The sequence below is a fragment of the Echiichthys vipera genome (assembly GCF_963691815.1).
Source record: "Echiichthys vipera genome assembly, chromosome: 1".
Taxonomy (NCBI): Eukaryota; Metazoa; Chordata; class Actinopteri; order Perciformes; family Trachinidae; genus Echiichthys; species Echiichthys vipera.
Genome location: NC_139826.1, coordinates 36230468 through 36374646, shown reverse-complemented (window position 1 = coordinate 36374646; position 144179 = coordinate 36230468). Strand labels below are relative to the sequence as shown.

Sequence of the window (144179 nt, the reverse complement as noted above, 5' to 3'; positions counted from 1 at the left end):
CAGAAGTGGATCAAGAATATTAACAGAGGAGACTTTGTTCCCAACATCAACAGCATGCTCAGTTTTGGTTCACACTCGTCTCACAGTGAACAGCATGTGGCTGCCTATCTTAAATCGGTGAAAAAGTAATGTCAGCTAAGCTAACACTGCTTGGCTAGCGTTAGGGTTAGGGGTTAGTACTGCCACCAGGTGATTGACCAGGTTATTTTTGCAACCATTTCTTAACTCATTGTTAAAGGTTATTTTTTAAGCAAAAAAATCCAAATATTATTTTACTCTAGCTGCTCAGTTGCAAGGATACAGCTTTGTCCAATGTGATAGTAAACTTCGTCTTGCCCACTTGTGAGCCTAGCTTGTTAGCCTTCGCTAGCTCGGAGCTTTTGAGCCAGGCTTCATTCGCCTCAGCTCGACTTTGCCTGTTTTTGGAGTAGCCGGGACGGGCAGAGTCATGACACTGTCAAGATGGCGATGGCTGGAGCCTTCGGGAGCCGCCCACTTTGGGCTTCACTTTGACTCTTCAGCTCCCTATGGCTGACGTCAGGGAGACTAAATCCATTATTCACAAAGTCTATGCTCCGAGCACGGAGCACCAGCGTAAATACGTCTGGGCTTAACATTTATCTTGGTTGTTTGATGTAACGGTTAACAAGTCTTTGCATTCAAAAACTGCATGTAGAAAATGCAAAACCCCTCCCTCCCCTGTCTTTTTTTCCTTTGGTTCTGCGGCAGAATTTGAGTCCACTCTAAGCCCGCTGGGAGTCCGGCTGATCTGACACTCGTCCACTAATTGGCCATCCTCATATTTAAAAAGAGGGAAGCTTAATGGAGCCAGAGGAGGGAGAGATTACACAGAAGAGTCTATCAACACAAAATTTTCAATGTCAGTGCCTGTTAGACTGTACTTACTGAAAAGGAAGAAGCAGCCCTTGAAGCTTGACATACTGGACCAATAGTTTCATTATCAGTTGGTCCTTTAATGATAAACATCTTTGGTGCATTGCAGCCTTAACTTGTAACATGTAACCATGGAAAAGCTGTCTGAGCTGAACAACTGATTTTATTCTCAAAGAAGGCTGATTTAATTTGTTCCTTGCTGTGGAAATTACTTTGTTTAATGTGACCCACATGGATACCGGAGGAGCCTCATTTTAAGACATTGTCACCAATCGCTCGTGGAATTCAAATCTCTCACAGGCAAATAAAACGATCCCACTAACCTGGCGAACCTTAAACGCAAGATGAGATTAAATAGCTCCCCAACATGGGCACATTCTTTCTTTGTAAGCAAAGAAAGGTAGACATGCAGAGAAATAGAGAGGCAGGCTGGAGGAGCATACTGAGTAGATGTGTTGAGCTCTCCTCCACATATGTCAGTCCTGATCTAAGCCACACCTGCTGCTAACCACGACTTAGAGGGAGAGAGAGGCAGCAGCGTGCTGTGTGTTTCAGGCTGTGTAGTCACAGGCTGAGCAGTCGTTGAAGCGAGCGGTCGCTGTGTCAACTGCTCCCTTTTCTATTTCCTCTGCGTCTCTCCTCTCCTCTCCTCTCGTCGATGGAGCTCGGTCTTTCCTCCCGTCATCCTGAAGCAAGGCGCAATTAACGGGGCTGTGTGGGAGAGGAACTGTTCTGCCTCCAGTAGGATCCTTTTGCCAATCGCTGACTCGCACTCTGTGATGGAAATGAACGGAGGGATAACTCGCTCTGCCACCAGGCAACTGGGGATTCCTCCTTCTTAGTGTGAAGTGGGATTTTTGATTTTCCTCCTCAGACTTGGCAGAGTGGATTTTCTTCTTTTCCACATTTTCTTTTTACACAACACTGTGAGGAGGATTTGATTTTTTTTTTTTACAAGAGCTGAAACTACTCGATAGCAGGAAACAGGTGGAATTGGTGGGTTTTAAGCCCCCCACTGCATGTTGGGGAGCTTAGCTCACCCCCCTGCTGAGGTCCAGCAGGAGAAGCCAAGACCCAGACACCTACAAACTACACACATTACTTCAACCTAGTGGCAGATCAGGTTCACACTGCACGTGTATCTGTAACTGGGTGACACCTCCACAGCTGGACCATATGTGAGTTAACGAGGAGACTTGCTGACTAGTGGCAGAATTTCCATCTCACTTTGAGGAGGAGGTGAACGTGCGGTCATCGGGCGGTCGAGGAGAAGATGCCAGCCATCCTTGTGGCCTCAAAGATGAAATCAGGACTCCCCAAACCCAAACCGGTGCACAGCGCCCTTCCTATCCCCCAGACCCACAGCAGGCCATCAGCTGTAGCTCTGCCTTCAGCGCCCCTCAAGACCCCATCCTCGCTTGGCCAGCGGGCGGGCGCAGGACCCCGAAGAAGCATCACACCGGCGTCGGAGGATGAAGAAGACACTCAGGTCAGGACGTAAAAACTATCGTCTACACCCACACCTGCTGAGTGGCATTTCACCGCCTTACTCAGACACCCACTGTCAATTAGGCTGTGTCTGCGTCCACCTTAATACTGTTAACTCATTACTCAGGACAGCCGCTATTTAGGCTCATTGCCCACTCAAAGAGACTGCGATAGGAGGCAGACTTTGTGAGGGACAATATGTGGTTTAGTTATTTTGAACATTTCTAGATAAGATAATAGATTTGTGCCTCCAAAGTCCTCTCTCCCCGCGGTCTGTGCAGAGCTCTGTGGGTATCTGGGCTACAATTTACTACCACAGAAAGTACTTTAATATTTACTTATTGGTAATTTGTATCCTCAAGTTAATAATCCTAAAAAATATTAGAGATGGCATCGGTTCCCTTGTCCAAATGCTGTTTTGCAGGGTTTTCTTTTGTCTGACAAGAATGAATTTATGAAGGAAAATCAATAACTCTGTGAACACATTCAGTCTTTCCGGACTTTGCCGCTTCTTTGCAACAGCATCAGTTGTCATCAGTCACTTCAGATTGTGTCGGCGTGTGTTTATGTATTTCTGTGCCTCTTGTTTTCTCAGCTACGGTGGCTCTTTGTAAATCAATACAAACAGTTTCAGCACTTCCTCTGGCTCAGTTTCGCATAACAGACAAACAAAACCCAAATTCTGTCATTTCCTGGAAGGGGACAGAGCAGGCTGTGTCTCTGCTGTCCAGGATGGCAGTGTAGCAGGATATCAGGGTGGCTGTTTTGCTGTGTTTGTGTGAAATATTGGCTGCACTTAGCAACCCCGCACACACGGCTGCAGTGGCGAGAGGGGCCGCTCTGACGCCATGTAAGGCAGTGAGGGGAAGGAGGTGCCTGTGTGTGTGTTGGAGAGCGAGCATGTGCATGCTTGGCAACTTGTCTTTACAGTAAGCGTGACTTGGAGCCACTGAGGCATCCAGCACGCCGTCGTTTAAGAGACATATCTGAATCTGGCGTGAGGAGAAGATACAGGCGCACAGTGCCCGCCGGACACGGCACTCGTCCACCGCTGGTGTCGTTTGTTTAGTGGCTAATCACGTTTTCTCACTGACCTACTTTCCGTGACTTTCTCTCTCTCTCTCCTCTCCGTCCTTTTCCCCCTCCCTCTCTCTCTCCATCCCTGTGGTGCTGATGAAGCACCCGTCTTCACCCTCGGCTGGGTTAACCCCTGACCCTCCTCACCAGCAGCAGGGATGTGGATATTGCCGTCATGCACTGAAATGAATTCACTGCTGACTGTGTGTGTGTGTGCGTGCGCGTGTGTGTGTGTGTGCGTGCGCGTGTGTGTGCGTGTGCGTGCGTGCGTGTGTGTGGCAGGTTTATGTGAGTGTCTTCGGGGCGATAGGGCCAAAATCGTTATACCAATATAGGTCTTTTCATATCTGGAAGAGGATAATAAATCACAGTATTGAATGTTTTTAATAAATAAATGGTCAATATGAAATAACCGCTTACTAAAGCCTATTTTATACACTCCTGTGTGAAGTGAATACTCGACAGAAGAGATAATGTGTGTTTTCCCATTTTATTAAGAACTGTAGTGCAAAAGAAACATAACCTTCAAGGATTGACATTTTTTCAAGCGTTTTGACAACTCGTCATATCGCCCAGTGAAATCTAGGGTTATGTACAGTAATCAGGTTGATGTTAATCAAATTGAACCATGTGGTAAATAATGTAAAGTTTGATTATAAAACCAGAACTGCGATTTAGAAAAGGCAAGGCAACTTTATTTGTAACGCACTTTTCATACACAAGGCAGACTCAAAGTGCTTCACAGCACAACATGTCATGAGTTAAAACGCATTACAGAAAGACAAAGAGAATAAAAACAATAAAAACATCGACAATAATAAAAACAGTGCGGCCGTTAAAAGTGCAAAGATTTAGCAGAAAGCTAAGGTGAACATAAAAGTGTTCAGTCTAGTTTTAAAAGTGGTCAGAGTGGGTGAAAGGAAGTTTATTGCAGCTGTTTGTTGCATAATGACTGAAAGATTCTTTCCCTTGATTTGAGTTTAACAGATTGGCCTCAGAGGATCTTAGTGATCTAGAAGGCTTATGTAGTGGGAGCATATCTGTGATATGCTTCGGCCCTAGACCATGTAGTGATTTATATGTGAGCATTTACAAATAGTATTCCCTCAGGTATTTCCAGGTATTTATATAAACATTTTCTGAGCAGTTTGAGTTAATGCGCTTGTTATTGTCAATTTAGACAACATAACTATGCATCAAAAACTCTCCACATTTTTCACAACACCAGTTTCACTGAAAGATGATTACTTATCATACTGAATTATCATCCAGCCCTAGAGTCACCCTACAGTTGCTGCTTTTATCGTCATTGCAAATTGTCTGTTTTTTAAGTCTTTATTTTAACTACAGTACTGTACATTACGTTGGTCAGCTCATTCTCTCAGGCAGTAATTGCTTAAAAATGTGTTTTCTGTATCAGGATTGATTGATAAAGTGACAAAGACAAACCTGTTTCATGAAGAAAAACAGAATATCTAACTTTATCTGCATATTTATAGAGTTCTGTGGTGATCGGAATGAGCAGATTTAAGTTTTTTTGTAAGAAAAAAAAGGAGAGAATTAAATTTCGGTGTGATAGTCAGAGGCTGTCATTGGCCGATGTGCTGCTGCTGCACAAATCCAAATGTTGTGCCAAAATACATATGACTTTTACGCTGTAAGCTCATCTGCTTCAGTGATTGCAGACACTCGGACACAGTTGTGTACTACCTCTGCAGCACACACCACAGTTTCCGATTTGAAGCATAACAGTTTCATTCATTCATCTTCAACTGTTGTCCACGTCGGGGTCACGGGGGGGCTGGAGCCGATCCCAGCTGACATCAGGCGTGAGGCGGGGTCCACCCTGGACAGGACGGCAGTCTATCACAGGACACATAGAGACGAACAGAGACAGACAACCATTCACACCTACGGGCAATTTTTAGAGTCATCAATGAACCGAACACCTGCACGTCTTTGGACTGTGGGAGGAAACCGGAGAACCCGGAGAAAACCCACGCAGACTCGGGGACAACATGCAAACGCCACACAGAAACGCCCCAGCCGGGATTCGAACCAGGAACCCTCTCGCTGTGAGGCAACAGTGCCAACCACTATAACACCGTGTCGCCATATCGCAGTTTCAGCTTCAGCATAATAAAACTTTACAAGAGTTAGAGATAAAAGATGAGACAAGACGAATAGTTTCTAACCACATCCTTTTTGCGCTGTTGACCCCCCTCAGATTCTCTAATAGTCCCTAGTGTTTAGATCTCCCTGTAACGCAGGGCAGGAGTGTTAGTTGCCTTAGTTTTATCGTCCTCATTTCTGGACTCAGTCAACTGGGCTTCACTCCAGGGGCCGACTGCACCGGAGGAGGTCCTGAGAGGCAGAACTGTCCAACCCTCGCTGGATTTGCTCCTCAGTGTGAATCCAATCCGCTCCGAGGGCACAGCGAGATGAAACGTGGCTCTCTCCAGAGATTTGGACGCCGCTTGATGTTTTTGGTGCTTCCACGACTGTGTTGAGACTCTTAAAGTGTAATAATAAGGAAAAGTGCACTCAACCGAAACAATCTCTCTGGAGCTGACGTTTCACACCAGCTTTCAGCAATCATAGAGAAACAGAGAAAAATCCATCATAGGAGAGGAGGAGAGAGCAATTTCAGCACCCACAGGGGCAACAAATAGACCTGAACCCAGCACAGTCATAAGAGTGGGTTGAGGTTTGAGTCATTTCTCAACGAGGAGTTCTTGTCCTCCCGCTCTTACTTTCTCCGTCAGTAGTTTCCCATAAACTTATTGTAATGCTTATTTTGAAGATTTGTATTCGAGAAGCTTTATGGACTTTGAATTTCCTCGAATAGGCATAAAAGTTCTGTTTAGGTGGTTTTTGCCTTTTATCAAAATAGGGTTTAAGTGGTAAATGGGATACGGAAACACCTTTGCTGGGTAAGTTCTGGCTCAGGGAACATTTAACTCACAGGACTGAGCGGCTGTTTCTGCTCCCAGCGTCATCTCGGATATTCTCCTGTCGTGTTTTCATCTCCAGACAGCGGGAAACACGACCAATACTAGCTGACATCAAAGAACTATTACAACTTGCCCAATTGAAACCAATCCCTGAAGACCCCTGCATGCTGCTTGTAGTTGGATGGCCGAGGCGACTTGTTTTGTTCCCAGTTTGCAACCTCTACGTCTTCTACTCTGTTTATTGGTGCGTTACAGCCACGCAGAGCCTACTTATGATGCAACCACGCAGCCTAGTTTATTTGCCCCAAACCAGTTGTATGAACAACACACCTAATTCAAATGTCTTTTTTTGTGATGTTTAAAAAGTTTGCGGTTGAATGGAAATACGGCTACTGTCAGGCTTTATTTGTATTTGACCTTTATTGAACCAGGTCCGTCTCTTAAATCTAAACCCAAAGTTGAACCAACAGAGGCAGCATGTAAGGATAATATTCATTATAGCAGTAATTTCACTTGGGAAGTGTAGGAGACTGGCTGAAGCAGAGGTAAGACCAGGTGTACTTGAGAGACAGTGTGTACCAAAACCCCTAAATTCAAAATGCGTTGAAAACGACAGCGGTAACTACCAGCAGCACACGTTTGCAGTGATCTGCAGGATTAGTGGAGTCATAACAGAGTGTAGACGAGGCTCCTGCTCCTCGCAAGCATCCAGCTGGATGACCCAGTTGGCACTAAACACACAAACATGTTGTGTACACCTGTAACAAAGAGTTAATCTATAATGCAACGAGAGCAGCAGGAGGCAGAGAGGGACATCCAGGCCGTGCTTCCAGACAGGACAGAGGACTGTGCTGTCTGTATACTTAGGTGTGTGTGTGTGTGTGTGTGTGTGTGTGTGTGTGTGTGTGTGTGTGTGTGTGTGTGTGTGTGTGTGTGTGTGTGTGTGTGTGTGTGTGTGTGTGTGTGTGTGTGTGTGTGTGTGTGTGTGTGTGTGTGTGTGTGTGTGTACACACTCTGGCACAATCTGATGTGAAGGTGATACTGGAAATGTGTGAATGGTATTCTCTCTCTCTCTCTCTCTCTCTCTCTCTCTCTCTCTCTCTCTCTCTCTCTCTCTCTCTCTCTGACCTTTAACCTTTTACAATACTGTCATTACAGACAGGAATCCCTGGCACAGATACTCTGCTGCCCTCTAGTGTCTGTTTTTTTGCCCTACACCCGTTTTCATTCACAAACACAGGCAGGAGAGCGTGTGTGTGCGCGTGCGTGTGTGTGTTGAAGTCATTCAAGGCCACAGTCTTCGCTTCTCTATTCATCTTTTAATGCTTCACTTCTTTCCCCAACCACCTTCTCTCTCTCTCTCTCTCTCTGTTTTCTTTCCCCGTCGTTCTCTCTCGCTTTTTCAATTTTTATTTATTTTTTCCTTCTGTGGAATCCAAGCGTTCATTGTTGCCAGCTCATTAATTCTCAGCTACAGCTTTGAAAAAGAGAAAAGGCTCATACGAAGAATCTCTGAAAGCCACATTCACAGCTGGAGACCCTGAAAAATACATTCTGATGCTACGCAGAGCGTGCATAAACCTTTATAAATCGCGAACACACACACACACACACACACACACACGCGCACACAGTTAAAGGCTCTCTCTCACACATGAGCACATAGCCACAGAGAGAGATTTGTCCGTGTGCCAGTCTGATAAGGAGCTCCTATCTTAATAAGTATCTTTCCAGATAAAGGCTTAAGCCCGGCTCTGTGTAAAGACCGGCTTTATTAGACTCATCATTGTGAAAGCTCATTTAGGCCTGGGAGCTCAGTCCCAATCACATAAAAACACAGTGAGAACGTGAAGAGGGTCACGGGCCACCTCAGCTAATATTTACCAAGACGATCGTGCTGTAAATAAACCAGGATCCAGAATTTAGGCCCAATGGAGTCCCATCCAGAAGAGAAGAGCTTAGTGTGGATATTAAATGAACACATCAGCGACTCAGAGCTCCATTTATTCTCCTTCCTTTATTATTGAACATTTGTAATTGCCTGAGATTTCCCTGATTTGAATTATTTAAATTGGCTGTAATTTCATTGGGGGAACGGGTTTGACCGTGAACCTGCAATACCCGCGGATGTGTGTGAACTCATTTAATCATTACGGATTCACAGCTAATTAAATGACCCCTAATGGCAAACTATGGATCAGTGGCGATGGAGGGTAGAGATTAGTCCTGATATATACATTTGGTGAAAACCAGGCAAGAAAAAACAGGAATGACGTTGTTTCAATTAGAGTTTTTAATTTAATGCCTGTGCCTCCTCTCTGATGTTTAATACATGTGAACAGGTTGAGCCTTAAAGGAATAGTTCAACCCCAAAAATGACCATTTGTGTATCAGTTACTCACCGAGTGTTACTTTGAGTTCAGGGAGAAAACGGATTTCGTCACATGCCTCCACAGTGAATCAAGAAATCCAAGTAGAAGAAGAAGAAGAAGAAGAAGAATTCCTTTATTTGTCCCGCAATGGAGAAATACAATTTTCACTCTTATTATTAATCATGTTACACACACAGGCCCGAAATACACACACATGCACAAACAGGACCTATATACATGCAACCAATGGAGAGATGTTAGTGCGAGGGGGCTGCCAGTGACCTACCCTCGAGCGGTTGGGGGTTCGGTGCCTTGCTCAACAGCACCCCGTCAGTGCCCAGGCGGTGAACTGGCACCTCTCCAGCCACCAGTCCACGCTCCATTCATGGTCCACACAGGGACTCGAACCAGCGACCCTCCGGTTCCCAGCCAAGTCACCTATGCACTAAAATGACTGATTAATTGATTTAAATGAAGGCAAATGGGCGTACAAACTCTCACGCAACCCGTGCAGTATAACCCGAGTCAGGTGACGTGATACAAGAGCCCTAAACTCTGCACAGGGAGGAAGGGTCGTGGGTGGGTCCCAAATCTCAGGACTTTCCCCCGGGGGAACCAGTGCTCACGTTCTGGAAGTACTAAACCTAAATTTCATATTTTGTGGGATATCTTACGAACCTGTTTCCTAGTGTTCAATAGAACCTTATATTTTACAAGGTGTCACATGAATTTTTGTGCATGACTTTTTCGTAAGAGATCATTCAAAATCTAATGATGAGAAGAAATGGCTTTTCACTACAACCATCATATTTCAAAGACTCCCACATAAACCGCCTCATGCCACAATCTTCAGTTGAAGCCCTACCTACCAAGAGTAATGCCTTCCCATGATGGTCACAATGCTATTTTAGAAGCCCGCTTATTCATTATGGTGCGAATTATTTAATATCTCCAGTCTGCAAATGTCAGAATCAACCTTTAAAACCCCATCTCACTTGACCCAGAGGAGAGATCCCCCTCGTGTCCCGTGCCTCTCCCCTCCTCCCCAGCATCCTGTGAAAGGCAATAATGCCTTATTTTATGGCCCTCACATCCAGCCTGCGTCTCCCGGAGACCCAGCCCAGCAGGTGAGAGTGAAAGGCAAAGCACCGTCGTGCTGCATTGGATTGCTAATGTCCTCCCGCCCGCCCAGAGGAGGACAGATTGTGGCGGGGGGGTCCGGGTGACTATATCGCAGCTTTATTTTTATTACCATGACAAAGAGCCACACATACACATATGTCCCCTCTAGAGGAGATGCAAGTTAAAGCCAGGTTTAATGGATGTTTGAAGTGATTCATTGTTGGGGGAGTTCATTGTTCAAAGGAATAACTGAGGTTTTAACAGACTGCAAGAGTTCGGACAAAGAACACAGTGGGAAGGACACGTCTTGTTAGGTCTTGTGAGTGATCTCGTCTTGTTAGGTCTTGTGAGTGATCTTCCTGGACTCTTTATCACTTAATCATCTCGTGGTTGTACCTGTCACGTGTGAAAGCCTCATTTCCGAATCGGAAACCTGTCAAAAAGTCTGTATTTTATCGCAAAGCTGAAATCGAGACGCTGAAAGCTGACACTTTGGAGATAAAAGGTTTCCACCCAACAGCAACCACACGTGTTACAATCAGCATCAGGCAGGAGGAAGCCCTCGCTGCTGTTGATAAGAGCGAGCACACACCTCTCTCTCAGAGAACACAGGGATGGTCGTCCTGCAGATTCATCAGGCGGGGCTGATAGCTGCGCAGAGAGACTACTACGCTCAGATGGTGAGATACCGTAGCTGCAGGCCTGAAGGCTGTTGGCTTTTATCTGACGATGAAGAGGCGGGTTCTCTTCTAGCAGCCACCTGAGCAGCTTTTTAGTGTGGCTGGTGTTTCCTGCAGGAAGACGTTGAAATACGTTGGGTTTCTAGATGATTTACTCCAGGATACGTGTTGGTTTATGTTTTAGTTTAATCATTGGTTTAACTTGGCTGTTGACTTTATATTTTCATGAAATTTGAGCAATTCTACCAACATTTTCTTGGTGTAGAGGGGAATTTCTAACTGCATGGGACCAGTGGAGCTGTTGGATGTGTCTGAGACGCTTCCAACTGTGGTTTTTACTTGCTAGAAAAAAAACGTGCTTATTTTTATTTAATTTCAGATATGTTTAATTTCCTTATATATATATATATTAATCCAAAAGCTCGATGTGTGATGCACATGTTCCAAGAAAACCTGTTCCCACGTAGCTCGAGTTGATTCGTCAGAGTACGGAGAGATCTTAATGTGATTCAGGTTTAATTTTGATGGACGAGAGGAACTAACTTTGTTATCTATAAATCACCCAGGTGCTGGTGTAATGGTCAAAGAGGTCTTATAGCTTTATGTCTAACCTTTTGGATTTTTGATGTTCTCTTGATATCTTCTTGAGAAACTAGAACAAATCCAGAGTACATTTTCCAGTTTTTGCATAAAAAATGCTGTGTTTTGAGGACATACATGATCATATGGCAGTTGGCTCCACTTGTAATGACCTCATCTCTGCCTAATGCGTCGCGATCAGATTCCACTTCCTGTGCGGTTGTCCCCTCGCCTTCCTGCGTGAGGTCATGGCTGAGGACATAACCATATTAATTAAGACCGGGCATCTGCTTCTCCTGAGTCAACGTCCTCCCATTGATCCCCCCCGAAAGGTGCCCTCCTCTCTTCACTTCCTCTCCTTCTCTGGTTCCCTTGCGTTAGTTGTCACAGGGAGTCCGTTGGTGCAGACAACCGGGTCATTGTGAGCAGCGCCCCCCCTGGGGAATCAGCGCTCCAGAAGCGGTTAGACTAACGCAATCGGCCTCATCTCTGTCTGGAAACAGAAGGCAGCGTGGAAAATGGAGGAGAGTCCAGGAGGTAGAGGTCAGCTAGGCTGAGGTCATCCTCCCCAGAGGCCCGTGCTCAGGGTCAACAAGGACTGAGAGGCAGGTTGGATGATCTGAGAAGCCGGCAGAGAGGCCATGAAGTCTGCTGGTCAGGTTTTAATTAATAGTAGAATCAATAAAGCTGGAAAACAGTGTGATCAGTCATTTCAAGTCATGTGATGTACAGCAGATTAAATACATACATACTGTACATAAATGCCATGTGAGGAAAATCTGATTGGATGTAACAGTGTCCAAAATTACTGTTCATTATCAGTTAGTCATCCTGCTCCAATGAAACATAAACGTTTAGTGGAAATCAGATCTTTTGAACTCATTCTTTCATCAAAAGTACCATAAACAACTTAATGTGATACAATGTATATATGCTATAGCATCGTTTCGATCAAGCAGGCTGGATCAATTCAGTTCATTACAAATAATAACGGTTATTTTTGCATTTCCATTGTCAAAAGTTGTCACCGATATAAACGCACCTCTTTTTTTACCTCTCTGTTGAGGAACCTAGCTTATCTAAGCCCGTAGTGAAAGGTGGAGCTAGGAACGCTGCAGTCCGCTATTGGTGCAGACGTAAGAAGAGCAAATAAAGTGAGAGCTGGTTGGAGCAGTGGAGGGTGAAAAGGTTTATCAGCTCGTTTCTCAGCCCACGGCTTCCATCGCACGCACGAGCAGCGCAGGAGACGGTGTAAAAACTAAAAACAACACCCTACTTACGTGGTTGACCGTACAGTAAAAGCCCCATCTACCTTTAAGAGTAGTCTGCGGGGGAGACGCAAAGCAGATCTGCTGTTGTGTCGTGTCAAGTACTATAACGAAAGTGTTATGTTGGTCAATAAAAGCCACGACTAGAGCAGGTCATTAAATGTTAAGTGTTTTGATTGAATGAAGCTTTATTTAAACATGCTCTCTATGGTATTTCAATATAAACACACAAAAGTTACAGTTTACATTAGTTTACAACAAACAGACCAAGGACATCAACAGCTTTCAGGAAAACTTGTGCATTCCCAGCGCTCTAAGTCGGACAGAAGGGATTTAAAGTCACTAAAAAGGATGCGCTTATCTAATTTAACACACTTCTGCAGATTGTTCCACTCGTGTGGAGCATCGTATTTAAGAGCCACTTTCCCCAAACACAACAAACCAATGTTTCCACATGGTGATCCTCACAAATCGTCCTGGAACGTGATAGTTAAGAAGGCATGAGTGGTCCCATTCAGCTTTAATATTCTACCAAACCACATATTTAGAGGAGAAAACAGTGATGCACCGTATGTTGAAACAATTACACAAACTGTCTGTCCTTAGATTATATTATTATACCTACTTAAGCTGTAGCAGGCTTTTTATCACCTACATGTGCAGCAGATTCCATAACTGTTGTTCAGATTGCAGAGGTCTGGTTGAGTTTGATGTGACTTTTTGGTGTAAACAGGCAAGAATACAGCTGTGAAATATTTTCTTGGCTTTCCGTCGGCACTGGTAGTGAAAAGACCACGGATTTCACATCGTTCCATTCAACTGTGTTCTTGTGCAGCTCCAGGGAACTTTTCTGATTTCAACCTGGATGATCACAGTGTGTGTGTCTCTGTGTGTCTGTGTGAGTGTGTGTTTGCTCTGCATGTCTGTGCTTGCTCAGTTCAATCTCTAAGCTTCCCCGATAAGTGTTGAATTCTTAGATTGGGCTGTAACCCTGCCATTCAGTGATTCTGTCCATCACACATCATCTCACATACACACACACACACATACACACACACACACACACACACACATACACACACACACACACTCGACCGTCCTCTGTGTCCAAAACATGAAGACGTAAAGAAAAATAAATACATCAGCTCAAAAATGTCGATCGAGTTATTTTGAGATTCCTACAGTATAAAAGTGGATACTTACATAACTCACTTAACTTTCTTTTATTCTGAAAAGACACATTTTTAGAGGTGTTTACCTTCAGCAGTGACGTGTTTAAGTTTTACTGTATCTGAAGATCCAACAACATATTCGACTCCGTAAATATGGTGCTGGTTTCAGCTGGTAACCGTGGCAACTAGATCCAGTGTATAACTTGAAACTAGATAACTTTTAACGGCATTTTCTTTGCTCTTTCCAGACAAACAGCAAGTTCAAGACACAGTTCAAGGAAATATGCACATTTTAACCATTTAGATTTTTCCTTTTAAAAATAGGATTGGTTTTGTAAATATAATATTTAAAGTGCAAACAGAAGATGGTTTCTGCCCAGATGACACTGTCAAAGCTGCCATTAATGTCCTTCCACACTAGGGCTGTGTATTGGCAAGTATTGAGTTATGAGTCAATATATTGTGAAACTGTAAGGAAGGTGATATATTGGAATTTTTAAAATGTGATATTAACTGTCACACACTACCATATGCATATACTGAAGATACATTATAACACATTTATACTGCCAATGAGTTCACAAGATTAGCATTAAACATGCAGTCGGCAACATATTTTTGAACATTTTCACTGTTCACGCCCGTATCATCCTGTTCATTCAGTGCAGGGCCTTGTTAGAGTTGACTGAGAGCTAGGCATACGCTACATGACGCTAGCAGTTGCTATTAATGAGTAAGATAGTTAGCCTACCTCTGTGTAGCGTGTACTCCATGCAGTTTATTGATGAGAGAAGAGACAGGGGCGTTCACCTGAATCTGGTGCACAAGCACAGATGAGCACTCGATGGGAGGGAGTGGAGGAGCTCGGTGGTAGAGGGGGAGAGGCGTGAGAGTTGTAAACATTTGAAATTTGACTGAGTCAACTCGATATGCCAGACTTGCCGACTGCAGCTTTAAGTGAGCATGTCTGGAAAGTTGGAAACCAGTGGTTACCCAGAGAACCCATTCAGAGATGAAGTGAGAGGCCGAGGGACCCCTCCAAAAATGGCCATGACAGTTTTTCCCTCGCCAAAGTTTAGCTTAACTTTTGGAGTGTTCATTTGTGAACTTACTGCCAAGCTAACATGTTCTAGCTTCAAAACAGAGCCCGCTACAGCCTCTGTAAGACAGTGATGGCGGCTGAGATGCCTCACCAGCACCTCCACCCCTATTATTTTTATTATTCCTGGCCACATTATGTGAAGGTAAATGCGTATGATGTAAAAGAGAAGTCAATAAAATGACAAAGAAAGTAGTCAGTCTACCATTACACAGTAGACCTCTGTCCAATTGCTTTTGTGCATGTCTCTGTACCCCCAGCGAGTCCATATGTCCCTCACCCCTCCACCCTCCACCCCTCAACCAGAAGACAGCCAGGCAGCAGGGCCATCCCAACCCCCCCAGAATCCCCCCGGTCTTCTTCCCCAGCCTTGAGAGCTCTGAGGTGGGGGTCCCCCAAAACAAAGGCCCCTCGCTGGCGGGGTTATCCCTCCATTGTCCCTGACACACTGAGGTTTATCTGGGACTGTGAAAGGAACCATACTCAGCCCATTCACTGTGGCTGCAGTTAATGAGCTTGTTGAAGGCCTGTACTAAAACTGTTAAACACAAGCACTAACTGCTGACATTCTCTTCTTGTAGAGCCAGTGTCATTAAATCAATGGTGGTTAGGAGCAATAGGGGACTGATGTTCCCGTGGTGTGGCAGGCAGAGTTGATGGGTTTCTTTTTGCGGTGTGTTAGCTTGGTGAAATACTGTATGGTAGAGAAAAAGTACAACATGTACAGTGTAAATTGCTGTTTAAAAAGTAGAGTTTGATTTCCAACTCTGTAATGGTAACCTGCAAAATCCATTATTCATTGTCTATTTCCCATTTTGGGTGTTTATTGCTGATAGATGCAGTTTTTTTCAGATACACCAGCACCGCGGCAAAAGGGATGGGAATGTCGGCCGGTCCACTAGTTTGGTTCAAGCTGAAATATCTCAACACAACATTGTTGCCATGGCATTTTCTACAGACATTCATAGTCCCCAGAGGATCCTACTGACTTTGATGATCCCTTGACTTTTCCTGTAGCACCACCATAGGTTGGTTTTGGACTTTTACATTGGGTGAAATAACTGCAAAACTAATGTCATGTCATGTCCCATCAGCCCCCACTATGCTTTTCTGTACTTTTGTTTAGTTCTGATCAGTGAATGTTAGCATGCTAACAGGCTAATCTATCATGGTGACCATGGTAACATTTACACCTGGTCTTTGTGAGTATGTAACTCCATCAGTTAGTTTAGGTTTCATTGGGATGTTTTCCACATTGGATATTCTGTTGATGAAGTCTGAGATTCTTTAAGTGATACCTAACTAGGGTTTTTCTATGGTTGCTACTGTTGCTCATTAATCGTACATGCATACGTTTGCCGAGTTAAATGCACTGCAAACTAAGGTTGTCAAAAGCATTGATACTTTGTAGTACGGAAACTATAAAAAAAAGCCAATCTACAATCAGATTTTCAACCCAAGGCACAGATGAAACAATGAGGAAGAAAAACAACTGTGTGTTGGGATGTGTTCAGTGTCTTTCTGTACCCACACTGTGTGCAGGGTTGTTGGTTTTAAAAAAGGACCCTATTGTGTGTGCTAAGGACCGTGCTGTGCTTTTTCTTTTTGCCGCGGTATCAAAAGAGGTTGCGGGTATTGTTAATACTAGTATTTATCGTGACAACCATAATGCAAAAGCAAGTCAAAACTTCAACCATCGTTGATCACGCATCAACACCATGCTTGCATCACCAAATTCTCGCTGAAGTCTCTGTGTATTATTTATCCAATTTAGGGGACATTAATCGACAACTGAACACATTGACTTACAGTTTGCAGCTGTAAATCTTTCTTCTTTTAATTCCAACCGGACAACGAGTAGAAAAGCCGTCGTAAACCAGCTATAAGTTGTATCGCTGCATATGGCTGTGGAAAGATCACAGGTCATTACTTTATACCGTGTACATTGCTTTAGTATTGTTGTTGTTCCGTGAAGCTTAAAGCATTTTTGTCCAGCCTGCTGGAAGTGATCATGCATCCCCCTACTGTGGGAACTTTCTGTAAATCTTGGGCCTTTCCCAAATTCAAATTCGGCTTGTAATTTGTGGTCAGTGGTGGGGTGTGTGTGTGTGCACAGGGGGTTGGAACGCGCTCAAACGGAGGGCATCCTGTGCTTGTGGACTCTCTTACACACACACTCACACATACATAAATGCTTAGGTTATGAACCCACTTGTACACATGAACATAAATAAACATATGCAGCTGCTGCAATGTGATGTGGGTGACGGCTGATCAGAGACCGAGCTGCTCCGTCTCTGGTCGGGGAAAATAAAACAAGGCTTTTTTTAACAGACGGCAGAGGAGCTGGTTAAAGGAATAATAAATAGAAAAGAGACGGTTAGCGTTGAGTTCTGTGCGGTTTGGCATCTGAGCTCTGCACTTCCCACTATTTAGGCGCTCAGCTGTTATCAAGGGTGCTCTGATCATCCCTTTTTGTCCTTTTCCTCACTTTATTTGTAATGAAGTGGGTCGACAGTCGGGGGAAGGGTGTTAGAAGAAGGTTAAGAGGTCTGTCCTTTTCCCTTTCTTTCTTCTCCCCATATGACCGATGGTCCATTGAGGTGCAGGAGCACAATGTGTTGCCGTGGGCAAAAGAGGAGGGGAAGGGGGAATACACTCCTCCTCCTCCTCCTCCTCCTCCTCCCAGTGCGTTTGGTTTGGCTGCTTCTCAGAGCGGCAGCAGAGGCCGCGGAGCTCCTCTTGCCTCTCGCCTTCTGCGTTTATTTTTCCCTCCTCCGTGTCCCAGAGTGGGTGGAGAGAAGCTGCAGGCACTGAGCTCACCCCCCCCAGGCATACAGAGACCTGCTGTGGCTCAAGCGAGCAGCAGCAGCTCTACCATTTCCTCTGGATCTACATGGTGCACTCATTCAGGACATTTTTCTCAAACCTGAAACCTCCTCCTTGGATTCTGTTTTTCCTCTGTGGAGTTTTATATTTTTGCTGCAGCTCTGTGGGATCCAGTTTGGTCCGCAGCTGGTTCTGATGGCTTATGTTTGGGCCTGGCTGGCCAACCAACAATCCACCTCAATGTGAGACAGGTGTCTGAGGAAGGAAGCTGCAAGAAGCAACATGAGCTTGATGCTGTGCCGCTGGGAGCAGAACAACTTCACCATGAAACTGGTAGGCCGAACACTTCCAGGTCATCACAAAGGTCAAACACCAGGGGGCAATTCAAAATGTTTTGCATTTCCATACATGTAAAATATAAACCTCACAGCCCTATAGGCTTTTTTTCTGTTGTTGACAGTCCTTTCATCAATGCAGTGTTCACAGCTTTATCCTACCTTTCTTCCCTGACGCTGCAGCTTCAGGACATGTCTCATTCAGATTTTTCCCTCTGTGTATTTATGTATCAGTGAAAATGCTTGTCTCATCAGCCCAAAGCCTTACAGTAGCTGTGGTGTTGGATTGCAGGCGCGCAATGGATTAGTGTTGGTAATATCAGAGGAAAGTGCTGAAGGCGTGCATCCCGGTTTTCCCCTCACCTGATACTAGCTCCACTTTGATGTCTGCGTGAAAACTTAAAAAAGGCTTAGCAAAGGACTTCAACCAGAGTTTACCGACGCAACCGTGTGTGCGTGCGTGCATGTGTTTGTGTGTGTGTGTGCATGCATTCTCCTTTTCAAGCATTCGTAAGAAAAGGGCAGTCTTTGGTTCTGCTGTGTTGCCCGCTGTTTGGTGTGATATACGCACAATGCCACAGAGATGGTAAATATTCAACAGCATCTGGGACACTGTGATAAAATAGAGGGCCAGTCAGGTGCAGATAGTTCACGTGGCGCCAACAAATGAGAAAAAAAGGTCTCCCTAACGACTGACGGACGAGATAAAAGTAGGAAGCAGCAGATTTAATAAAAGTCTGTTTGTATAATGAGCACCCTATTGAGTTTACACACAACACAGGCGGATGGGACACTCTCTCTTTCTTTCCTCCCGATCTTTCTCTGTCTCTCTTTCTTTCTGCCATGGTCCTTATCTGGATCTGCCGAGCCCACAGAGGAAGGGGAGATGGGAGCAGAGGAGGTTATTACCACAGTCTAGAGATGAGGCGATAAGAAGGCCAGTTTAATTACACGCCGCTAACCTCCACACAGCATGACTGACGGGATGCTGGTGGGCCACAGGGTCAGTGTGTGTGTGAGGTTGTATATGTGTGTGTGTGTGTGGTTGTAAGAGAGAGTGAATGACAAAGGGATTACAGGCAGGCACCCTCGAACATGTGCACACACTTCCAGAAATTTAAATGACCTTCCTTTTTATTACGAAGTGTAGTCGATGTCCACAACCCTCTCTGTTCTAATACGGCTCTATTGATTATTTGATTGTCTTGGTCCTTATGTCAACGTTTGACCTATGCAGCATGAATCAAAAAGCCAGATTTATGTGTGTAACTTTGATCACAGAGATGCCTCTACACACAGAGAAGAAAAAACTGAATTGAACCATAATTGTGTTTTAAATTAAGTGTAGAAGAAGTTTTCTTGCCGTCTGTAAATCCGGGTATGAAAACTGCAGAGAGTGGAATTCAGCTTCCTGTCCTCACTAGAGTTTTGAAAGATGAGTTGGATTCAAATTTCTCCAGAAAACACTTTAGTAGTACCTGTGCAATTTAACTTTTTGCTTTGTGAAGGATTTACTCATTGACACTGTATACATTTTCGATTGTCCACAGTGAAGTGAATGCTCAAATGTTATAATCTCGCCACTGTCCTGAGCTCGAGTCGAACCGTTCTACTTTAGCCTAAGGGCCATTCAGACACAACACGGTCACCACATCACAGCATGTTGCCACTCAAGTTCAACCAACGTTCAACTTTGCTTAATGCCGCAAAAAGCTGTAAAGCTGCGCAAGCCATTGGGAATCATGAGTTTCAGAGTGCAGCAGTGCTGTTGACACATTTAGTCTGAGAGACCCTTTACTGCACCCCAAACGTTGGCCAAATGGAGAGGATGGCGTATTTTAAGCCCTGATTTAAACTGAGGAGAGTGCAGCAGAGCTCAGGATGTGCATTGATCACTAACAGGATACCCCAACATTGTGCATTGTAAAGCAATAGAAAGATGAGTATAAGTTGCAGTGTTTTTATGGGTTAAGAAACCCTGTTGTCAACTCAAAAAGCAATTATACTGTACTGCTTTTAAAGTCCAGAACTGAGGTTACACTGTAGTTTGTAGACCTTCACTGCTATTGTAGTCCTCCTGCAGAGAGATGAGCTGGTTATAAAGGACCAGGAGGCAGCTGCCTCTGCAGGGAAATCACATTCATCACTGTATATGGCTTGTTCACTCATACAGTAATACTTACACGCTAAGCCCTCTTTAATAACACTTGCGGGGCTGCTGTTCCCTCGTGTGCATCAGGCTGCATGTCTCAGGATTTGCGCTGATCAGATGTTGCAGAGCAGACACCGCTGCTTCATTCCACTGTGCTGCAACCAATACACCAATTTAGGGGATTTAGAAATCCTGTATTCATGATTTAATATTACCATATTCTGGATTAACCTCTGCATATTTAGGCAGTTTAAGGAAGTCGGGATGAAGTCGGGAGCATTGTGTATTATAAAAGCCATCACTGTTGGGTGCAGATGTTACATTTTTACTATTTGAGGGTTCGGTTTTTCCACCCACCAGCAGTGATCTTCAAGTCAGTTCATGTATCACATGTACAGATGACCGCACATATATCCTTTCTGATAGATTACTCCGTCGCCCATACTTTAAACTGCAGAGTTCTTGCCAAGTCGTTTTGTCTACCATGTGCCTGGTATGGCCTCCATGCCTCACGAAGCCACATGTCTTTCATGTGCCAAACAGAGAGCAAGCAGAGACATGAGGGCTCATTTAGAGCGGCCTGTTTCAGCTTTCTGTGGGCTAAAGCCACTTGAGAGGTCTGTGTGAGTACAACAGAGAGCAGAGGGGGGTGAGGTAGCTGCCAGGGGCCCCACAGACCAATAACCATCTATGGTGCATCCTGCTGGGAGCTGAGAAGAAGAAGAAGAAGATAATCTTTGCAGGGAACTCATGTATATACACTCTGTACAGTATGACTTTCCCATACTGTCACATACTGTCTTATCTTTCTACCTTTCAGTTTATGTTACTTCCCTCTGTTTTCCTTACCTCCCTTGATAACAGGACAGACACTGACATCTAACAGCCACTGCTGGAACGTAACATAGTATAATGTGTATACATTGCCACGGATTCTGTTTTTGTGTTTTCACTAAAGACACCCTGCTTGTGGGACCAGCTCCTGTATCACAACGTGGTCACTGCTCAGGAGTTGATACTAAACACTAGTTTCCGGTCAATTCAGGGGTTGTCCATAGAGAGTGACAGCGAAACGCGAGTGACGGGGGAACAAACCAATATGGTACAACGTGATTTGACATGCTGGGCACCGTTTTGGGCCACTATTGAATAAGGTTTTGGATGTACCCCGCCTCACGCCCGATGTCAGCTTGGATTGGCTCCAGCCCCCCGCGACCCTGACAGGGACAAGCGGTTGAAGATGAATGAATGAATGAATGTTCTAGTATTCATAAAATCTGCCCTTTCTTTTTCCTTCTTGTGCTTTGTCCCATTGAAGATGTTTACGTATGAAACAAAGCATCAGTCCTGCATTTGTCTCTTGTTTGACTTGCATCAACAGCTAAACAGTAAATTTGACCAAACTAAGTGTGTGAACGATGGCAGCCCTAAACATAACACTTAAGTAGAAGATGATGGATACTGACTGTACAGAAACAGAACTGAGTCGGCGGCCCAGACCCACCAGGAAGCCTCTGTCCAGTTTGTGGTCAAGCACTGGAAGCATCAGTGTTAAAGCGCAGCGCAGGAGTCATTGTGTCCTGTATAAAGCATCCAGAGCAGCTGGCAGAGCAGGCTGCAGTCCTCTGTTGTCATATCATACAGACCAGGGACACTGATTTCTCAGAAGCCATCTGTCTGCGCCTGGTAGTGTTCACTGAGAGCTGTGCAGGAGATGATTTCCTTCACCCAGTGTTGACTTCTTTAAGCCAAGGGGGGTTTCTGCACTCACAGCTAGTGTCTAGGCTAGGACTCAACCAGTTAGTTGTGACAGATACAGTTACACGCACTATCAAGCTATCATCTGCACTAAAACTACACCGATCTCCTTCACCTCCCTGCATCCTTCTGTTAGATTATTGAGTGAATCCATCATTTTCCCACCAGCCATCTGCTAGTCAGCCGAGACTGGGTCAGAGGGGATGTGTCACCACATGTCGCCCTCAGCCTTCAGCAGCATGGAGAGCGGCCGAGTCCTAATCGATGAGACTGGACATGGTCAGGCGGCAGAAGGGTTTACTTTGTTTCCTAAGTTGACCAGTAGGTTGTTATAGTGAAGAAGCATTAATGATGGCTGAGAATATTGCCGGATTTTTAGGATTTGTTATTATTCATTATGGGCAAGAAATCTTTAAACAGCCTCAAGAGCTGATACTCACAGTAACCCGAAAATGGCCTTACCCCGGTTAAGGGAATTATCAGATTATTGAAGTTCCCCTCGTATACATGAGTATACGTATATATGAGTATACGCGGGAGTTGAATGGGATATTGACGTAATAGTAATTCAACCTCCGTTACAGTTGGTAGTGATCTTACGTGTTTTTGAGGAAGAAGAAGAATTCCTTTATTCGTGCCGCAACTGGGAAATTTAATTTTTTCACTCTGTTATTGTTTTTCGTGTTACACACACACAGGCCCGAAATACACACACATGCACAAACAGGACCTATATACATGCAATTAATGGAGAGATGTTAGAGCGAGGGGGCTGCCAGTGACCGGCGCCCCGAGCAGTTTCCCAGCCAAGTCACCTATGGACTGAGCTACTGCCGCCCCGTTTTTTCACGTCGTTTTCGGCACATTGCTTCCTGTATTATCCTATTTCCGGATTATAAGCCACCGCTGCGGAGGGGGGACTTCTAACCACGGCACATACACAGACAAGAAACCCCATAAGCCGGGTAAAGCGTTTCCATGCAGGGGAACTCCGGTTACTAAAGGAGTGAACTAGGTCTGTTACCCGGGGTATGGTGTTTACATGGTGTTTGAGAAACCTGGTTATGCTCTTAACCTGAATATAATCAGGTTTTTAAACTGCATATAAACGCACTCTGTGAGATGTTATCACACGGAATCGTCTAACTTTTTACACAGAGGTGTTCAAAGATATTTTTCCCCTACAAATGTGTTGTTATACTTCATAAAATCCCTTTGAAACCAGAGCTTACAGCAAGTATACTCAGCTGTGGTGCTGTGTGTGTGTTAAAGGTTGGAAAGACCATTATTGCAGCCTTGTTGGCAGCAGCTCCTGCTTGTCTTACTCTGCTCTTTCCTTCTTAAACCTTTGTTCAAGCAGCATTTGTCTGAGCCCCAATGTGACACCAAATGTCCCACTCAACTGACCCTCTATTGTACCAAGATCTTTGAGCAAAAATGAACTCTCTTAATATTTCACTACATACATTAAGCAGCAGAAAGAAGCAGTGTGGTGGCGTTGTAAGTGGGTTTCACATCTGTTATTTTGTAATGTTTAAGTACCGAGGAACAAATGTGTGTGTGTCCTTGTGGAAGGCAACCAGTGTGTTTTCAGTGAAGCTGCTCAAAGGCCTGCAGTCGAAGTGTGTTGGGTTTTTTCTGTACATTTCTGAATTCAGGTCTGTTGAATTAATGACGATGGTGCAGGACAGTGCTGACGTCGGCACATTGGTAAAAGCTTTATAATCAGCACATGACTTTAGACAGTGTCTGGATTTAAACAGGAGCAAACCCTCACAGGGAGATCTTAGACCTCCCATGTGAACTTTTGGTGTGTGTGTGTGTGTGTGCGTGTTTGTGTGTCTGCTGTAATGTACACCACCAGGTGTGGTAGAGGAAGAGGACACTAAAGTAATGTTCTGTCAATCAAAGTTGGGAGCTCCGTCACATCGAGGAGAAACATCCATCATATTTAATCCCTCGGGGGGAGAACTGTACCTAGCAGGTACTGTGGCACAAGACCATAAGAACCCTGTAGGATAGCACAGATTGACCTTGATCAATAATAGGTCATTTGATTTTGGAGTTTATGGTTTTGGTGAATCTTCACCAAACACAAAGCACAAGCAGCTCTGCTCTATCTCCTAAAAAATTACATTCTCATGCAACAAATCTGCATTCTTTCGTTTCGAGGGATATGTTTCTGGTGAAAGTCTGTGTAGGCTGGAGGTTGGGGTGGATGGATGGGTCAAACGAACGTGGGTCTTTCACCCAGTGGACCGCTGTTCGTGTCCTGCGTGACACCAAAAGTATCTTGTTTATGTGATGTAATTAACCTACACAACATAAAGAACTTGACTTGAATTACTTTCTTATTTAAACCAAAACCAACATTTCTTTTTAACCTATCCCAGTCGTTTTGTTTCAGTTTACGTTAAACACAGGGTTAAAACATTGACCGTTTTAACAACATTTTCCTCAAAAAGTAATTGAGAATGTTGTTTTATTTTATAGAAACGTGTGTTTTTTTAGGCAGCAGGGTTGAGCAGCTACATCTTCTACTAGTCTTCCTACTTCTGAAGAATTACACATTGTCTTAATTGCTAAAAAAAAATACTTATTTTTGAGCGTTATGCATCTTAGATAAAATGTCTGTTGCACCACAACGGCTGGAAAATGTAATCACTTAATTGCTTAATTACAGTAATCAATATATGTAGGTCACAATCAGAATGGGTTTTCATTGCTAAGTGAGTAATAAGTAAGTAATTGTCCTTGGTCTCTGGTGTGCACAATAGACATATAAAGAGAAATTAAAAAGTAAAGTATTAAAGCAAAGTACTGCAAGAGTCTAAAACATAACTATAGAATAGAAAAATATGATATACAATTAAAAGCTATAACAAACGCAATAGTGTGTAGAGTCTAGCTGTTTTAGAATTGATAAGTGCAGAATATGCAGTGTGTTAACAGGATGTGCAAAGTTCACATTAATTATTATAGACAAAAATAAAATGTCTCCATGTTTCTCTACCAGCAGCAGAGGAGACAACTGAGTCAGGGTGTCTGACTCAGACAGAGTGAATGACACCCAGAGAGAGAGAGGGAGGGAAAGAGGGAGGTTTAAACGGTGTAGAGTTAGAGAGGCCCTCACTATGAAGCTGTTAAGGGGGATGAGACAGAGGTAAAAGAGAAGAACATCAAAAGAGGAGCAAAGCATGTCCTGTTCATGCAGACAACCAGAAGGACGGATGAGATGAGATGAGAGAGAGATGTGAGGTGGACAGGAGAGTCATCAAGTGTGGCTATATTTACCCGCTCCTGCTCGCCTTTAACGACAGAGCGCGCTCGCCTGTCGGTCTCCAGGACGTTCATGGATCTCCAGTTGTTTGCGTTGCCCGGTTAGTTTTCTTTATCAAGGTTGACGGACCCCAATGGCAGAGTATAGGAGCCTCAGGGTGCCGACCAGGAGCCACAGCCGCTTCTCCTGCAAAAACTACAAAGTGGTAAGAAACCAGTGAGGGAAGGGGAGGGGGGTCCAGAGTTCATGGGCTATTGTTTAGACTGCCCACCTGTTGAAAAGTAAGACGTTGTAGTTATTTGTTCATTTTGAAGCATGCACGAAGGGAACACAGACAGTAACACGGAGGAAACCCTTCACAGTTAAGTGTTTGTATCTACCGCAGACATTGACCGAGGGGACTTGGGAGTTATGAGAGAAACAGACTTAAGAGGAAGGGGTCAGCTTGAAATAGAAACATCAGGGTCAGAGCCAGATCTCCAGGAGCAGCCGGGAAATTATTTGAGAAGCCCCCTGACAGAGAGGCAGGTAACACACACTGTGAGCTCAACGGATGAATGGAAGCTCACTATTGGGATTTGGTTCTACCTCATAAACCCCAGGATGTCCTAAACATGGCCGGTGAAGGAGGCCTTCATCTTAACTGGCTCTGCCAAGGTAGATTTCCCTCATGAAGGTAGAAGAAAGCACTGTTATCAGATCATGTCTTCTGTAGACTCAGCACTCAGTTCAGTGCCATTACCTGAGGTTATAATAAGAGTCGTTTTAAGTCCGGACTCGTGAGAGATAGCACTTCATAGCAGCTTGGGTTCTGCTGTGCTCTCTTTGCTGTGCTCTTGCTCGGGTCTGTAGATTAGTTCATAATGGCGTGTTAAGTGCAGCGCTTTTAAGGTTGCTTACTGAACCCTGAATGTAATAAGGCTAATAGTCCTGAAGTTATCAACGTAATTGTTTCTGGGACGCTGTGCACCGTCAACGTATGTGAGAGAATTGTGCTTCCATGGGCGGACCCGAAGCACTGTGTGTTACTGTTGTCATGTGTCGGTTTGTGATTTTTCATGCTTGAACTTCAAAGCAAAGGCTTAATGGTCCTCAACAGGTTGAGAAAACTCCGCTTTTATGAAACGGTTTCAAAACTCACTGCCAAGCATCATCGCCGGGCTAAAAATGTACAGACTCAAGGTGTACACGCGTACATGTGTGAATGTATTCAGCATATCACGGCTGTCACAGCAAGGAATGCATTCTGTTGTTGTGGCGTTCATGAACTCACTTAAATGAAGGGCTCATCGGCAAATCATTTGGACTTTGAACACACCAAACAGACTTGATTCATCTCAAAAATCATGATAATACGTAATAAGTTATACTGAGAGTGAAAATAGTTTTCCTAGGAGCCAGGGGTGCAATAGTACATCAGTCTGGATCGGTATATCAATTCAAATGATCAGCAACTCAATGTCATTGATGCAAATACATGTATCATCATCTTTAAGTCGCACCTTTATTTTGAAAATTCCATCTAATATTTTATTCTTTTAAAAAAAAAAAACAGGAATAGCTTGTTTTTCATTCAAATGTCCTGAAGAGCTCAATATAAAAAAATGTCATGTCATATTTTAGTTACCAAAGAATCAATATAATATAGTTTCATGATAGTTGGGATTCACACCCCCAGTCGGGACGCAGTTATGTCCTATGAATGGACATTTCCGTAGCTCCTACCATGTACAGCTATGTAAAGATTAATGCACGTACGTACACAGTGCCCAACTGAATTGACTCTCTCTATCTAATTGAATCTATATGCTTCCCACCATGCTGTGCATCTCTGTGTGCCTCCAACAAACCCATAAACCAAATACTTAGTTTTAGTTACTAGATTATAAGATAGCAAGGTCCGACTCTCACATCGTAGTCACAAGGAACCCGGTTTGAGCAGATTGAGGCTGGCTGTGACTGATTTTTCTACATGGAAAATTGTAATAAATGCAGTAAGATCTGGATCCTTTCAATTTAAACCCAACAGGACAAATAAAGGAGGGGGGCTGGAGTCTCCCTTAGAGAGAGGGGGAGAAGTTCAGCATCCGTGAGGAACTCGAAGTAGAGCCGCTGCTCCTTTGTGTTGAAAGGAGCCAGTTGAGGTGGTTCAGGATCATCTGGTAAGGATGAACCCTGGGCCCCTCTATAGGGAGGTGTTCCAGGCACGTCCAGCTGGGAGGAGGCCTCGGGGAAGACCCAGGACCAGGTGGAGAGATTAGATCTCCACACTGGCCTGGGAACGCCTCAGGATCCCCCAGTAAGAGCTGGTTAATGTGGCCCGGGAAAGGGAAGTTTGGGGTCCCCTGCTAAAGCTGCTGCCCCCGCGACCCGACCCCGGATAAGCGGTTGAAGATGAAGATGAGAGGACAAATAAAATATCCATCAACATCATCCTCAAAACTAAAGTGTTTTTTCTAGACCCGACAGCATTGATGCAGTGTTTTCTTAGAAAGCACTGAAATAACAACAGAGAGAGAGTGAAGTAATTTGAGTGATAGTTTGACAGACACACACACACACACAAATACACCCACACACACACACACACACCCACACACCCACACACACACACACACACACACACACACACACACACACACACACACACACACACACACACACACACACACACAGCCACACACATATTAAAGCACATCTGCTTTGATCCTCCTGCTGTAATCAGCGTCACTCGAGATATGTCATTGCTCAACTTTTACATCTGCACCTGCAGGTGAGCCAACCAGAAGAGCAGACTCAACTAACTTTTTTTTTACCTCCAAAGTCAAGGGCACTCTCAGTGTGATGCCCTGGCTGTCCTCGGCCTCCTCCGCCCAGCGCTGTTGCCATGACCTGTATGCGTCATGCCCTTCTGTAGGCATCGCACGCTGGCCGGTGACTCAGCAAGCCGAGGCAGTGGGGGTGCTGGATGTGAAGCAGATCTGTGTGTTTGTGTGAGAGCGAAAAAGGACACAGCTGTCTGACTGAGTCATTGCTGCTTGTCACAGGCTTTAAAGAACTGACTCTTTGTCAGTTTCGAAGGCTATAACTAGGCATTATTATGTGAACATGCACATGGGCTTTCCAGCTTTCATGCAACGCGTGACAAAGCAAGTTCATATGCAACACTATCAATTTTCTGTAGATAGCCTTAGCCCACTCTTGAGGGGTTACTTCAGGCTTTATTCTTTTATGAATGAATGAATGAATGAATTCTCTTTATTGTCATTGTACCAGTACAATGAAATTTACAGAACAATCCCTTAAAGTGCAGAAATGATTTAACTTTAAAAGCATCTAAGGCATCAAAAAGAATAGGCTAATATCATTTAGAAATCACACAGTTTAAATTAAACAAGAACAAGTAAAACTAATGAAACGTTAAATACGTGATACTTCCGTGGTAAGTATTTGGACAAAGCGACACAGCTCGTTTTGTCTCTCTGAAACTGTGGATATGGTGTTAAACAGTTAATGTTTTTCTTTATTTGGTAGCCATTTACTCCCACGGTTGTTGATGAGGTCTAAGTTCTATTCTACTCCAATTTGCATGTGAACAGCCATCGAGGACCTGCACACAAGCCGTCAGTCAGCACTTCCATCTCGACGCCATTCATCGTCAACGTTTCCTGAAATTCAGAGCAAAACAGTAGAAAGTATGTAACGATCCATTCGGACAGCAGGAAGTCTACACGTCTTCCGCCGCAGGCTAAAAACACATCTCATCTGACTGTACCACGGCAAAGAAGCCGATTTATTTGAACGAAAAAAATAAAAAAACTGCACTTACTTGTGGAACTCTATAGTTTGGCTTATTTGAAGCTAACGCACTTTATTATTACTTGCTCTTCTGGTTTATACCCTAATTGTTAAATGCACTTATTTGAAGTCACTTTGGAGAAAAAGCTTCAGCTAAGTAGATGTAATGTAATGAAATGTAATATCCAAATACCTTTGGACTTCACTGTTTATGTTTATGGTCACTGGTAAAACCGAAAAGATTTTGTTCATGAAGGAGACAAATTCCCAAACCAGGAGGTCAAAAAAGCCCTGAAAAGGCCACGTATGACATTCTCCATAAGGCCCTGACATTGTGAATGAGTAAGTGTCATGTTGCTCACTCTGGTGACGGGAATGTCCCTGACATGAATTAACAGCTCCTAAAAAAAGACCCTCGATCCCACGAGGAGAGGGTCGGGATTAGTGGGAGTTTTTTGGGAATGGAGGGATTTCCCTCTTGGAAAATGTATCTGTTTATCATCAGAGTCGTTGATATGGATCACTCAGTGACTCGGTGGTGACACGTGGATGTGAGTGATGTTCGTGTGTAAAGACGTCCAATGTGTCAAGTGAGACCTTGTCCTCTGTCCTGTTTAGCACACCAAACATCACACAGAAAATAAACCAGGATAATCCAGACCTTGTTTGGATCTGTGGTACTTTAACCCAATACCGTATTTTGAGGTATCTGCACAAACATTTGTACGAAAGCCCGTTTGTCATTTTAGAGAAATCGGCCGCACACTTCAAGCCACACAAGAATTTTGAGTCCTGATTTAGATCAGCACTCATCTGATCACAGAATACGTAAAGGAAGAATAAGATTCTGACCCATCATCCAGTGCCAACTTCTGCTATTTTACAGGTTTTTTTATACTCATTTTCATCTGGTACAATAACATAATTGTTCAGTAGCCAACCCGACACAGAATGGGCCCTCAATTATGCTTCTTTCGGCTTGCGTGGACCGTTCTTTGAGGTAATAATGCCGACCACTTAACCTCTTTGTCGCCCTCTTATCTGTGCAATGAATTAAATTTCTGACATAATTACAATATAGATTCATCAGTCGTTTAAAACCCTGGGGAGTTTTGATTAAATTTACTATTCAATATGCAGAGAGCTTCCCTCTGATCTAGAGAGTGGTCTGTGTCAGTGACACTTCATTGCTGTCTCATAGATATTGAGTCAATATGGAGTCGATACTCCTCTCTACCAAACAAGCAGCTTATTAAAATGATTTTCATATAGATAGATCATATGGCTGTTTCTCATAAGCTCTCCCCCCTTCTCTTTCTTTGACCTTTCAAGTAATTTCAGATCACAGAAGCTGCAATAACTGTGTGGTTAAACATGCATGATCCAGATTAATGCATCATGTCTTTTTAAAGTTTGAATTATTAACATGGTCTTTGATTTATAGACAAATGTAAAGTTGTATATCACTGGGGCTCTTTCCATTATTAATGATTACAAGTTATTAAGTCCTAATGTTTTAAATGACATTTCGTATCCACACATTAGACATCTCACTGCTGATTGTATTGGTTAAAATATAAGTTTTGTAAATACGGCATAAGAGTTTCATTTTTGAAATTAGCTGCTGAGTCAAAGCTTCAATAATTTATGTTTATGGCCTCTAGGGGGCAGAAGAACTCGACACAGCTCTGACACAATAAACCTTTTACGGCTGTTATGGCTAACGTGTTAGCTAACAGTTGCCTTTTTTACGCATATACAGAGCAACGCGCATATTTAGTTTTGCTTCTGTTCAACTAATGAATATAAAGTGCAATATTCATTCTTATTTCATCTCTGTTTTGGTCTCCACCAAGTCCTGAGAAAAATGACGTGCTTAATGTTCCACTTTCTTTGTTAGTTGCTAACTTAACTAGCTAGTCGCTAGCGTTAGTGGAAGCGTAGCGACGTTCCCGGGGTGCTGTGTTCCTCAGCTCAATATCCTCTTAGGGCGCACTCACACTGTCTGTCCGTACCATGCCCCGTGCTTTAGGGTACTTGTCCCCCCCTCCAGGCCCGTTTGTACTCACACTACCTGGGCCTCCACGAATGCTTCTTGCTGCATATACGTCATCACGCCATAACACGTCACACGCATTGATGTCGGCAAGCTGGCCGCAGCTAGGCGCGGTGCGGTTGCACTCACACTGGTCAAACGAACTAGGCTTTACCCGTAAAACCTGTTTGGGCACGGTACGGTATTTGACTCATTCAGGAGACTTACTGATGTTATACACTTGAAACTTACGCCCTCAAACTTGTGTGCCAGATAGTTTTCTTCCTTTTTTTTTGTTAGTTGTTGATATCTCCCTATTGGCTGAACAGATGTCTGCAAATATTACCCGTACCAATCTCCTTCATGTTAGTTCATATCAAGAACATAAGACCGTGGGAACATAGGGACTGCCACATTGGTCGCTAACGTTAGTCTCCAACAGTCAGGTTTATCAGAGCTTGTCTTGTCTGAGATGTAAATGAGGTCGTTGAGAGAGTTGAGACGTGGTTATACAGTAAAGCTGCCGTAAAAAAACAAAACAATGAGATGAAAGAAGCTTTAAATCTCAGTAGAGCCGCAAACTTAGTGATGCTTCTGTGAAGATGTGCTTTGTAAGTTGAAGCAAGGCTTTTCATACTAGACACAATAATGTCTTTAGTCTTTATTTGTTAAATATTCGATTTGTTTGCTTCTAATCTTTTACGAGAATCTCTTTGTCACAAAGTGTGTTTTGAAAAGTCTGATTTTTAAGGACTTAAAAGGCTGGAGCTTGTCGTGACTTGCACACTAAACCCTTTTCTTTCCTCTCACAACCTCCCCATGCCCCCCTACCTCTGTGACTGACAGCTACCTGTTTCTCCTCAACTTTAATTACACTCCAACCCCTCAATTTACCTGCCTGAAACTACTTCAAAGACCGCTTACACGCACACAAAAGCCCCTGAACATTGCGCTTCCTGTTCTGTGTGACCAGCTGAGAGTGTGAATTGAAAGCATAGAGCCTAATCCGACAGTTTGAGGGCTTTTTTAGCTCTGTGTGTCACTCAAGAGGCCGTTTTAACCGTGCATTTGTAGTTGGGTATGCAGCCTGTGTGATTTACACGTCGCTCCGAGGCTCTTTGAGTTTAATGTGTGGTCATGTTCTCTCATAAACCTTTTGCATTTGAGCTTGTGTGTAGAGAAGAGTACATGTATGTATGTGTGTGTGTGTGTGTATGTGTGTGCGGCGCGCCTTTGATGTGCGCACACCTGTTGTAATCCATCATGAGAGCAGTGATTCATCCGATGAGTAGCGCGGCAGAAAAGCTCCGGGTCTGTTTACAGTACAAACACAAAGAAATAAAGGGTCACGTCTTTGTCACACGCCTCACCGTGCGTGTTGCGTGTCCGTGTTAAGGTTTTACTTTCACAATGCTGTGCACTAATTCAGCAATAATAGATGCACTTGAATTTCACAGAATTCCTTTAGAAAGTTTGCATGCACACAAGAAAGCAGGTTACTGGGAGACTTTAGGATACACAGGTCAGTCTGACAGCAGGTTTGTAGGAAAGGGACAACCAGGTAACTGCTGGCTGCTGTAAAATGTGGGCAACGTTACAAGGGTTATTCATTAGTCATCTTGCATCACAGGGCTGCATAATGAAACGTAAGTTGTAGTCCCTTCCCGCTACACACACACACACACACGCGCACACACACACAAACACACACACACACACACACACATATATACAAAGAAAACAATATATACAGTTATGTGAAATCCTTTATATACATACCTATTTAGATTTCCACCCTACCCTCAACCTTATTTTGGAGCCATGGCTTACTTATCTTAAGGATGCTACAAGTGAGTGTATAAACAGTGAGTCCAGACACCAGAGTCTGCTCCAAATAGCGTTTAATGCACCATGTAAAGTTTCAGGCCCCAGTCCTTCATCAGACATAAAACAAAGTGGGGAGACACATCTCCGTAAAAGCACCCATGAGAGGTCACGTGATCAATAATCTCAATGTAGAGTACGAAAATGCAAAACTGACCATGCAAATATAAGTATATATACACACACACACACACATATATATATATATATATATATATATATTTATACTGTATACACACACATATATATAAAAATACATTCCACAGTTTATCCTACCAATTTAAAGACAGGCTGACATTTACGTAATTTGCAAAAGTAATTTAAAGTGCATTAATCATATAGGTAAGAGAGGCCTGCAGAGCCTAAAGCATAACCTAAACAACTTGAATGTACATGTCTGGAACATCAGGTAAACCGTCATAATGACATGCAATATCAGGGAGAAACTCTCTAATATAGAGGCAGCCCTACCACTATAAAAAGTAGTGATTTTAAATAATGAAATATTAACATAGACAAAATAGACATAAGAAAAATACCACAGAGGTGTGTTACACCAGTCTAGAATAACATGTAGAACATACTGTAAATGAGTGGACACATTTTTTTTAACCTAACCTTTACATTGCAACTATAACTGAATTTTACAAATATATTTTCAGTTGTGGAAAAATGTAAACAGTATTCAAACTAAAGGCACATTTTAGGGTACACTCACACTGTCCATCGGCTGTTTTACGGCTAAAGTCTAGTTCGTTTGACATGGGTGAGTGCAACCGTACCCTGCCTAGGAGCAGTATGGTTGCAGACCACGGCCCGTTTGGGAGAGGTGGGCTATAGTAAAGTGTGTTTGCACATGTACGAGCACGAGCGTGCGCACGCGTACGAGCATGAGGCCTACGGCGGTTCTGAGGTCATTTTATGTGCGCCTGTTCAGACATAGAAAAGGTTCACGTTGGTGTGATGCCGAGGTGGAGTGTTTACTGCAGATTTGGTTCATGAAAATATTCAAAAACAGTCGACAAGACGCACAAAAACTCCGAGGTCTATGAAAAGATTCGTAAACAAAGCTACGCATCGCGATTGACGTCAATCAATGCGTCTGAAGTGTTACGACGTGATGATGTATAGGCAGCAAGAAGCATTTGCCGAGGCCCAGGTAGTGTGAGTACAAACCGTCCCGGCCCACGGAGGGGGGGACAAGTACCCTAAAGCACGGGGCACGGTACGGATGGACAGTGTGAGTGCGCCCTTAGTCGTGCTAAATTGTACTGTGGTCTGTTTTTCTGCTTGGTGCGGTTAATTTAGGCGGGTTTGGACACAGTTATAACTATAACAGCTTGCGTATTAGTAGTTGTTTGTTGCTCTAGACCACTTGGGTTTCTCTCTGTGTGAAAAGAAACTGAACCAAAGTAGATTCTACCTTCAGTTGAACTCTTCCTCTGGATTTCATTTTTCTGAAAACAAGGATACATCACTATGAGTAATGAGTTTTTGCTTAATCCCGCAGCACTGCTGTCACAGCAATACTTTACCTTCACACATATGTACGCCATGATAGTCCAGCTTGAAACATTTCTGGTTTACATGAAACTGAAGAAATCAGAGTACTTCAGAGAGTAGACAGTAATCCGGTTAGTTACACATACTGATCATCTCTCCTCTGTGATCCTTTTTCACCTGGCTGAATGAACGCTTGTTTGTGTGAAAACGATAGTGAGACATACTGTAGAGGGAGAGGCGTCTTAATTTAGTCGAGCTGTCGCACATTTCAGATCCCCGCGGGGGGAAAGCTGCTCTGAAGTTTCACTTGCTAAACAGACGCTCAGCAGTTTACAGACAAGCCTGACAATGCTGCAAATCAACACTGATTCATGAGTTGTCAGTCCCTTAAAAATAACTTCTTCTTTATTAGGAATAATGTTCTGTGCAACTTCACTTCAACCTTTGTGTTTGTGTTTTTTTTTTTATCTCACCAGAAATAGAAACTCACTCCTCTTGATGAGAGAGAGGGAAAAGAGAAAGAGTTTGGCGACTGATTATGAAGGAAGCTATTCAGATTATTCAGATGCTTGCTCTGCCCCCCCTTCTCTCCTTCCCCCCAGGCAGTGAAGGGTCTTTTCTGTCCCCAGAGAGTGATGTCAGCATGGCCCATTGAAAACAGCCGCCGTGCGCTGCGAGATGAATGCCCTGGCTGAGCACAATGGCCCCAATTTGAATACCACGCGGATATATGCCAGATCGGAGCCCCAACAAAAGAAAGAGGGCTACTCTGCTCCCATTCAACCATGTTGTTATTTTATTAGACCCCGTGAATTTGCTTCAACCATTTATACCTTTTGTAGTTTTCAAGTGTTTATGGAGTTGGAAACACACGGACGACCTGACGGGGCTGTCCCCTGTTTTGGACTGGATTTTATTTTTGTTGGCTCATAACTCAACGGCGTGGTTTGTGTTTGTGTCTGACCGCAGATCTACACGGACTGGGCCAACCACTACCTTGCCAAGTCAGGACACAAGCGCCTGATCAAGGACCTGCAAACAGACGTCGCGGACGGAGTGCTGCTGGCTGAGATCATACAAGTCGTAGGTAAGGAAAACACACGTTTGAGTCCAAATTCTGCAAAAGGAAGCCAGCTCGGCTCACGTGGAAACATGTCTTTAGTTACTATGAAAGATGTGACCGACCTTTATCAAACAAATAGTTACAAAAGAGCGACATCATCGTGAAATAACAAGCTTTTCTTTTGCGAGCTAGAGTTGATGTTACAGATTGAAACACTTTAACTCTATTATCTGATGTTTAAATGGCAGTTTCAGTGTGAATCATTCAGAGAGTTTTACCTGCACCACTGAACCATTTTCTTCATTTGGTGTTGATGGAGTCAGGACTAAACGTTACTGTAGAAATCCATCTTTTTCAGGTTTGAGCTGAGGCTCACGAGTGAACCTGAAGAAGTACGATTCAAAAACTTTCTTATGTCATTCAACAAAGACAAACTCGTAAGGATGATGAGTGTGGATGAAGAACAGAAGTATGATAAATAGAATGCATTGATATACTGCAGCGCCTTTCTACCTTACCAGACAACCGGCTCTACCTCCTGAGCCACAGTCTTAGACAAAATATGTCCTCAGCAAGGACAGAAGTATAGATAATATATGACACCGCAACATAAGGAAAGAACAGGCCAGATAAGCCCATAAAGTCTGTCCTGATGATAGAAAAATTCCTTTCTAAATTAACCTGTAAGGTGTCTTACATACATGTTAATTACAGTCCCTCTCCAATTAATCAATTAAACAAATCTACCTTTCACTTTGACCCGCCTTTAGAATCGTGTTGCGTCTTATGAAAAGAACAGGAAACTCTTTGATCCTTCAACAGCAAGTTAACCAACAGCACACTATGAAGACATTCAGCCTGTGAAAGTGGGCTGTCCCTCTGTGTGTTTGACCCTCACACCCGTCCGTGTCATCATGCGTCAGTCTTGTCATTTTCGTCTCGTCGTCCTCTGCCTGTCATTCCATGTGCCGACAGCCTCGAGGCTGAAGTGCGTTGACACCAGCTGACCGGTGACTCAGCATGTCACTGATTCTGTCCGCTCCCAGCTCTTCCCCATGTGCTCTGACCCAGATTTAGGCTTCCTTATGCTCAGTACGGCTTCACCCTGCACAGAGAGGACTCTCACTGGTCTCATGCTGTAGCTGTTGCATGTGATTCTTTTGTGAGAGTTGGATCAGGCTCGGGGCGTTTTATAAATTGTACGGAAAATGTATTTACATCACATGCTCGACAGCCCCCCCACCCCCCATACCATACGTTTCCACACTGGCTCCGGCTTCCTGACATTGGCTGCTTAGGTTATTCTGATGATCCCAGGGTTGTAGTTGCTTCAACAACAGTAACTGTCCATCCTGCATACCTGGATGCCCTGGTCAGCCCTTTCGTGAAATCTTACCATGAACTTGAACCCTCAAAATGAAAGTGTTTTTTAATTTTGTGCTTTAAAACGTAAGCATATTGAAGAACTATGTCTGTGCGCTCACTCTGTGTTTGGCCAACCAGTGACGCTCTAGCTAGTACTTCACCACTACTGAAGCTGATTATTCCTGCACCAACAGAAAGTTCTCCTCCTAAGAGAGGACTTTTGGTTAAAACTATTATTTGGTTGTATCAGTCAAAATGCAGGTAAACTTCCTGAGTTCTGTTAAAAGTTTTCCACCAGTACATTTTTGTGTTCTCCCAGCATCAAACCTACATACAATATATACACTCTGACAGCTGACCGCCGCTGCTTTGATCTCATATGAAAACAACACAAGCCAGAGACGTCCATTCACCTGTTCTGCCTGCCTCCTGCCTGCCTCCTGCCTTCCTGCCTCCTGGAATAAAACCTCACACCACATAATCGCCTGCGAAACCGGAGCGGCCTGCCGGTGTCAGAACTGCCATACTGGGACCGGATGTGGCACCTGTTTATCTCTTTGACCAAGTCACACTTGAGGGCAGGGCACTGGAAGAGAAAAAAACTCCAGAGCAAGGACACAAGGAAAGTCCTCTTGAAGTGTCCTTGAGGCAAGTCTTACATGAGATGTTTTACTTTGTCCTCAGCTCTCAGTCTTCTCAAAGACGCCTTTGTACAGGAGTAGTCTGGCTGCTGGTTTGTAAGCTGTTGCTCTGCACTAGTCACCCAGACAACATGTAGCGGGCATTTGTTTTTATTTCGGTCACATATCTTTTATGTATGTGGAGATCACAGAGCTGTAGGATGTGGGTGTCAACTCTGTGTGCAGTTTCTCAGGAAATATAAACCACAGACAACAGAAGTAGTGCTATATCGTCGACCATCTAAATGTGTATTCACATTAAGTATGGGATTCTATTGGACGTGTTTTTGTTAATATATTTATCATGACGGTGCTTTAAAAAGAATTGCCTGGGAACATTTAAAAACCTCTGAAATCTTCTCCGTACTGCATTATTTTTATTCATGTCCCAGTAAATAGACAGAGACATGTTTATACAGTGGAGAGGGAGTAACTACTTCAGCTTTTCTAACACTTTTTTAATTGAGTCAAGCAAACTGAGTTTAAAGTCAAAAGTTATTTTACAGAAGAAAAATAAAGACACATCTACCCTTCCATTGGCCGACAGTACACATCATTATTGGTCATTTGCATTAAGTTAACTTTATTAAACAGTCTACTCTTGCAATGTCAATGAGATCTCTCTTTCAAAATAAGCTTATCCTTATGAAACAAAATGTTTTTATAGAAGATGCTTAAAAAAAGCAGTACATGCAAACATGGAGCCCGTGATGAGGGATCACAAGTCAACATAGCTTTGTTTAAAGGGTTTCACAATCCAAAAAGCTCTAAAGCCTGGTTTGTAAGCGTCCATTGAGTCCAGTGTCACATAAAAAGACACTGTGTATTTATACACCGGACAGGAAGAGGAGTATTTTCCTCACAGGGTAGGGGGTGCAGTGCGTGGTCCTGAGGTGGAGCTGCACTGTGGGCCTCACAGGCACTGTGGGCCTCACAGTGCCTCCTGATACAGGAGGCTGTGCTGTTGGCACAGTTGTCAGCTGTGAGCTGATGATCGTGTCTCAGCTGCTGTGGGCTGGGCCTCTAATAGATGGGAGGAATCCTTGACAGACACACACACACACACACACACACACACACACACACACACACACACACACACACACACACACACACACACACACACACACACACACACACACACACACAGCCTTTGAATAGAAGTAGCACACATCTCGGTCGGGCCCCCAGCGGCCCCGTTCCCATTTGCTGTGACCAGATAGCGTTTCATGTCTCAGCGGGAGGGGAGAGGAACACCTCTGCTCTCCTCACTCAGCCAGGAACTGTCTGGGACACACACTCACACACTTAGGGATCTCCACTGGAAATAAAAGAGGGGATTCCATCAACTGAATGCGCCTGACGACAGTTTTCATTCTCTCTTCTTTTATCCCTCTGTCTCTGCCTCCTCTGTCTGTCTCTCCTCAGCCAATGAGAAGATTGGCGACATCAATGGCTGTCCAAAGAGCCGTTCTCAGATGGTAAGTGACCTTTTAAGTTTGTTTTTGCTGAACGTCGGGAAATTTACCTCTGTGTGTGAACACCTCTTTGATGTCCCATCTCACCGACTCATGTGGCCCCTCGCTGGGAGCCGCGGTGCAGAAATTCACTGGTGGGTGGTTAGTCCATTTATTTTTACTTTTGTGGTCTTGCGGCCTGCAGTCCGTGAAACCTCTGGCTCAGACTTCTAGCAGTTGGCAGCCGCTCAGTTGAAAGCATCGCAGGCTTTGGTTTTGGGGCCAGTTTTGCCTCGTCTTATTACACTTGCAAAGGAGAGAGCATTCCTCTCGTCTGCAGGACAGAAATCATGCAGGGGGCATCAGTGCTGATGACAAAGCCAATGTTTACGGCCAGTTATGTTGTGATTTGGTCCGCAGTGATATTTAGCAGATATGTAATTGGGATATCCTTTGTAATGCTGCTGGTGGGATCTCTGTGTTTTCACAGTTTAGTGTTCTCTGTGGGAAATGAGCCGACAGTGCCCTGGGCAGGGCTGCCCTCCGCTGAATGTGAGGGGTCGTAAATTGGGCCAGTGTGCCAGCTGAGGGGGCTATTTTTGGCCACCAGCCAGACTACTGAAGCCTGTTAAAAGCACAAGACACACACACACACACACACACACACACACACACACACACACACACACACACACACACACACACACACACAGTTAACAACCGAGGAGGAGGTGGAAACACAGCTGATCACTGAACCCTTCCTCTCCATTGCAAACAAGGAGCCGTATTTGTATTAGGACATCTTGCTGTTTGTGCGTCGTGGTGCAGATTAAATGATGTCTTCGTGAGCCACATAAAACTCTCCACAGTTGTAGATAATTAAGCCCTTAAAGTACATCAGTAAGTACATGTACCACCAAGCATGGTCAAAAGGTATCCCCTTTGGGTTAACCCACCATCGATCATCCTGGGTAACCGGTATGACGAAGCTGGTTATCAACTAGCTCAGTTAACTCCGGGTTTTCCCATCCGGCTTCGAGCGTGTTCATGTGAAAGAGGCAGAGTTTTTAATTACAAGAGATGTCATCAGAAAAATGAATGAAGTACTTAATGGGAAATGAGATACCCACGGGAAAATGTGCTTATAGCGACAGCATAAACTGATATTCAGGGAGGTGTACTGGTTACAATATAATCACACAACTAGAAATAGAAGCTGTGGGAACACACGCAAAAAACAGGAATATTACGTATTTAGTATAGACTGTATATGTTTTGCTTTTCTGTCTGATTCAAATTATTATGAATGTTTGATACAGAAAGTTAAAAGTAATACGAGACTGTGAAGAGAGCCAGATAAGGTCTATTCGACCACAGTGTTGCATTTTTAATTTACAAGGACTTCATTAACTGTGAGTTTATTCTTGTTTTTAATAAAAGACAACAGAGGGTTTAGTGTTTATTTGCATTCATCATCAGAAAGTCACCTCATATTATTTCAAAGCATCTACATAAAATAAACTTTGCACAATTAAAGTGCAGCATTTAATCGTCATAATTATGCAGATACAAAAGTCTGGAACAAATATAAACATATATGTGTCTCTTCGTTACTTGTCAGTATATTGTAATGTCGGGACTTTTTGCAGATGTCAGGATCCCGTATTAACGATGACTTCATGTTTCCAGTGAGCTGATTGGTCAGTAGTTAGGTTGTCGGCAGGTTTCGATCTGAACTGCTCCAGAAGAGGTTCAACCTGCAGCGTAGGTTACAGCTGTGATCTACCACCGCAGACATGCACATTTGAAAATGGCTCACCTACCTCTCTACTTCCTGTCCCACTCACTATCAATTAGGCCTTTACCATTAGCGCTGATTACGCACACACACACACACGCACACACACACATACACATACACACACACACACACACACACACACAGACAGACACGCACACACACAGTTGCCTGTAATTGAGCGTTTTGCACTCTTTGGTCTCAGTGGGAGTCTCTCTGCGGTTCTGTTGTGCTGTTAGCAGCATCCTGTGTAGCCTCGCTAACGTCCAGCCCTGTTGTCATCTGCAAACACAGCAGCTTTTATTTTAAAGACAAGGAAATTGCAGGATACTTGTGAGACAAATCAAGTGGTTGCAATAGTGTCTGTGATTGTGTCCTTAATGTCCGCGTGTGTGTGTGTGTGTGTGTGTGTGTGTGTGTGTGTGTCAGTCAAGATGGGGAAAATGTGTTTCAAGTGTGCGTTCAAGCAATATGATATTGTGTATTGGATAGTGGCTGTCAAAGTCTAAAATGCTTTTATTTTGCTCGGATGAGCTCAGATGTTGCAGCGTTTGAGCGCGTGTGAGTATTTTTGGATCGCTGCGTATAATCCCGGTAGGTTTGTTATCTTTAAAGCAAAATCTGACGCACTCAAGCAGTGCTAAGGGCAGGTGCAACCACAGTCATTATGCAAATGTCTGCTTTGTGTGTTGTTATACTGTCAAAACAAACACACACACACACACACACACAGGTCCTGAGAGTTTATTTGGCAGCTGGGTGGAGGGGTGGAGAAGTACGAGAGCCCACTTTTACTGCACTTGATTTCATTGCTTTCAAACCCCCAAAGCTTCCAAAGCTGCTGCCAATTACGCCACTTGACTTAACCTCCATCTCTAAACGAATAAACATGGAAATAAGCTCCATCAGTGGGATAAACTGTAGCACTCTTACTTCTCTCTCTCTCTCTCTCTCTCTCTCTCTCTCTCTCTCTCTCTCTCTCTCTCTCTCTCTCTCTCTCTCTCTCTCTCTCTCTCTCTCTCTCTCTCTCTCTCACACACTGGTTGATTAGTATGCTGGCCATCCACGTTGGAGCGAGACGCTGTTTTTACAACTGTCTCCTCGTCGTTAAACGGACCCCCATCGTCGGGTCATTCCTCTGCCACCCAGGCAGGCTTCTCTGTACGCTTGTGCGTGTTTGTTTGTGCGTCCGTCAGCGCAGAGCGAGGGTGTTGATCTGACACCGAGGTGTTAAAACCACACAGGATGCCACGCACACACGGAGGCACGCAAACAAAGTCTCGTCCAAGCATCCCACGTTAAAGCAGCAGCTTCTGAAATGTACTAGATTTCACCTGCAAGTGAAACAAGGCTTCACTCAGATGTTTCCATAAGCAATTTTCCTCGTTTCATTCAGTGCTATTAAAATCTACTGATGGATTCATTTTCTTCAGATTCTACGGAGCAACTTTCTAAAGTTGAGATGAATTTAAAGGGGCTGTTTCATTGATAGGAAGGAGTTCACATGAAAGCTCGAAGCATGTTGTACCAAGACACTCTACCCTCAAAGAGATATTGATGTTGTTTTTTAATGGAATTTTCCACTGCTGCACTCACCACATATGAAATTCCTCTCACCTCCATTGTATGAGGATTGAAGTGATATATTGGGGGCGGAAGTAGCTCAGTCCATAGGTGACTTGGCTGGGAACCATAGGGTAGCTGGTTCAAGTCCCTGTGTGGACCATGTATGGAGCATGGACTGGTGGCTGGAGAGGTGCCAGTTCATCTCCTGGGCACTGCGAGAGGTGCTGTTGAGCAAGGTACCGAACCCCCAACTGCTCGGGGCGCCGGTCACATGCAGCCCCCTCCCTCTAATATCTCTCCATTAATTGCATGTATAGGTCCTGTTTGTGCATGTGTGTATTTCGGGCCTGTGTGTGTAACATGATTAATAATAAGAGTGAAAAAATTCCCCGTTGCGGGATAAATAAAGTAATTCTTCTTCTATTGCAAAACAATGACAAATAAAACCAAAACAATCTGCACGTTCTAGGTGAGAGTAGAAATGTCTGCGTTCCTGTAATTTGCATTAACTGAACCTTTAAATCACATTGTCTCACGGCCTGCAGCAGATGATTTTGCTTTTGGACACTTTAAAACTATATTTACATTAGAAATGATTGGATAATCCATTACAGGGGCGACAGGTGGAAATGAGTCCACTCGCTTACTCCGCCACATTTACATTAAGGTGGAAAACTGAAATGTTGATTAATGTGCAGTGTCTGGTAAATAAATAAACAGATGTATGCAGTACTTTGGGCTTCACGTCTCTGCTGGATATTTGGGAAGAAAGAGTGCGGTTTTGTATAATAAGACCATGTTTGCTTGGACCCACTCATGGGTTTAATTATAACCTGTATTCTTAATACTCTGATGGCTGGACTGCTTTATTCTCTCCAACCTGCCTGTTTCCTACTGCTGCAACAGAGAGAGCGGGAGAGGCAAAGGAGGTTGACTGACGGATTGCCACGCAGGTAGAAACCAGCAGGACCAGGTGTTTAATGGGCTGGATGAAAAACAGACTGATGGCAACATCAGCAGTCACAGAGGAATGTCCCTACTTTATGTCAGGCTCTTTGCTGATGTTTGCATGTTAAACCAGCCTGTTCTCATTCCTAGGGCGTCAAATGCCGTCTTTTTGTCACGGCCCTGGGTGTTTGATGCCAACCCGCGAGGCAAACTTAAGCGTCGGTGTGAAACGCACCAGGCTTTCAGCTGCAAATCCATACAACAGCAACCGTAGTGGGGTGTCAAAGATTTACCTGCAGGGCTACCAAGCCACGGGTCCTGACAAAGCGGCTATATGTGTTGAGTTGGGATGAAAACCGGTGGTTAAATCGGCCTGACAGTAGTCTGACACACAGGATGTAGACTGTGGGAATAAGCCTGGCATTAGCCACGTATTTCTCCTTCTTCAGTTACCTGCATGCTATCATGTTCAAAATCCTCTGCACTACGTGAAACTTTTGTCTGCACAGTCAGGATCACGGATTGTGACTGGTGGCTGGATGGTTGCGCCTGTGACACGGATGAATGTCGGTGGTTTTGTAGATGGTGAAGCTTTACACAAGGTTAGCAGGAAAAGGCCCAAAAGATGTTTTATTAATGATTCATAGGGCCTGGTAAATGTTTGATCAAAGGGAGCAGCACTTTCTGTGTGCGTGTGTGTGCGTGTGCGTGTGTGCGTGTGTGTGCGTGCGTGTGTGTGTGTGTGTGTGTGTGTGTGTGTGTGTGTGTGTGTGTGTGTGTGTGTGCCACCTGGACAGAACTCAGTTGATCACATGGTGGACATGATTGTTTCTAGGCAAACAAATATATGAAACCCCAAACCTTAATATCAGAGGACACAGGCCTTTTATTCACACACATATGACATCATGAGGGCTGCGACAAACAAACCTCTACTTAAGGTGAACAAAATAACAAACACCCGACTGAATAATGCAAACCAATACAACATCCCTGCAACAAAAGGCTACCGCGGTGAAGCATATGTTAATTTTTTCATGAGATTGTGATCACATGATGCATAGGAAGGCGTTCACGTTATTCTGTCCAGCCCTTGTAGATACGTACACACAGACATACTGTGCTCCTTTCTTGTATAAGTAACTCCAGTCCATTCAGAGGAGATACGACACAAACTTTTGTAAATAAAATTAAACAAGAAATAATTGTAATCCTCTTTTCAGACAAACAAATAAAAGCAGTTTTTCTTTAGTTATTCTGCTCACAGTTCAGGGGCTGCTCACAGTTTTGATGTAGCCAGAGGACATTGTTGTTTTTTATTTGTGAAAGAAGACTGAGGATAATTAGAAAAATGTAAAACAGTTTATATATTATAATAAATCTTATGAGATAACAACAAGAAACCTCTTTAGGTATGCTGAAGTAAATGAGAGAACACACACAGTGACCGTTACATAATTACAGCCATAAAGACACACAACAACACCTCTATAAAAATGCAATAAGACAGAATAAGCTGCCTGAAGTTGTGATTTTTGCGTCATGAATGTGAATCATAGCTGCTTGTGCATCATTTTATCAATAAGTAGTGAGAACCAGCACTTCCCCGAGGTGTTGAAACCTCTGCACACATGTTTTCAGTCAAGAATGAGAGAATTATTGAAGAAGAGGTCAAAGGTGAGCAGGTGAGCTGCTAGCTGTAATGCGTGAAACCTCCTGAGGAAGGGAAAGTGTGTGTGTGGGCAGATACTGGCATATTTAACTGCACACAGTCATAAACACAGATACACCCACATACTGAGCGTGCGTTGTTTCACTAGCATGTTCCGTGACCAGAATCCACAAGATAGAGAGTCAAATGGTCGAGAGCTCTCGGCAATGAGGCTTCTGTCGTCACACTAGAGTCAGACCGATGGAGCAGAGCTGCAGCATATCGGCCCAATGTTAGGTTTTTCACATGTCGGCTAATCATTTTGTTTCAGTGTGGATAAAACATCTGGAACGTCTGCACTGCTGGGCTTTTTTTTGTATGCTAGAGCCCTGAATTCATCATCAACAGTGCTTCTTTGTAATGAGTTAACCATTTAAAGATAATAATTCCGGTTGATTGCTGAGATCTGGAAACACAGCGACATCCACTGAAGTCAAAGCAGCCAAAAACACGAGCAGTCAGGTGATCTGGCACTTTTTTGGTTAACCCTCAGGTCCGTGTTTGGAAGAGCAAACGAAGGCGAATGGTAGAATGATTTCCTGAGTTGTCCATTGTAAATATCCACCACAGTATACAGACTGACCTCTAATCAACTTCTGTACCTGCCGGTGAAATAAGGGATCGTTAGTGACACGTTGGTGTCCGAAATTAAGTGGTTTAGATGATCTTGTTAAACTCTTGGCTTGTTTACAACCTGTCTGACCACTTGTCGTGTTTGATGTTGTAGTGACGTCGCCATGATCCCAGATCCCAGCGATCCCAGTTGTTGTCATAGACCAGAATTTAGGGCTGCCAGAGTTATCATTAAGTTTCTATCTATCAAAGACTGAGTTAAAACAATGTTGATTGATCCCATGACCCACTGAGGAAAGCCCTTGTATTTGCTGCTTTGCCCAGAAACACGATCACAGTGTCTGTGGAGACTTACCCGCGCTAAAATCAAATGCACCGCACAGTTAGCGGCGCTCTACACGTTGTCCCCCTTCTCTTTTCGGATCTCCTATCGGTGTGGAGCACGTGAAGGCATCACGCCGCATCACTGCAGGTGAGAGCTGTCGATCTACTGACGTCACACAGGCGACACCGTTAAGTTTCCAAAGGAACTCTGGGAGATGAAGTCTCAGAGACTTCACGGGTCTTGGTGCTCTTAATACTGATTTAAAGACCTTTTCACTCTGACAAGAATAAGATGTCTGTGTTTTAAACCCGTTGCTTAAGGTTTAAAAATATCGGCCTCAGTATCAGTCTTCAAAAGCTCCTATCAGTCAAATCCTGCTTCAGATGCGTACGCTCTTGCTCACGCACTCCCTCCCTCTCTCCCTCCCTCCAGCTCTCTCTCTCTCTCTCTGTCTCACACACACACCCACACACACACACACAACGCTAGCATCCCTGTGATAGGAAGAAGTATTTGTTCAGAGGGCTGTTGGCTGGCCAGCCCGCCCCGTGCTGCTGCTGCTGCTGCTGCTGCCGGAGCAGAGCAGGAGGTGACGGTGGCCTGGGTGGAGGTGTGAGTCCAGGCAGAGCAGTCACACTGCAGGATCAGATCACACACGCAGGCAGGTACAGTAGGAGCTGCTTGTGGATTTCTCCCTTGGCTTGTTTAGAAGTGTTTTGTTCTGAAGATCAGAAGAGTTTGAGCAGAGAACGAACAAGAGTATTTTCTTTGGTAGTCTCTTATTTTGGTGGTTTTACTCTTGGATGTGTGTCTGCTGCATATTTGTGTATGTTTTTTAGCAAATTGTGAACTTTACTTGGGAATGTTTTAAGTCAATCAACCGGTTGTCTTTGCACCACCTTTGTGGAGAGGAGAAGAGAAATGAGCCTAAAAAGTGGACAGAAATAATCCATTTATCTGGGTTGGTGGTAAAACTTTCTCATTCCTGTTAATAACTGGTTAAATGTGATGTCCAGTTAATATGTCTTCAGTAAGCCTGCAACTAATGATAGTTCTCATTGTTGATTAATGTATCAGTTAATGATAATTCTTCTTTCTTTATCTGATTGATTTAGACGAAACGATCGATTGATTTAGATGAAATGATCGCTTGATTTAGATGGAACAATCGATAACTCATACATCAAAAGTGACGACAAAAGCCCATCAGATATGTGAACCCAAACCGACATCTTCAAAAAGCTTATTTTGTTTAAAAGATCATATAATATTAATTATGATATCAAGGAAAATCAAGAATAACTTTGCATTTGAGAAGTTGTAAACGACAAATTATTATTATATTTTTCAACTTAACATTGACTATGTCGAACATAAAGACGTTTTTCAAATTCGTCATTAATTGAATTTCTATTCTGAAAAAAAGAAAAATATTTTGGTTTTATTTTTGACATTTTTGCCTTTATTTTTTAGACAGTAGAGAGGTGTGAGAGAGAGGAGGGATGACGAACAACAAAGGTCCCCAGCAGGATACAAACTGCACCACAGTGTCATAAACTTCCACACCAGGCTTTTCCCAAAGTAACCTATGGGACGTACTGAAGACCACAGTGATATACAACAATAAAACAACACACAAGGGAGGATTTGTAAAGGGACAGATGATTAATGAAGGGACTGGTGATTTGAAACACAGTAAGCTCTCAGATGAGTTGAGTTGAATGTGTTTCTCCCTGCAGCTTTTAAATAGCAAAGAGGTTTCAGTATGTACTGTGTAGCCCCTGAGAGGCAGGACTTGGGTGTCTCAGCAGGACGGGCCTGGCATTTAGGATGGGGTATCTCCATGAAGCACATTTTCTGCAGGCTGCTGCTATTTAAACTCCAAATATACCAGGGAATTTGGGCCAGTAGGGGAGTGGTTCAGTCACTCAAATGAAGTCTAGGCCCCGGGGTATTATAGAAAGTCTCTGGGTATGTCGGTGGGGATAGAGCGGCGGTTCAGAGAGGTTTATTTTTAAAGAGTCTGTGGTATTCGGAGAGGGCCATAGTCTGCATTCCTACTGTTCCTGTACGTTTTCTGCTGTATCACCTTGAAGAGCAGCATATGTCGGCCCCTCTAACAGCTGTTTCCGGGGTCAGAGGTCACGGAAATGACAGAAGGGGGCGGCTCTGCTGTTGCAACTCAATCAGTGACCTGAAGTCCGCCGGCCTCTTCACACACTAACATGGGAATTGGACCATAGCTGTGTCTACAGATACATTCTAGCCTGTATCTTTAGGTCATATCTCCATGACAACACTGAGGGGGGTACATTTTTTTTGTACCAGGCTAGATTTTATTTTATTGGAGGTTAAAGTTTAGGAATAATTAGCGGTGTGGCCTCTTGAGTGACAGCTAGCCTCTGGCCCTCACTTCTCCTCAGAGGTAAATGTTAGCCAGACGGTCGTATCTCCCTCCCCCCAGCGTCACATACATGCCCTTTTTTGGTAAGAGGAAATGAGGTGAAGTTAAAGTCTGACAAGATGGCGACTACCATAGGCGAGTACAATTGGTTAGGAGAACGGAGAACGTCCATTTTTTATACAGTCTATGGTACTTATGGTGCCTTCATGTCAATTTTGTAAATACCAAAGGGCGACAACAAAATTGCACATGAAAACCCCCTCACATGGTAATTTCCACTGGGGAGCTCGTAGAATATTTTGATACACAAGTTGCCGAGATGAGTTAACCTTTGACCTTTTCAACATGGCGGAGCGCATCTCAAGAGCCATGATGTAAGCATTGCACGCTATTAAACGTTTTCTGTAGCTGTTGGCGGATAGTTTTTGGAGCCTGTACAATGTTGGGGCATAGACAATTTCAATATCATGTGTTAGCACTTAATGTCATTTTTAAAAAAGCTGTTATTGTTTGGTTTACCTACCCAGAGCAGATGCTAGCTAGCGGGTCAGGATCTGTGGGTCCTCCATGTTTTATTTCACTACGACAACAAAAGCACTTGAACACAAGGCACTGTTTTTTTCCAGTTTACAAATGGAAAGGACCATCTTTTCCATAGCACGTGAAGGCAGCATGTAGTGCGAATATTTCGACAGGGTAGTGTGAAATCATACGACCGTAATGCACTTACCAGAACCACTTCTTCTTCTACTACTTTATGAAGGTGAATTATACATTTACACATACTTAGTGATATTGTTGACGTGCTAGTCGATGGAGGTAATGTAAATGTAACTAAATGAAGTTTGTTTGTAGATGTGGGTAGCACTGAAGAAATAGTAACAGTGGCTATAGTAACACCAGTATGTATGTAGGTATCAGACGTTCACATATTTGAATGGAGGCGGATGTAAACGAGCTCTTACTTCAGCTTCTCGCCTCGCAGTCGGATACTTCCTCACAGGAGAACCACAGAGGGAGCTGTAGGTCAATCTATATTTAGTCGGTGCATATTAAGTGTAATCATGCCATTAATCTTTAGCGAGCGGGACCCTCCCGGTTGCTGCCCTTACCCTGCCTCGTTTACAAAGAGTACACTTTATATGTATTTCAGTTTGGAAACCAGCTGGAACATCGCTGCTTTTTTATGCGTACTCCCTCGGCTGTGAGTGAGATCATATTTGATCGGTTGCACTTTCAATATGGGTTTGATGTTAGCAGATTGTGGCAGATTAGCCTCAGTGTGTTATAAACTTACTCTCACTGGTGATAAATGTCGCTCTAAAGAAGAGTTAGCACCTCTTTAACCTTTGTGTATACTGGAAAATGCTTTTAAATGTCCATTCACAGTCAGTTCACCAGTTAATTGCCTTTCCGAGAGGACCACCTAACAGCCAGAGTAACGGCCATGCCATGTCCATATCTTTGTGTGCTGTACCTGGTGTGTTTGCTCATCGAAAACAACAGTTGGTAAACTTTGATCACGCGACCATTAATCTGCGGTGACTGTGCTTGATGACTTGTTTTATGTGCTTTACTTTGTGATTGTGTGGGCCAGCCAGCAGTATAATGGGTCACATGGGCTCTAAACAAAGCTCGTCTGCCTATCAAATCCTCTCACAGTCCAGTGACAGCTCAGCAGTCTGCTCAGGTTGCCAAGGCTGCTGTCATAGCAACTGTGTCGGCGTGGATGGTTTGCCTCTCCTGCTGCTGACGAAAGTCTGCCTGGTTTGAATACTGTTTTGACTTTGTCTCCATGTGGCCAGTGTTGTGTATTGAGCTTTTGCACCGCACAATATGAAACCAAAACAATATATATAAAGCTGTCTTACCACGTGTCTATATAGTTTTTTAATTTCTGAAGAGGTTATGACTTTGGTACTACTTGTTTAGAAGGTGTACTTCTGATACACACACACACACAAACAGGACCTAAACATGCATTATGTATGGAGAGATGTCAGAGCCAGGGGGCCGCCTCACAGGATGCCGCCCCGAGCAATTTGGAGTTGGGCGCACTTCAACAGTGCCCAGGAGGTGAGCTGGCACCTCTTCTTGTAAACTAGTCAACAGATTTTAATGTAATTTGGAGGAAACACTTTTTTTCAATCCCATGCCGTTTCCTTTGTAGCTTATTTCAAAGCCCCTACTGCAACTGCTACAACAGGATAAATTAAAGTTAGACAAGTCTGACTCACTCAAAATCCTGCAATAATCGTCCTCCTTCAAGTCCTAATATTCTTCTACAAGATTCTTACATTCTCCAAAAATGACGGCCACCATCAGTCAATCATTTGTTCCCCTTTTATCTTAGTAAAACAGTACATTTAGAGGAGTGTGGAATCTTAGGGCGCAATCACACTGTCCTTCGGCACCGTGCCCCGGGCTTTAGGGTACTTGTCCCCCCCCTCCCTCTCCCCCCGCTGGCCAGCCCGTTTGTTCTCACATTGCCTGGGCCTCGCGCAAATGCTTCTTGCCTGCATATGCGTCATCACGCCGTAACACGCCACGCACATTGATGACGTCATCGCGATGTGTGGCTTTGTTTACAAATCTTTCCACAGACCTCAGAGTTTTTGTGTCTTGTCGACTGTTTTTGAATCTTTTCATCCACCAAATCTGCAGTAAACACTCCACCTCCGCATCACACCAACGTGAACCTTTCACCGCCATTGTTGTTGTTAAATGTCCGTGCATGGTCCGTGTTTTTTTTTTTCTATGTCCGAACAGGCGCACATAAATGACGTGAGAGCTGCCGTAGGCGTTGTGCTCGTGCTCGTACACATGCGCACGCTCGTGCTCGTACATGTGCAAACGCGCTCTACAAAAGCCCTCCTTTCTCAAACGGGTACTCACACTGGTCAAACGAACTAGGCTTTACCCGCAAAACCTGTTCTAGCCCGGTGCGGAAGGACAGTGTGAGTGCACCCTTAGAGGATGTGTGTGTGTTTCCTGAGTACATTCAAAGATGCTTAAATGTATCCTTCCTGGCATGAAAGAAGAATCGACTGCCAAAGACAATCCAATAAACATTAACAGATTTAGTTTCCCATTATAACAGCCTGTTATGAGTATCAAAACAATTAATAATGAAGGATGCGTGGATCTATATTTCAACTGTTTTCCTCTCTAGATAGACATGTAGGTGTTCGCTTTCTCGTTTTGCCGTTACGCTCTCATGAGAAGCGTGCAAAAGGCAGACCGGCATGCTTCCTCACATTAAACAAATATGCAAATTCAAAATGGAAATGTCCAGAGTGCATCGTCTTACGGCCTGTGTTCGTGTCTCCCCATCCAGATTGAGAACATCGATGCCTGCCTCACTTTCCTGGCAGCCAAAGGAGTCAACATCCAGGGTCTGTCTTCAGAGGGTAAGCGGGACTCCTGCACTTCTGCTTTCACTGGACCGAGAGAGGGGGATCCAAACCTGGGCTAGACCAGGCCAGGCCAGGCCAGGCATAGCTACTACACAACTGTCCTCCCTGCTATGGAAAAAAAACGCACAAAAAAACAATGGCATATTAATACAACGAACATTTTTATTGGCAAACTCTTTTTCTTGGACACAGTACATTAATGCCAGACGGTACACCTTAAAACATACAGGCCTTGATGGGGGTCTGATTACCCCAAACATAGAGCTAATGTACCATAAAGCACTGAATGGTGCATTGTTTAAATGTAACCTGCTTCCAAAGAAGATGGCTTGAATGTTTACATCATATAATTCACTCCAGGAACAATAATAGTACTTGTGCTAATACTGCTAGGGCTATCTTTGGGCAGAACATGGATTTCCTCTGGGTCGGTTCACTGTCACCTGCCAGAAGCATAGTCCGGAGACCCAAAGGCAGCCGAAGACCGCAAATGACATTGTATTCGTTGTGTTTTTTTAGGCTGCTGTTCAATACAGCAGTGTACACGCTGCAACTCAGAGTCTGTTCACTTAATGAATATCAGAGGAGGGAGCTTAGAATTCAGGTTTATGGCTTGCATGTTCTTCTGAACATTAAGTAATCAGTTCCTTTAAAACTACATTGCATTAGTTTAGCTGGCGCTTTTATATAGATAGATACAACCCAAACAGTGCAAGAATCACTTGTGCAACTAAACTGAAAATATGCAACAGCGACGAATGACACCGATGAATTGACAAGGTCTTTTGTGACTATTTAAGCCAAACATACAATTTATTTTTGACACTGCTGGCTTTATATGAATATTCTTTCTGCCTGATACTGAGGCATAAAGGAATTTGTCATTATCGCAGTGTGACAGTATTAATAGACCATAACAGCCAGTTTAAGCTCATTCTGTAGCTTGTTAATCGCTTTAGTTTCCTGGCACAGAACAGTCTGCAGCTGTCATTCTCACTTTTGCCTTCATCTATCCTATCTGTTTCCCTCCTTCACCTCACCTGCCTTTTCCTTTCATAATACCCCACATTGTCCTTCTCCCTGACCCACAGAGATTCGTAATGGTAATCTGAAAGCCATCCTCGGCCTCTTCTTCAGCTTGTCCCGCTACAAACAGCAACAGCAGCAGGCCCAGCGGCAGCCCTCTCTCCCGCCCGTCGCTCAGCCCCAGGGCACGCACCCTCCCCTGAGCCAGCAGAGCAGCGCCCCGGCCCAGCTCGGCCACTCTACGCATGGGACTCCTGCCCTTTCAGCCCAGAAAGCAGCACAGGCCGAGATGCAGTCCAGGTGAGGCTCGCTGGCATGTTAGTGCAAATTCTGTAAACTGGGCATATAAGAATGGTAACCTTGAAACTGTCTGAATGGGTTTGTCTCTGTATTCTTCACTTTCTTGCTGTTTCTGCTGTTCTAATCCATCATTTTTGTCATCTCTTTCCTCCAGTTCGCGCCTCCTGTCATTTATAACTGTAAACCTGACCTGTCTGTCCTCTTCCACATTTCTCTTCTCTTCTCCTCTAGGGATGGCTCTCAGAGTAAACTGCTCAAGTTTTCCCTTGGTCAGAAAAAGACCTCTAGGTCAGCTTATTCTGCCTTTTCTGTTTTCTGGCTCCTCCCTCTCTTTCCTCCCTCACACCCCCCCTGTCCCGTCCCCTTCCTGGAAATAGAAAGGTAGAAATTGCCCCAGATCAAGGATGACATTTATTTTGGTACTGCAATGAGTTTCGTGTTGGTTTTTTGTTGTCTGTGATTAAGGGCAATCTCTACTACAAGCACTATCTACAGTAATATGCATGAGTGGTAGTGTTGACCAGATAGGAACTAAAGCTCCAGGCTCCATTTTCGGACGACCCTGTCTGTCTGGCAGCACGCCTCATTTGGCAAGCCTGCTAAATGGGCTGTGAAAGACCTTTAGATAACCCTTAAGTAAGTGTGTGTGTGTGTGGGTTTGCTTGACAAGCACATCCCCCATATAATGTGACATTAATAATTAACACAGAAAGAATCTGTGGCTGGAATGCGCGTCTATAATATGTGTGGCTCATGTAGCTTCCTTCTGCGTTCACTGTGATGCTCCGCGAGTCTCTGCTTCACACTTTCCTCTTTTTTCAGCATGTAGTTTCGTTCTATGTGATGATGCACCCTGAAATTGGATTTAGGATGTGGTTTTGCATGCTGCCCATCCCAGATTCTGTTTGCATTGCACCTGCCCCACACCAGCTGCGCTCCAAAGCAATGCAGTGGCTCCACCCTCTGGCCAGCATGTGTTACTACACGATGAAGAGTTTAGACTTTCCTGGGGCTCTCCACCCAAACAACCAAGCTTTAATCGTCAACCTCTGTTAAAATTAATACACAGATTTCCTTTTATTGAGCTGCATTTTAAAAAGTGCTTAGAAAATGTAACTTTTTAATGCATCTTAAAGAGCTAAAAGGCTAATATAAATTATTTTTTTGCAAATGTTGCAGTGAATTACCTGTTTTATTGACTGAGAAAATATGATAATCAGAGATCTCTTGCACATCAGCATAATTCGGACAGGTGCTGCTGGTCAAACACAGCCAAAGAAAGGGTTTGCAGCACGCACAAAAAGCTGACTCTAGACCAGATTGAAGTTTGCATGTTCTCCTCACGTTAGCGTGAGTTTTCGCTGGGTTCACCGGCTTCCTCCCTCAGTCCAAAGACATGCAGGTTAGTTTAATTATTGACTCTAAATTGCCTGTAGGTGTGAAAGTGAGCTTGAATGGTTGTTCGTCTTATGTGTCACCCCTGTGATAGTCTGGAGACCTGTCCAGGGTAAAACCCTCCTTTTACTCTAAAGTCAGCTCCAGCCCACCCCCAACCATGAATAGGAAAAGTTCTTACAGATAGTGGATGGATACCCTGAAGGTAGAAGTTGGTTCAGAGATGACTATTGGTGTGCTGTACGCCCCGGTCCTGTCTTTATTATTTCACCAACTTAGAGAGAATATTTCTTCCCTTTCATTTTTGCCTGTATTTGACTTTTGAGACTATAAGTTGACAGGAAACATGTGTCCATATTAGCTTTGACTCATTACAGCCCATATTAATATTTTGAAATACAATTTTTTTAAGATATACCCCTCAAATAGATAACATCCACTCACAGCCAGTCCACAGAGAGAAGGCATCAGACTGACTGGCCCTGCCACAATTGAAAGCCAAATGATCTTGTGCTACTCTCGACTAAATAATGTGGTAAAACCTATTACCTCGCAATGGCCAGATAAGTAATGGCCAGTCAAAGTGAATGGCATGCCGGAAATGAGGGTTTCTCTAATGTATACGAGAGCTGAGAGAGAGAGAGAGCTGTAATCTGCTTATCAGCATCCGCCTCACAGTCCCGAGACGATGGCGATGATGTCGTCGCCTGTGGATTAGCATTTCATTAGCAGTCTGTGTGCCACGGCCTGGTCAGATTACACTTTACCTCGCAGACCTCAGCAAAGGCAACAGATCGACTCACAATATGGAATCAAGGTGTCATAAATTTCATCAAGGCTTATCCATTCCGTGGCCGGTATATCCTGTCTAATCCATGGGGAGGAAATAAAGGAGCAGATTGTGTAATCTGAGGCTGTTGAGCTCACAGCTCCCCCGGGACCTGCACTCTGTCAGCCCGTCCACGCTGCTGTGAGCTCATCCGTCTCCATTAGATTACTGTAGGTGCATATGAGGAAGTGGGGCCAAGCAGAGCTGCTAGAAAAAAAAGCAAACTGTTAATTTATTAATCTGTGTGTATCTTCTAATCCAAGGTGCATACTTTCAGACTGAAGAGGAGCCACATATAAACATGTATCTAAAAAAGTACAAGGCATAAAGAAAGTGCGGAAAGATCTTGGCGGCAGAATGAATGAAAGAGTCGTTAATTTAGTCATCGATTTAAAGGTAGACTCGACCTCGCAGCCCAACAGGAGGGCGTGAGGAGAAATGCTCCCCTCAGAAATCAAAAGTAGCGCAAAAAATAAACATTTCTATCATGAATTCTGCGCCAACTTTCTTGGGCATCGACTGAGGTCACAAGCTGCAGTTTCACAATGTGGAAAACAAAGGCAGAGTGATGCTTTTGTGGAAAGATTAAAGGTGCCCATCAGTTTTGTCAGATCGTACATATGCCACTGCCATCTGTGTGAATGTCTGTGTGAACGGGTGAATGTGACAAGTAGTGTGAAAGTGCCACACACTTCTTGAGTAGTCCGAAGACTAGAAAGGAGCTATATAAGTACAAGTCCACTTACCGTTTACCATATTATAACTTAATGTGTTTCGCACTTTACTTAAGATATAGCAGCATAATGTTCAGACAAAAAGCTTAAAATGTAAAATTAATATTTTGTTGTCTCTTTTTTCCTATTCAGTAACATGAGTTCCTCTCTTGTGCTGCTCTCCCCTGATCACACTTACTGTCTTAATCTGCATGTTTTAACCTTCCTTTTAATCTCACTGGTCCCCTCCTGTTTGAGTTTAATAGATGTATGCTGGGTTCTGTCCCAGCAGTTTGTGTTCTGAACCTGCATTAACCAAACGTGTCCCTGCGGTGTCTGAGATGAAGGCTGTATATTGAATATATTCTTTCTTCCTTCCTTTCTCTTCGTTGCTCCTGTCTCTCTCCATCCATCAGACTTCCCGGCCCCTCTGCGAGGGTGTCCACTGCCGGCGGTGACATCCCTCCAAGAGGCTCGGTCAGTGCTGCTGGGAACAGACGCAGCCAGGGCTTCAGTGACAAGACCAAAGCCAACTCGCACCTGAACAAAGGTAGGCCTTATGCACACGTCAGTGTCACATCATCATAACAGAGACACCTCACAGCTCTTAAAAAATGTTAATGCTGCGGTTAATCTAGTCCTCTGGGTGCTTTTGGTTCATTGTAAATGGAAGTTTGCTCTGTTGCTTTGAGACTGAGAAAGAGTATTAAAACCCGTGCCAGAAAATAATGCATGGCCCTCAGTACGCAATCCTGCACCGACACAACTGCGCCCTTTCAAGAGAAAATGTTTCCGGTCAGTTCAGTTAACTCGGAACATTTGTGTGTCACGTCATGAGAGAGCAGTACAGCAGACGCTCAGTTGCCGGACGCTGAAGAAAGAGTGACTGTTCTGTAGGAAAAATCTCCTTCTCCCTGACCCGCAGCAAAACGCAGCAAACGCACACAGGTCCAAAAGGACCTGTGTGCGTTTGCTGCTTTTATCATCACAATGTAGAAGGTGAGGTGACGAGCTGTGGTGACGAGCTGTGGTGACGAGCTGTGATTGATTGGAGCATGAGTTAAGATTGTGATCTCTGTTTGGCTGCTGCACAAAGGCTGTATTCATCCCCACAGGTGGAGAGGGTTACTGCCCATGTGCACCGCTCTGATCTGAACCGTTTAGGGCAGGGGTGTCAAACTCAGGTCCTTGGGCCAAATCTGGCCCGCGGTGTAATTATATTTGGCCCGCATGATCATATCAAGGTTCTATGAGAGCTGGCCCGCGAGTTTAAAGCACATATACATCTACTTTTCTGTTATCAAACATGAGCATCCATTCTACCAGTCTCTTCAGACGAACTTAATCCACCCCTCCCCAAAAACGACCCAAAGGAAGATGGAGAACAGGATCTTTCAGCAGCGACGGGAGGCAGATTATCTGTTTATGAAGGTAAAGCGCTGTTTGTCTCGTCTGCAGAGCCACCGTGGCTGTAACCAAAGAATCAAACAGAAGAAACACCACGACAAGAACAAGGACCTGCACTGAAAAGGTTCAACGTTACACATCTGGAGAGAAGGGAACACATGCACATTTGCAGTCTTTAGCTGTGATACTTTGTTGTACAGTAGTGACTACAGACCAAAGAGATCCATTTTGGGTTGGTTTTCTAATGCAAACAGTATTTTTTATTGCGTTTGTTCCTGAAGATGAGATGCCTTTTTATAACTGAGCCAGATATTTTCTAGTTGTTCATCTTAAATTCTGATTATTCAACCAGGGGAGTTTTATTTTTTATTTTGAGACAGTAATGTTTTTACTGAACTCCTCTGACCCAGTTTAACTCGTGGTGCCCGGTGTTCGAGCTGTGCAGCGTCTAAACTTGTGTTCGGCAGTATATTGAGTTAGAGCTGTGTTGAAATAGCTTCTGTCACAACTCTGTGGGCCAAGGCTTTATATAGACTGTGTTAGTGTTCACAGTCTAAACTCATTACCCTGCATTAGACCCAGAATCCTGACCGCCCAGGGAGACAGAGAGTATGTGTGTGTGTGTGTGTGTGTGTGCGTGTGTGTGAGGGAGAGAATCTGTTGTTTAAAGTGACAAATTAACTGGGGCCAACACTGTGAGCAGCGCTGTGGGACACTTCTTCGGATGTGCGGCTCCATTCGGGATGGGGGAGATTCTAGTGGACAGTGTTGTATTTGTGGCCATTTTGTGGATGCGTGGGTCCATGAACGGCAGAAGTTTGAAAGGAATAGTCTGACATGATGGGAAAATCCAAACTTAGTTAGCTAAACTCAGCATAAAAACTGGAAAAATAAGTTATATCTCATCTCATCTCATCTTCAACCGAGTGTAAATATGACAAGCAGTGATTTATGTTTCTTAACCCAGCTCATGATCTCTCAGGCCTGGCCTCACAAAGATATTTAGACTGTCTTCAGTGTCTTACATTGCTTTTGCTGCTAGATTAATTTAATTTAGACTGTTTTTACGCCTAAAAAGTTAGCCCGGGCTAACTGTGGACTAAGATCCATGTAATTCGGATGAATTTAGACATCCATCTAAAGTCTAGATAGCTAGTTAGACTGGCAGTTAGACCATAAGACAAAGTCAAAGTCGATCTATGTAAACTCAGCCCGTGGAGTCTGTCAGGTTGCCAGGTGGCTTTGTGCTAAGCTAACTGGATGCTGGCTGTAGCTCCATATTTATGGTACAGACATTGGAAAGTATTATCAATCATATGGATCTAACTCTGGTCTTGAAACTGTATCCGCTGAAAGTTTAACCGCTCCTTTTAATAATAAAAGTCGCAGCGTTTGAGGTGTTAGTGGACCTTATCACCAGGTGAGTGAGTCACCAGTGAGTCAGCAAGGACAAAAGCTCTTCGAGAAATCAATTTAGTTAAATAAACAGTGTATCATTGTATCATCCTGTCATGCAGGTGTGTGTGTGTGTTTATGTTTCTGTATCTGAGAGCAGCCTTCTGTATGATTGGCAGCAGCAAGCTTGTCGACCCCCCTTCTTCTCGCCCTGTTGTTGACATACTGCTAAGCCCCTCCCCCCTGCCATACCACCACACTCCTCCTCCTGCACTCTCTGGATGGCTGGCCGTGAGTTGGGACTCTTCCCTCCTCTCCTCTCCTCTCCTCTCCTCTCCTGTCCATCTCCTCTTGTCCTGTCCTTCTTCTTCTGTTCCTCCTGGATGTCTGCAGCACCGATGAGGTTTGTCAGCTTGCACTCATAGATCACCTCGAGCTAGGACTGTAGGTTGTAGGGCCAGATGTAAAAACCTGAGCTTTGCATTGAAACTTCAAAAGTTTGGTGGCAGTTTTAGGAGTTGTTCTGGTTTGTTGTTGTAGTTCATAGAAACGAGAGCATTTTGTTGCTTTTTTGTCTCTGTGAGATGACGTCGGTTTCCCGGAAACTTCTTCTGCATAATTTAATTTTTAAGTAAAGAGGTTGTAGGGATCAACTAACAGGCACACTTCTTGGTACATTGGTGTCAAACTGACACTTATTTAGAAATCCCTTTTGTTTCAAAGGTGTCGTTAAAAATCTTACGGTATCTGTCATTTAGGTTTTGCTTAAAAAATGCATGTCGGGTGTTGTGTGCTACGCGTTATGTTTAACATACTCGCTGTGAGACAGTGTTGCTGCATGTTCAGATGGTTAGAGAGGCACCTGCAGCTTCTATTGTTCGGCCAGATATGCTCTGTGTCAATGGCCCCGACACCAGAATGGAGTCACGGCTGTACAGTAAGGAAATACAGCTGGATTTTCTCTCCTGCTCTGCGTTAACAGAAGGTGACAGCATCTGGGTGTCCACCCAGTGACACAGAGCAGAGAGGCAGGGAGAGAGCAGGGGGCACCTGTGGTTGTGTGTTTGTGTACGCGCACGCTTCTGATGTATTTCTGTGTGTGTATGTGTGTGTGTTTGCATGGCCGGTGCCCATGCCGAATGAATAGCCTTCTGATGAGCTGTAGCGTCACTGTTTGGGTGTATTCATGTGGAGAAACTTTAAAAAGTTTCAGTCTCCACACAAAAGCCGGCTGTCCCTCTCACTTTTTGGAGCACAATGACTGAGGAGAGAGGGAGAGCGAGGGGAGTGCAGGCTGCTGAAATCAGAACGTGATGAGTAAGCAAACCTGCAGCCTTAAACTTTGTGCCAGTCGGATAAAGTTAGTGCAGATTTTTTACATATGAAATGCTTATGAAGGTGTCAGTGAATAAATTAAAGGGGACCAATGATCTCACAATGCTCTCTCTCTCTCTCTCTCTCTCTCTCTCTCTCTCTCTCTCTCTCTCTCTCTCTCTCTCTCTCTCTCTCTCTCTCTCTCTCTCTCTCTCTCTCTCTCTCTTCTCCACACCTTGGTATGCAAATCAAAAACATGTTTTCAGTCTCGCCATATTTGTGGGACTCTTACACCGTTTCAGGTCAGCAATTTGGTCGCTGACTGACTGAGAAGGTTTAGCCTGATGTCTTGTGACCAGTGTGACCATGAGAGGGGTTGGAGGGCTTGTGATGTCTAAACAGTGTCAGCCGACGTTACCCTCTAATGCGTTTACTGCGAGTCTTTTTTCGTGTGCAAGTGGTCACACTGCAGTGTATTTGCTCTGGTCACCGGTCCCGCAACTGCAACAAGGTTAAAGCCTTTGAAGTTGCATCACCCTCTGCTAAACTTGACATGTATGCACTGACCTGAACACACACACACACAAACACACACACACACACACACACACACACACACACACACACACACACACACACACACACACACACACACACACACACACACACACACACACACACACACAGAAGAGTGAAATGACATGGTTTTCCTCGGCTGCAGACGGGCATTAATACAACGCAGCGCACGCACAGACGCATGCATGAAAAGAGCTTTAGGCCCACTGGAGGCAATTTCCCAAACTGCCTTGATGTTATCAGGACGCTCTGAGAAGAGTATGCAGCTGCACCGACCCCGAGAAAGAGTCAGAGAGGGTGAGAGAGGTTTTTTATGGCAGACAGGTAGCGTAGTGGTGGCCTGTGATCCCTTTTCGTCTGGGTTTTCCACTGCTGTCATTTTCTGCTCCTGATTTTATTCTCTAATGACTGCTATAATTAAGCAGTTGAGTTGTAAACGCGGAAACTCTTTCAACATGTTTCCTCAAGCAGACAGCTCGCCCAGCACGGTCAAAGAGGGGCAATTTGCTGTTTAATTCCAGGACTTGGCCCCAAGGCTGCACAGGGGTGGGTCATTAGGTCAGTGATCCATTCTGTGGCCACGTTGGTGTTTATTTTAGAAGGAAAAGTGCTTCCTCAAGTGCATTTTGTGCTGATAATTAAGAGCTGGTTTATCGTAATGCAGCATAATAGTGACAGATCATCTGAACTGTGGTTAACTGTGAGGCTGTGTTTTATTATTATATATTAAAATGACATGACTGTGCTTGAAAAGAAGACGTGTATAGCACTAGAGACTCATCGAAGCTTCAATTTACAAACAGCAGAAAAGTGTGAACGCGCTTGAATCTAACTTTGGCATTTCTTTCATTTGTGTTGGACTAAATTGTTGAACCTTGCCTGGGAACCTCGGTTGGGATTATGATGCAACAGTGCCCAAGTCCATCACTCTGATGTCACTTCTGACCCAACACGTTGAAGATTGACTACTTTCTTTTCAAACCTTAGCAACCCAACTGGAGCGTGTCAGTCCCGGTCACCGGGTCCAGTCATGACAAGGACCAGCTGTCCCCGGTGTCCAGGGCCTCTCTATGTCCTGCCTTTCTTCTCCTGTCCCTTTCTGACCAGAAATCCAAGCTGACCCCATTCACGGACAGCGCAGCCCGTCCTTCAGGCCCACATGAAAGCCTCACTCATTCCGAACCTGCAGTGCCAGTCCCCTAATTCTCTCAGCCTGCTTCCATAATCTCAGCCGGTCCCCTTCTCATTCAGCCGCCTCCAATAGGACGCCAGCTATTAGAAACATGACCCACTTTTCCGATTGCTAACTGCTAGCACGGCTAATTGGGCTCTAATCACTTCCTAATGGCTGCATTGTTTCAGGCTGCTCTCACTAAATGCTAAACAGGGGAAGAAAGGACAGCGGCGAGAGAGTGCCTATTTCCAATTAGGACATGAAAGGTGCTGTAAAAATGAAATAAAATGGCCAGATGAGAAAAGGGTAAATAAGCCGGTTGGGTTTTTAATATTCTGCGTAAACGGTGACTTAATGAAACCACATGAATAACATATGAATATTGAATTAATGTAGCTGGCGTGTTTAAAGGGAGATTCACTCATAACTAAACGAGCACTGTGAGAGATTTTCCATTTTGATATTTCCACAAATATCATTGACCATATTTACTAATTTTCACATGTGGCGGAGCCCAAAATGTCTTGCTTTCTCCAGAAAAGTAGAAAAACTATCCAAAGGAGTCAGATCCATTTTCTTTTTACCATTCCAAATCAACTTTTACTTTACTTGTATTAAGTTGACGCTTTTATCCAAAGTGACTTCCACTTGATATAAGAATCATCTGTCATCAATCAAGTATCATTTGTCTTTATGCAAATGCTCAACCTGCTGAAGTCTGTGCTCTTTCAAAATACTGAGAAGAGACACTTCCTCAAACTCTTAAAACAAGTTGATTCCGATTGGACAAAGGTGAAGGAAGAACCAAAAGCTACACGCTGTTCTACTTGTGCCCATAGTTTCAGCCCTCAGACGTTTTATCAGGTAAAATTCACAGGAACAAGGAGCACTGGGACCACAACTTTAAGAAGGCCAGGAAACTGTGCAATATGCCTGTACTATGGGCACTTCTGGTTTTTTGCACTATTTGGTAATATTTAATCATATTTATTCACTCCATATTACATTATTAAAAAACAAACAATACAAGAACAACTGCACTACATCATGGGAATATGTACATATGTCTATTTCTATTTCTTCCCTTTTTAAATGTAACTTTATTGCTTATTTTTGCTATTTTTTGTCTTATTTTGTCATATCCTGTTGCTGCTGTGACAAAAGAATTTCCCCGTCTGCAGGACAGTAAAGGTTTTTTGATTCTGATTCTGAAACAGTTTGAAATGAGTTTGGTCACGTCTTAAAGGATGCCATGTGTAGAATTTAGTGGCATCTAGTGGTGAGGTTGCAGATTACAACCAGCTGAATAACCCTCCGCTCACGTCCCCTTTACCAAGCATTTAGTAGAACCTACGGTGGCCGTCAGGTGCAGCCTGGTTGGCTGGTGATTCTACACTAATGAAAACACAACTATGACCATTATATTCCATTTCTGAGCCCCTCTAAAATCCAACACACTGGACCTTTGATAAAACAAGACTTTATGGACTCAATAATTAACAAAGAAAACAATAATTACTTCTCAAGGGGAAGTTTTTAGGGTTGACTGGGTTGACTCACGCACCCACAGCTCTGAGGTGCATAAGGAGGCACAACACAGCAGCAGCAGGGACTTGGAGTAAATACAAGCCTCTGTGGGTGTGTTGTAACGGAACTGTTATGATTAATTCCTCCCAGTGCTCTCTGCAGAGACAGGCCCTCTCTCTCCTCGGCCGTTGGTGTTTGAATATTCAAATGTTACTGGTTTGAACTCTGTGCTGCTGGTCGCACCTCTGTGCATGCACACTGACAACCTCAGCAGCTCTCAGGATACTCTAGTTCTCACAGTAAGAGCAGGGACTTACACCAGGAATTTCAGCTCTTCTCTTGCTCCTTCAGATCTTGGTAAGTTTGCTTGTTGAGATGCTGCCGGGTCACTTGTTGCAGATTTATCCAGATAAGTTGTTTTTGGGTGATAGTAGCATGTTTACACTGCAAAAAGAATATATATTTCTGTTCTGTTCATGTCCAGCTAAAACTGTATTTGAATCTGATTTAGTGCACATAAGCAAACAGTGTGTCTTTGTTAAGCAGAGGGACGCTGACCAAAAGCAGCCCATATAAGTCCAAGCCTTATAAGTGCAGCAGCACTGCGTCTTGACTCGGCCTGCTTGGCAAGGCTTTAAAGCACTTGAGCCTGCTCCTCATTGTTTTTATAAACAGTTTGTGATGGGCTCCTCTCATTGTTAGTGCTAAAGGGTTTTTAACAGTTTCGGTGGTTATCAGGGGGAAAAAAGTAAGGGCACGTTTGGCTCTATCAACGCAGGCCACCTCCAGTACCTTATAAGGCCACTTTGTGTGGGGTCAAAGAAGACTCAGCATCTGGTTTCTCTTCTCTCCCCCAGATACTCCCTCGGCTTGACTTTTCCTCCTCAACTGTACCCTCTATGTCGTTGTTTAATAACTTGTATCCTTTCTGGTGCAGATTCCTCAGAGGGCATGACCTCACAGCCTTCGGTGATGACAGAGCATGCTCCGTCATCCGTAGTGACCTCCACCAGCATCCCCGCTGCTACCTCCGCCCAGATTCCTCCCCCGTCTTCGTCATCCTCATCTCCCTCATCCACGGCCATTCCCCAGCCCAACAGCAACGGCAAGCCCTGGAGGAGCAAGTCGGTGAGCTCCAAGCACATCTCTCCTTCGCCTTCCTCCACCAGCACAACCAGCACGTCCGCCATGCAGTCCTCCAAGCAGGAGAAGGAGTCCTCCTGTAAGACTGAAGCTCCTCCTAAGGTTGTCGCACAGAAGTCGATGCTGGAGAAGCTTAAGCTCTTCAACAGTAAAGGAGGCTCCAAATCTTCCACCTCCTCCAATGGAGTAGGGGCCCAGACTGACAGCGCGACCTCAGCCAGGCAGCTCGGCGCACTGCAGGTGGAGAGAGCAGACACTGGCTCCAACACGGAGCCCCTGGAGGAAGATGACGGCAACGTCCGGCCGGGAATGAATGGGACCAGCAACGGGACGGCCTACGGAGCGGCTCCCTCTGCAGGGACTACTGTCTCCACAACTGCCAGCAGCCCCAAAATCGCCCTGAGGGGCATTGCCCAGCGCACTTTCAGCAGAGCTTTGACTGCCAAGAAGGGCTCTGTCAAAAGCACAGAGAAAGACAAGGACAAGGAGAGGGGGAAGGAGAAGGAGAAAGGGAAGGAGGTGGGAAAACGCATCTCAGTCCCTGACAGGACAGAGCTCAGGGGGGATGAGCTTAAGGAGGAAGTGGCGTCTGTTGCTGTAGACACTGACAGCTCAAACAAAAGGACCTCTAAAATCACCAGCTTCATTCCCAAGGGGGGGAAAGTGGCCAAAAAGGAGAGTTCCACCCCTGCACACAGCGGAATACCAAAGCCAGGAAGCAAGGCCCCGGGAGTCGGGGGGAAAGCCTCCTCAGCGAAGGAGGCGGGGGAGAGGCCTCGGAGCATGCGGTTAGGAGGGGGTCTCGCCATGCACCGCGGCCCCCTGGACAGAGACAGGGACAGTAGACACTCCAGCTCTACTTCCAGCCTGGCCTCCACAGAGGGAAAGAGCAGCGCCTCCCCTGTGGCAGGAGGAGGCAGTACACAGAGCACAGCCAGCAACACCATCAGCGTGCAGCTACCTCAGACGCAACAGCACCACAGCCACCCCAACACGGCCACCGTCGCACCCTTCATGTACAGGTGAGCTCACGCAGGAAACGCCTGTTAAAGTAACGTAAGAGCACTTTCATATTTAGTATCTTGTTTATCTCTCATCTCATCTTCATCCGCTTATCCGGGGTCGGGTCGCGGGGGCAGCAGCTTTAGCAGGGGACCCCAAACTTCCCTTTCCCGGGCCACATTAACCAGCTCTAACTGGGGGATCCCGAGGCGTTCCCAGGCCAGTGTGGAGATCTAATCTCTCCACCTGGTCCTGGGTCTTCCCTGAGGCCTCCTCCCAGCTGGACGTGCCTGGAACACCTCCCTAGGGAGGCGCCCAGGGTGCATCCTAGATGCCCGAACCACCTCAACTGGCTCCTTTATCACATGGAAGATATGACTATGTGAATAACAAAAAAACATTGTGTATTATTTGAATACAAATTTAAGATAGTCTTCTTTATGAGGACTGTGCATATGAGGCCCATTTGACTCTCAGCTTCAATTTCAACTTCATAAATCACATAAAAGTACAAATGACAGTTGTTATTAACAATCTACAGACAAAAACAAAAAGTATGTGATTGGAGACACTTCTACCTCCTCATCTAGAATCAATTAGGAAGATTTGACCGAATTTACCAAATATCAAAAGTCAAATCAAATACAGTACAAAGTAAGATAAAGCACAGGTGTACATGTCTCTGAATTACATGTGTGAAAAGATAATATCCCTGGTTCTGCTGAATCACTTGTAATACATTTTTAAAACTGTACATGGTGAGTCTTTATTTAAACCAAAGCATGACATAAGTGACCGAAAACAAACACAGAACACATCAGAATCACTCTGAAACAGACCAAATCAAACCAATGCATCCTGATAAGCAAACGCAACACATTTTAATAGATGTAGCAACCTAAATGAATAACGAAGGGCTGACAGCGTTAAAGTAGTGAATCATTGAAGAATGAATTTAGCTGAATTGATAATCTTGACGCCACAGCGAGTAAGATCAGGCGTCGTAAAACAAATTCAATTCAATTCAATTCAAAAAACTTTATTTGTCCCCGGGGGGCAATTCAAGGCACACAGAGCAGCAAATCACGACAGTGCAATTATACAAAAAACATTTTAACCTAACACAAGACTAAAGTGTAAAAGAAGAGTAAGTGTCAGGATGTTAGTGTGTTAGTACAGGTAGGATAAGTGTCAGGATGTTAGTGTGTTAGTACAGGTTAGATACAGAGAACATCGTCGGCGTGAGATGTAGAAAGACATGTGTGTATCAGATGTAAGCAGACATGTGAACAGGTGTATATGATGTAAACAATGTAAACACGCAGTAGACTGTTGAAACAGGTATAAACAGAACTGTAGTGCAGAAAAGATATAAGTGGACAGTGATCAGATCCAGATGAGGTCAGACATGATACATGTGTGTAATGAGCAGACGTAACAGAACTATAGTGCAGTAATAGAGTATAAATATAATATATAACTATAAGCTTAATAATAAAGTGAATAATAAAGTGATGGTGGTGCATGGCAGGAAAACAGCAGTCTAAAATATATGCTAGCTCTGTGTAACAGATGAATACTGAAAAATAAAGTGACCATAGTGCTGTCATGGATACAATATAAGACCTGATAGACACAATAAAGTGGAGCAGTGCATTAATACCATAAATTAACATAACTAACAGAATCAATCAAGTGGACCAGTAAGAACAGAGTAACAGAATAAGTGTGAACATAATAACAGAATAAATAAGTGGAGTAGTGCAACAGACCGGAGTAACATTATAAACAGAGTAAATAAGTGGCGTAGTGCAACAGTCCAGTATCATTATAAACAGAGTGAACAGAATAAGTGGAATTGTGAATCAACCAGTAGTTCACAGCTTTGAGGACAGGAGTGGAGGTAGATAGCCACGTGTCCGGTGAGTGTCCGGGGGGATAATTGAAATAATGAAACCGTTAGTTGCACATGCTGTGATAAAAAGTCGTACGCGCAGCAGATCTTTCAGATGTGGTGAGGTTGAATTCCCGATAACAGCTCTGGGTAAACTGTTCTTGACTATCTGAACATTTGAATAACTCCAGAGTGGGTTGAGTCAAAGTCTATGATTCTGACAGCATCTGAAAGAATCTGCGAACTGTTAACCAGGAATGTCACATCTGTGTTTGTTCCTTTGTGTGTGCGTCTGTGGTTGTGTGAGTGTGTGTGTCTGTGTGTGTGTGCGTCGGCATGTTGTGTGCACATGTATCTGGGCAAATATGTGCGGATGTCGTGTGCCTCTGACCTCTGTCCTGGTCCCAGTGTGATAAGGAAAGAGCTCCCTCTTGTTCTCCGCGAGTCCTCTCTAACAGATGCTCATTAGCCCACCGACGCTTCCTGCGCTGCTGACCTTTCTCCCTCTGTACATCCTGACCTGTCGTTAACTGACCCACCTCTCTCTGAAACGTTCTTTCTTTTCGCCGTATACCTGTCAGCTACCATTACCGGCGGGATTATATCACCTCCACCTGTCAGAAAGAGTATGTTTGACAGAAAATTAAAGAAATAAAGCACGTAAACCTGTGTTCGTGTTGCATTTTCCCCTCACTTGCCAAGGACTGATAAACCAAAAACAAAAACTACCATATATAAGTTTCAACCAGTATTATGTCAGTTAACAGAAGGTTAAAAAAAAATTTCATGCTGTCATTTGTTGCGGCGCAGTGTGAGAGGCAGTCAGTGGTTTAAAGTGGCTCACACTCAGAGAGAGTGTACAGTAGTCAACAAGGACAAAGTCCTGGATCAGGCAAAGACCAAAGGCTGTATATAACCGAGGCATTCGGACGTCATTGTGTCAAAAAGCACCAGCCAGTGCAGCGGGTGAACTGTATTGATTTATCCTTCAAAGACAACCTGGCATTCGGGGCTTAGCTGCCGTTCATTTTTGACTCCGGTCACAAGACTTGGAACACAGCAGATTTAGTTCCTAATCAGGTTTATCCCTCTTTCTCTTTCTTTGCTAAATATTAGGTTCCCACTAAATGCACAATAATTCAGAATCAATGATATTTCCCCCCCTTGATCCCTCCAACTATTTGTTTTCCCAGATCCCAAACAGACGTCGAGGGAATAGGGAACGCCGAGACCGGCTCAGGAGGGAGAGGCGGAGACGTTTCCTTCACCAAGACCAGCCAGCTCTCCATCGAGGACCTTTCAGGTTGGTGATCACTTACAGTAACGGGTCAGTCTCTGCTCAGTTTGTTGTGTTTCTGAGCTTGTTCCTTATTTCTTTCCTCACACTCAGGTGAAGACCCAGAGACGAGGCGGTTGCGCACCGTCAAAAACATAGCAGACCTGCGGCAAAACCTGGAGGAGACCATGTCCAGCCTGCGAGGAACTCAGGTCACACACAGGTACAGATCGCATACAGTCGTTCAGGGCTGCACCCCAACTGCCCCACCTGCTCTGCTTTAAAGGAGTAAATCATGATAAACAAGCTCGATGTCGGACTCTTACTATTTTCTACAGCACTTTTTCAAATCTTCGGTAACCATTGTGACACCTTTTAATTGTTTACTGCAAACTCATTTCACTCACTCACGCATGTTATTTACCTATCAAAAGACACACTAAGAAAGATTCAATCGGAAATGATTGGTAATTAATCAAAGTAGGTCAAATGGTCAACCCTGCTCGTAGAGAGCTTTATAAAATGTCCTGCGGTGGAAAACAAAACCTCCACTGTTTGGGGATCATCAAAGTGTAGCGCCTTACAACGGCTGCTACGGCTGAGCGGTTAACAGGCCAAGTCAGGATAACCGTTGGGGATTTGAGTGAGTGACTGAACTGCCTCATGGTCAGCAGACTGTGACTGTCTAGGTCTACAGGTATGACCTCTTTCCCTCCTTGTTGCCGTCTCATCCTCCCTTTTGAGGGGTCTTTTGCTTTGATCGCAGGGCATGTCTTTCATGTCTTTCATGTCGTCTTTGATTCAGGTTGAGCTCTAATCACGTTCTCTCCCACTGACCTCTGCTCTGGCCTCGCGTCTCACTGCTGATCCCGCTGTCTCCATTTAGTTTAGGCTGTTCTTATGTCCTGTTCTTCTGTTTTTTTTCTTTTCCTTACTTTCTACCCGAGGAGATTGTTTGTTTGCGTCCTATTTCATCAGAAAATACACCAAACATACATTTAATTGATGCGTCTTGTCACCTTTTTTTGTGTGCTTACAGACCAGTCAGTCAGTTCTGAGTGGTAGCTGGTTCCAGTCTTTTGATGTTTGATGTCTTTTGCTTTTATCGTTCCGTGCGGATCGCAGATTTCACTTTTATTCTCTCTCTCCTCCTGTTCAGCACCTTGGAAACCACCTTCGACGGCAGCGTCACCACAGACGTCAGCAGTAGCGGCGGGGTTGGCAACGGTGGCAGCGGCAACAACAACAGCGCAGGAAGTCGGAGCATCCTCAGCCTCACTTCTACCCGCCCCTCCCTGTCGTCATGGCGACTGGGACAGTCCAGCCCTCGCCTGCAGGCGGGCGACGCCCCCTCTCTGGGGAACAGCTACGGTGGCCGCGTGGTCGGCGGCCAGGGGGGTCGCTACCTATACCCTGGGCACTTACGACGGCAGCTGGCTGGAAGGGGGGGAGCCCTGTGCAGCGTGGAGCTCGGAGACAGAGCCGGGGAGGACATGGACTTGGACGCCATCGCCGTGGACGTCACTGGATACATGAGCGATGGAGACGTGCTGAGCAAGAACGCTGCGCGCACTGATGATGTTGCCAGTGGGTAAGTGGATTACACGCAGATGGACACTTTTTCAGTCAACCCAGTACCTGATTCTCTGAAGTCAGTATTTATTTAATAAATATAAATAATAAGGGGCAGTAAAAAAAGTTGGTCATTAATTCACTTGGACATCTCTTGGCCAAACTCTGTATTCCAGATTAATAAGGCTGTCACGATACCTGAAGTTAAAACTTTGATACAATACAAGGAATACAAAAAGATACCCGATGCCTCTTTCCATACCAACGTTTTGGTATAACTTTTATTTTATTTTGTTAATTCATATCCTGCATTCAGTGCAGGTTCAGAAAAAGAAAAATAAAAGTCACCAGCACAGTGGATTTCCTTCCCTGTTGTTTAACTTGGGGAGCTTTGGGTTGAAAATCTGACCTTAGATCTGTTTTTTTTAAAGCTTTGATACTTTTGAAACCATCAAATGTGGATATTGTATCGTTATGAAACATGGCATTGAAAAGTATTGAAGTATTGATCCTTTTGACAACCTTATTTCAGAAGCCTTTCCTCCACATCTGTACTAGCACAACAGCGTACTAATGAATGAGTAAAGTATGAATGAGTTACTCTGTGCTACCACGATGAGAGCACTTGTGTTTGTAGTTAGATTTTTCTGGCCGGTGGAAACATGGTTTTATGGTCGACCATAAGCTGTGAGTTGTGTCGAATGCAAGCTTGTCAGAAGAGGGCGGTAGTGTTCCTTTCTCACTGTTCCTGCCTGTGATCCAAGTGCCAGAAGGTATCTGACGGTTAAGCCTCAGTAGCATACGCAACATTTATTCTGCACAGCTCAGATCCCACAAGTATCCCATCTCTCTGTCTGCAGACGCAGTCATGCCGATAACCTGTTTATTTGTTGCCTTAAAGCCAATGTCCATGTTGTAACAGGCCCTCTGCATACCTTGGCTGTCACACTGTACAATTTAAACCTCTGCTATCGGTATTATCAGATGAAATTGTAAAAAGACGCCAGCTCGCATTCGCCTGGCATCGAAACACCAGCTGGTAATAGAGCTGGTGGGAGGATTTGCTTGAGTTTAAATAATGAAAATGTAGAATAGAGTGTGAAAGCTCAGAGAAGCAAGGTGATAAAAAACATCTCTTACAAACTGGAGTGGGAATTGCTTCCTCTGGCCCCCGAGGCAGCTGCACAAGTCGATGGAGCTAAGTGCTCTCAGTGTACTTGATATGTCTGAGTCTGTAGCTGAGCGGACAAAGACCGAGCCACAACCACACCTGGACAGGTGAGTGATGTGAGCAGGTGAGCGAGGCCATTTTCTCTCTCTCTGGAAAAACGTGACATCCAGGCTGGGACCTGAAAAAAAAAACCCAAAATAATGATTTCTGATTGTTGTGGCAGTAATTTATAGATTATTTTCCTGATTTTTCTTTTAGCTTTTGATTAATTGAGTCATTATTTAGTCCATAATATATAAGTCATGGTGAAAAAGCCTGTCAAACTGGGTTAACCATCCACAGCAGACACAGACGGATGACCTCCCCCTCACCCACATCCTCAGGCCATTTAGTGCTTAGCTCCATCAGAGCCCTGTTAGCATCCACTAACTGGTTCTTCCAAACAGGTCAGGGATGTGTACTCAGAGAGGAGGAGTGGCACTTAGGTTGCAGCAGTCGACTCTCATAGTTCAACTCTCTTCAACCACTTAAACGTGGAAATGATGTGCCCAGGTTTTGAGATATGTCTCTCTAATATGTGCTTTCACACCATTACAATGGGTTGAGTGGAATTGAATAGACATTACTCACAACATTAAAAAAACAAATATTAATAGCATTTAATCGCAATCACCTGACCCACCCAATAAAAAAAAACTTTGGAAAGACTGTGTTAGAGAGAGAGTCCCTATCGATCTCTCACATGTCCTGATAGGCTGTAAACACCACATTCAATTCAGTTTGTCTTCTGGTGGAGGAAGAAATTTCAGGGACAGATATCTAAGCATAAGATATTTGTTTTGTTTTAACTGACCCTTTAACTCATGGGTGTCAAACTGATCCAGTAAAGGGCCGTGTGGCTGCAGGTTTTCTTTCCAACCAATCAAAAACACACCTGGTTCAACAAATCAACTGTGTGAAGACAGTTCAGGTGATTGAGTAAGTCGAGTCAGGTGTGTTCCTGCTTGGTTGGGCTGAAAACCTGCAGCCACACGGCCCTTTACTGGATCACTTTGACACAGATGCTTTAACTCCTAGAACAACATGTAACCATGGATGAGTGATGTGTAAAATGTCTTTTTATCATCATATATTGGGGGTTTTTTTGGACTGATGACCAGACAAAACAATTCAAAAATGTCCACTGACATTTCTAAGCAGTCTTACAGCAGACTGAGCATCTATCCGTGTTGGTAGTTAAGTATTAAGCCAAATCTGAGTCCGACACCATCCGACATCATGAGTGATGACCACATTTAGTACGTGCATCGGTTTTCTCCAACCCCCTCCTCTATATTTCCCTTTCGGCTTCTCTAGCCCATTGAGACAAGGGCCCCCCCCTCTTGCCACCTCCTCGGCTCGGGGGTATGTTTTCCTGATCAGCCCCTCTGCCGTCCCCCTCCCCTCCCATCCCTCCTCCACCTTTCGCAGACAGACCCAACCTCCAGCCAGGAGGGAAAAGCATGTAGAGCTGAGGAGAGAGGCTGCTGCATACCAACACTGAGCTCCCATAGAGCAACACACACATACTCAGGCTACACATGGACACATAATCTTCACACTGATACCGCTCACGCACTTCTGATCTCACCATGATCAAACACGCTCTCAGCTGGTGATATTATTCACTGAGCAGCAGATCTCGCGCACAGGTTCAAACCTGATAGCAGACAGTAGCCAGACGCTTGGAAACGGATACCTTCGCTTTGGAGATTTTGATCAACGGAGATCAACCCTCACCTGGACTTGTTTATTTTGCTTTGGACTAACTGTGTTGCCATGTATGAAGCAGAAAGGTACGTCCAAGTGATTTAAACGATCTAGACAAAAAACAAAAGCCCTAGAGGCGATTGCTTGTTTTTATGCAGAGCTTGACATTTTGTGAACTCCCTCCTGCCAGTAGCACAGAGTGTGTGCATAGTAAGTCAAATATTTCTGCAGCTTCATTTACTCAAGAAGTTTTGCTTCTGTGAGTTGCACGGCTGCGTGTGTAAACTCCTCCTTGCTGCCCGGTTTCAGCCCATAAACTGTCTTGTTTGGACACGTTTCTCCTGCTGCAGAAGGTTACAGGTTAACAAGCATCTGAAACAGGAGGATAGGGAGGCCCCTGTTACTCATTAGTGTGAAGGATTAATATATATATGTGTGTGTGTGTGTGTGTGTGAGACTGCCCGGCCCTCTCAAGGTGACTTTGCTTTGGGGTGATGGATGCGTCCCATAAAGGACAGCTAACCCCCCTCGGAGTGGATCCTCTGTCAGAGAGGTCCCACTGTTCTTCACCTGTCTGCATTGTCTGTTTGCCGCTCTTATTGTGAAAATCCGCTACACAACAAGTCTGCTTTGGAGCAGGAAGTTGTGTTTTCATTGCTTTATCTGTCTGATTGATTGTGCGATTCCTTAATTCCTTGATCTCTCTAACATTTGAGGTGCCATGGATCATTTGATTTGACTTCGGTGGTAGTTAGGATTATAACTCTTTAGCATCACACAGGTTTATTTATTACCACCATATCTCCAAAGCGATTCAAAATGCCCGACATAATGCCTTAAAATCAATAAGACGAAAACACAAATTGTAGTAATTACTGACTAATACATATATGAAGGGTTTCATTATGGATTTAAATGAGCAAAACTCGTAAGAAAACTCCAAGGCACTCTCTTTTAATACATTTAAATGCCTTTAATGTAGTGAAGTAGTCGTGATAGACTTAAAAAAAGCGTTTTGGCATCACGCGTTCGTCAGCGAGTCATAAGGCTTGTTCACTGAAATGCATTTGACTTTGTTTTTAGGTCCAAAATGAATACGTTTGTAATGCTTTGGGCGTTCTTGTGTTGTTGTTTTGTTTTTTTACATGCATCCTTAGACAAAGAGCACCTCAAACAGACTCCATTTGAGTAGGGACCCAAACGTTTTGAGATTCAAATGTAGTTAAAATGAGACATGTTCTCTTTCTACCAGACGTTTTTTTTCCTGCTCTTTGTTGCATGGTAACAAAATACTGAATCTCCATGTTCAGTTGGAATCTGGGTAATGGTTAGCAGACGGCTACCAGATGACCCGAGAGAGTAGCCACAGCTTTCATCCTGCATTCATGTTCTGGTGAGAACATACAACATCTGCGAGTTTGCTGCTTATAATGAAATGGAAATAAAAAATATGATAATAACAGTATTCACATGGCGATGGGTACAGCAAATCACTCCAGTGTGCTTTATATGTTTTATATCTGCACAGGGATTTTTTTCATCCATCAAACATCTAGCAGCTAGAGTCTGATATTTTCCTGAGGAAGAAGAATAAGAATAACTTTATTAATCCCGCAACGGTGAAATTCAATTTTTTTCATTCTATTATTAATCATGTTACACACACAGGCCCGAAATACACACACATGCACAAACAGGACCTATATACATGCAATTAATGGAGTGATGTTAGATCGAGGGGGCTGCCAGTGGACGTTGCCTTGCTCAACAGCACCTCGGCAGTGCCCAGGAGATGAACTGGCACCTCTCCAGCCACCAGTCTGCGCTCCATTCATGGTCCACACAGGGACTTGAAACCGGCGACCCTCCAGTTCCCAGTCGAGTCACCTATGGACTGAGCTACTGCCGCCCTAGTTTGGTCTTTGGTGGAGACCAAACCAGAGCTGAATACTCAACTTAAATTTATCATGGACGCAAACACCACTCAAATTAAATCCTTATGTTGCTCTTGATAAAATAAAGTGATGTAGTGATGATATAAAGTGATATTAAGGAACAATCATTTCCCTCGGGATGAATTAAGCTTCTTGAATCTTGAATATTGAATCTTGATCCTTCTGAATGTGTAAGTATGTATTCATAAAAAACACTTTATACATTTATTTAAAATGTATTTAACCAGGAAAAGCCTCCATTGATATTAAGCATCTCCTTTACTGTCCAAAAGTGTCCCAGTCCAGACAGCAGCAGCTCATTACACAAGGTTTCAGACATGTTACAGTTACTGACAATCAACCACTTCATATCAGCATTAATATTCTAAAAAAGCCTAAAACTCAGGTTAACATATCCTAGATCAGAGTGTAAATAGTTCAATCAAAGCATCTGCAACCTGATGTACTTTCCTCCAACTCCTTCAGTCTACTCAAAACCTAAAAGACCCTTTTTTCCATTCCAAGATAATGTGTCATTGTGTTTTGGGCTTGTTTTGTACCTCCAACTGGCCAAAACAAACCCCCCCACTATTCTTGCAACTTTGAAAAGAACAAATTCCTAATCATCTCTGCAGCTGTAAACATTCTCAAGTGTGCAGTTCGCTCTGCATCTGTACAGCTCTGCTCTCTGCTGAGTGACTCCCGGTTGCCGTTAAGTTCCTGCCTCGCTGCTCAGATGCTGATTCAGTTTAACTGCCGCTCACACAAAGGAGCTCTGTCCTTCAGGAAACACTCTGCTCTGTGTGTACTGTAAATACATGTAGGTAAAAAAGTGTGTGTTTGTGCGTGTGTTTGCCTCTCGCTGAGATCCGCGCGGAGATAACACAGAAAGTGTTTTAGTGGTCAAACTCTCGCCGGGGCTTATTTTTCTACTTGCTCAACTGCCGAAACAGAATCATCACACACAGAAGGCATTCAGCGTCCGAACGCTCCGGTCTCAGCTTTAAATCAGCAAACATTTGATTAAATTACACCTGGGTTGAATGAGTCAATATTTAGTTCCATGAGGAATCTCCTCCACGGGTAAATATTTGGGGAATTAGTTGGTGTTGTTTTAGTTTGAATGGGAATGTTAGTGTAAGTGTTCAGGGCCTCAGCATCACCTCAAGACTGAATCTGCTGCGAACGCTCGGCCTCTGACTCCAACAACCGATAAATCAAGTCCATTCAAATGCAATTTTCCGTTATGAAATGGAGTGAATGGCTTACTAATCCTGCGCACACACACACACACACACACACACACACACACGTACAGTATACAGTGTATTTTTAGCTTCTCTTAGTGTTCAGTTACTCAGTCCATCATAACATCCTAGCCAGGAGGAGATGATTGCAATATCCTTCTTGTGGGAACAAAGAAGCAGACTCATCCTCTGTCTACTGAGCTGCCACTTCTTCTGCAGACCACTGTTGTGTACCACTGACCACATGAGAGAAATGTGTCCCCGCTCCTTCAGTGTTTGTTAGGGAGCCAACCGTTTGGCCCTGATTGATGAGAGCTTTTGCTTCGACCGGAAAACTAGATGGATGTGGGCTCCCCCCTGATCTGTAAACAACAAGAGTGGCTCTGGGAAGAAGGAAAAAAAGTGTCAACTCCAAATACAAAATGTGGTGCCGCGTAGCTTCAAATCATCCGCTCTGAGCCCTTTAATTGTGCGCCTTAGAACTGCTTCATGGTGATGATATCTAACGTGCTTTGTTGTGTCTTGCAGCTACATGACTGACGGAGGTTTGGGTCTGTACACGCGGCGCCTGAACCGCCTGCCCGACAGCATGGCCGCCGTCCGAGAGACACTGCATCGAAACACGTCGTCGGGACAGGGAGATGCTGACAGGTAAGCCTGAGACATCTTTCTACCGTTTTTTGTCTTCAACTTTAAAATGAGCATTAGTGATGTTTACTGCACAATAGGGGTCATTTTGCGATTCAGCGTTGCAGTTTGGAGTAACCAACTTCCCTTAAATAAACTGGTCCATTCTCCATTGGCTGCATCTTTATTATTTAGTCGTGCAGAAGAGTCACAGGCACAAGTGTTTTGGTCGATGACTTCCTCAGTGGGCAGGCTGCGTGACTCTACAGTGATGCAGCAGAAAACAGCACTTTGCAAAGACTTGTTTACTCTCGATTGCTAACCAGTTTAACTTCAGTTGTAACTGCTGTTAATGCAATTTTGAATGCTCCAGGTAAACAAGAGTGAGCACCCTGATAATCTTTCAAACAAACAAACACTGCAGCACCTAACAGACTTCTTCAACGGATTACCTACATTTGCCTTTATACGCCTCCCATCCGGCTGTTAAGACGTGACGTAACACCCTTTCAAAATATCATTTCCAGGTCCAAGCCGCAGTGCCGTGTTCCCAGTTTTTAAAAAACAACTTAATTGTCATTTTACCTCTTTTTTATCGATGGAAAAGGTGTCTAACTGACGAAAGAGGTGATCCTAATTGCTCACATGTTCGGCTTGTTGTCTGTTTTGTTTTAACGGAGCGTTTGGGCCCGGAAATCTTATTTTGAAAGGGTTTTACGTCAGACTTAAGGCCAGATTGAACATGCTGAAGTTGGTAGAGGCACATGCAGTGTCCAGTAAATGTAGTTGTCATGTTTGTAGACATGTCTGGTGGTTGTTATACTTCCTGGTCTATTTCCTGCTTCTGTCAGTGCAGAAAACTTTTACTTTAATGTTTCCTGGAAGCTGAAATTCTGTTGAGTCAGTTGAGTCCCTGTCATAGGCCTGGGTTGAGATGAATGGAATAGAAAAATGGCGTGTTTAGGGCTGTACGTGGGAGGCATAAAGACAGGTTTATTTTCAAAACTTTGAACATTAAATGGAGCAAAAACAAAAAATATCTTGAGCAGCCGGTGAAGAGGGCGCTGCTTCTAATGGCACTGTTTCTGTTCTTTGGTTCATATCCTGTCTATTGCTTAATGTTCTAATAAAAAAAAGCTATCTCTATTTCACAGAATGATATTGCACAGGTTTTGCTCAGACTTGTACCACCACACTGCCGATGTACCAGCTGATCCTAAATGTCGGAGGATAGCGGTGAGACATCTGTCAGTGTTATCATGATGTATCGGCCACAGCATGTAGTAAAGTGAGAAGATTGAGTATTTGCATGCATCTGCGGGGACTTTCCAGAGCGTCCCGTGTCAGCGGGGAAGGGATTCGGCTCGATGCTGCGGCCTTTGTCCTGTCACAGAGATGGAGAAGGATTTGGTTCCTGGCTAATTGACAGACGGAAATGGATGAAGGCCAAGGAGAGCCTCGCCATGTTCCAAGAGACGAATGGGGGAGAGAGAGAGAGAGTAGGGGGGAGGGAACAAGCTCGATTTGAAGATTGACTGATGGTTTTGAAGAGTAAATAAATGAGGCTGAAACTGGATGAGATAAAGGAATGTCTCAATTTATACACATCTTTCATCAACAAGAGTCCTTTCACTAAAAGGAAATATGGCTCTTTCTTCTGCTGTATGATGAGCAATATTTGACATTTGAAACAAAAGCTTTAGAGTCTTACATCAGTCTTAAACTGATCAAACACAGACATACACACGGGTGTGTTTTGCGGTAATCTCAAGAGCCTTTCTTCGTAAATCCTCAGGTGTGGCCAATTTCCTGTCCTCCAGACTTTTGACCTTTGCCCTCTCTCCTCCGCCTTTTACCCCGCGTGCACGCACTCAATCTTTCACATTAAACTTCCCCAGCCCTTAGGTGGGGCTTAACACAAACTGTCCCCTCTCCTCACCTCTTCCTCTCTCTCCCCTCTCTCCCCCTCTCTGTCTATTTCACCGCGCAGGACTCTGTGTCTCTCCTCTCACCTGTCATTTGATCTGGTGCTTGTTTTGATTACAGACTGTAACGAGTCGAAGAAACGGGAAAGCAATTAAATGATAAAAGTTGGGGGATTCCTCCTTTTTTTTTCCCTTGTATGACTTTGGGCTTTCATGTTTCTCTGTGAGGTTTAATCGACCAGGTCGGCAGATGTTGTTCCTCGCGAAACTTCACATTTTCTCCTTTCATGATCTTCATTATTCCTTTCATGAGATGAGAGAGAAGGGCATGGAAAGAGTCTTAAAATTAAGAGGGGGATAGGATGACTCCCCTCCTCCTCCCCCCTGACCCTGAAGGAATGTCTGATAAATGCGCTTACTGCTTTTAGTTTGGGATTAATTACGAGAGGTGGAAGCGGCAGATAAAATTCATTAGCATAACAAGCGGAAGCCGGTGGAGCTGGAGGGGTAAAGAAGGATGACTGGTTCTCTGTTGGAATGGATGAGACTAATTTAATACATGAGAGGGGGGTTAATGGTGTAGTTAGGGCAGGTGGAGGAGGGTTAGCACCTTTCTCTGCATGTGTTTCCAACATTAGTGTCACAGTAGTACTGAGGTGCGTGTGCTCTGTATTTGCTCACTGGGTGTGTGGAGCATCTATAAACCTGCCGCAGTTCAAATGCCATTATTTTGTAGTTCTCTGGTTTGTGATGCAGCCCAGCTTCTCTGAGCTGGTGGGGGAGTGGGAGTGGGAGTGGGGGAATGGTGTTGGGTGTCACCGTGGCATTAGGGCAAAAACCTTGTGACCCCTGGAGGAGGAGGTCACGAGCTTCAAAGGGTCCAGGTTCACAGTTTGGAGCGTTCCTCAAACTGTTAAGCCTTCACACTAAAACCCTCCAGATCAAACCGAACCCGCACTAATGAGGAGCATAAAGGATGCAAGTAGAAAAACACAGCTTTGAACGGCTTAATTCAGATCAAGAGAAACCAATTTCAGTACATTTCATCTCATCATCTGCGGACTGATGTGACGGCTGGAAATGATCAGTGCTGCTGGTCTGCAGCTCCTGTTGGAAGTGCAAGAACTAGTTTTACCGACCGTCAAATGTATGTAAAGCGATGGGTGGAAGCCACCAGAGGGTCACAACTGACTCATGGGACAACAGGACCTGTGAGGCTGAGTAAACAGGCAGATACAATAGAGACTAGGAGCTCTGTGAACGTGTGTGTGAGCGTGCTTATCCGTGTCATCTATCTCTGCGGCAGGAGAAAGAGGAAGCAATCTATAACCGCCTGTCTTCTGATTTGAATTTCCTTTGTTAAAGTAGACAAAGGAGATTTCTTTGTGCCGTGGAACCGCTGTTGGAGACCACCCCCACCTTACTGAGGCGTTGAAGATATAATTTGTCTTCACCAAATGAGAATGTGACAAAAGGAAGAGAGGTGAGCACCACGTAAACGACTCCGTTTGAGGCTCATGACTACTGCTTTCATGACAAAGAGGTTGATAAAGGATCCTACTAACGTTTTACACATTTGGCCCAATGGTTTCTTTACCTCGTCTCTACCTCTATCTTCTTGCTGGTACAGTCAGCACTGGATCAGGACTCTTTGGCCATTTTCTCATATGAACTCTGGACAATATCCAATGGATCAGGTGTGGACATTGGCAGCAGTTTTCCTTTCACACATGTAGCACGCAACAGGAGATCCTCGTCCGTGTGAAATGCATGTTTGGTTTAGGCGAAGGGTGGGGCATGGGTAGAGCATGCAGGAGGCTGGGCATGACAGATAGAAGTTCCCAAATCTCATCATCTCTCCAGTTAGACATTTCCGTTGCCGTCTTGTGTAAATCCCCCTTTTTTCTTTATCCTCAGATGTTTATTTACTTCTGGTTTTGAAGTCCAACGCGCCCACCCGTTCACCGTGAATGGTCCAGACAATTCAATTCAATTCAATTCAATTCAATTTTATTTATAGTGGTAAAGACCACACTCTATGATAAACACAGACCCAACAATGATATGCTCTTTTGACACATGGGCTCATTCGAAAATTATACGGTTTAATGACCGGTCCAACTGATTCGGGCATGTGCATTCTCACATACAGCTCCTCATTTCAAGTGTGCAGTGCGTATGTGAAAGGGGCTTTTTAGAACAAGTTGTGGCTGCCGTTTAAAATAACAAGAAAGATAAACAATTACAGAAAAATGTGAAAAAGTGAACACACTAGACCAAAGTACTTCAAATGTAATTCTGGGGCAAAATCATCCCGTGGTCTTTTTCGGCACTTTAACTACATTAAATAAGCCATCGAGACAGTTTTTTTAGTGTATGAACTATTAACGGAGAAATCCAGTAGAGTCGCTAACAGACCTACGTGGCTAACGCTGATTAGCTCGGGGCAGTACGGTGAAGGCACTAATACTGCTGAAAATAACAGCAAACCTCTGCAGCAGCATGAGAAGAGTCCCTACACACAAAACAAAGCACCAACAACGTAGTTAGTGAACCCAGAGTTTATTAAAAGAGTGTTTTGAAACTGACTTACGAACTGGCCCCAGTACCAGCTCCTCTTGTAGTTAAGTCCATTCAATTTGATTACCAATCGCAATCCAAAAGGAAGGAGCCCATTGGTGCTTAATTTTATGTGTAGGGACTCTTATCATGCTAATACAGAGGTTTGGTGTTATTTTGAGCACACGTATTAATGCCTTCACCATAATCCATCCATCCATCTTCAACCGCTTGTCCCTGTCGGGGTGGCAGGGGGGCTGGAGCCTATCCAAGCTGACATCGGGCGTGAGGCTGGGTACACCTTGGACAGGAAGCCAGTCTATCACAGGGCCTTCACCGTAATGCCCCGAGCTAACCAGTATTAGCCACGTCCATCGGATTTCTTTTGTTAATAGTTGTTACACGAAAAACTTGATGGCTTAGTCGATGTATGTAAGTGCCTGAAAAGAAAATAATTTTGCGCCGGAATTACACTTTAACCTCAAAAGTAGTAGCACTGTTCCAAAGGTGGGTCATGTCAGGTGAAGGCTAATCCCCGTCATTATCAAGAGGTCTGACAATAAGCACCTTCACACGAGAGGGTTTAAACTAACATGAGAAACCTAATGGAGCTCCACAGAGTCCAAATCATCTGCAACAGAGTCATCGGTGCAACTCATTCATGAAACGTACCCGGCAACACAGAGTATGTCAAAGGAAGACGCTCTGCATCAGTAAAGAGGAAGGGTGCTATAACCAACCGCTGCTCTGCTGGCATCATGAGATACTTCCTATTCTTACAGTATAAACACTCTTGTTCCACTGACTGATAATAAACCTCGTTTGTACAACAGATAAAGCTTCCATCAGCAGGTGCCTGTTTAATATAACTGAGAAAGCTGTCACCGTCCTTCTCAGTATCTCCTGATTGTAGATTTAATACCTTCTCCTGTAGAGTACTTTGAATCGCCTTGGTGTTTTCTAAGGTGCTGTACAAATAAACCTGAGTAAACGTGCCATGCCTTGCCTTTGTGGTACTAAGCCTTTGAACATTAGTCTTTTAAGTGCATTAGCACTGTGTATAAAAACCCAGCCTCCTCATTTAGTTCAATGATCCGACACCTGAATCTCAGCTTTCAACGCAAAGGGATGTCCGTCAGCAACCCACTGCTTCGGCCAATCGAACGCATTCAAACCCACATTCCTGGTAGATTACTTTGTAACGTCAATGGCGTAATTCTACTGCGATAACTTTCTTTTATAAGTTATGAGCTTTCTCTCCCCCCATAAACCATCGTGCAGTGTTTTGGCATCTGATGAACTCAAACTCATGGATCTACTGCTCAAAGCGGCCCTCCTGGATTGTGTTTTCTTTTCTTATCTTATCGGTATATTAGTCGTGATAAAGGCAGATGATTCCGTTTAAAAGATTCTTTCGCCTACATTTGTTACTTCAAATCCAAAAGTCCACAGTTATCTGACGCTTAATGTTTTCTTTGTGTCAAAAACTAAAACATTTCTAAATAATATACATTAACATTGATCCAACACACTGTTACCAAAGATAAAAATTGGCCGATTTGTGGAGAAAATAAAACATTTAATTCACACAACATTGATGAGGCCATGCTCCGTCTCTCTTTCAACTACATGGTTTTGTTTGTGTGCGTGTGTGTGTTGTGTGTGTGTCTGTGTCTGTGTGTGTGTGTTGTGTGTATGTGTGGGTGTGTGTCTCTCAGGAGGGCTTTAATCCCACCTGCAACAGAGCTTCAAGTTGTTTAGAACGTATCACACCACTCACACACAAATTACAGGAACACTTATTGTAACACACACATCCCCCGAGCCCCAATATGTTACATCTCCTGTCTGGACTTGAGCAGGTTCCCTGTTGGCCCCAGGTAGAGGAAGAGAGGGGTTCTTCTCCTCAGCTGCCGACAACACCTGGCGCTTTACCTGTCTGTCTCTCTGTAACCTCCACCTCCTTCTCCACCTCCTCCCCTGGTGGAGCAGAGTGAATGTTGTGTCGAGGTTTGCCCCCGGGCTCTCGCTGTAATAATAATCACTCCCCCTCTGCTCCTGTCGTTTCATGAGCCAGCGATCTTGTTCCCCAAAGAACCAGGAGTCTATTTGTATGATAATCACAGACACACAGGAAACACAGCTTCATCTTCACTTTTACCCCCCCTGGACCTCCCTGCAGTTGGTGTAGCCGGTCCTGGTCTGCAGACAACATCAACCTGTCAGTGCCCATCACAGCTGCTGTTTCAGGACTTCTCTCCAACACTGACCCGGCAGTGTGTGTGGGTCCCAGTCTGGTGTGTGTGTGTGTGATGAGCCTCGGCTCCGCTCTCCAGGAGTGTTTGGTTAATGATGGCAGAGGGGGAGCAGGGTGAGTCAGTGTTGGGTTACCAAAACCAGGGGCTGGTTTCACAAAGATAGACTTTGACTTTGGCTGCTCGTCACACTTTAGATCTAAATTCACCTGAATAACATGGCTCTTAGTCCACAGTTCGCCTGGGGGTAGGGTGGCTAAAATGTCTAGACTAATGTAGCGGCATAATGACTGTAAGACGGGCATACCACTAAAGCCCATTATAAAGTATCTTTGCGAAATTGGCCCCAGAGGCACCAGGGAAAATGATGATCACATGTTAACCATCTGTGGTTGTCTGATCATGCGGTGTGCACAAACCCATTATGATTGCGATAGATAGGAAATTGTTGCAAAACATGTGTAATTGTGGAGTACTACAAGTAGTTTGTAGTTCTTAAGAATGTTGTTGTCATTGTAAACTACATCATTTCAAAGCTCGGGCTTATTGTATTGTTCAGTGAGAATATTGAGTCATTTTGACTTGTCCTGAAGTCCCACTGATCGATATCTTGGTAGTAACGGTTCAGTCACACCAGGACTCAGATTGACTTGCATGCTTTGGACCAATATATGCACCACTATACTGAAAAGCACCCTGAATGCTGGGAAATGGGATTAGTCCCATACCCTTTTGTTTGATGTGAGCATCAGAAAGTAAAAGGAACAGTTTTGTAAATGTAACCTCACATTCACGAGAGGAGAATGTGTTACACATTTGAGCTGAGATATGCAACAGCCACACCTATCCTTTGTTTGCTCTCTGTTTATCTCCTACACTAACACACACACACACACACACACACACACACACACACACACACACACACACACACACTCTCACTTATATTCACAACACAATTTATGCAACCAAATACTATCCACAGATATCTAGACTCACACAGCCTTCGACTCAATACTAAATACAATAAATGCCTCCCAGACATATCCCAGTGGTGTGAGTTTGTGTGTGTGTGTGTGTGTGTGTGTGTGTGTGTGTGTGTGTGTGTGTAAGATATGAAGCCACTGCAGCGAGGCGTCCTGGGGCACGCTGGAGCCTGACCCACCATCTGTAGCGATGTAAGGTCAAATATGTTCCCGAGTTAATGGGATGCTCCCACACACACACACACACACACTCACGTAACCCAGCTGCTGCAGGAACACTCCTCCACCTACACAGCAAAAATCTCCATGGAAGTCATTTCAGTCTTATGAAAACGGTTTTCAATACAATCATCAATTTCTATGAGCAAGCAGTGTTGTTTTGTATTGAGCATTTAGCCTCGAGGGCAGATCTCTCCAGCTTTTAAAAAGACAAAGTTTGTATCGAGTGAAATGATCCTGGGAATGAAATGCCTCGGTCAAGTCTAGTTTCAGAGCACGGACAATCAGGTTCAGCTTTCTTTATATTGGAACAAGACTGGACGGATCTTAACAGCACAGGGAGAATTTCTTTAAGGCAACATTTACTTGATAAGATTTAGATTTATTTCTGGCGTAACCACATGTGGAAGAAATTTGCTTCCCACAAACGTGTGGGAGGAGGTGGCATTGACGTCTTAAATGAGTGTCTAGATTTACATGCAGAGAAAAGGAGAAAGCCTAAGAGAAATGGTTTCTCGGTTGCCATGGATACCGTATCAGCAGACCATCTTTCCCTCCTCTGGGCTTTTAACAAGCACACCTGCCTCGCCCTAGGAAACACACACACACACAGGCACACATACACAAACACACACACACACACACACACAGGCACACACACACACACGCACGCACGCACACACACACACACACACAGGCACACACACACACACACACACACACACACACACACACACACACACACAGTAAAGAGGGTGGGGCTTTCACTCAGGTAAATAAGGGTTTTTCTCCCACACTCTCAAACATTGCGGCTCTAACATCCGCAGATCCCTCTTGATTTTTGTACTCACTATTCTGCAGTATTATTTGTTTAAGGTTGTTTGTTTTTGTCCAGTTTATTTGCTTTTATTGCTCAACCGAAAGCAGTCTGACCCACAGAAAGAAAAAAAAAAAGCTTGATATGCGACAGAGTTTGCGGGCAGAATTCAAAACCAGGACGTCTTGATTGCAAAGTATACAAGCCTCGGCCAACTGAACCGGCCACAGAGCCAGCAGTGTCTGAAGGGAAACACACAGAGGTCAGAGGCCCGAGCCCATGTATCTGGTCCAGTCTGGAATCTGAACCAGGCCACCAGGAAGAAACAGTAGATGGAGAAGGTAGAGCAAAGCAGCTGAGCATGTCGGACTTTAATTCATCAGGTTCGTGGAGCCCGCAGCAGCACAGGGTAAGTTTTTAATCCTCCAGAGATCCGATGACTGATATTTTCCATGAGCTTAGGTGCCAGTGGGAAGTCGGCGAGTTCATGCAGGTTGCAACTTTAAAGTCACTGGATAAAAGCTGATTATCCATGTTTCAGCTGCAGGAAAAGCTTGGGGACAAAAGTCTGCATGCAAAAGGGAGGTTTGATTTAATGGACGCTTGAAATGTTAACGGGCTGCAGAACAACACATTGGTACGATTTTGTCCTGTGAGCCACAAGTGGCATCACTCACATGGGGAATGCTTTGTTTAATTTCTGATTTTAACCCTTTTGGTCCCTGTTTTATAGTTTAATTTTACTTTAAGTAGCTTTAAGGTTGGAAAAATCATCTTATTACTGTCTGACATTAGCATGTTAATATTCTGTATCGGCTTTTTCTGGCTCTGCATTGAGGTTTTATGATGTTTACATTGAATATATATATTTTTTTGGTATCTTTGTTAACTTTGGGACAAGAGTTTATATTAAAGTTGTGGATTTCAACTATGTTTTGGATAGAAAAGGTTACTACACTGTGAGTAACCTAACCAGTTCACATTTTCTATTAATAATGATAATAATAATGAAATCAAAGTATTACGAAAGAGTTTCCTACATTTTTACAGTGGTCCTTTTACATCAACAAGTCTAAACTTTTATTTAATGCACATTTGTTTTGCGCTGTGACTAGAAATTTAAGTCAGACGGAGAAGCGACTGAGAGCATCTGTGAAAAAACAGAACGAAGTGGCTCATCATTCAGAGGAAACGCCTGTAAATGTTTTATTTCCTCAAAGTGTATCTGTTATCTGGAGGCACTTATAAAGAAGGCTTCAAAGCAGTCGAGTTTCACAAGTTTTCCTTTATGTGGTAGCTGCGCCTCAATGTAACAGGTACTTTTTTTATTATAAGGCCCCCGAGGATCCCATGATCCTCTTTGGTAGACCACAGGTGTAGAGGCAGGAGTTAGAGCCTCGTGTTTCATTCCAGCACTGAGGCGACAATAGGCCGGTCTGTATGCCGTGTGTGTTTAAGTAGTGTGTCTGCACACACGTGAGAAATTCCACATGTTTGTCCCAGCAGTCATTTAAATTTCGCCGTTGGTTGCACGAGCGGATGCGGAGCACGGTGTCGCGTGTCTGTGTTCGGCGATGCGTGCCGCATGTGTGTGAAGAGTTTTTATACTGTGGATCCGGGTCAGTCGGTCGAATCTAAAGGGAGCGCGTGTTGACACACCAAATAGAGAACGAGAGAGAAAAAGACGAGTCAGAGGAAATCTGTGTGAAAGAGAGGCAGCCAGAGGGATCTTAATGCTTTGATAAATTCTCTCAGTGCAGATAGCAAATGTTTTCCCAACGACAGAAGACAATGGGACCAGACACAGGAGAGAGAGAGAGAGACACACACACATTCCTGAGTGTGTTGTCCAGTCCCGTCCTGTCATTTCTCGTCAGTGCAGGGACAGCTGTGTCATTTTCGTACCACGCGGTTCCTGGGCCCTGGCCTGGTATGTGTCAGGTCCCGTCCCAGCGTCCCCCTCACTGCCTCCACCATCACACTATGCCCATTTAGTGTACTAACTATTGCTACTTTTGTGAAAAGAAGCAATAGTTCAAATAATAGAACCTTGATTGAAAAATACCCCTGAGCTGAACCTGTAGTCCACATGTACTAAGGTTCTCCACAGGTTCTCCTTTCCAAACAAGCACTGTAAAAAACATCTCTGTCCAAAAGAAAACCCCCAAAACACATAAAGGTGCTGTCGAGAACGTGCCAAACCAACAGGCAGCGATATAACCGTAACCCTAAAGCCCTGTTCGCCGATCAGAAACCAGAAAAAAAGCTACTTCCTGGAGGCTACCCCGCCGCAAAGGAGCGTCGATTGCTCCGTAGCTCATTCTGATTCCTCTGTTAATCAATATGGTGGAAGAGTAACCGTGCGTTTATGTGTACACATGTAAAAAGGTTGGACCCAGCACTATTTCGGCGACTACGGCCATTGCACAAAATGTTACCTCATTTGTGAAGCCTCACAAAGGAGATTAAACATGCTCACTCTGATGTTACAGCAAAAAAACTCAGTTTTCTACACGACAACACTGAAAAAAGTTTTTCAAAAATCTGTGTCCCGTGACCTTAAAATGACGTCTGTGTGTGAACCATGAGGCATAAGTGATATCTGGCTACAATAATGTGTTGCTTCTTAAGTTTCCCATCTGTTTCATCTCAAAAACAGTACATTAAATCAATCCAGTACAGGTAATAAAGACACCTGTGATCATATCATGCTTCAAATCTAAATAGCCAAGAGCTTGTATTTACAGTATTAAAACACCTTCAACACGTAAATATTCTTTTCTCAACCCCGGGGGCAAAGAGCAGCTGCAAGTACAGATATGATGTGAGAAATCTGTGTGTTTCCCTGTGATGCAGTTAAACTGACAAAACAACTTTCCTCTCCCTTGGGAAACATCTGCTGCCGTATTTTTCTGTTCTGTCATGTTGCTGCTAAACATTCCTGCTGCACTAAAATACAGTTAGTCTAATTTGCATATGAAAGTTATATCTGAACACGTAGCATTTTGTTTTAAACACTAAACGGCATTTCTCTTTTTATCTGTTATTTACTGGATTGTATTTTGTATTTAAAAAATGTGTGTAGTATGTTTGAATTGTTATATTGTCTACTGGAAGTTAGCACTAAACATAAGATATGCTCTGAAGAAAAGGCAGAATTTGTCGTTTGAGATAAAAAGACATTTAATTGCATTTGTTCACAGTGACAGACAGCTAGTATGGTGAATAATGTCATATATGAGTGTCTCATCTCATCTCACCTTCAACCGCTTATCCGGGGTCGGGTCTCGGGGGCAGCAGCTTTAGCAGGGGACCCCAAACTTCCCTTTCCCGGGCCACATTAACCAGCTCTAACTGGGGGATCCTGAGGCGTTCCCAGGCCAGTGTGGAGATCTAATCTCTCCACCTGGTCCTGGGTCTTCCCCGAGGCCTCCTCCCAGCTGGACGTGCCTGGAACACCTCCCTAGGGAGGCACCCAGGGTTCATCCTTACCAGATGATCCTGAATCACCTCAACTGGCTCCTTTCAACGCAAAGGAGCAGCGGCTCTACTCCGAGTTCCTCACGGATGCTGAACTTCGCCCCCTATCTCTAAGGGAGACTCCAGCCCCCCTCCTGAGAAAACACATTTTGGCCGCTTGTACCCGCGACCTTGTTCTTTCGGTCCTGAAATATATATATATATATATATATATATATATATATATATATATATATATATATATATATATATATATGAATGTTATGGTTAAAATCAATATCACAGTATATGTTATCCAAGATAACATATACACAATTTGATCGTATTGTCTCTTGGACTGGATATCGAACCTCAACACTGATTACTTATCTAAAGCTGTCATCACATTCCTGCATTGTTTGATCAGATAGTTTTATTTATTTCAAATGTTTGGCAATTTTAGACTTTATTTAATGGAGGAACAGTGGTTTGAGCTGTTTGTGTTTGGATGACATTTGAGTTTAAGAAGTTTGGCTTGTTTTGTTAAATAAAAAATAACAGAGAAACATATTCATGTCCCTCAAAGTTAGGCAATAAAAAAGTATCGTTTTATATCGGTACTGAAAATCAGGTATTGTTGAGGTAACTCAAACTATATCAAGCTCAAATCATGTTGTGTTATGGCCTATCCCCCATGAGGAGAACTTGTTTTTCACGTTCCGTTATGCAAACCCGATCGGAATAAAGTGATTTGCATGTCTCTGATGGTGCTGATATGTTCCGGATGAAGTCAAGACCCCTGTCTCTTCCTCCCCCTGTCTGTCTGTGTGTCTGTCTGTGTGGACAGAGACAGATATCTGGGGTTATATGATCCAGCTGCAGTGTGAGGACCAGTAGTCGCCCCTCAAACACAGGAAATCCCCTTACTTCTGCTTCACGGCTCTGTTGTGGCCGCATGTCTGTGTGTACATTTCTGCGGCACCGATCCTGTGTGCCTGTGCCAGCGTCGGGCGTATTTGTCAGGAGGGGGGTTTACAGTACTGCCGGGCCAACCGACCAACCCGGAGAGCCGACCACAGTCCTAAGGGACGCACACAAGAAAAGTTAAACAAACACGACCGGGGCGCTTTTTCTCAGGACACTTCCAGACACTCCTATTGGCTGGCCCACATGGCAGCCCTTTTTTTTCATTGGTCCCCCTGTCTCCCCCGCTCTGCTCTTCTCCTTGGAGGTTTGGCCTCTGAACTCTGACCCTTTTGGGAGAGCAGAGAGCTTTCTAAAGGGACCGGGCGAGAGGCGAGGTTCCTCTCTGGAATGTCTTCATTTGGGTCACTTTTCCTTCTCCACAACTGTCCTCTCTGACAGCTTTACAGGCATTTTAGCCTCTTTAGAGAGAGAGAGAGAGAGAGAGAGAGAGTGAAGTCTTAGCTTGCCCACAATGTTTTAACTGCACATGCTGGTTGAAAGGGTCAGTTCACCCAAAATCAGGTCGCATTGCTGTGAGCACCAGAACCTAAATCCCATTCACCTCCACTGTATCATTGTGAAGAATTAAAATTCATAGCTACTGGAAGATTCAGGGTAACACAAAGGAAGAGGAGGAGAAAGAGCAATTCACGTCCGCCCTTCAGTGTGATGACCTATTAGTTGTCGGCCTGTGCTTGGCACCATGTCCTCCCGGGGGCCGCCCGCAGTTAACGTCTCCGTCTCCTGTGATTGGCCGTTAAGGGCTCAGCGGTGGTTAACTGGCGGGTTGCTTTGCCAGCGGGAGGCTGTGGGCTGGGCCACGCCGCTCGGCCTGATCTCTAATTAGCACTGGCTTGTCAGTTAGTCAGGGTGGATCTGTCTGGGAAATTGCAGTCTTGCGCACACAGACAAACCATAGCTGGGAAACACACAGGAAAGCAACAGTGGAGGACGAGGATTGTCTTTCACTTTCAAGGGGGAGTTTGTCCGTGATCATGTGGCTTCGACTTGTGTTGCCGTTTGAGTCGTGTTAGACTGAAGTGGCTTATTTAGGGCTCGGGGTGTGTTTGTGTGTGTCTATTAGCGGTGTGGCTGCAGCAGTGAAGTGGTTAACAGTCCCGGGGGAGGCTCATGTTTCCAGCAGCGGGGCAGGTCCTTCCCTCTACTTCTTCTCCCCCCCCTCGGTTTCTCTCTATGTTAGTCCAGAGAGAGACGAACAGTGCCCGGGGGATGAACCATCAGTGCAACGAGCGACAAAGGAGCTCGATCTAGGAACACTGCCAGGGCGAGAGAGAGAGGGCGAGAGACATTGAGAAAGCTCAGAGAGAGAGAGAGACAGAGAGAGAGAGAGAGACAGAAAGAGAGGGAGTGGGAGAGACTTTAGTGTGTGTGAACTCTCTCAGCGGCATGAAGTCATGAAGCTCTCTGTCCAGCTTGGCATTTTCCCTCAGCGCTCTGGTTCCCACGGCAACACAGGCACCCTTACCAGGTAGATGCATGCGTGTGTATGTGTGTGTGTACGTGTGAGTGTGCGTAAGTGTGTCAGTGAAACTTGTAGTACTGATGACTTTGGATCAGTCTGTGTTCAGGAAGCACTGAGATCTTTGTGGGTTTGTTTCTGTCTGTTTCTATTTATACCTATATTTTTCTTTGTGTGTGTGTGTGTAAGCGTGTGTGTGTGTGTGTGTGTGTGTGTGTGTGTGTGTGTGGGAGTGTGGGACTTTCCCTTGAGATGGTTGTGGTCACTCTAAATCTCTCAGCACCTCTCAGCTCGTCCGCTCCACGGATGCTTTCATCTCTCCGCTCTGCTGCTGTTCGATTAATGCCGCCGGTTGAAAATCCAGAAGGAAGTTAATGTTTCCCTCCTGTCTCTGCTCGTCACGTTGTTAGCAAGGTTGTTTAAAACGGCAGCGAATGTATTTTGGCTTGAAATCTTCCAAGGGAACAGCTGATAATGGTAATCTGAATCTGGGATTTCAGCCATTTACCAATCATAGTTTTTTTGTTTTTTTTCATAAACTGTAATTATGATGTTGAGCTCATGGGCTGGTGGGAAACGTGCAGGGCTTCCAACTCGGCTGCTGAACATCACTGCATTGACTTGTTCTCCTGCTCATCTGTAAATCTAACTTGACAGATGGATGATGAATGGGAGGTGATCATTGAAGTGCTGAGTATTGAACGTCGGTGCTTTTTTTAGTCCAGAGTCAAATGTTTCTGTGTCATCAAGTATCCAAAGTTGGCATTGAAAGCTTCCTGGGAGGCTTTGAGGTATTTCCTTGTTTTTAGTGAGGAAACTTTGCTCATGTTATTCTGTATTTACTCAGGCAAAATAGTTGTTTGGATACTTGGTCTATGTAGAAGTTTTGTAGAAGTGTTTTGTTAAGTTAAAAAGCAGATTGCATAGAAACACATGTTCATATTGCTCATACTACTGTAAGGTGTTGGAAAAAGTTATGTATGTGTCGTATTGTATTGGTAATGAAGAGTTTCAAAAGTGAATGAATCCATAATATTAAAGTTACTCATCGAGCTGAAAGTGAAATGTAACCTGGTTCCAGCTACTCCACTTTGAGGTTGTCTCTCTCCTGAATACATTTTTTTTTTTTTACGTTGGACAGTTTGTAACACAGTTGTCTTGAAGACATCCTCTTGAGAACTCGTGATGGGCATTTTATTTGATACTAAACAAGCGATCGGTTCACTGACAAATCAATAAACAACAGCGGAATCAATAATGAAAGTCATCTTTAACTGAAACACTGGCTGATGTAGGATAGGAAGGTGTGTGTGTGTGTGTGTGTGTGTGTGTGTGTGTGTGTGTGTGTGTGTGTGTGTGTGTGTGTGTGTGTGTGTGTGTGTGTGTGTGTGTGTGTGTGTGTGTGTGTGTGTGTGTGTGTGTGTGTGTGTGTGTGTGTGTGTGTGTGTGTGTGTGTGTGTGTGTGTGTGTGTGCGCATGTCCTCTGGTGCCCACTGGCCATGACCATCAGCCTCCCTCTGGTCCTTTCAGAGTGATGTTTGCCAACTGGCCAGGCTTCCTGTCCCCCACAGACTCCCAGTGGATGAACACACACACACACACACACACACACACACACATGCGCATATTGACAAATATCCAGCATTAACTCCGGGTGTGTTTGCTCCGTTCAGATGGGTTTGTTTGAACAACTCAGACACACACACATATACACACACACACACACACACACACACACACAAACACACTCTGTGATGTCACCCCTCTGACAAGCCTTTGTTCATATGATAGACAGCCCCATTCAGACTGTTTGTGCGTGTGTGTGTCTGTGTGTCTGTGTGTGTGTGTGTGTGTCTGTGTGTGTGTGTTTGTACCCAAGCTTAAGTCAGTTCAGATGGAGAAGAAAGGAAGAGAATCAGCAGGCAGTCTGAGAAGCCGGATCCATCTTCCTCTGTTTTTCAAATTTTATTTCCGTTTGACACAATATTTTCTTCCCTTTTCTTTCATACAAAAGTCGTTCTGTCCATTTATCAAGAAATACAACAAAGCAGAGAACTGCATACTCACTATCCTTGTAAAATATAGTATAGAGAATATTTGTTTTACGTGTAGACACATCGGGTATGCATCCATAGGCATGTGTACACATCTGTGTTTAACAGCAAATAGGAAACAGGAAGAGGAAGGATAGAAGAACCAACTCTTAAGTATTTCAGAGTACATGTCACTGCATCTCCAAGATGTCTCTATAAAGAGTTCAGCCGACCGATGCAGAGCGTGCACATGTGTCGTCTTCATGGTGTCAAAAGTAATCACACCTCAGTGCTTACTGTCTGCTGACCAGAGTTTAATGTCCGTCTCTTCAAAGAGGAATGAAACGTGGTTCCAAGTGGACTTCCCCATCCTCATGCTCTGAAAGATTCATTGTTTCTCTCTCTCTCTCTCTCTCTCTCTCTCTCTCTCTCCAGCTGGGATGACAGCAGCTCTGTGAGCAGCGGCATCAGCGACAACATCGACACAGATGACATCAACACCAGCTCCTCCATCTCCTCCTACTCAAACACGCCTGCTGCAAAACGCAAGGGCCTCAACGCACAGGTGAGACTATTCACACACATCCGTGTTTAAGAAGAACGTGACTTTCTTTATGACTGTGCCGCCGGTTTGGGATAGCCAGTTCCATTTTGCTGATTCCAAGCTGGTTAACCATCTGGATTTGTTAAGTTTAGAGTAAAATATCCCTTCAAATCTTTCTCTCCCCTCACCTTTTTATTTGGAAAGCGTGATGTCCAAAACACTCACACAGAATATCTCATACACCTGACATACGTTTGAATTCCTTTTAATGCCAGTTTTAAAGTTCTGTGTTTTCATGAAATTCTGTCAGTGACAGTTGGAGTTCAGAGGTCATTTTACCTTTTTAGAAGACGTTAAACGTGACAATGCTTTTTTGTTTCATCATCATTTTGTGAGGTGAATATTCAGTATCAGCTGAAAGTTTCCTAGCCTGGAAGCGCATCTGCAGAGATTATGTCTGAAATCTCTGGCAGGGACGTCTGGCCCTTCTCCCATTCAGCCAGATCCTGGGGAAGCTAATCACAACGGTTTATCTCATGTGGATCGTCATAGTTACGAAAGGAGCTGGTGTTCTCAGTCCAGCGTAGCTCACCAGGCTCACAAAACTCAGATCAAACTAGGCGGCGCTGATCAAATGTGAATCCGGATTCTGTTACTGTGTCGCCTATTTCTCCTCAAAAATGTTTTCAGAAACACATTTGCTGTAATTTGTGAAGTTCATCACCCCAAAGTCTGCATGTGTCGGTCAGCGCTACAGTACGTTGGGTCGTTGCTAATTGGTTGTAGATCTATCTAACAGCGTAAGAGGCATTAAAATAAACTTCTCTCAAAAATGTGTCACTTTAGGTCACTCGTCTGATAAGTTTTATGCATTTGCATCGTTCGTGCACTTTCTGGGTAGTATCTTCATGGGTGAATGCACTTATTGTGAGTCGTTTTGGATGGAAGCGTCAGCTGAATGTGTGAATCAAATCAAATCAAATCAATCTTTATTAATACAGCATTTTTCATACTTTGACAGTAGCACAAAGTGCCTCACAGAAAATAAAAGCAAAACATGAACAACAAAGAAACACCATGAAAACCCGAACTTCCCACCCCTACAAATATACACACAGAGATACACAAAGACATACACACTCACGCACACACATAGCCATACACACACACACACACACACACACACACACAGACACATACACATACACTAGCTGTTGCTGAGGGGACATGGCTGGGCACCAGCGGCATCAGTGGACCAGAGACAACTCCCGGTGCGGTCGGCCCCCCGGAGGAAACACTGGAAAACCGAGGGGCTAAAACAGTAAAATCAGATAAAAAAGCTATAGAAGCTAAAAACTGAGGGGCTAAAACAGTAAAATAAGATTTAAAAAAAAGGTTTAGAAGCTAAAAACTGAGGGGCTAAAACAGTAAAATAAGATAAAAAAGGTATAGAAGCTAAAAACTGAGGGAATAAAACAGTAAAATCAGATAAAAAAGGTAAAGAAGCTAAAAACTGAGGGGCTAAAACCGTAAAATAAGATAAAAAAGGTATAGAAGCTAAAACTGAGGGGCTAAAACAGTAAAATCAGATAAAAAAGGTATAGAAGCTAAAAACTGAGGGGCTAAAACAGTAAAATCAGATAAAAAAGGTATAGAAGCTAAAAACTGAGGGAATAAAACAGTAAAATAAGATTAAAAAAAGGTATAGAAGCTAAAAACTGAGGGGCTAAAACAGTAAAATCAGATAAAAAAGGTATAGAAGCTAAAACTGAGGGGCGAAAACAGTAAAATAAGATAAAAAAAGGTATAGAAGCTAAAACTGAGGGGCTAAAACAGTAAAATAAGATAAAAAAGGTATAGAAGCTAAAAACTGAGGGAATAAAACAGTAAAATCAGATAAAAAAGGTATAGAAGCTAAAAACTGAGGGGCTAAAACCGTAAAATAAGATAAAAAAGGTATAGAAGCTAAAACTGAGGGGCTAAAACAGTAAAATCAGATAAAAAAGGTATAGAAGCTAAAAACTGAGGGGCTAAAACAGTAAAATCAGATAAAAAAGGTATAGAAGCTAAAAACTGAGGGAATAAAACAGTAAAATAAGATTAAAAAAAGGTATAGAAGCTAAAAACTGAGGGGCTAAAACAGTAAAATCAGATAAAAAAGGTATAGAAGCTAAAACTGAGGGGCGAAAACAGTAAAATAAGATAAAAAAAGGTATAGAAGCTAAAACTGAGGGGCTAAAACAGTAAAATAAGATAAAAAAGGTATAGAAGATAAAAACTGAGGGAATAAAACAGTCAAAACAGTAAAAGTAAAAACCTGATTAAAAAGGGTGGGTCTTGAGCCCTGAGGTTCTCCGGCAGGCTGTTCCACAACCGGGGGCCATAAGAACTGAATGCCGCCTCCCCATGTGTTTTGGTTCTTAGTTGTGGTATGGTCAAAAGGCCAGCACCGGAGGACCTCGGGGTCCACGAGGGTAAAAGCCCTGCAGATAAATAAGAAGGCCCGAGACCATTAAGACATTTAAAAACTAGTAAAAGAACCTTAAAATCGATGTAATGTCATGTTGGTCTGCACCCTTGACCCGAACGCTTCGGCAATCGGAAATTCAGACTAGTCTCTCCACTCTCCACATGCACTAATATGCATTTGTGAATTAGTCCGGTGATGCCAGGCTGGAAGTTTCCCCCAGTAAATAATCCCTCAAACATTTTGAGAGGGACTTTATTTAGAGCCTGTTTTGGTGCCTTCGAGTGGGGCCTTGTTTGGGGTATTCAGAGGAAGAGATTACCCGGGGCAACAGTTAATTCCACATTAGGTCTGTGAGTCTTAGAAAAAGTCTATTTTTGTATGACATCATGAAACAGTTGGACGAAATGCAAACTAGATGTGTGAAGTGGTAAACTGACGCAACCGTATCCTTCCGCCTGGCCTCATTGTGTCCCAGCATTCCTCTGCAGTCGAAGAAGAATGTGAGGCTACAGCTGTGAGCTCCCGACGCTTAAGCTGATGTTGACTCTGGCCCCGTAACGCTGATTATAAGAGCCACCACGCACCAGGAAAGTGGTCGCCGAGACGATAACAATGTCAGCTGACTCACGTTATTGTGGCTGATGGGGAGCCGGTCGTCATGTGACGTGTGTCCATTATGACGGCAGAGATCGAGGTGCTGAAGAAAAACAAAAGAGGGCACAAAGGAGCCTTTCTGTGCAGGTTGATTAGGTCCGTTTTAAATTCTGTGAGCAGAGCCGCTCGCTGCGTTCTTTCCGCGTTGCCCTGGCAACGGCAGAATCAACTTAAAAGCAGCCGTAAACCCTCAAACAGCTGTAATTTACTGTTAGGGAAATGAGGCTTTGGGGAACCGGCTAAGTTATACTCTTATTTAATTTAAAACAAACAAAATCCTCGGTAAAGTTAGAACAGATTTATAGTTCGGGCCTAGCTTGCCTTCAGTATGTTTTAAGTTTGGGTGATCACGGAGACTATATCCATATTTTATACAGTCTATGCTGGAGATTTGACTTTAAGTACAAGTTCCTTTCTCAAAAACTGAACAAAACAACAACAAAAGTGGCCCAAATGCTTCTCTGACATTCCAAATTAAGACAGCTCTCTCTGCTCAGATGGTGATGGTGGTGTGGACGCTGGCAGGATTACACAGCATGATATCTTGGGTCATAAAATGGAGTGCTTTTCAGAGGCACTTGGCAATGTCTCATAAAAGACGCTTTCTTCAGCAGTAATAAATCTGACCTACTGGGTGTGTGTGTGTGTGTGTGTGTGTGTGTTTCCAGCCTGTGACGGATGCAGAGAAGCACTCGGCCTCCACAGTGGTGCACCAGGCTTGGTCAGGAGACGAGGTGAAGAGGCCAGACGGCGGGTCGGACAGCGGGGTCAGGATGGAGACGGGCTCAAAGTGGAGCCGCCGGAACCCCTCCGACATCTCTGACGAGTCCGACAAGGGCGGCTCGGGGAGGAAGACCCCCTCTGTGTCCCACACAGGCTCTTGGAGGAGAGGCATGAGCACTCAGGTGGGGGTGACGTCCCCCCGGACTAAAAGCACCAGTAGCACAGGCTCCACAAACTCCAGCGGCCTCAAGACCCACACTTCAGGTAACACACACATTCACTTCCCATAATATAAATAAATAAATGATAGATTAAATGAATAAATTAATAGAAATTTACTTGTATTCTGCTCATCATTCTTTGTCTGCTCACTTCTGAAATGAAACCATTAGCTCCTAAAAAGCGGAGCTCATACATTATATCACCCCCTGATGATTTTTTTCTGTGTGTCCTGAAGGCAAGACAGATGACGTCAAAGTGTCAGAAAAGGGTCGTCTCTCTCCCCGCTCTAACGGCCTTCACCGCTCGCCCTCAGACACAGGACGTAGCAGCGGCGATGAGGCCAAGAAACAGTCAGTCCCCACCGGCCGCACGTCGACGACAAACGCCCTAACACACACCGTTTCAGACCCCCACTCCCAGACGCATACGCTCACCTCACGCACCCCTACCAGCACCTTCGGCTTCAAGAAGCAGGGCCACGGGATGGTAACCATGGTTACTGCCAGCGGCGCCACCATCACAAGTGGCTCAGCCACCCTGGGGAAGATGCCCAAACATGGGGCACGCTCACTTGCAGGAGGATTGAAGGCAGGTGGGCAGGATGGGGGGTCGGCGCTGGGTCACCACGACGACGCCTACCTCCCCATGAGCGCCCGCTCCACTCTGCAGTACCGCAGCCTGCCGAGACCCAGCCGCTCGGGAGCAGCCGCCCGCAACGGAAACCGCTCCTCCACCAGCAGCATCGAGGCCGCCGTGCTCTCCATCACGTCTCACGGGAAAAACTCCATCAGCATGACCAAGGCCAACGGCTCGGCAGGCCTGCTGGCCAATCAGACGGATCGGGAGAAGGGCGTCTCTGAGATCGACAACCTGAGGAGCGGAGTCGTGATACAGAGTGGGGGAGCAGCAACTGTTCCTCTGACAGGAAGACAGCAAGTTTCTTCACCTACAATGCGCAGGTGAGCACGCACACTTACAGGACATCATTTGTATTGTCAGCAGACATGATGACGTCTAACTAATGAGCCATACTGAGCAGTGTCTTCTTGTATGGACTTGACTTTACCCACATACACACACGCACACACACAGAAGCCACTAGAAAGACAGTAATCGAGCAGACACAGTAAATGATAAACAGTGGTGAGTAAGGAACACACATATGGGCTTGTTTCTTTTACCCCCACACACACACACACAAACACAAACACACACACGCACACAGGCAAGCAGTTAAACCAGGTCATTGTGAAAGGCAGGCTTTGAGCTGTGCTGATCAGCTGCCAAGCCTCAGCCTTGGCGGTGCAGGGGGGGGAGGATGGAGAAGGGTGGGTGTGGTGCTGGGTAATGGGAGCTGAGTCTTACCTCAGCTCTCTGCCCTCATTAATGTGAGGGAGTGATAACTCTTCAAAGAGGCTGTGTGCTGCCATTATCGCCCACCGCGGCTCCAGTCATCGTAGCTGCCATTTAGCTTTAACCCAGGATTAGCAAAGAAGTGTGTGTGTGTGCGTGTGAGCACTGACTCTACCTTTCCAGGCTGCAAAGTAAAGAATAATTCTGGTGTTTTTTACCCTGTTTGTGGCGGGACCTTAAGGATGGGGAACTCAGCCACTCTGCTTTTCCGCTCCTTTGATCCAGAACAGAACATGAATATTTACATCAAATTTGTTGTTTAATTTGCTGTTAATATTCATAATCCCTGGAGGGGACGTCTCTTAATGATTTTTGTAACCCCACGACCTTTCTTCTTGCAATCGCATCAGTTTTAAATTTAAATTTATACACAAAAAAAGGATGGCTTCCAGCAACTTCAACCTCCAAACTTTATTTAGAAGCAATGTAGAATAATTTAGCATTACATTTGTAATTGTACACAACATGCATTAGAAAGGCAGTGCATGTAGACACTTCTAAATCTTAGACAATGATAAATCATATATCTCTATATAATATTATTCTCCTTTAAGGTAACATTAGATAGACAGAATGTGCATTTTTTTCCCTCTATAGTCTTGAAATTAATATATTGTTCATTTTTACATTCTGCCTTTTCTTCTAGCACATTGCTCCCTTTATTAATTGATTATGGGATGTATATATGTATTACATCCTGCTTTATTCATGCTCTTTTACGGGTGCTTCGGTCCCAGTTCTCACCCTTCCTCCCCTCTCTGATTTTCCACCAGATTATTCGGTGGGAAGCCCAGTAAACAGGCTCCGGTCACCACGCCTGAAAACATGAAGAACTCCACTGTTATCTCCAACCCCCACGCAACCATGAACCATGTGGGCACGCTGCTGGAGTCCCCCGATGGAGGACTGGGAGGCGTGGACAGCGAGACCAGCAGCCCGCTGTTTGGAGGCAGATTGCAGGGAATAGGGATGGGGACCCTGGGCAGCGAGCAGGTGAGCGAGAACATATAAAATAATGGAGACAATGGATTCATTCTGTCAATCAACTTACTCTGTAAATGATGGGAGCGTAGATAACAACAAAATCAACCACGAGCTGCGGCCTGTGATTCTCCATCTTAAGCTTAGGGTCTAGTCAGTGACAGCAGTTGTATGATGAAGCTTAGGTAAAGTTGTTTTTGTTTAATATTTGGCTTTTAGATCAATCTTTAATCTTTCCTCTAAAATGACCGAAGTAGCCGGGTTTATCTTTAGAACCAAGTCACGGGAGCAGCTACTTATTCATTAGTTACGCGGCTATCTTTAGCTGTACACTCTCTCCCGCTGCCCACCACCCATTACTTACCATCAAAGGAGGGTTTTTTTCTTTTCTTTGGGGTTTATTTTGGAGTTGAAGTTTGAGTTATATTTAGCCGCGCTAATGTCGGCCTGTCGGTCGGCCCGCAACATTGGTCCAGAAACATGTGATATCACAACAATTACTGGAAGGATTTCGATGAATGTGTGCCCATTCGTGTCCCACTCAGTAAGACCTCTTCTGTAATAACTCGGGTGTGATTCCTTAAAGTATAATCAATAATTTAATAACACCACTGTATCAAACCATGTGAAGGCAGTGAGACAATGTGAAAGGGGTTTCTTGTTGTAGTGAACCTACAGAGAACAAGAAGGGAACTTAAAGAGTGCAGACCTCCATCAAAGCATGCCCTATGTAACTGTTAATGCAGTGTGAATTTCCCCTGTGGAAAAGTGATTTTTCTGATTTTTCTGACATCACATGAATGCAACACAAATCTTGCAATGTTGAGAACAGTGTAAAAAATAATTTGTATATCCACTCCAAATGTTATCGGGTTCTTCTTTGGCCGATGGTGCATCCTTCTACCAAGTGTCATGAAAACGGGGCCAGGTAGTTTTCCCGTCATGCTGCTAATCAACAGACTAACACACAAACAATAAAGACGTGACCTCCTTGGTGGAGGTAATTATCACTTGAATCTGCCGCTGCCCTCAGGCTTCACGGAGCTTTAGAGTGAGTTTCAGCTCATTGTTCAGCTGCCTGGTGCACAACGTAACTGTTGTGGTTCACTCGGACTAATCTCAGTGTTGTTTGTGGCCGCAGCAGCTCAGCCAAAGAGATTAACTGGTGAACATCATTTAGTCGCTCAAGAGCAGATCCTTAAACAGATCTTAAGGAATGGAAACACAACTCCGAATGAATATTGTTCCATGACTGCTGGATGTGTAAATCAGCAACTGTGTGCCATCAGGCCAAAACTAGATTATTTTTGTCCATGTCTGCAAAACAAAGACATTCCCATCAGCTCTACTTTGTCTTGAATGCTGATTATGTTAACCCACAAAGCTAAGAGGATGAACATTGTAAAGTTTATCTGGTAAACATCCGCATGTGAGCATTGTGGGTGTGAGCTCATTAACATGCTGACGCTAGCTTACGAAGCCTCGAGCATTGCTGTATACTCTTATGTGACACTACATGTATTACTGTTTCCAACTAACATCATATACAATAATATCACATTTCTTATAATTCAACTTATAAGAAATAATTTAACTCAGCTAGAAGGTTTGTGGTCAGCTGTCAAACCAGAAGTTTGGCTTTCAGTTTAGAAATGATTATGTACCTTTTGATCTTAGAGATGCTGTGTGTGTGTGTGTGTGTGTGTGTGTGTGTGTGTGTGTGTGTGTGTGTGTGTGTGTGTGTGTGTGTGTGTGTGTGTGTGTGTGTGTGTGTGTGTGTGTGTGTGTGTGTGTGTGTGTGTGTGTGTGTGTGTGTGTGTGTGTGTGTGTGTGTGTGTGTGTGTGTGTGTGTGTGTGTGTGTTGAAGGCGTTTGTGAGCTAATGACAAGGCTTTGGCGGGGACACAAGGATGATTTTGTTCTCATCTGACTAATACCGCAAACCTACTGAACTCCTTGAAGTGCTAATGAGCGTGTTCAGTGGAAGTGCGGCTATAAAAGGAACTTGTTTGACTAATGTAACTGTAGGCTAGATATTGCAGCAGAGCAGCAGAGTGCGAGCATGCTCAGTCATGAACTCACCGTCACCTTCTCACATGATTCATAAGATTTACTCAGACTATGTCCTCATCAGAAGGTGACTCACAGGACATTGTTTTTAAGCAGTAAGCATAGGTTCAAAAGTTTAAATTGGCTTACCAAGTTGCCTTAATCATTCATCTTCATCCGCTTGTCCCTGTCGGGGTCGCTGGAGCCGAATCCAGCTGACATCGGGCGTGAGGCGGGGTCCACCCTGGACAGGACCCCAGTCTATCACAGGACACATAGAAACGAACAGAGACAGACAACCATTTACACCTATGGGCGATTTAGAGTCATCAGTTAACCTAACACATGTATGTCTTTGGACTCTGGGAGGAAACCAGAGAACCCGGAGAAAACCTACGCAGACATGGGGAGAACATGCAAACTCCACACAGAAGGGGTTTGAACCAGGAACCCTCTCGCTGTGAGGCAACAGTGCTAACCCCACACACCACCGTTAATATTACTCAGAAACATTGTGGATGAAAGTGAATGTTGGGCCTATGGTAGTACACTTTTTACTCATCCATGTATTGCATATCGATTTTTTGCTCACATGCAATTTGTAATATTGTATTAGGTTCGTTTCTATCCATGTAAATTGACTTAGATTAGTTAATGAAAGTTATTTATAAGCAATCACCTGATAACAAGTCAGGTAAATACATATTTTAGTGATTTTAGGGACTATACAGGTGCAGTAACAAGTCCAAATCTCTAATATAAAGCTCCAAACTGGAATTAAACATTGGGAACAGATGTGTTGTATAAACACTGACCAATACAATACATCACATCTTCTTTGTGGCGTCTATGTTGTTTCCACGGTATGACTTGAAGTCCATGCAGTGGGACCATCTGAGGTGAATGTGACACACAGAATTTCAGAACTGGATAAGACAGACTTTTGAAAACAATAACCTCCTCTCCGTCCCTCCACAGGCCTCCAGTCCCGGCTCAGTCTACTCCTCCACCGGCCCCTCCAACAGCCTGACTTGGGGCACTACCTTCAGCAGCTCCTCCGCCCAGAGCAGGGAGAGCACGCTGGGCGGGCACGGCGGGACAGGCAGCAGCATGGGATACCCCTCCGTCAGCAGCATGCACACCAGCAGCGAGTCCATCGACATGAGCCTGGGCAGCGCCGGCCACGGGACCCACAGGGAGGACACTCTGTCCGCTCTGGGCCGCACCAGCAGCATCAAGACCGGCATGTCTGAGAGGTGAGGACACACACGTGGGGAATTTCTGGGTGTTCGTTCTTTTTTTTTTCTTCCTTTAAAATAAACCTTGTTTACTTTTCCATAAAAACATCAAAAAGGCTGTCATCTGCCTTCCAGTACAGCGTCTTGCCTTCGTCAGTGTGGTATATGAGGTTGTTCCCAGGTTCCTTGCATACAGTCTCTACTTAGCCACTATAAGCTAGCCTGGCCAAGACTGTAGCAGTAAAACCAGTAAGTATGTTGAACTGAGCAAGGGGTGCATTTATTGCTTATGAGTTCAACGAAAACGAAAAAGATCGAATGCTCTATTTCTTCTCTTAGTGTTTCTTTAATACTTTTAATTCATGCATTTCAGGGGTAAATATTACTAATTACTTTGATATTTCCTCAAGTGCACAATAAAAAAACATTATTTATGAAAAGATCTCCTATCATAACAACACATCAGTTTGATTGATATTCCCTGGATTGGACAAAAAAAACAGGATTTAGTCATTAAATTAAAACAGGGATAACTTAATTTGCAAATGAATGCATTTAATATAATTCTTTGAGGTGTCGTGCTGCACAATGAGCACTTTTTTCATACCTGGCTAGATTTTGCTGATGCTGTCTGTTAAAGCTGCAGTAGGTATAAAGCATTAAAGAAGCAGAGTGAGCGCTCCTCCTGCAGCTCTCTGTCCTGAGCCAATAGGAACGCTCTCTCTCTCCTGGTTAAAATGACCTGTGATTGACCAGAGTCTCCCGTCACAGGCTAGATTTTCTAAATCCTGAAAACAGCCAAGAGGAGCTGCCGAAGTCGAGTTTTCTCTCAGAACACTTCAATTACAATTTGATGAGAGATTATTCTGGACTTTTTTGCCGAACATCGCTAAAAATAAACTGCCTCCCCGAAGTTTAACGACCGTACTTCTTCCATCTCTGGCCATGTTTAAAATCCTGCCCAATCCCTTCTGAAGCGTCCAGAATTGAGATGATTGTCAAAGCATGGGCGGCGAGGTGTCGCCTGTTGTTTGCGTCCTGTCCACGTTTCAACAGAGAAACAAAATCCTGTGGCGTCCTCGGCCGATTACGCAGTAATTGTGGTCATTGTAGCGGATTCCATCCTGACAGGTTGTCTGTGTCATGTGACAGGAATGTCTCAGAGGGAAACTTAATAGCATCTGGAGATGAAGCTTCAAGGCCATGACATCACCCATTTCTTATTAACTTCACTGGCGAAGAATCTCCCAGTTGACCTCTGTTCTGAAGGAGTGACTTTATTCTCTAAAACTTTCTCTCTCTCTGTCTCTCTGTTGTGCGTTTTCCTTCCTGTCTTCCATCAGTCCCCTCTCCTCCCCCTCCGCTAGCCCTATATTCAGCCGAAACACACTACCTCGGAAGCAGGACAGGTAAATGTACCTGTGTGCAGTGTTAGGCTTCTGGTGAGACAGCTGTGGAGGTTTCCTTATTAAAGCACCACCTGCTGCCACACAGAGAGCCACGGGGAGAAGCTGTGTGTGGCAGCGTGTTGTGTTTTATGGTGTCTGTGTGGAGTTGTGAAGCTCTGTGTGGTAGCCCGTGGTGGTTATGTTCAGGACCTCTAGCTCCTGTGTGAATGGACATTTATGAGAGCGTGTCGATGTGAGGTTGTCTGTGTGGAAGTGGGCAGCTGCTCCGTTTCTGTTTAGTGCTCACACGCTGCCACCTGGTGGTAGAGTTTGTATGGGCAGATTTACCCAATAGCATGGGCAAAGGGTGTTTGTGATTCATTTTACACTGCAAAAAAATCTGTTTTATTCTTCTAACTTGTTCTGAGTTTGTTCAAAAGAATTATAGGACTGGGTAAAATTAGATATTACCTGGCAACATAGATAATTGTTTGTGGAGTTGTTCCGATACCCAATGATACCACGCCTCTGATACTCCCCGAACTGCTGGTGTTGTTATCAGAGAGCACCCGAGTCTGTGCAACGATCCAATAGCACGTAATTACTTTAAAATAGTTTATTAAAGGTTGAATATGTAGAATCTTTATTAAAAAATAAATAAATAAAGCACCCACGGGGCGTTTTGAGGGGCACAGAATGAAAGAATTTAAAAATATAAAGTACAGACCAAAAGCTTGGACCCACCTTCTCATTCAATGAGTTTCCTTTCTTTTCACGACTATTCACAGATTCACACGAAAGGCATCAGAACTATGAATTAACACGTGTGGAAATATGTACTTAACAAGAAAAGTGTAAAACAACTGAAAATAGCCTGATATTCTAGTTTCTTCACAGCAGCCACCTTCTGCTCTGATCACTGCTTCGCACACACTCTGCGTTCTCTCGATGAGCTTCAAGAGGTCGTCACCTGAAATGGTTTTCAATAAGTGGGATGTCTTGCGTTGCCTTGGAGCTCATCAAGAGAAAGCCAAGAGTGTGTGCGAAGCCGTAATCAGAGCAAAAGGTGGCTACTTTGAAGAGCCTAGAATATAAGACATATTTTCAGTTGTTTCACACTTTTTTAACTATATATTTCCACATGGGTTGATTCATAGTTTTGATGCCTTCAAGTGTGAATCTACAATTTTCAAAGTCATGAAAATAAAGAAAACTCTTTGAATGTGAAGGTGTGTCCAAACTTTTGGTCTGTACTGTATATATATATTTAGTCTGAATTAATATTTGATGGGTTTGACAATGACGTTCTGTTTACATTGCACCAGCCAATCGCGGTCGGCATTGCTGGTAACATCAGTAACGGCTTACGGTAACTGTCAGTCAAACTCCTCTGCGATATTTGTTTTTATGGTGCTTTTTGCCGGAGGGGACGGGTTCAAACAGGCTCAAACAGACTCCGGTCTCCTGTAGGCTACTGGACCGGGTCTGACCAACCTGGCAACCCGACTCCTGGAATCATTATTAAAAATTGAATTTCGCCATTGCGGGACAAATAAAGGAATTCTTCTTCTTCTTCTTCTTCTTCTTCTTCTTCTTCTTGTATTTTTTGTTGTTGCGACTACAAACTTGAGACACTAGATGGTGCTGTTCTGCTCATTCTCCATATTCAACCTTTAATGTTCTTTTTCCGCTTTTGACTGACTGTCAAACTAGATAATAAACAGACTGTCTATGGCATTTACTCTCTGTATGTATTTGTTCAACAACAACAATAATACCCATATCAAATCCATACAGGGATAGTGATAGTAACAATATACATGGGTTTGGATCGGTACTCGATATGAGCAGAAAGCAGATTATCGGGAATGAAAAACTGGTATCGGAACACCCCGAGTGCAGTGTTTTAGTCGAGCTGCCGATAAGAACGATATCTCTGCAGGTTAAAAATAATATTGGGTAGTGTTTGAGAGATGCAGCCACATGTTTCCTTGCCTCCTTTGCTTTCCTCCTCTGAAGTGTTTCTCTCCCACAGCGGGCCACACTGTGGTAGAAACACTCTGCCTAAGAAAGGACTCAGGTACTAACTTCACTTCCCGCTGGTGCGCTTTTTACACACCGGTTCACCAAATTGTCTTTCTTTTGTTTCTGCGTCTACATTCACTCTTTGAGGCTTGTGCGCACGGCACATGTGTTGTTGTGTGTGGCGCTTCCGTGACAAGGCATGTCACTTTGTGGTCGTTCAGAGCTGTCACTGTGTTGTGCTGTAGCGGGCCTGACGTTAGGGGTCAGCTGTTCTTCTTTTCTGCTCCCCCCCCCTCAGTTTCTGTTGCTCACAGCTGAGAATCAGTCTATGTTCACGCTGTTGTAATTTGTTGTTTCGGTGTCTGATCCATCCTGTTAGATCCCAGCTACTAATCTGTCTGCTTGAGAGAAAAAAATCCACCTCACTGATTGTAAAAAAAAAAAAAAAGCATCAGAAAAAATCATGAATCATCTTGTCCTGTAAAAGCACAAAATCCACACTGCACCAGTTCTGTTCCGTGTCCCCGCTTCCACTTGAATCTCTTCTTTGACTTCCTGTAGGTATGGTCCGTCTCCACAGCTGCGCGGCCACGAGGAGGCCCGTGATTGGCTGCGCTCCCACTCCACCAGCGGGCTGCAGGAATCAGCCAGTAACTCCCCGTTCTCCCCCAGCTCCAGCCTCACCTCCCCCTCAGGCACTCGCTTCAACTTTGGACAGCTTGGTATGACCCTCACACACGCACACACACACACACACACACACACACACACACACACACACACACACACACACACACACACACACACACACACAACACACAGCCAAAACCCAGCACTCCACGTCTGTTTACCTCAATCACACAGTACATTTGTTCTCTGTTGGCTGAAATAATACTTTCCAAACTAAATGCAAATAGCATCACGCTGTTGACAATAAGGGGTTTACCATTTTTTCAGTGAGAGAAACTTAATTTGATTTAACTCTCTGGCTCTAGTCATGTTTTTATACTGAATATTATCAGTGGGTGGAGGTAAAATTGATCGATTAATTATTTAATACATTTTTAAAGCAACAAGGCAATTTGAAGGAGTTACCTCAGACTCTTTTAATTCTAATGAAGAAAGAATTTCACAGTTTTCTGACATTTCTGACTTTACAGTAAACCACCCAGTAGGGCTGGGTGATATGACAATATATAGTGTCAAAAAGATATAAAAATGTCTATTGTATTTACTATTCTGTAGCTTTTTATTGCTACACAGAAAAAACACAGCTGCTGAACTGATTTCTGTCAATTGGACGACACTTTCACTTCTTTAATTTTGCACTAAAGTTCTTAATAAAATGAGAAAATACCCTGTTCTTTTTCATTCCTCAAGTATTTAATTAACACGGTAATATACAAAAATAGGCTTTAACATGTGGTTATCTCATATAGACTAATAAGTTATTGAGTTACCAGAAACATGATATATGCAATATATACAATATAGATTGTTATTGAGATATGAAATGCCTTATATTGGGATAGAAGATTTTTGGCCATATTGCCCAGCTCTTCATTTTTTCATTTCATTTTTATTTCATTCTTTAGAAAATAAATGAAAGGGAGCAGAAAGAAGATAAACTTATAATGTCTGCCCCTTGTCAGCATTTCACAAATAATGATAAAAGTGCGCTAACATATGTCAACTTTGCAGAACGAATACAAAATAAAAATTCACCTTTTCTGCTAAATAGCATCATCATATGTCTCTAATAATAGCGCTTTTACACGTTTCTTGAAAATAAAGAATGACTGAGAAGTTTTAATTTCACTCTTTAAATTGTTCCACAGACTGACACCTTGAGTTGAGATGCTTCTTTCCTTTGGTTTGATTCTAAACTCAAGACTTCAGTTCCTCTTAATTGTTTTGAGAAGGCTAACTTCTCGTAATTCATTGCATTTGAGAATTTTTAATTGTATAAACATTGGATTTGTATGATCCCTGTATCCTAGCTCTAAATATCAATGATGGGAAATCTATTCCTCACTGGTCTTATATCTTATTTCACAGCATCCAGCCCGACCTCGGCAGCTCAGATCAACCTCGCCGGTCTGCGCAACAACAGCCTAACCAACCAGGACGTCTCCTACGACCCTTGCAGCGACAACCGTCTGAGGAACTCCTGCATGTCGCTCGATGAGAAGACTCGCACCATGAGCAGATCGGGCTCCTTTAGGGACGGCTTTGAGGAAGGTAAGAGGAGACGAGAGAAGGAGGGATGTGTATCGAATATTCAGTGACTCTGTGTGAGTCCTGGCCCTCTTCAGATGTTTGCTGTAATCTGTAATTACAGTGTAATCCTTTTTTCAAGACCTGCACACCCCCGTCTCTCTATGACTCTGAAGCCTATGAAGCCTCCCTTTCCTTATTCCACATCCCCATGCCAAAAGAGTTATTATTCCATTTGTTTAGAGAACATTAGGGCGGATTACAACCGCTCCTCTAAGAAAAGCCCTCCATCCCCTTAGAAATCCATAATCAGCTTTGGTGCAGCTTTGTTTTTTCATAAGCTTGTTTATTGGGAAAAATACCCTGCCGTACTTTTCCCACCAGCAGGCAGACTCCCCGTTCAGGCGAGGTTGCTCCGCTGGAGTCTGCTCAATCCTCAGGCCTATAGAAACACAGCGCCTTTGATTAAGAGGAACAAACCAGGACTAGGACTGAGAGTGCATAACGTATATCCAACTTTAAGAGACATTTGTCTCAAGCAGAGCTTTCCTCTGTATTGTGAAGCTTTCATACAAATTGCACAGGTAGCAAGCACCTAATGTGCACATGCACAAAAACACAGACACAAACGTGTTATTATTGCGCCCCCCCAGTAGCACATTTCTCTTTTCCCAGCTCCATGAGTCTGTCTTCCCTTTCAGAGGAGGAGATAATTACAGGGATCGCAGTGAGAGGCGTGAGAGCGACGCGACAGCATACAAGAAACCTCCAACATAACTTTCTCTCTCTTTGTTTGTGTGTCGGATCGCAGCGTTTAGGTCTGCGAGGACGTAGAGTTAGTGTGTATATCATGTGTATGTTGCTGGGGTGTAGAGTTACCCGACCGTTGTTTGGCTGACAGGACAAAAGTCACATCATCCACCCAACACTTGTCAGACCTGTCCTGTTTGAGAGCAACACCGTGCCACACTGTCACTTCATCCTCTTCACCTCTTCACTTTATGTACGCTCATCTTCTCCTTGTGTCTGTAGAAACCATGTTTACAATGCAGACTTATTGACAGGTCATGTATTTATCTCTCCGTGCACATTCATAGTGTTTTTAGGGACTTTCAGAAGAAGCAATGTCCTGCGTGATATTCTTGAGCAGTATATAAAACAACATCAAAGAATAAAAGCCTTCTTTTTTTACCATTACGCGGTGCTCAGCCTTTAAACTAGAGGTGGGAATCAAATGATAACTCACACCAATAGTATCGTGATTATAATGGCATCTTATTCCTCTGTAATTTATGATACATTTTGAGATTGTCTGTAAAAACTGTACAAGGCAAGGCGAGTTTATCTGTGTAGCACAATTCAATAACAAGGTAATTCAAAGTGCTTTTACATAAAACATTAAAAGCATTGGGAAGAAAGAATGCATAAAGCATATACAAGATTTCAAAAACAAAAGGTCATTTAAAATGTAAAAAAGATTACAGTTACAGTTAGTTAGTTACAGTGCAGTTAACTGAAAAGCAGCGGCAGACAGAAAAGTTTTCAGTCTTGATCTAAAAGAACCAAGAGTTGCAACCTGCAGTTTTCTGGGCGTTTGTTCCAAATCAATTTATATTACAATTTTTCACGAGGACTTACCTCACTGCTCTAAATATGGCGTCAGTTTTGCAGAATGTTACGGACAACGGAGGTTAAAGAAAGTACACGAGAGTACAGGGTCTCAATGCAACACGTACACATGCATCATCGATAATAGATCAAACAGGGCAAACCAGCCATAACAATTCTGAGATTAAAATGTTTGTAGGAAAGAAAGAATACAACTCCACCTGTTAGGTCTTTACACCGCGCATGAACTTTATTTAACAGAAAAGTAGCAAATGTTCTCAAAATGACTGTGGCTCCATGAAAACGAGGATCACAGAAGATCACAGAGGAACACATCGCAATAAAATACAATAGTAGTTATTGTCCTCCGCACACTAAGGAAGATCAAATGAATATCTCCAAAATCACATCATTTTAACAGCCTCATTGTCAGTTCTAGAGCTGTAACTAACTGTTATTTTCATTTTTAATGACGCTGCAAATTATTCTCTGGATTAATGAATTATTCTTTTGTCTATAAAACATCTTGAAATGTTCAACAATGCAAAACCCAAACATTTTCAGTTTACTGTCATATAAATGAGAGAGAAAAGTTGCAATCATCACCTTAGAGAGGCTTGAACCGGGACATATTTGACATTTTTGCTTGAAAATGAATAAAAAAATGAATCAATTATTAGAATATGTTGCCAATTCATTATCTGTCAAAAGACTGATCGACTTAATCAAGCCATTGTCACAGCTCTTGTTGCCAATTCAGGTCTGTGTAGTTAAAAAAAATCTTTCACAGGCTGAGAGATGAGATTTAAACCAGGCCGCATTAAATCTAAATGAGTATTCTCCCTCTCTCAGCTTCTCTCAGCTTCTCTCCGCGCACCTTTCTGTCTAGACCAAAGTCAGATCAAAGCGAGTTGGCTGTAAACTAACGTGTGTTCCCTCTGTGAGGTGAATGAATGAATGGATCTGCTGGGATCAGCCCAACCTCTCTGTGTGGTTGATGACCTCACGCTGCTGATCCCTTCTGATCTGCTCGCGGGCAGGAAACAGTGCTGGCGTTGTGTCCCGGCCTCTGATGTGTGATTAGTGAGTCATTAGCAGAGTAATGCTGGGGCTGCCATTAGTTGCGCCACGGTCCGACTGTAACGTGCAGGAGTTTTATCTTCATGACCGCAGAGCTGCAGTCATTACGTTCAAGAGGAGGCAGGAAGTGGAGTCGTGGAACTGGGAACACTGGGGGGAACAGTGCAGGGTGGGCGGGGTTGGAGCAGAGTGGGTGGTTTGTCTGTGTGTGTGTGTGTGTGTGTGTGTGTGTGTGTGTGTGTGTGTGTGTGTGTGTGTGTGTGTGTGTGTGTGTGTGTGTGTGTGTGTGTGTGTGTGTGTGTGTGTGTGTGTGTGTGTGTGTGTGTGTGTGTGTGTGTGTGTGTGTGTGTGTGTGTGGGGGGGGTCTGTTGATAATCATGGGACCGTGTGTGTGTGTGTGTGTGTGTGTGTGTACAGATGTACTTTCTAATCCCCACTTATCCCTGTGGTTTTTGTCTCTTCAGTTCACGGATCATCCCTGTCTCTGGTCTCCAGCACGTCTTCCATTTACTCCACGGTAAGTACAGGAAACACTAGTCAGGAACAGATAGGTGAATGGGTTATGTGGATGCATATCATATACAATATAGTACCAATCTTTGTTTATTTATATTGCATTACTTTCCGGGTACATTTTCTTTCGCCATTATATGGTTTGTCCAGCAGAGAGCACTTTAAAGTTTATTTTCCAGCTGTAAAATATCCCACTCAGGACATAGAGTATCTCCAGTCACAACTCTCTAATAACCAAATATAAGGGACGAGAATGTGAACCCCCTACATACCATTTAACCACAAAGTCCCTGGTTCAGTTCTGCCTTGAATCTTTGGTGCGTATCATATCCTCGTCCTCCTAATGTTTCCTGTCTCCATCTATACTTTCAACTGTGTGAAACAGGCAAAAAAAGACTAGAAAACTATAACGAAACAGATTTTTTGGGATCCTCTAACTATCACTTTTGGCATCGGCCTCGAAAATACAGATATATGTATGTCTTCATGCTTTAAAGTACAAAATGAATGAATAAGAGATCACCATCTGTATTCATATGACACGTTTATTAAATCAGTATCAGTTTTGTTTTCCAACCCTGAGAAAAACTAAGAAATCCAAACACAGCTCTGTGTATTGCATCACCTCCTTTTGGAAAGTCTTGACAAAGCATCAAGTGTCTGAGTTCAGATCCACAATTCATGTGGAAACCAGTTTCTGCTTTTGTCAATGGAATTATGAAATCTTGAGCATTTGAGTTGGCAAATACGCTGTTATACATTTACCCACTAATCCAGCCAGATATTTGACTCAAACACCCTGTGGGAAAAAGGCCTGAGTGCAGTCACACACGGACAGCCCACATGTACAGCCAGTACCCAATCGGAGCCTAGTCTTCCCAGCAGAGCTCCTCCCCCCTCTGTGGGCTGGTTTTACTCACCTGGGCAGGTGTAGCAGACAAACTCTCAGATGTTGGATGTCTGCACAGCACAGGCTTGTCCGCAGAGCCGGAGTACCGCAGGTTAGAAATCAGAGTTGGGAAGAGAGTGGAGGCAAAAATGATGGCGACGTTATCCCTGACGGGCACCGTGGCGCCCTGGCAACAAACGGTAGGGATGAGGAGGAGGACTGTAGAGTGCAGGAGTACTTTATTCTGCTTTTAGCGCCCTGTTGGAGGTAGACTCAGCTGTAAGTCAAACGCTTTATTACAAAGAAGATATAATGGCAGATATTTCTGAATGTTTCTCTATCAGTAAAGCAGACATGTTTGACTGAGGCGGATTCATAGATTTTCCTCAGATTCCTTTATTCTGTTTACTGTTATTTTATTGTTTGTGTGAAAACACTTTGGTTGACTGACTTGATGTTTACAGCTCATGGGATTGGTTTTGTTTGTCATGTCCTGGTCGAGGATTTTGCATCAGAGTGAGATCTCTGTGTTTTGTCTGAACCTCCAAGACAGACTGGCTGCTCTGTTTGTGTATCTAGGATCTACTGCTCGTGTGTGTGTGCGTGTGTGTGTGTGATTGACAGCTCTGCTCGGGTGTGTAGACCATGTGTGGGCGGATGGCACTCTGTAAACCTTCCACTTACGCCGGAGAGCACATGTGCTTTACACACAGCTGTACATGCAGCGACACATTAGGCTGTTGAAACCTGTTTTCGTGGTCAGTGGGCGGGAGGTGGAACCGCATGAAAAATAATTAGTTATCAGATGTTTTGCTCCATTGCTCCCACAGGTCTTACAAAAACTGAATGATTGTAGATTAAAAAACAGAAGTCGTATTAAAGAATACGACCCAGAGAGCAAACACTTCCGCCAGGACTGCACAATACGCTTTTTTGTCAAGAAACTTAGTGTTTGAATACTTAAGGTGATCGAATATAATGAGATTAATGTGTTTATTACGAAGCAAATGCAGAAGCTCATCCTCCAAAAAATAGAATCTACAGTTTATCCATCAAAATGTAAACACCTGTTCTTTGTCCCATGACGTTACATTCCTCCAAGTTTGGTTGAAATCATTTTACATCTTTTAAAGATGTCCTGCTAATGAAACAAAGGAGCAAGAACAGAACCTCTTTGATGAGGGTAGTACAGCGTAATTGAATGGATAGCCTTGTAAAAGAATCATCAAATATAATATGATAATAGTATCTTTTAAATGATTGTGATGACACATTATTATAGAAAACACATTTCTCTGAAATTTCTCTGATATTTTTCTGTTTCCGTCTGAAAAACAAGAGAATTCATTTATTCATCTTCAACTGCTTGTCCCTGTTGGGGTTGCGGGGGGGGGGGCTGGAGCCAATCCCAGCTGACATCGGGCGTGAGGCGGGTCCACCCTGGACAGGACGCCAGTCTATCACAGGACACATAGAGACGAACAGAGACAGACAACCATTCACACCTACGGGCAATTTAGAGTCATCAATGAACCGAGCACCTGCACGTCTTTGGACTGTGGGAGGAAACCGGAGAACCCGGAGAAAACCCACGCAGACACGAGGAGAACATGCAAACTCCACACAGAAGGGCCCCAGCTGGGATTCGAACCAGAAACCCTCTCGCTGTGAGGCGACAGTGCTGACCACCACACGACTGTAAAGTGACAAGGGATGTGTGATGTGCCCAAACTTGTGTTTCCTTGCTCTGGACAAACAATTTGTGGATCTCCCCCCTACCCCCTACCCCCTCAGGCATGTTACAACATCACAGGCACATGCTAAGCACACGCTAAATTACATTAGCAGTTGCTATCTATGACCTTCATGTAGCATGAACTCCATGCCGCAAATACACTATACCATCCAAAAACATCTCAGTTAAAACAGAGAGATATTTCAGTAATTACCATGTACAGTATATGACATGGGCTGCTACACTTATAATAATAATAATAATCTTATTAGTAATAGTTGCCACTCTCCCACCCTGGTCTTTGGCTTAAAGGATCATAACCTACATGTTTCAAAAGTTCCTTGAAGCTCTCCCAGATATCTTCAAAAACTTCCTAGAGTAATGTATTTTTCATAGTAACACATGTTGATAGAGCTTTAATATATTGGTTCATACTTGGTTTGCTCACATTTTTCCTACTATAGCTATCGTTTATAAGAGACACAAGTCTGTTGGTGCACGCGCACTCGTCCCGCTCCAGTCAGGTTCAGAGAAAAAACATTTCCAGATGCAGTTTCAGTTGCCGGTGCAGCTTGTTTACATGTAAATGTGGGTGTTGCATGTTTCACTGTTTTGGTGAGCAGCAGCAGCAGCAGCAGGGTGTGTTGTGTTCGTGTGAGCGTTTGTTTTGCCTGCTCTCACTCTGTGTGTATTTGACTACCTGTCTTTTCTTACTATTGTTCTGCGTGCAGCCTGCGGTGACAATGAGATTCACTACCTCACACACACACGCACACACACACACACACACACACACACACACACACACACACACACACACACACACACACACACACAGATGAGTGATATGCCTTCAGGAGGATATCTCTGCTTTCCAGACATATTACACCAGACAATCTCCTCCACAGTTTATACAGCTTGTCCCCAATGGAGCTAATAAATCAAACAGGAGTCAGGACATGTGCACGGTGCATCATAGTCTGACCTCCGGCAGCTTCAGCCGCTCTTCTTTTTCATTAAAGCATGTCAGGATCCTGTCAGGGATGCCTCTAATGATTTTCTTCTTCTCTTCTGATGTTTGTTTTTACAGAATGAGGAGAAGTCTCAGTCGGAGGTAAGCTTCACGCCCACATCCCTTCTCTCCTGTGTTTTCTCTCTCTCTAATTTTCTGTGTTCAGTGGCTGGACTTGTTGGAACATCGGGGCGTTTTCACAGTTGTATCTAGTTACACGTGTAACTGTATTGTGAGTGACCCTGTAACAGGCTCTTGTTCCTGTCTGAACACCTGTGGTACACCTGTATGTTCTCTTTCTTTTATATATATCCGCTGTGTTTCATCTCCTAACATGAACATATCAGAGCTCCAATCTGGGCGCCTCCCTCATTTGTTGCTACAGTTTTTTTTGTATGTGTGTGTGTTTAGCAGTGCATGCTTTAATGGAGCAGGTATATATGCTTTTGTCATGGTGCTCTTTGATGTCACGCTTCTTTTATTTTTTTATGCATCCTCAGATCCGCAAATTGCGTCGGGAGCTGGACGCCTCCCAGGAAAAGGTTTCCGCCCTGACGACACAGCTGAGTGCCAACGTAAGCGAGCAAGCATGCAAAACAAACACTCCCGAACATTTTTATTGTCTCATTGTGTTTATTATGTCACACATTAAGTCACCCAGAATTTAATCCTTTTACTGTTATAATCAGAAAAGGCTGCGCCCACAAACTTAGATTTTAATCCAATTTATCATTGAGTTATTTATTTGATACCAAATAAATAAAAGGTTGCAGATGGTTTCGGACCACAGCCAGTACAGAAGTGTGTTGTTGTATTTGCTGTTTTTTTACTGGGATCAGTAAAAATATAAAAATGTACAAAGAGTTCTTTTAAATGTATGAGTATTTGTGAGGATCAGCCCCTAACACAAAGTATAACTGAGGCTGTGAGGAGTCCGACACATTCCTAGGGCCATGTAGCAAAATACAGCAAAGGGGTGTTTTCTGTCAACAGGTTGATAAGGCGCACTCACACTGTCCTTCCGATGTAGATGTTCACATACTATAATGTTATTTTTAGCTGTTGAAAGTGAAAATGACAATAGCTTATTTATTTGAGTAATTTCAGATAATACTCCATGACCTGAAGCAGACTAAAATTGATGTTGTTTTGTCAAAAGACAGTCCCAATTTTAAAATCAATGCTGTTAAATTTGGCACTCTCTCTCAAGCACCCAAACACACGCGAGTACATTTAGTGATATCCATCAAATACTCAACAGATAGCTCCTGCAGAACGCTTTGCTATCAGAAGGTGTAATTTTACATCTGGCAGGAGCATCAGAAAAGCTCTTAAAGCGTCTCCAGACACGATCTTCTCTGCCACCCTACCTTCACTATTGCACAAGTCTCGCCACGCACCGCTTGTAATCTGCTGGCTGAGTCAGTGCACGCCGGTGCTTTAACTGTGGATTAGAGATACGGAAGGTGTTAGATTACAGCAGAGAGTCAAGTCTCGGCACACTGTTGAAGGACAGTCGCAGATGTGGACCGAAGATTTACAACTAATGACGCCTGGATTCGAGAAGGTGTGGTGCGAGTGTTGAAAGATAGAAAACAGAGGAGTGGTGAAGTAGTGGGGGGTCATGAGGTGGGATTTAGGGGCTTTGTCTGCGCAAATATTTGATTACACACCACAGACGCATGATGAATTATCCGAACACACCTTTGAGCCCCCCGGGGCCGAGAATCTAAGAACATCCTCTGCAGCGAAAAGTCACGACTTGAATCAGACATCAGTCAACACCTTTCTCAACTCTCACACACACTTCCTGCAGGCATCTGCACATCATTTCTATTTGTAAAGTACAACACAGGGAAGGATGACCCTGCTCACCCTTGTTTAACTGGTGTCTAAACCAGCATAATCTGCAGTGTCCTACTCAAAGTTAAGTTTTCAAATCTTTTAGTGCTTATTTCTCATCATTTGAATCCTTTATTTTCTCCAGACGCGATGCTGTCTTCTATTTCTACTGGTCTCTTTGAAAACTGCTTGTTTTACCTGTTTGCGCGCAACTTTGGCAGAAAGTCAAGTCAACGTATTCTTCCATTATCAGCCAGAAACAAAACAAAAAGTCACCCAAACTGTAGTGAAAAGAGGTTTACCCGAAGATGACTTCATGTCGTCAGGACTCTTTTAGCATGAATGAATCAATGGATCATCTCCAAAGGGCTGTTTTTGGTAAAAATGATGTAACAGTTTGGCTTCAGTCTTGTGTTTGTAGCGTGGGAACCAGTTCAAAGCCAACCTACAGGGGAATAATCATTTATCACAGGGCTTTATTATTTAGGCATGATTATTTGGGTCCAGTTATGGTACGAGGATTCCTTGACTGGCGTCATGTTTGGGTTTTAGCCTCAAGGTCGACACATTTTGTCAGATGCAGCAGTCGACTGTTTGGGTTCCTTTTCTCAGCTCAAGGTCTCTGCTGCTTATCACAGCACAGTGTTGATGCGTTCCTTCATATTCTCTAAATCAACCAGTTAGCTCTCTACAGTTGCTATTCTTTGCTGTATTGTCAGGGAATAAACCTTCAGCAGCGAGCAGCACCAGGTGCTGGCTCCCCTCAAATTTTAAGCCCCCCAGAAGCAGCAGCAATCCAGGCTCTGTGCCCTCTAGTATGCAAACATCTTTAGAGGAGGTTTATGAGAAAAACATTTTCTCTTCACAGACTGAGATTATTGGATATCTTAGAAAGTTACAGTTGATATTTGGCTAAATTGTGGTGACCAGAACTCTCTTGGACAGCTGATTTGGTTCTAGTTTTGTATCATTTTTCTGTTTTCCTATAACTGTGTTTTGCTGTTTATATTCTGACATGTGACACTTTAAGTGTTGGATGCATGTGTCAAACCTGGAAGATGCATTACAAACATGAACATCTAATGAGGCATTGCAAGAGAATTAAGTTAAGTGTCGGAGGAGGTTTGTTCCTAGATTACATTATTTCTTTTTTGTTGTTTCTCCCGCAGGCTCACCTGGTGGCAGCGTTCGAGCAGAGTCTGGGCAACATGACCATCAGACTGAAGAGTCTCACCCTGACGGCAGAGCAGAAGGTGAAGACAGCTGCACTTGTGTTTAAGAACAGACTGTTCTGTAAACTACTCAAAGTTCACATTCGTAGTCCCTGCGGTAGATTTGTTGGTTTGATCCTTGTGGCGTTCCCTCTGCGCAGGACTCTGAGCTGAACGAGTTGAGGAAGACCATCGAGCTGCTGAAGAAGCAGAACGCCGTTGCTCAGGCCGCCATCAATGGAGTCATCAACACACCTGAACTCACACCTAAAGGGGACAGGACAGGTAGGACAAACACTGCAAAGACTCAAACACACGCAGGGCAGGGACATTCAAAGAGCCAGAGTTAACGTTTCTAATCAGACGTTTGTGTCAACATCTCAGACGTTTACTATAGTAGATAGAAATAGAATATTTAATGGTTTTCCACGAAATATAGCTCATCAGTATGTACACAGACAAGATGTCCGTGTGCACTCTGCACGAGAAAGTCATTATTGTACAAAAAGGATCTGACAATCTCTCTGAACCACAAAGTAACTGGAACGTTTTATACAGGAACAGACATTTTGATGTGTCAGGGACAGGGCTGTTTTATGTGAGGAAAAAAATCCAATTGCAATCGTGATATGATTCAATATATTGGAGGGAATTTTCATTTTTGAATTATTCTGATTTTCTTTGAGAGATGTTTAACGAGCATGATGTGATTTTTGCATCAATCTGTACCAAACAAAGATGGATTCTGTTGTCTGCAGAATAGGACTCGTAGGTCGGGATTTCTCTGCAGCGCCACAATATTTAATTCAGAAACATATTGGGCCTTCAACAAACATTGCATGCTCTGTGTTATGGATATTGCACTAGTCAAGGCTATTGTGTTGTGTGTTGCTCCTGTCAGAAGGGGAACATATCTGAAGCAATAGGTAAGCAAACAGAAAAAAGATGTCTGAAGTATAATTCACTCCATCTTTGTAATGTCAGGGAACGAATTAAAAAAATGTCACTTTCAAATTTCGAGCCCATTGGAGCGTCAAAGGAAAACCTTTATCATGTCAGAGGTGGACTACACTGACTAACGAAAGACATGTTTTAGACTAATATTTGACCCTTGTTTCCTTCCTGTGTCTGTATCTCCTCAGCCGGCAGTAACGGCAGTTCGCAGCAGCAGCAGCAGCAACCAGACTTGCGCATCAGGAGGCAGCACTCCTCCGACAGCGTCAGCAGTGTCGCCAGCGCAACCAGCCACTCCAGTGTGGGCTCCAACATGGACACGGACGCAAAAAACAAGAAGAAGAACAAGAAGAACTGGGTAAGATGCTGGGAATTTCAAACTACTAAACCCGAAGTTTGTGATGACGTACTAACAAGCAGCCAGCCTGGACTCATGACGTTTTGTTGTCTTTGTCTCTTTGTGCATTTTCACGTGTGTCATTCTCACACGCTTGGGTTTCTCCTCTTTAGGCAGCGTTTACGGGGGAAAAGGTGAATATACTTAGGATTTTCATAGACTCAGTCCAAGTAAATACCAAGTAATGATGTGTTTGGTGATATGCAGATCAAAAAACGGAGCTAAATGTGTTTTCAGTAGTTGTCCTTTGACCTGCAAATGACCAAATCAGTGTTAACTGACTCGTGTTTAGTCCATTCACAGTTTGTTTTTTTACTAGTGATCATACAACAAAATAGAATAGAATAGAATAGAAATACTTTATTGATCCCAAGCTGGGAAAATGCATACATACATACATACTTACAAACTTCTCCTTTTTGTTGCTGAAAGGCGTTTTTGTGCACTGGAGGACAAGTCATAGATGAAGAAGTACGTTTCTCCTCTCTGTCATCCCGTAGGCTGAAGTGATGTTGTGTTAGCTGCCTGTGGTTGTCACCATCTGATCCCGGTGTTGAAGTCTAGAGCAGTGTGGTGCTATTATGGTAGCTGTTACAAGACGTGAGCTCGTGTCGAGTTTCCTGATTTAGGTCACAGTAATAATAAACGACCCTCCCGTGTGTGTGTGTGTGTGTGTGTGTGTGTGTGTGTGTGTGTGTGTGTGTGTGTGTGTGTGTGTGTGTGTGTGTGTGTGTGTGTGTGTGTGTGTGTGTGTGTGTGTGTGTGTGTGTGTGTGTGTGTGTGTGTGTGTGTGTGTGTGTGTGTGTGTGTGTGTGTGTGTGTGTGTGTGTGTGAGACCCCACAGCAGGCACCTCCATGCAGGTGCTTATACAGTGTGTGTGATGTGGAGTGTATAGGGGCCGTGTGTGTGTTTGCAAGTATATAATGGATCATGAAAGAGCCAGTTTCATGGTGGTGGTGATGTGGCATTAGCTTGCAGCTGCCTGGAGGTCAAATAAAATCAGCTTTGGTCCTTGTAGGGGCCTTTCGTTTAATCTGTGTCCATCCAGAACACATTCACACACCCAACCCATATGAACATGTGCTGTTTTGTCTCTCTGTCTTCCTTTGCTTCGCTTCATGTGGCAGGTCTATGAGGTAAGAATGGTAACGCTGTGTGAGATGAAAGAAAGAAAGCGGCCTAACCCCTGCACTTTTTCTAGGTTACTAACCTCTGTCCTTTTCCTCCTGTCCTCTGCTGCCACCGTAGTGCCTGTCCTCTCCTCCCCAACACTGCTTCTCCCCTGAAAACTGCTCTTATGACACTTGAGCCAGCTCTTGAAAGGAAAAACCCATCAGAACATACTTTCAGAATGTATTAGTCATGTAATTTGTGTCTCTGGATCCATTTTGATATGACATCTGACAGCTACAAAGACGTTTCAAGACAAAAAAAAGATTGTAGACGAGGCACAGAGACCAATTCCTCCCACATGATAAGAAAACAGAGCAATGATGCAAAAAGTGCAAAGTGCAAAAACAGAAAAGAGATGTTTGAATCTGTCTTCAGTTAAGTGTCACAGTAACTGACACTTTACTATGGTTATTCACCATGGCGACCATTTTGTAAAGTATACACGGTGGATTTCTCCTTTAAACACAAACGCTCAAACAATATGAGGAAATCGAACCGATTTTGACATGGATCTTACCTATACGTTTACATGTAGTTTGAATATGGCTCGTAATTGTATTTTTTTTTTAATTTCTTTGTGTTAATTTCCACAAAGACGCGTCCAGCTTAGAAAACATTGTAGTTTTAGAAAACGAAGAGAAACACACACACACACACACACACACAAACACACACACACAAACACACACACACACACACACACACACACACACACACACACACACACACACACACACACACACACACACACACAAACACACACATCTGTTTTGTGCTCAAAATGTCTCCTTAAATCCATTGAAAAAGAACCTAATATCCAATTATCATTTTGTTTATTTCTTTAACTGATTTTAATGTATTTAAAAATAATAAACAATGATACACAAAAACACAATGAGCCATAAGTAGCCATATACTCCTCACACTCAGCGTTTGAGTTAAGAGCTGTAGCTCAAGTGATAAGGCAGTCTACCCATAATTCCCTTTCTCCCTGTGACCCACTTGCACTTTTTCACAGCTGTTTTCTTCCACTTTCCCCCGGCACACTCCTCCCTCTCAGCCGTGTTGTTTTGGAGTTGTGTTCCTCACATGCTCACCGTCTCCCTCTCCTTTTCTCTGTTTTCTACCTGCAGCTGCGAAGCTCCTTCAAACAAGCGTTCAGTAAGAAGAAATCTCCCAAGTCGGCCTCCTCTCACTCCGACATCGAGGAGATGACGGACTCCTCGCTGCCGTCCTCCCCTAAACTGCCTCACAATGGCACCGCAGCCTCCTGCCACATGCTCCGGAACACACACTCCAACTCGCTGTACGTAGACGTCATTGTCTGTATGTGATTGCATTGCATTATTTAGGATAAAGCTTATTCTGTACAGACATATCTAAATAATCTCTGTTTGAAACTTTTTAAAGGGTAAAGATGGGGAAACAACCAAAGTCTGCTTAAATCACATTATCTCACATCACTAAACTGTGTGTGTGTGTGTGTGTGTGTGTGTGTGTGTGTGTGTGTGTGTGTGTGTGTGTGTGTGTGTGTGTGTGTGTTTGTGTGTGTGTGTGTGTGTGTGTGAGTGTGTGTGTGTGTGTGTGTGTGTGTGTGTGTGTGTGTGTGTGTGTGTGTGTGTGTGTGTGTGTGTGTGTGTGTGTGTGTGTGTGTGTGTGTGTGTGTGTGTGTGTGTGTGTACAGACTGTCTGAGTGTTTGGACAGCGAGGCGGAGACGGTGATGCAGCTGCGCAGTGAGCTCAGGGAGAAGGAGATGAAACTGACCGATATCCGCCTGGAGGCTCTCAGCTCCGCTCATCAGCTGGACCAGCTCCGGGAGGCCATGAACCGCATGCAGGTCTGCGAGCGTGCACACACACACACGCGCACATACACACACACGCACGCGCTCATATATATGAGAGAGCTTCAAATTAAAGGGTAAATCAGCACTGAATCACTGCATTGAAACTGTCAGCAAAGGCTTTGGCTCCGACAGCGATTGTTAACGACAAGCTATGACATCAGTGATCGGGGTGCAGTCGCCAGAAGTGCAGCAACACTTTTCATTCTCTGTGTATGCCGTCACTGCGTTATGGTAGAGGTTCTTTTGTTTCTCTGTCAAACTGACCAAAAGAATTTGGGTGGGTTAAATGAGTTTAAACAAAAGAACTGGTGTGCTCTACTCAACTGTCTTACGGATGCCGTCCAAAAATCATACTACTGGAAAATGAAGTTGACACTCATCATTCATAAATCAGTATATAACACTTTCAACAATGCACAGCAGCAGCAGCAGCAGCAGCAGCAGCAGCAGCAGCAGCAGCAGAAAGCATTGAGCTAAGATTTGACTCTTTCTCTGCTACTGTGCATTATTTAAAGTGTGATATACTTGTTGGTGAGTGCTGGCATCTTCAGTTTAAATGTGTTTATTTTGACAGTATTAGTTAGTAGTAGTAGTTAGTGTTATTTACAGAAATGCATTATGTAACTGAGCTGTGGAATATTTAGTATTAGTTATGTATTAGTTGCAACATCTGACAAACTTCTGGTCAGATTTTTATAATTTTTTTAATTGGAAAGGAGACGTCATTGCACTGACAGGCATTTGAACACAAGTACATAAGTTGGCCTGAAGGGGGAACTGTAATTTAATTTCATAAATTCATTGTGATGTTTTTGTTGGCTAACCGTGTGTCTGTGTGTGTGTGTGTGTGTGTGTGTGTCTCTGCAGGTGGAGATTGAGAAGCTGAAGACAGAGAACGACCGTCTGAAGGTGGAGAATCACGGCAGCAGGATGGGCTCTCAGGCCTCCATCTCTTCCTCTCCTCCCCCTCACACGCACTGCCAGGCCCAGGGAACCGGGCCGGGGCTCTCCCAGCACAGCCTCAACCTCACCACCAGCGAGTCCACCAGCCTGGGTAAGACGGAGCTCATGTCATGGGACCTACACAATAGAGTTATACAAGATACTGAAAGTCTGTTATAACTGGATTGCAAATTTTTACTAACACAAATGTGTGTCTGAGATCAGTGTGGACCGCAAATGAGTTAGTTCCTCCAATAAATAGATGACATTATATCTGTCAGACTGGATTTTTTTATTATTTGTTATTTTGACCTTGTCTGACTTTTCTCTACCTTCCTGTCAGACATGCTGCTGGACGACACCGGCGGAGAGGGAGGGATGAGGAAGGAGGGGCGACACGTGAAGATGGTCGTCAGCCTAGACGAGGACAGCAAGTGGGGAGAGGTGAGTTTGAAAAACACAACTCAAACTGTTTTTTGTTGGTTAAGATTGTTCATGTACCTGAAGGCTTTTTGGCGTCTAAAATCAGCCCCGTTTTCCATCTCAGGAGGGCCGGCCTCGTCAATTTCTGATTGGTTGCATCGGTGTGAGTGGCAAGACCAAGTGGGACGTCCTGGACGGAGTGGTCCGACGCCTTTTTAAGGTAAACTTCAACAGGAATAACCTCATCTTCAGTGTTTTAGGACTGTTTGACGTTTAAGTCTTTGAAAGGTTTTTCTACTGTAACTCAAAGTTCTTTGAAATATGAATATTTCCTTAATCACACACTGAAATGTGATTCTGTTCCGCAAAAACATTTTCATTTCCAAAAAAAGGCATTGTAGCTGTTTCCTCTTCTAAGAAACTTCACAAAAGCATCCTGTAAATGTAGAGACCTTGTGTCTGACAGGAGTACATCACCCATGTGGACCCCATGAGCCAGCTGGGCCTGAGCTCAGACAGCGTGGAGGGATACAACATCGGGGAAATCCTCCGGCCCAGCATCCCCAGCGCCGCCCACACGCCCGAGCTGCTGCCCTGTGGCTACCTGGTGGGAGACAGCAACACCATCAACATCCGGCTCAAAGGTACCAACACATTGCTCTGTTCTGCCCAGTCTGTAAGACGTTTCACAGTTTAAGTTTAAAACCAGTTTCATTCAAGCTTATACCGCATGTTAGCCAATTCTTATTCACCAAATAACCAATGAAAATGATGCTGGAAGGCTGGTAAACTATCACAACCTTCATTTACACTCACCAGCTGCTCTTAATGAAGGTTTGAGGTCTTTTTAAAGGCCAAATACTTACTAAATACTAAATATCCTGACGTGCGTGTGTTTTCAGGTGTGAGCAGTGACAACGTGGACTCGCTGGTGTTCGACACTCTGATCCCGAAGCCCATGCTTCAGCGCTACGTCTCCCTGCTGAAGGAGCACAGGCGCGTCATCCTGTCGGGCCCCAGCGGTACAGGGAAGACCTACCTGGCCAATCAGATGTCTCGACACCTGCTGCTGCTGGAGGGCCGGCCTCTGACCCCGCGCGCTGTCGTCACTTTCAACGTAGACCACAAGTCCAGCAAGGTGATTGTCAGGGGGTTGGGAAGTTAATTTAAAACTGCAGAGATTAAGGTCACCATGGCAAAGAAGTAAGGTCAAGGGTTGACCTTGAACCGTCTCTACGTTCTGCCGAATGGAGGTCAGAAAGGTTTGGTGTAGAAAACCCTGATGCTCAAAGAACAAAAACAACAAATACTAGTGGTTACATGATCCCTGATGTTCTCTCTCTCTCTCTCTCTCTCTCTCTCTCTCTCTCTCTCTCTCTCTCTCTCTGTAGGAGTTGCGTCAGTACCTGTCAGGTTTAGCAGAGCAGTGCAGCGGTGTCCCGGGGGCAGACAGCCCTCTGGTGGTCATTCTGGACAACCTGCACCACGTCAGCTCCCTGGGAGAGATCTTCAACGGTGTCTTTAACTGCAACTACCAGCACTGGTCAGTTCACACACACTTGCTCACAGTAGTTCACTCATTCATCTGCACAATCGTACAAAAAAATTAATGTTTGGAGCGCTGTCAATGGCCGAATGGTTACATCTCTCTCTCTCTCTCTCTCTCTCTCTCTCTGTCTCTCGTCCTCCTCCCCCGTCAAATAAAGGAAAAAATGCCAAAAACGATCTTAAAAAAAAGAAAAATAATTATGAATTTGGATGCGTAGCCACTGCATTAATGAAAAGTTTGCAGGTTTGTTTAAGGTATAAATATTTGTACAGTATGGAAATTAACCATTACATATTTCATTTCACTTGTCAAGTCAAGATTTATTTGTATAGCACATTAAAAAGAACCGTAGTAATACCAACATAAATGAATAAAAGGCAACAGTAAGAAGAGAAGACAACAATAACTGTAATGATAGTAAAAGAATTGAAGTACAACAGAAGATAAGGTCAAGGTGTCGAACGCCAACAAGATGGTTCTTCAGCAGCCACTTAAAGTTTCTACAGACTGAGCAGTTCTTTATGTGAACAGGTCGGCTGTTTAAGAGATCAGGGGCCGCCACCGCAAAAGCTCAACCGCAGCTGTTTCTGTGTCTGGGTCTAAGAACATCCAGGAGCATGTGATTCGTCCTCAGTGCTCTAACTACAGTGAGATGATGCAAGAGTTCTGCTAGATAAAGAAGACCTTACAGGAGTTGTACCACACAATTCAAAGCAGATTTAAACCCTCTCCTTTAACACACTGTGTCCAGTGACTCATCAAGTATGTTATGACTAAATGGACTGATGTTACCTGAAAGAAAGAATAATACTCAGTATTTGTCTCTCCTTTCAGCCCCTACATAATCGGCACCATGAGCCAAGCCACGTCATCTGCCCCCAACCTGCAGCTTCACCACAACTTCAGGTAAACTGCAGCTGATATCCTCCACTCACTCCTGGAAGAAAGAATCTTAAAACACATTTCAATCTTAGAGATACGGTCTAAAGCCCTGATATGTTTTTTGATCAGGTGGGTGCTGTGTGCCAACCACATGGAGCCAGTGAAAGGCTTCCTTGGCCGCTACCTGAGGAGGAAGCTCATCGAGACTGAGATCGGCAGCCGAACACGCAACATGGAGCTGGTGAAGATCATCGACTGGATCCCGCGGGTTTGGCACCACCTCAACCGCTTCCTGGAGACACACAGCTCCTCCGACGTCACCATCGGTAAGAGACTGATGCACAAAAAACGCCTTTATTCCACGTGAGTGTCCCGACAATCAGCGTCTTACCTCTGTGCTCTGTGGCGCGCAGGACCTCGTCTCTTCCTGTCCTGTCCCATGGACGTGAAGGGATCCAGGGTTTGGTTCACTGACCTCTGGAACTACTCCATCATCCCCTACATGCTGGAGGCCGTACGAGAGGGACTGCAGGTAACACACACACACACACACACACACACACACACACACACACACACACACATACACGCATGCGCACACAGTTAGTCTCTTTATAGCTCAAAAAGTTCCCATTTGAGATTAGACTGTGGCCAGAGAACAAAGGATTACAGTTTTTATTTCAGGTCTGGGATATTTGGAATAGTTCTAGCTATAAAAAATAAAACTAATTAAAAAAGAGACTTAATTGAACATCCTGAGGGGACGTTTAAGGATCCGCCTGAATGAAGTCAAAGTGTAATGAGAGATTGATACACCTCCCCTCTCAGAGGACCGGGGTTATGCTCATCAAAGTGAAATGGATTCAATTTGTACTCTAAATCTGCGTGTAATTATCATCTGATTTAATTAGCCAGCAGCTGATTACCAGACCAACCTCTGAGTGAGAGTGAAGGGCAGCTGGAAAGAGAACCACAATGTAGTCACGCTAGAATGAAAACCCTTTTTTTATACTGAGGCATCCGTTATTTAAAAATAACAATAATAATAATTTAAAAACAAATACATTGGTGCTGTGGCTTGGTGGAAGAGTGGGTCGTCCTCTGTTCAAGAGATTGGTGGTTCGATCCCCATCTCCCCCCGGTCCACATGTCGAAGTGTCCTTGGGCAAGACACTGAACCCTGAATTGCTCCTCGTGCTGCGCATGGGTGTGTAAATGTGGTGTGAATGGTTAAATCAGATGGTTTGTAGATGTCCACTGCCATCAGTGTGAATGTCTGTGTGAATGGGTGAATGTGACAGACACTGTGAAAGCGCCTTGAGTAGTCAGAAGACTAGAAAGACGCTATATAAGCACAAGTCCATTTACCATTTACCATTTGCTGCAAAGATAAATGGATAAATTGCCAACTATCAAATTAATCACCAACTATTTCAATAACTGATTAATCGGTTTGAGTCAAAATTTAAGTCAAAATTCTCAGACTCCAGCTTCTTAAATGTGAATATGTTCTGGTTTCTTTCCTCCTCTGTGACAGTGAACTGAATATCTCTGAGCTGTGGACTTTGGGGGAACACTGATCCACATTTTTCACCGTTTTCTGACCTTTTATAAACCAAACAACTAATCGAATAATCCAGAAAATAATCAATAGTGAAAATAAATAATTGTTAGTTGCAGCCCTAAAATCCCTAACAAGACCAACGTTTCTCTAAGGAAATTAAAACACACAAAAATATAGAAAATACAATACAACCACAACAATAAATCAGTTGTATCAACCGGTGCAGACAGATGTCCTTCCTCCACAGAGCTGGGTCTGTCTGACGTTCCTGTCTGTTATAGGGAAGGTTTTCGTTGCCACCGTACTCTACGGGGGAATTGTTGGGTCTATGTAAATCATAAATAAGTCATAGAGTGTGGTCTTTACCTACTCTGTAAAGTGTCCTGAGATAACTTTTGTTATGATTTGGCACTATAAATAAAATTGAATTGAATATAAAAAGACTGCAGTCGGCTCATTGGGTGTTAAATTTGAACGGAAATTTGTTGACCATACAACCACATTTCTTTAGGTTTTGTAGAACAATCAGATATTGTGCCGTTTATAACTGCTGGCTTTTGTTTCAACCAATTTCGAGGAGTTTCCACATAAAACCGTCCTTCAGCGATCACAAGCTCCACTTAAGCCACTTCTAGAATATCTCAGTGCTACGTTCTGTGTCTCTCTGTAGCTGTACGGACGCAGGGCTGCGTGGGAGGACCCTGCTGCCTGGGTGATCGACACCTACCCGTGGTCAGCTACGTCCACTCCGGCTGATTGGCCCCCGCTGCTGCAGCTCCGCCCGGAGGATGTGGGGTTCGATGGCTATTCCGCCCCCAGAGAAGGAGTCAGGAAAGAGCCACCACAGAGCGACAGCGACGCAGACCCACTGGTGAGCGACGCACACGTGAATACCAGCCTCGCTTTAGACAAGGCAGTCATGGACACATATATACAGGGTTCCTATGCGGTATGGAAAAGTCTGGAATTTAATTTGAGTCATTTCCAGGTCTGGATAAGTTTGGAAAAAGGGGAAAAGAGTTTGGAAAAATGTCTGTGTTGTTTCCAGACTGTTATCTCACATTTTAAAATAAAATATATTATTATATACAAATTAAAACCAGTTTAATGACGCAACACAGCCGACCTGTAGATGATGTGATGATGCTGGATTAGGATGGTGTTGGGTTACCATGGTTACAGTTCGCTGTGCGACTGAGATTCTCTTTCATTGAACTTTTTTCCATACGTGTCGTCTACATTTTAGATATGATTTATTTTTATTTGGCATAATTCTATTTATTTACAATTATGTTTACTCCATCTAAAGCCATGAAGCACAGACTTGTGTTACTGTCTTTAGGGGGTGCAGGTTCACAGTTATTAATTCCACTCTTTTAGCATTTAGCTTGAATTAAATACTTTGCAACACGTCTCGGTTTGGAGTTCATTCACTTATATGACCTACAACACGTATGTAAAGTGTCTTGTAATTACATGGCAACTTAATGGCTTTAACATATGTGTTAAAAGTAGGATTTTAAAAATATTTATTGACATAATAAGCGTCTTACAATTGGTATTCAGTTGTTGCTGGAAATTTGAGTCTGGAATTTTGAAATGGAAAATGTGTAGGAACCCTGTATATAGGATCTCTGCAACAAGGAAAATAAAGTCGAAAGAATATGCAGTGAATTAGAAATGAGTATGTTCATTTTCATTCTTGACTTTTGAATAAAAACAGTTAAGCAAATATTTTTGATCTCAAGGTCCACTGACTTCCCTCAGCTTCCTAACTTGCTATGGAGTGTGAGAGCTCGTCAGTGGACCTTCAGTCCTTCTTCCATCTCTGAGCTGTAAAGCTCGACTTATATCTTTTCTGCACTACAGTTCTGTTTGTACCTGTTTCAACAGTCTACTGCATGTTTACATCATATACACCCGTTCACATGTCTGCTTACATCTGATACACGCATGTCTTTCTACATCTCACGCCGACGATGTTCTGTGTATCTAACTGTGACTTGTGTGTGTTCAACTTGTACTAACATCTAGACACTTTCCTCTCTGCTGTTCTCCGTATCTAACTCTGTGACTGGATTCTAACCTGTACTAACATCCTGACACTTCCTCTTCTTCTACACTTTATTATTTTTGTTAGGTTGAAATGTCTTCGTATAGTTGCACTGTCGTCATTTGCTGCTCTGTGTGCCCTGAATTGCCCCCCGGGGACAAATAAAGTTTTTTGAATTTGAATTTGAATTGAATTTGACTGACACTATTTCTGCCGACAGATGAACATGCTGATGCGTCTGAAGGAGGCGGCGACGTCGTCGAGCCCGCAGAGCTACGACAGCGACTCGAACAGCAACAGCCACCAGGACGACCTCCTGGACTCGTCGCTGGAGTCGACCTTGTGATGCAACACTGGGATGTGTTTTCAGGAGGAACTTTTTTTTACAGAACTGTTCTCACGGTGAGAACGTCTTGTTCAGAGTATAATGTCATGCCACAAAATCCAGCCACCTTAATTTGGGTGCAGGTAACCCAAATATTTAAAAAAAAAAAAAAAAAAGGTTCAAATTGCATTTCAGAAAGCGGGCAACATTTCTACTGCACTGCGCTGTTTTTGTTTTTGTTTTGTTTTCACCGCTGTGGCCCGTGGCTCCTCTGTCAGGAGCCTGACGTCTGCTTCAGACAGACAGAATAAAAGCACACAGCCTGTTATTGTTGGTGAGGTGTCATCACTAGCCATCAGCATACTACACCAGCCAGGGGGACTCCAATCTCCACTGAGCCACAGCCTCAGCTCCAGCTCGACGGGCTGAGATACTCCTGTTCCTGCCCAGCTGCAGTGCTTCTCTGCCGCCTGCAGATGGAGATACAGACCCACGTGTCTGGAGCATCAGTGAGCCTGAGCTACCGGCCGCTGAGAACATAGAGGAGGCTGCTGCACCCGCGGCTGGTTGGATGGATGAAACAGCCAGACAGCTCTCTGCTCCTCCTCCTCCCCCTCTGCGGCTGAAGATGTCTGCGTGAAGGATAAATCGAGGCAAAGTGAATGTTCGGTCCTACAGCGGACTCACAGTCACACTCCTCAGAGAGATCATTTATCACTTCCTAAACTCTAGACACTGATTTTATTCAGCTACTAACTATATCAGAGCCACATTTGAATTTTGCCTTCCGTTGCATACTGCACGCTACATTTTGTCCTGATCAGTATGAACTGCTGGTTTAGTTTGCAGTTTCAAATGCAGCCAAAGTCTGTAGAGAAAAATCACCAAATTGCGGAGACAAGCTTCTTCGATTAAACCAGTGAGGTGGAAACATCATATGGCACTTTTCACCCAGGCCCACAGCGGTTACATCCCTGAAATGGAGCAGAATAACATATGAAGTGCATATGTTTGATTGGCCAAAGACAGACACCAACATCTATAGTGAATTTGACAAAGCAAGGCCAAAATCCAACTTATAAAATCCCTTTAACAGTCTTAGTTCTCACAAAAAAGCACACTAACTGGGAAATCCACATTCACCATGGCTAGATTTATCCTTTCACCATCTTTGAGAAAATGTCCTTTTCAATCTGTGTTGGAACTTTTACGCATCCCGTCAGAAACAACGCCTCTACCACTTCTACGTTCTCAATTTGACCACTCAATGATCCTTTAAGATCTCCATGCACATTGGCCCCAACAGGCTGTTGTAGCACAAATCTCTGTCGGTGCTGGACTGAACTTTAACAAACAATGCCTTACTCTTTTCTAACAGACTACGTGCATTAGCCGATTTCTTTATTTGGCTGTAAACTTAACAGGGCTCCGAGGCGACTCTCTCTTCCTCGAGCACCTCGGGTTGTCGGGGGAACGGCGTCGGCCTCTCATCATATCAAACACCAATGCCGTGGGATTGAGACGTGAATGAGAAGCAGTGCTTTGGCTTTCAAATTAAGTTGTATGCATGTGTGACCCGGTGCTGTGAAGCTGGTGTAAATATGTGGACCACTAGCGAGAAAGAGAAATATATAAATGTTTTTTGGTGCTCGAAAATCGGAACGTTTTGCAGGTTGATTGGTTGATGAGGGAAGTTTAAGAAGACGTGTGGATTTTATACCTCATCCCCATCCTCTAACCGTGCTTTCACCACGCTCACAGTCTGTTTCATGTGACCTGTAATGAACAAAACTTTCCTGAACTAATTAAGTGAAAACTAGTGTGCTGCTTGTTTCTAGTGATATACAGTAATTAATCTGAGGTTAAAGGTGTGAAGGTACTCGTGGTTGAACGATAATGTAAAACGGTTTGAAATCATTGCTTTGGCTTCAAACACAGAGAATATTGTACTTTTTATTTGTGTTTAAACCTCCCAGCCTGCCTTCTGGGAAGGGCAGGCGGATGTTTAAAGCCGGGGTCATGTCGTGCAGCACAGCGTCCATCGCTTTCAGTGTGTTTTTGTCACAGATCCTATGCAACATCCGTTCTGCTCTCCGAACAGAAGCCAAAATGTGCGTTTGTCCCCCGCGTGGTTTCCAGATTTGGAACCTGATTTGCGAGGACGTCTCAGATTTGTGGCCCATGTTCTTTTGTCCATATGTGTACTTTATAGAGGCTCTCCTGCTAATGGTCCTTGTAAGCACAAAGAGACTGACTCTCTGGTTGTCCTGAGTAAAGCCTGCTCCGAGAGGCGTGGATGCTGTTGAAGCATTCGATCAGTCCGTCAGTTTATTACTCACAAACTCAATGAATGTTTAGCCTTCTTTGCTATGTACATTTTTTTTTATATGTAACATAACTTTGTAAATAGTTGATTATCTCGCAGCGTTTTGATGACCCTTTTCTAGCCGATTTGTTACAGTACTTGAAAATAAGTATTTTGTGTACAGTCTCCTTACATCAGAGCAGATTGATGCCGTTTGTCATCACTGGTCTGTCCAGGGCTCGGAGAATTAAATCTGATATCACTGTACTAGTCTTAAGTTATTGTGATTCAATAAAAGTGATGATTATTTATGACTGATTTTTGGGAGAGACGGTTCCTTTTTTTAAAAACACAAACAAAAACAAGACATACACACAAACTTGACTTGGAATTGTTTACAATTTTATTTGGTATTTGTACAAAACGTGTGAAATAAACATATATACAGCACATAATACTTATTAAACATTCATATAAATTATTAACGAAATAGCTACATTTTTTTCAATAAACAACTCTATTCAAGGTAAAAGTAACTCAATATTCTTGGCATAAAACCTCCATACAAAATTGTACAAAATACTGTACAATTGAACAAAGCTGTGCAAAACAGCAAATTGGGTTTTAGAAGCAGAACCTGTACAGTGCGCACGCGCCGATGAAGCATGCGCACTGGAGTAAAACTTGTTTTTGAATGACATTTATGGGGTCAGCTTCTTACAAATCTGGTCACAGTCTCATGTGAAAACAAAACGCGGGTTATAATCTCTATATTTGCTTTTTAAAATAAATTAAGATACTGTTATTTCTTCTTCGTCTGACTCTGAGAAGTCCGAGTGCTTACTGCAAAGAGACGGGGAGGAGATGCTGGACCCCGCCCTCATTCTCTCTCTCCCGAACTCTTCTTCCTCATCTTCCTCCTCAGCTGAGGACTTCTTGCCCACGTCGCTGAGGTCCGGGTGCGGGTTGGCTTTGGTGGGCAGCGTCTGCTCGCGGCAACCACCGGAGGACAGCAGCTCTCGTTCCTTGGAGTTCCTCCACTTCATCCGCCTGTTCTGGAACCAGATTTTCACCTGTGGAGGTGGAGAAAGGATGAGTGAAAAAGTTCTGTAGAATGTGCAACTTAACGTGTCTTTACGCGCAAATTACGCACGGCACAATGAGCATTTTGCGCACTGGTGAAGTTTTACCTGTGAATCTTTTAGGCCAAGCTTGGAGGCCAGCTTCTTCCTGTCGGGCTTGCTTATGTATTTCTGTTTCTGGAACATTTTCTCCAAGGCCTTGCGCTGCACATCGGAGAACACCGCCCTCCTCAACATCCCTCTCCGGGGTTTCCCTCTGGCGGCCAGGGGCCACGAAAAGGTCCCGGGAATGGGGACAACGGATGAAGATACTGCGAGAGAAACAGGAGAGAATAAGGAAGCTGTTAGCTTTGTTTTCTTTGCCACATCTCAGAAAAAAAAACTGATCCTGCAGCAGCTAGAAAATAAAACTTTAAACTTTAACCCACTCAGGCGTCTATATGAATATAATGATCCCCCTTTAAGGCCATACGTTTCAACCGGTTGTTATACTGAAAGTTTTCTCCCTTTGCAACTGTGCAATACGTCTCCGTTTTGAGTGAAATGGCACGAGGTGACTAATTAGCACATTGGCCGGTCCCCAACCGCATTGGTATGGTAAAGAGGTAGCATATCCTTTAAGGAACCCTGTGAGGGCGGATAGAGGAGTTAATAAACCGTGAACGGTAATTGTGTAGTAATGAACTAACGCAGAAAAGACTCTGGACAGGCGGCGAAGGCCATATATTATCGCAACAAAGGGAGATTTACACTTTCAAACTAAACACAACTGCATACCAGAATACTGATGCCCGGAGGGGAGGGGGGGGGGGGGGTGAAGAGTGGAGGGGGAATGGCGCTTTTTTTTTTTTTTTTTCTTCGTGCCTTCAAATCATTTTCATTAAATGAACACGAAAAGCTATTCAGGGCGCTGGAGTTGTTTTGTTGAGGCATTCAGCTGAGCCCATGAAAAGACTTCATCTCCATTATGATGTGGCTGAATGAAAGCACGGACTAGCGACTTTATAGACTTTTCTAAGAGATTATTCTTTATCTCAACTCGTTGATTGGCCCGCCTGGATAAGAAGCATTTAGGGCACAGAGAGAGAGACAGAGAGAGAGAGAGAGAGGACTGGAGGTCAGTGGTAACCTTTGGGCAGTGCAGCATGCGGGGACAAACTTCCCCCAGCTGGGACAGTTTTGATCCAGTTGGGCTTTAAAAAAAAAAAAAAAAGAAATGGGCACCCACCGCGCAAGACACTTTCCCTGCCTGCGCACCGCTAACTGGACGTCCTCCCGACAGTAGCTGCCCTGTGGCCGCAGAAGAATCAGGAACAACGACGCGCTATGTGGTCTTGTGAGAATATTGAAAACTCTCAATAGCGCCTAATAGGGAAATTAGTGCATGACTGGTTCACGCCTTTGGCCCCCCTGGTAAAAGTCACTCTCCGGGGTGCGTGGGTGGTTCGCCCGGTGGGAGCTGACCAAATTGGTCACGGTGCTGAAAGCTTTGTTGCCCGCCACAGCGGCCCGGTGGCCCCCCGGGCTCTGTGGGAAAACGCGGGGCGAGAGAAATGCCAAAACGCCCCCCAATGGGAAGCAAAGGGGGACGATAACTCGCCACCCCGCCTCAAATTTAGAGCGTGACGATTTGGGATAATTGGTTAATTAGGGGGTGGGTGGGTCTGGGCAGGGGCCAGAGCCAGCGTCACCATTAATAAGACAGTGATTTCTTCTTTTCGGGTAAAAGAAAAAAAAAATATGACAGGGTGCGAGAGTGTTTTACATTTCAATGCAATAAGTTCACACAGAAGTCCAAAGAGAGGTTTAAGAGAGATGGATCTAGAAAGGAGAAATGCGTAAAAGCTGCGCATACCTGGTAAATAAGGCGTCCTGAATATGGGGTGAAAGGTTCCGTCAAAGCAGGGGATGGGGAAGGTCTTGGAGTGCAGGCTGTGAAATGTCGGGTGTGAGGAGGCTGTGGAGGAACATCACACACGTTAGAGATCCAGAGGAGATTTAGAGAAAACACTCAACACGAAGGCACAAACTCTGCTGTACTCACCGATCTTTGGTGAAGGTGCGAGGATGGCGCTCACTCCAAACTTGAGAAAGGTCGGGTCCTTGCTGCTCGACACCGACATTTTCGGCGAGCACGATTCGCGCGTCACCGCGGTCGTAGCCAGTGCGCGCTCCGCGTGTGCGCCGCTGAAGGACACCGTGGTGGTGGCGGTGGGCAGGGAGGCGCACACCGACGGGACAGTCCGGTTAATAAAGGTGGCGGGGCGGCTTATCCGCAGCAGGTCCTCCACTAGAAAGCTGGAGTGGGTGGGGAAGGCGGTCGGCAGGGTGTGGTGGAGCGGCAGAGCAGCGGCAGGCCGGTACAGCCCCGGGTAGAAGGCAGGAGGCGCGAGGACGCTTGGGATCATCATGGTCCCGTTTGGAGAAAAAGAATCAGTGTGTGAAATGTGAGATACTCCTCGTGTCAGCTGGGAGAGAAACAGTCGTGTGAATGGCTGCTAGCTCCTCTGGTTTCCTCACTCTGGGGAGAGGAGTTTTATAGCAGCCTGCCCCCCCCCGGTCCTCAGCTCAGGGCTGACAGCCTCAACAATGGGGCTCAACAAAGTTCTCCACATGGGTCGCTTTCATGCCGCATCCCCCGGCCTGCTGATTGGCCGAAGGACGCAATTTATGATTGCATTAGACTTCATAAGCAAGCAACACACAAAGTCCCCACCACAAAGGAGGCTCAGTCATCAATTTTGCATGTTGACCACTTTCCTTTCAATTTGTTTTGTTTGGCAGAGGCAAGCGGCTTAATTAAAGAGCAATCGTTACAGATCCAGTCATCATAAGGGGACTTTTAATGAGCCTACTTAAAAAAAAAAAAAAGATACTTCATTCTTGTCCATTCAGGGTGTTTTTCTGTTGTGCGGGATATAAAAATATACTCATTAAAAATGTTAAATTATTCTTTTATTCTAATTTCACTGCTGCACAAATAAATATACACACACACATACAGCCAGGCGTATGAGCTTTAAACTATCTAATACTTTATTAATAGAATAAGTGAGTGTATTTATTGTTTAATCTACATTCTGTACACTGTTGCAGACACTCAGCACCTCAAATGTAAATGAGTTTTAGGGTTTCATAGGATTCTCAACACTCAATCTGGCCCTCGTCATGGAATAATGTCTTAAAGGGATTTCTGCTATCAAAACGCTTTAACAGATGTGTTAAATATCACTCTTTTGGCGCAGGCTTCATTCAGTGCGCGGAGCCGCAGCTCAGCGAGCGCAGGAGAAGTGTGCGGCCTGAGCCGTGCGCTCATGATCCTGTTAACCATGAACTAACTGTCACCCTCAGCTGCGGAGGAGGCGCCCCTCGGCCTTTCTCTCCTTCCCCTCTCGCTGCTTCAAAAAAAAAAAAAAAAAAAGCCCAGAGGAATAAAAAAAGCTTTATTTCTAAAGACGGTTTTGTTCTGCTATTTTAACCGGCTGAATAAAAGTGCATCTGTGATTTGATTTAAAACGCATTCATATGAGCGGACACTGAGAGCCCAAATAAAACTCCTATTAAAGCGACTCGGAGCCTGAAAGTCGTGTTCTGTCAGCTTTGCCCCCGAAAACCCGTTAAAGCAAAGCAATCAGGCGAAAATACGTCGCACAGCAAAAAGAGGTGAAAAAAAAAAAAAGATGCCAAAAAGTTGCCAGTTTGAAACCTGAATTCAAATAAATCAAATACACTAAAACATGGAAAATTCAATTTAGCTTTAAAATCATTCAAGAAACGAAAAAAACTCATATTTATCATTTAATTAATTTTTTTTAAAGCTGTGATTTATGAATGTTACCGTCAGCCTAGGTCTTGGGTTAATATTTTATTTTTAAATGGTCTACAAACTTGTTCCTTTACATTAAAATAGGTTTTTTTTAATTATATTTATACTCTTTTTCCCAAACTCCTCAGTATCCCTGTATCATGGACTTACTGTGAGTTATGCGCGTGTTATCTGCTCGTGATATTAATAACCAAATCATATTAAATACGTTTGTAATATTATTTCATATCATATTTTATTGATGTTTATTTCTGCCAGCCAATATGACTCCGAACATGTTTCAAAATCATTCAAATAAAATTGAAATAAAATAAATAAAGTGTGTAAACAAACTTTTGGGGTTTATCCCCGTCAGCTGTCAGCTCTATTCACTGGGTGACATTTCTGTCTTCAGTGGCTCGCATCATCACGGGATCACCTCAAATAACCATAAGTGGTTCGACATCAATCTGATATAAACTGGCCACGATCCGATAATTAAAAGGGAACGCCTCCGTGAAATGATCCTTTGGAGAGAGTCGACGCTGATCGGAGGTGCGTCTGCTCCGCGGGCGCATGGTGGGGGGACGCGCAAACGGGCGTTAACACGGCGCTCCGTCACCACAGCTACACCTCCGCTGAGTAACGAGACCTTCAAAGCTTTTTTATGAGCCCCGTATTCCTTTACTTGGCTGCCCGAAATCCTCCCTTTGTGAGCGGTAAGCAGATGGTTAGCAGGAAGCATAGGCTGCTCGGGCTGACCGAGACTAATTTCTACGAGCTTTGCAAGCTTGCCACGTCCCCGCTCCTTTACCAGGCCGAGTAAAAACAGCTGGCCGCGGCTGAATTAAGGCCATTAAAAGCACATCTCTGAAACATTAACACCGACAACACCCCCTCCCCCTTGTTAGAGCCAACTAAAGTCCCGTCACTTTATCACAATTATCCCTGGATTCAACTGCCCATGTTAAAGTTTACATGGCATTATGAGGCCGTCACCAGCCCCAATAACCTGCTAAATACATATATTATAAATTACTATTTGTGCGCATTTGTTAGTTTACGGTGGTGCCTTATGCTTCATTTGTAATCTATCTGCTCATATTCATAGTTTTATGCACCCATAATATTCATATTGACACCCCCTAATTCTGTTTATGTTCACTTGAGGCTAATATTCCCATAGGGGTTACTGATGTTTATCACTTAGCTGCTCCTTCACGCAGAGTTATAGAGCCTTATAGAAAGCTCTTACAGTTTCCTATTGTTTTGCATATTTAAGGTAAATAGTTTGAGCGCACCCACTTGTTGTGTTTGTGCTAAAACAAGCGCACAGCGTCATCTGGGCTCTAATTGAAGGCAGGTGTGATGCAATTAGTGCACCATGGAAGACGCCAGGAGGAGTCTTGGTTTTGGTTTGGTTGTGTTTGATGAACTCGTTTATTCCCCACTAATTTGAACTTTTTTTTTTGGAAAGGACTGTTTATTTTGGGGACTATTTGTTTGGGGGTTTGATTTTTTTTTGTATGAGGCTACAGAGACTCAGGATGCATCGTTCAAACAACCCCTGAACCACCAGAACATCAGACAGTGAGTCATGTAATTTATAATATCCCCATTACCAGTGTAGTCATTCCTAAATGAATGCATGGGGTTTCCAGATATTTAACTGTACAGTGTATCCGCGTATTGTCGGATTGGATCCCTTCCCTCCCCTGCAGGCCCGGGCCACTTTACCAAATAGATGAACTTAACCATTGTCTTGGGTCTCTTTCTGCTTCGTTAAGTGAAAGGGGCTGAGTAAATATGTTACCCATGCATGAGAGGCTCTCTATGGGCCGTCCCATTGTGCCGCGGGTCCGACAGGTGGTTAACTGTTTATTATTCTCTCATTATTTATCGGTGACGTGGACGCACCGAGGAAAAGGCAACTCCCCGTCCTTTCACTTAACCGGGGATGAACAGATTGTGCTGACTGGTTGCAGCCTCCGGTCACCAGTCCATCCATCTCCGCCCCGCAGCCATTCAGCCCGCATCCAACTCCATCAGGGTTTGGTAAATGAAACGATTTATTTCACTTAACACATCCATCCTGACAGATTTAGCTATTTTTCATGCTCGCCAAATCGACTTTTAATACATTTACAGATATCATAAAGAACTCATTAGATCATGGATATTACATATAATTCATCTATAAGTGCCAATAATAATAAGACAGATGGATAACTTTAGAGCCACTACAGAATAGCCACACATACTAAGTCTTAACACTACAAGGGTATTAAAATATTAACAATATTGTTATTAAAGTTGCTTAAAGAGAAGCTTCTAAGTGAACAAAGTTGAATCTTAAGGATGCATAAAATAGAAAATGTTATTTTTCTGTGTAAATTTACACTAGTGCTATATAGAGGAATTTAAATAATGACATTATATCTTAATCATTTTATTATATTTTGTATTTTTGCATTAAAGGAATAACTGTCCAAATTAAATCATTTTAAAATTTTGTGTTTATTTCATTATACCTATTTTAAAGCCACCTCAGCTAAATTCTGCTTGTGTGTGAACACATCATTATAAGCCCATGATCTCAGAAAGGAGCCCTTCTGCATAATAGATATTCTACTTTTGATATGTCCACTTTGGCCCATAATTGACTTAAAGTAAAGTTTCGAGTATGAAACCTCCACTTATAATGAAGTATTGCTGTTACTCAAGCAATGTTTCTGTTTCCCTCTGCCCCCATTGCACATCATTCCTCAGACTTGAGTCCACCCTGCCTTAAAATGTCACAGTTCATAGAGTGAATCCTCACTCCTGCCATGTGAAGTTAACCAAACATCTATTTAAGCTGATTCGGTTACGTGACCGGGCTTCACCTCAGCAGCAGCTCCCACTTGGGGTGTTTTGGCCGCGGCTTCAACTCAGCTCGCTGGCGGCACTGAAGGTTCCTGCAGCATCTGGCGCAGGGCGACGCGAAAGCCCTGCTCAACACTGGGCGAATTAGCAATGCCGCAAGATTCAGAAGAGCTGTGACAAGCATTAAATCGATATTAACTTTGTATTAAACATGGGCCCCTCCCTCTTCCCCGAATGGACTGAAGCCATATCAGTGCACAAAGCGCTCTGTATGAACTCTGGCTGCACCTGTTCCCTCTCACTTGACCATGGGAGTTCAACTTCTTAGTTTCACCCCAGGCTCTTTCTTTGGTCTGCTTCGCCCCACACTGGATTCTTTCAGTTGGGCTTTTGTCATCATCTTTTTTTTTTCTCGATCTCATCTTCACCGCCCACGTTTACAACTCATCGAGTCACATCATTAAGAACATGCCTTTCACATTTACATTTCTCTTTGACTGTCCTCTGAGTAACAACACAAGTTGTAACTGAAACTTTCTTCTCAACGGAAGTTTCATTTGCAGAATTGCTCCTTCTTGTCCAGACTGTGACACTTGCCTCCCCCTTTTTTTTCGCTGTTCATTTATTAGCAGTTGTCACTATGGATGTCGAGTGGTGTCCTAATCCTCTTAAAGCGCATGTTGGTACAGTTTGCATATCATTTTCTCATCTCGGAGAAAGGCCACAACCCTCTCTATTCACAGGGATTCCCCGTCCTCTTTCAGCGCAGCCACAGCAAACAGCATTAGCATAATCTGACAACCAACACCATTGTCTGTGACCTTGTATGCAAAGTTAATTGCTCATTAATACCAGACAAAACAGAGGGGTGCAGAGGAAGCACAGTAGTCCTCTAAATCCTTGTTTTAGAAGGGACAGGCAGGCAGGTGGAACATCCTCCACTGGCTCATTATGCTCTACCTGAAATGATTAGAAGTTATTTAAAATCTAAATATTTTAATTCTGCTTTCTGACAAAAAACATCTGGTTCCTTAAAAAATACTTGGAATAAGGTGTGTAAGTAGTTGTTGCTCATCCAACCTTTTTAGTTTTAACTAATAATCTGGCAGTGATAGTCTATTAAGTCCACACACACACACACACACACACACACACACACACACGAACACAAAGACTCGCACACACTCCCTCAAAAGTATATACAATTTGTCACAGTGGCTCAGCGTTAATCAATTGCAAATGTATCTCTCCGCGAGTTTAATCTCATCTCTACATTAGTTTCACGGACGCGGGGCGATTTGCAAGAGGAGCCTCCACTCCAAACCCCCCCCGAGCACCTGGCAGTCTTTTCGGGTAGCGTCATGTAAACACCCACTGCTTCAGCGGGTGCCCTGTCTGAGGAACCAAGCGTCACCGCGCAGCACGGAAAAGAAGGCCAGGCTGTGTGGTTGTCAACACCGGTTTAGCTTAGGAGTCCCGTCGTGACATTAGTGGTGACTCTCCTGGTCAGGCCGACCTGAAGCACTTGTTTGATATAGATATAGCTGCTTATATCTGATTATTATGGAATGAACAGGCACTAGACAGGGTTCAGAAGGACACCACATGCAGCTGCCTAATACTGTCTTTGTGCTCTGCAGAGCTGCACAGCCGGCAAAGACAAGCTTGGGAAAAGCAAAAATGCAATAAAAATGCAATAAAATGCTTGTTTGCAGGATTTCAGTTCAGTGAGAAAACATTGCCCGTGTTAGTCATTCACAGTAAAAGAAGAAGTGCATGAAAAGGAGCAATTAAAAGATTTCTTTATTGTTTTTCATCTTACCAAGAAAGTTTTGCCTGGGCCAAAGTTGTGCGGCCAGGAGGTTTGTTGTTTACTGGGGCTGGAAGCTTGAAGAAGTGTGTGTACGTATGTGGGAGGGGTAGCTGTGCAGAGCAGTTGAAGAAGAAGAAGGTATGAATGGGAAAAGAAGGGGCTTGGGTGGAGGAGGGGATGCTTGACGGACTTCACTGCCTGTTGGCCCTGCAGCATTGATGCCGTGTTGGCCATATAATCGGATTGCCAGTGGGTGAAAGTGAGCCCGGGTGCTTATGTCAGTTTGTGTCTCGTCAAGCTGAATAATACGCATGGCCAGGGAGTGAAGCGGACGCTTGCCATTGAGGGCTCTCAGTACTTGTGGCTAAGCATTTCTAAAAGAGAGAAAAAGCCTCATTGGATTCATATATAATTCTCACTCAAGCGTTTTGATGCATTTGCATAACAGGAGGAAACCAGTGATCTTTTCAGTGCTGCTGCTGCTGCCTGTGTGTGTGTGTGTGTGTGTGTGTGTGTGTGTGTGTGTGTGTGTGTGTGTGTGTGTGTGTGTGTGTGTGTGTGTGTGTGTGTGTGTGTGTGTGTGTGTGTGTGTGTGTGTGTGTGTGTGTGTGTGTGTGTGTGTGTGTGTGTGTGTGTGTGTGTGTGTGTGTGTGTGTGTGTGTGTGTGTGTGTGTGTGTGTGTGTGTGTGTGTGTGTGTGTGTGTGTGTGTGTGTGTGTGGTGTAGCTGAGCGCTGCATAAACTAGGCGGCTGGACACGGTTTTGCACTTGGCCTCTCATGATTAATCGAAGATCAACAACAAAACGACAGAACATTTAGCTTTTTTCACTT

General features: G+C 44.0%; 2 protein-coding genes across 5 annotated transcripts; one reads left to right on the top strand and one right to left on the bottom strand.

The window, feature by feature from the left end:
• Positions 1-25149: 25149 nt before the first annotated feature.
• On the top strand, positions 25150-134015 carry nav2a (neuron navigator 2a). Of its 4 annotated transcripts, XM_083916018.1 has the most exons (40): positions 25150-25264; positions 35249-35366; positions 38816-38868; positions 51507-51579; positions 52677-52911; positions 53143-53199; positions 56265-56398; positions 64179-65406; positions 68474-68583; positions 68671-68779; positions 69716-70147; positions 76758-76880; positions 93991-94120; positions 97892-98210; positions 98404-99127; positions 100355-100574; positions 103589-103866; positions 105192-105257; positions 107272-107316; positions 107823-107983; positions 109320-109502; positions 112631-112683; positions 116394-116417; positions 116816-116890; positions 119327-119410; positions 119530-119653; positions 120511-120680; positions 123027-123199; positions 123578-123731; positions 124608-124794; positions 125026-125126; positions 125230-125325; positions 125572-125749; positions 126008-126243; positions 126497-126648; positions 127489-127560; positions 127666-127862; positions 127950-128068; positions 129771-129971; positions 131374-134015. In XM_083916018.1, the coding sequence occupies exons 1-40, from the start codon at positions 25193-25195 to the stop codon at positions 131497-131499; spliced, it is 7392 nt and encodes a 2463-aa protein (XP_083772144.1). In that variant the 5' UTR covers positions 25150-25192; the 3' UTR covers positions 131500-134015. The 4 variants fall into 4 exon arrangements, with proteins under 4 accessions (XP_083772144.1, XP_083772141.1, XP_083772142.1 ...); XM_083916015.1 differs by lacking the exons at positions 25150-25264; positions 35249-35366; positions 38816-38868; ... (2 more) ...; positions 53143-53199; positions 56265-56398 and adding an exon at positions 58996-59053; XM_083916016.1 differs by lacking the exons at positions 25150-25264; positions 35249-35366; positions 38816-38868; ... (3 more) ...; positions 56265-56398; positions 107272-107316 and adding an exon at positions 58996-59053.
• Positions 134016-134574: 559 nt separating this feature from the next.
• Positions 134575-137276, bottom strand: dbx1a (developing brain homeobox 1a; the record flags this gene model as incomplete). The annotated part of the gene is made up of 4 exons (XM_083916551.1): positions 134575-134856; positions 134974-135176; positions 136721-136822; positions 136910-137276. The coding sequence occupies 4 exons, from the start codon at positions 137274-137276 to the stop codon at positions 134575-134577; spliced, it is 954 nt and encodes a 317-aa protein (XP_083772677.1).
• Between the last annotated feature and the right edge of the window lie 6903 nt (positions 137277-144179).

Coding starts and splice junctions, on each gene's coding strand:
- nav2a (XM_083916018.1), top strand. CDS start 25,193: ATGGCAGAGTATAGGAGCCTCAGGGTGCCGACCAGGAGCCACAGCCGC. Junction 116,891..119,326: donor CGACACAGCTGAGTGCCAAC/GTAAGCGAGCAA, acceptor TTTCTCCCGCAG/GCTCACCTGGTGGCAGCGTT. Junction 119,654..120,510: donor ACCTAAAGGGGACAGGACAG/GTAGGACAAACA, acceptor GTATCTCCTCAG/CCGGCAGTAACGGCAGTTCG.